The 144,179-nt window shown below is 50.6% G+C and overlaps 1 protein-coding gene across 2 annotated transcripts; it reads right to left on the minus strand.

Annotated features, from left to right (window-relative positions):
- Positions 1 to 13,889: 13,889 nt before the first annotated feature.
- On the minus strand, positions 13,890 to 93,334 carry LOC142301938 (uncharacterized). Of its 2 annotated transcripts, none has more exons than XM_075342996.1 (8): positions 93,185 to 93,334; positions 73,989 to 74,149; positions 27,615 to 27,710; positions 23,488 to 23,529; positions 23,156 to 23,197; positions 18,386 to 18,445; positions 15,192 to 15,254; positions 13,890 to 14,952 (listed from the first exon to the last, which is right to left on the minus strand). In XM_075342996.1, exons 2-8 carry the CDS (start codon positions 74,074 to 74,076, stop codon positions 14,519 to 14,521), a joined length of 825 nt encoding a protein of 274 aa, XP_075199111.1. In that variant the 5' UTR covers positions 74,077 to 74,149; positions 93,185 to 93,334; the 3' UTR covers positions 13,890 to 14,518. The 2 variants fall into 2 exon arrangements, with proteins under 2 accessions (XP_075199111.1, XP_075199110.1); XM_075342995.1 differs by having other exon boundaries at positions 27,615 to 27,713.
- Between the last annotated feature and the right edge of the window lie 50,845 nt (positions 93,335 to 144,179).

Genomic DNA, 144,179 nt, shown 5'->3' on the forward strand with positions numbered 1-144,179 from the left:
GTCCCCGTGGGGACCGTTTAAAAGTCATTTTGCATGGGAACTATCCATGGACAAGCCCGTGAACTTGCAGGGCACCCACAAACGTTAAGTGGCTTGTAAATATGTTGTTTACCGTTACCGTTTTCCGCAATGCCGCCTCCGGAGAGGCAGGTTGGAGGGAGGGCCCTCAGCAGAGCAGGCTGGGGCCCAGCCACCAAAGGAACCGGTGGCTACCCTCTGGAGGGAAGGACAGATCCCGCTCGGGTACCGTGTGCTGGACTGTGGGTCAAGGGGTGCTGCCTGGGTTTTAGGGGCAGCATCAGGGCCAGGTTGCTTGGGTGGGAGAGAGCGGAAACCGTAACCGTAAACCGTTTGCAACGTTAAAGTAAATGTGCCTCCCGTCTTGGGAAGAGTTATTGAAAATGTATTTATGTGTTATTTACCTTGTTATCCCTTTTTGCAGAAAAATAAATCCGGTGTAGGACGGCAGCCCGCGGACGGTCTGCATTTTGCTAAGGGGGAATGTGTCGCCCTGGGCAAGCCAGGGGACACAGGTCACACACCACCACACCCTACATCCCAGGTAGGCACATCTAAGCTGAACCAAAAATCCTTGTTGCCTTCCTCCAGAGGCTGATGATTCACACCAGGGGGTGGGCCAGGCGGTTGGCTCCGCCCACCGAGGAGATCACAGCTCTGGAGGCGGGAAGTACCAGGCAGTCTAGGGTTGGAGTTGAGTCAGGGAGGAGGAAGTGGAAGGAGTGGAGGAGATTAGCCCAGACAGGCTAAAGTAAACAACTAAGTGAAAGTAAGGAAAGTAAAGGAGAAACGGAGGAAAGCAAGAGTGGTGACAGAGAGAGAGAAAAGCCTGAAGAGTCCAGCTAAGTGCAGGGCAGGTCAGCAAGGTCAGCAACGGCGGTGACTGTCTGGAGGGGGACCGTTTGGAAGTTCCTGGAAGGACCCCGTAGGCTGTGTGCCCGGTGGTCTGGAGCAGTGTTCCGAAGGACAGTCAGCACCAGGGCAGGGGCCTCTCGGACCCCGGCAAGGCTTGGAGTCGCCGTAAATTGCCGAATCCGTCAGTGAAGGGGACGTAGATCCCCCAACAACCAAGACCCGAGTGAAGGCAACAGCCCAACCTGTACAACAGAGACACCGCCACCGCCAGGGCACCAGTTTCTGAGGGCCAGCGCCTGCGGGCAAAGAGTAGAGCTCCCCCGGTCCAGCTTGAAGCCGGGGAGCGGGTTACCGGTGGGGACCCATCGCAACCAACTAGTACACAAGGTGCAAGGAAGAGGGACATCACCGTCACCTGCTGGGAGAGCAATTGCAGCCGTCCGTGGGACCGTCTTACCAGCCGTTTGGTTTACCGTACAAACTGTGTCAACGTCTCAGGTTGAGTGAGTACCACAGTGCTGCAAGGCACAGCGCTGCCCCCACGTCCCTGCGCTCACCAGGCCCTGCACCTCCCAAACCGTCACCGGGCCCCGGGATCACCGACCCCTACCCACGGAGGGGCAACACAACACCTGGCTGCTCCGCATCACCATCCCCGGGACCACCGTATTGAGCAGCGGTGGTGAAATCACCACAACCGTGGGTGGCGTCACGGACTATAAACAATCCCCACACCCAACAAACCCCTTTCACTCACGGGCGAGGAGTGCCGCTCGAGAAACCCCCGGGATCCGGCCTACAGCTCGAGCCACCACTGAGCAGCGGCCGCCGGACCCGAGCAGAAGGGGTGAGCGTAGTGTGCTGACACCCTCCTTCCCGCCCGCGACATTTGCAACCGCATCTATGGTAACATGGGGTTTATTTGTGGGTAGTCAGCATGGTATCCCATTATGGAGTTTGGTGCTGGGATGAATGTTGAGTCCTGCGGGCCTTAATTGGTGTCAACGTAGGTGTTGGGCAGCTTTGGGCTACTGCGGGTGAACTCGGTTAATCAGCAATGGTGGGCTGCGGAGGGAATAATTGAGTTCTTCGGACAGCCGTGATTACGGGTGGGGACTATGCGAGTTATGGTTTGGACTATAGGATTGGGTACTTGTGGTGCATAGAGTGTAAGTCGTATGGCTTAGGGCCATCTGACATTATTGTGTGTTTTGCATGGGTGGGCTCCTGGCACCTTTGGGCTGGTGGAGTCGATTATATATTCATATACAATTTAAAAAAAAAAAAAGGATTGCTTGGCCCGGTGGTAGCTATGGGCATCTTGGTAAGGGTTTGCTTAGGGAGTCGTGGTGCTTCGGTCTCACGGCACAAAGGTATTTTGTTTTGAGGGTGCAGTTGTGCATTACGGGAAAATAGTGGTACACCCTTCGGTGGTCGGCTTTGAGCGGGTACTACGGTGTAGCCAAGGTTTTAATTTATCTTGGGGTGTAATATGAGGGCTCAAAGGGGGTTGTGTGTCACAGGGTTTCCTTGAGAACGAAAGACCTGGACACGGTGTTTGGTAAAGTTTGTGTCTCCTGATGCCCATAGTTGCTTATGGAGTCAATCGGGCCAGTGGTGTGGCTGCAATTTTCCGGTGTGCATTGTAGTACAGGGAGCTTGTCGTTGGTCCGGTTTGCGGAGGGAAGCAGACCGTGAATTATGGTTTGGGGGTGTTGTTGGGGACCTTGGGGATCGAAAGTAATCAATATCTTCGCCTCAGTAAGGGATACAGGGCGATGGTTGCGGTGGTTTTGTTTTTTGAGGGCGTGTTAATTTTGGTGTGGGGCATCATTCCGTTAGGCCGGTGGGCCTCGTGGAAATTAAGTGGCCCGATTTCGGATGAAGACGGTCCGTTAGTGTGGTAGTTGAGTATCTGGGAAGATTTTGGGATTTTCTGAGAAAGACAGCTTGAGCCTCTGTTGTTGTCAGAGGGTGTGATGGCGGAATAAATCAGTCAGGAGAGACCGGTAGTGATATTTGGCTCTGGGGAAGCTGCAAGGTCGGCTTTAGGGGAAATATCATGGCTATGGATTGCAGTCGTTTTACAGTGGGGGTCACTTTAGCGGTTTCCTGGGAGAACTAGGTTTGGGGTGCGAAGTGGCCCAGTAGAGTAGGCAGTGTGAGTGTCATCCTGTTTGTTGTATCTCAACCCCAGTTGTGGTTGAGTCCAGCTGGAGACAGGAGGAGGAGCAGGGTGACTGTACAGTGGTTCTTTGGTCGGTACTGGGGAGGATGATGGTACGGTCGGTACTGCATTTAATTGGTTATACTGAGGCCGGTGGGGCATGGTGTGGATTCAGAAATAGTTTGGGAGCTTGTGGCTGTCAGAGGGACCCAGTGGCTGTCAAAGGTAGCCAGTGAGCAGAGGGAGCCAATGTCGTGGCTGGGGTCCCTGTTGAGCTGGAGACAGGGTTGCCTAAAGTTGTTTAGTCTTATGGGGTGGCACCGGCTACGTGTGATGGTTTGGAAAGAGAGGAGTTGGTTTTCGGAATGTTTGTCTTGGGAGCCGAATCGTGGTATTAAGGGTGTTTTGGTACGAGGTGGTGGCCATGTTATGGGGTGGTCATGGTGTGTCGTTCAGCGTGACCCGTATTGAAGGGCAGTTTTAAAATAATAGACAGATTCTGACAAGGGTAGCTTCAAAGGGATTTGGGGTGGCGTGTGCTGCCACCAAGGATGAGGGGAGTAAGTGCAGTAAGGTGGACTGGGTACGTTGGCTGGTGCATATATGGGATGCTCAGAGTTTAAGTGATGGATGGAAGGGTTTAATGGTTGGTTTGGCTTGCAAGTTGGAGGAGCAAGAGCTCGGTGTGTGGGGGTCCAGGCCACGCAAGGTGTCACGTGGCCTGTCCTGTGGCGGGGGTAGGTCTGGTCCAGAGGCGGTTTAACGGATAATGTTATTTGATTGGAGAGTCACTTGTAGGATATAGTGGCTCCGGTTACAAGGATCTTGCAGGCATGGGTCCTGCAAGGTGGGAGTATTGATCCGTAGGTGATTCATACCTCATCTCCGGCCCGGTGTGTGTTGCGGCCAAGGATCATGTTTTGGTGGTGGAAGGTGGTTTCTGGACCGGGCCTACCCAGGGTTACATATTGTATTACGTACTGTATTATTATTATGGTATTACCTGTTGTTAAATGTTGGGGACACCCGTTGGACGGCGCCCCCTTGTGTTAGTGTGTAAACAATCGGCAATAAAGGGCTGCTGTGGCCATTTTTACCAAGTCGCAAGCAGTGTCCGTGTATTATTGATACCGGGTGAGTGTAACTGGGAATTTTATAGGAATCAACGACCGGAAAATCCCTCCTGGAATGTCATTGAAAAAAATGTAAAGTTTTTTATACTGTTAAATGCTCAACTCAAAGCAAAACAGACAACACATAATATCATTATCTTTATTCATAATGGATACATAGCTCATCACACATACACTGCAACACGACATAATGAAAGATATCAGTACAGCTTTATGCTCAGACTTCATCTTACCATGTTTCCCTGAAAATAAGCCCTACCCAAAAATAAACAATAGGATAAAGAGTTGCACACCAGTCACAATGTATAGGAGGAATAATAAAAAGCAGAACTGCTATGGGAATACTAGACTGAAAAATACAATAGAGTATCTGAAAAAAGTGAAAAACATGAAAATGGTATGTGCATAACTGCTATGAATAATAGGAATGAGAGATGTTTAGCCATTGTATTGATCAATGCAAAGGAGCCCCAAACCAAACGCCAAGGTAATCTCTATTTTTGGGGTCCCTAACCTATGTGTAACCTCACCTGCAGTTAAAAAACTTGCTCTCAGACAGAAAATGCATGCTAATTAAAATTCTCTGTCTGAGAACCCTGCCCCACTGATAGCCATGTGTCTTATTTCACATATATAGCTTGGTCCTTTGCTTCCCATACAGAGCAAAGGTTAGGGACCCCAAAAATAGAGATTACCTTGGCGTTTGGATTTGGGGCTCCTTTGCATTGATCAATACAACGGCTAAACATCTCTCATTCCTATTATTCATAGCAGTTATGCACATACCATTTTCATGTTTTTCACTTTTTTCAGATAGTCCATTGTATTTTTCAGTCTACTATTCCCATAGCAATTCTGCTTTTCATTATTCCCCTATACATTGTGACTGGTGTGCAACTCTTTATCCTATTGTTTAGTTCAGTGCTTTTTTTGTAAAAAAATATTTGCTGGTACGCATCTCTGAGATGAGGAGCGGCAGGGGGGGTGCTGTTAGTCGCCGGCGGCCAAGATTGAGGAGGGGGGGTGGGGAGGATCTGTCAGCCGGCGGCCGAGTTTGAGGAGTGGCAGGGAGTGCTGTCGTTGCTGTCGTGCTGCCGGGAGATCCTGTGCACGGTTTACTACATACTACAAATGGTACTGTATGCTGGAGAGAGGGGCAGAGGGTGCAGAACTACAAGGCTCAGCATACTCCATCCACTAGTGTATGCAGGAGAGCAGACAGCAGCTGCCGAACTACAAGGCTCAGCATCCTTCAGCCAAGACTGTATGCAGGAGTTTTTTGCCCAAAAACGTAAAAAAAAAAAAAAATGACGTGGGCTTTGCCATTATTTTGTATGTTAGCCAGGTACAGCAGGCAGGTACGGGCTGCCCCCAACCCCCAGCTTCCTATTTGTACCCGGCTGAGAACCAAAATTATAGGGAAGCCCTTTTTTTAATTATTTAATGAAATAATTTAAGAAAAAAAAAATGACGTGGGCTTCGCACAAATTTTGTGTCCAGCCAGGTACAACTAGGCAACTGGGGATTGGAATCCACAGCGCAGAGTGCCCAAGCTTTCTGGGCACCCCTGCTGAGAATTGCAGTCCGCAGCCTCCCCAGAAAATGGCGCTTTCATAGAAGCGCCATATTCTGGTGCTGTATCCAACTCTTCCAGCTGCCCTGGTGACGGGTGGCTTGCTGGGTAATAAGGGGTTAATGCCAGCTGTATATTATCAACTGGCCCTAAGCCTGAAATTCATGGTGTCACGCTACCATGAATTTCTTGTAAAGATAAAAAAAAAACACAAGACAAAAAAATATTTTATTAGAGATAAAACACAACACAATTAGTGACTCCATCTTTATTGAAATAAAGAACCCCCCTCCGTAGTAATCCTGGGTCAAGGGTTCCGCGCTGTACAATCCAGATCCAATATCATCTGATCATCTGGAAGGCAAAGCGATCAGATGATGTCAGGTTAAAGGACATGAATCAATGACACATCAGCTGATTGTATAAAAGCTGTTTATACAATCAGCTGATGCATCAGTACAAAAAAAACAAAACTACTCACCTGTCTTCAAAATCCCGGGACGCGACTGATCGCTCCAGGAGCCGCCGGTAATCAGCTGCTGTAGTCACCTCAGAGCATCACCTGATCGCTTAAACCAGCTGGGCGGTAAAAAGCCGGCCCCACCGCTGGACTTAAGGCCGCTTTACACGCTGCGATATCGGTACCGATATCGCGTGGGTACCTGCCCCATCTGTTTTGCGACACGGGCAAATCGCTGCCCGTGCCGCACAACATCGCCCAGACCCGTCACACGTACTTACCTTCCCGGCGACGTCGCTGTGACCGGCGAACCGCCTCCTTTCTAAGGGGGCTGTTCGTTCAGCGTCACAGCGACGTCACAGCTGCGTCACTGAACCGCCGCCCAATAGAAGCGGAGGGGTGGAGATGAGCAGGACGTGACATCCCGCCCACCTCCTTCCTTCCGCATAGCGGCTGGGAGGCAGGTAAGGAGAGGTTCCTCGTTCCTGCGGTGTCACACGGAGCGATGTGTGCTGCCGCAGGAACGAGGAACAACTTCGTTACTGCTGCAGTAACAATATTTGAGAATGGACTCCCATGTCACCGATGAGCGATTTTGCACGTTTTTGCGATGATGCAAAATCGCTCATAGGTGTCACACGCAACGGCATCGCTAATGCGGCCGGATGTGCGTCACCAATTCCGTGACCCCCAACGACTTCGCATTAGCGATGTCGTAGCGTGTAAAGCCCCCTTTAGACTGTCAGCTGATGCCGTAGCGTGACTGCTGATTACCGGCAGGTCCTGAAGCCGATCAGACGTGCCCCGGGAGGCTGCAGACCGGTAAGTGTGAGATTTTTTTTTCTAGTGTTCCTGCTTAGCAGCTGGGAGAGGACATGGCGCCGGGGGTAGTAGGGGGAAGCAGGGAGGGTGAGCACTGGGGGACGGGGGGGGGCGAGTACTAGGGGAACCGATCGCCGGCGGCAGGAGCAGCACAGTGAGTACAGGGCAGGTGGGAGGGAGTGGAGGTCGGTGTGTGGGGGGGTGTGTAAATCGGACGACGGGGGGCAACGGAGGTCGGGGGGGGGTGGAAAACAGCAGAGGGGAACAAATACCTTACCGGATGGCAGCAGATCGGGGTGACCGGCCGTGACCTCGATCTTCAGCGTCCATAAACATCTTGAAGAGGGCGGGCACCCACCGCCCCTCCACATCTGATTGGAGGGATAGCGTCACATGGATGCTAGCTCCAATCAGATCGGAGGGGGGGGGGAGACACAGAGGTCACCCTGCTCCAGCCAATGGCTAATGATATAGCAAATTTACAAATTAGCCATGTGGACAGAGGCAGAGGTGCTTATCCTCAGCGCTCTTCAGATTTTCCGGTACGCTGTACCGGCGCGTACCACCGCAAAAAAAGCACTGGTTTAGTTGTATATTTTTGAGTCTTGCACCTTGTTCACACCATTGGTGTTCCAGATGTACATTCTTTAACTACCCCAAAAATAAGCCCTAGTCTCGGATCAATAATGAAGTGTCCATGCAGCTAAAAAAGTTAAATAAAACTGCAGGACACTTCATTATAGAAAACAGACACCCCCAAAAGAAAGAAGAGAGAAGACCCCGCAATCATACTCCCCAGATGCCGATTGGGAGCAGTTAAACGCATCAAGGACCCATGGCGGAACGCACACACACACAACAGATCACACACACACACACATCAGATCACACATCAGATCACACACACACACACATCAGATCACACATCAGATCACACATCAGATCACACATCAGATCACACACACCAGATCACACACACACATCAGATCACACACACACACTCACCACATCTAGTGATATCAATTGCTTCTGGACAGCATAAGGACCTGGGACGCTGTGCAGTGGAGGGCCAGGATCTGTTGGTTGAATGCCAGGAGAACCCAATGGTGGAACTCATCATAGAGACAAGAGAGCATGCTGGCTGAAAGCAAGCGGTATCACCATATCTGGTGAGTGTGCACGCACGTGATTGTATGTGCAATCTCATGAGTGTATGAGGGTGTGTGAAATCTCATATGTGAGTGTCGGCCAGAAGGAGGGGAAGACGGTGTGCAGCATGCCTGCTGTGAGTACACGCCGAGGACCTCAGGAGGACCTGGGAGCTACGCAGACACCTCGGGTCTGGTATTTATGATCAAAAAAAAAAATTCTGTGGAAGCAGAAAAGCAGCAATGTTTGACTTTCATTTGTTCATTTTCATAGATTTTTTTATTTTATTATTACTTTTGTCAGATTCAAGTTACTTCTGTGACCATTGTGGGTATCTCTTTCATTAAACGAGGGGTACCAACAATTTTGACCACGTTTGTCTATGTGTACTACCGAGCCATTAACACAGGAATGCTGTAATACTATTGTGGCGCCCCTGACCTGGTCAGGCACCACTGAGTACTGCACCCATGCTGGGGACAGTACAACACAGGTAATCCAGAAGGCTGACCGGGGTGTGGAACACAGGCGCATAGTAATCAGCTCTCACACATGTACCCATGAGAGGACCCCTGGGGATCCCAGGAGGGGGAAAAGCCTTGACCTTCACTGGAATAGTGGAGGGGGCCAAAAGCCTCCATCTCCTCTCAAGGGGTGTGGTAAGAGAGTCTGGTTGCTAGGTGGCGTAGGCAAGAACAGGAGAGGAGGGGCAGTGAGTCAGTTAGAGCAGAACTCCATAGGGCTCAGTGAGGAGCAGACCTGTGGGGCTGTTGCTGTCTAACAGCGCCCGCGCAGTGGCTACTGACGGGGGAGAACGGTCAACTAGGAGTGCTACCCGAAATCCATCTTCAGCTAAAGAAAGGGCACGGAGTGGGAAGTAAGGAGACTGCTAGAGAGTACCAGGCCCAAACGGGCGGCAGATCCCGAAGCGGAGATAGATCCAGCTTTCTTTTGCTAAACCTGCCGGTGTGGGGCTCTCAAAGCCCACGCCACAACACCACAAAAGCCGCAGCCACGTAGCCACAGTTAGGGCCCATAGCTCACAGGAGGCAAGAAGCTGGAGTGTTCTGGCCCAGGCAACAAGCACACGGCAAACGAAGGGGAGAGAGGCTGCAGCATCTTCCCTGGGTGACCCCCATAGGGACTCAAAGTCGGGGTTACCCCAAACCACCAAGGGCTAAGGAAGGCGAGTTAGTAGTCACCCTCACAAGTCAGCCTGAAGGACACCTGGTTCCCGCCTGGTTCATCCCAGCTACGCCCGGGTTACTCACCCTGCCACCTGAAGTGAGTAAAAACCCTGAAAGACATTCTGCCTGTGTGGAGTTATTCTGCGCCTTGTGGTACTACGCACCTATACAGGGCCCTGGGGCTTGCCTCACTCTCAGGAGGCTACTCCAACTGACTGCACCTATCATCAGCCCCAGGCACCCTTAATCTGCAGTGGCGGTCCCCACTGACCGCAATTCTGAGAGTGGCGTCACGACAAATAGAAGATTTCCTACCTGTGACCAGATCCAGCTGAGTGGAGTCCCTGAAGGTAATGCACCGACACAACAGCGTTTGCGGGGCTTCACATCTGGCGTCACGAACAGGATAAGGACTAGACCTGTTCAGACAGGTGACCATGTGCCTGGGCGGTCCGCTTGAAAAATTGGAAGCGCCGCCATATTGCCACCATGAAAAGCGCGCTGAAAAACAACAGCAGCCCGCGCTGGGAGAAGTTACCGCCCACGAAGAGGTGTGGCTACCCAGAGATCCCCTGCAGAGTTCTGACCTCGCTTGTGAAGAGAGCGGAAGCGTCCAGAGACGTCGGGACAGAAAGGGAGCCAGAAGCCTGCTGCTGGGAGAGGAGCTGCTGAAAGAGGCAGAGCAGAAACTGAACAGCTTGCTACTAGAGGCAACGGCGAGTCCACTGCTGGGAGATCGTGCAGAAGACGGCGCAGAAGAAATGGCGTCTGACCGCAGGAACCCAGAACCAGGCTCCGCTGCCTGGTGGTATCGGGAGCTGGCCCAGTTCTGCGACCGACTGGAGACCCGGGTCGTGGAGCAGATCAGAGAAGAACGCATGGAACTTCTGGAGATGGCTGCCGCGGTTCAGGCCTATGAGAGGGGAACCGCACGACGAGTGCCAGACCGGACGGCGACGACTCAGACCCCGATGCTGCCACCGATGGGTGAGTCCAGTATTACCCCTGCCGGCCCGGATGCCCCGACCCCTGCTGCCACGCCCGCGGTCCCTGAAGAGGCGCCCGGCGCGGCGACGCTGAGCCAGGCCGCAGCCACGCCAGGTGCGGCCCGCCAAGCCCAGGCCGCCGCAGCGATGCCCTGCTCGGCCCGCCAAGCCCCGGCCGCCGCAGCGATGCCCTGCTCGGCCCGCCAAGCCCCGGCCGCCGCAGCGATGCCCTGCTCGGCCCGCCAAGCCCCGGCCGCCGCAGCGATGCCCTGCTCGGCCCGCCAAGCCCCGGCCGCCGCAGCGATGCCCTGCTCGGCCCACCAAGACCCGGTCCCTGCAGCGACGCCCAGCCCAGCCTGCACAGATCCCATCGCAGCTGCGACGCCGATCCAGGCCGCCGCCATACAGGGCGCGGCCCGCCAAGACCAGGCCGCCGCCATGCCGGGCGCGGCCCGCCAAGACCAGGCCGCCGCCAAAGAGGGCGCGGCCCGCCAAGACCAGGCCGCCGCCATGCCGGGCGCAGCCCGCCAAGACCAGGCCGCCGCCAAACAGGGCGCGGCCCGCCAAGACCAGGCCGCCGTCATGCCGGGCGCAGCCCGCCAAGACCAGGCCGCCGCCATGCCGGGCGCGGCCCGCCAAGACCAGGCCGCCGCCATACAGGGCGCGGCCCGCCAAGAGATTGCATCACCATTTACCCCGGCCTGCAAGGCCAGAGCAGACACCGCTCCCCAGTCCAAAGAGGTCCCTGCTGGAAAGCCCACGCTGGGGGAGGACCCCGAATACTGGCGGCTGAAGGCTGACATGGAGGCCAAGTTTCCACAATGGTTGGTGGACCGGTACATGCTCCCTCCGCATACCCCCAAGAGGATTCCAGCAACCCCTGCAGCAACCACGCCAAAGAGTCCCCCGCCTGGGCCTGCTGAAGAAAGCCCATCCCCAGCACTGCCACCAAAGGAGTGCCAAGAAGAACTAAGGAGGAGAGGAGGCCAGGAAGCTGAGGAGCTGACTCCGGAGCCACCGGCAGTGGAGCAATACTCAGAGCCGGAGATGTTACCCTATTCCCGTTGGGATGAGGAGGACTTGACACCGTCCGCTGACGAAGATCTGCCTAAAAGTCTCACCTGGGAGCTTGCAAGCTGTACCACGCAGAGTTCAGGCCGCAAGACAAGGCGTCGCAACAGAACAACGCTGTCCCCTGCACCGCCATCCCCAGAGCAGAGGGAAGTCACGGCCAGAGACCTACAAGAAAAAAGGTTCCTGAGAAGAGCCCAAGCACAGGTCAGAGGACCCCTTTGTAGAGGAGTTGTGGAAGACTTTAACTTGAAAAGCGGATACGGCTTTATTGTGGCACCGGGTATGAAAGAGGGCATTTTCGTTAATAGGAGGGATGTGAGAGCCCACTTGCCCAGAGGACACCCTGGCAGAAACTTAAAAATGGGAGACTCAGTACAGTTCACTATGCATCAGGGAGAAAGAGGCTGGTATGCCTTAGATGTAGTGCCATGTCCCAGAGAAGAAAGGAAAGACAGCCATAAGGAAAGAAAAGACAGAGATAAAGAAACAGATGCAGCAAAGGAAACAGATGAAGATCAAGAAAGAAAAGACAAGGAACCTACAGATGAAACTACCTCAGATGACGACAAAGAGCAAGAAAGCAGCAGGTGCCGCAGCCCAACAGGCCCAAGCCCTGGTGAAATGGAGGAGTAAAGGAAAGTAAGAAGATCAGCAGTTAGAAAGTTAAAGTTTTGAAAAGTTTGTTTTGCAACGTTTTAAAGTTCAAGAATGTGCCCACAAAAACTATTGTGAGAAATAAACCTTAAGGCTATGAACTGGCTATAGCCACAAACTCTCGCAGTGTAAATAGTTACACCAAAAGGGCACCACCACCACCAGAGTCAGCCTGTTTAGGGGCTTGGCTCGTCTGCAACCAGGAGGAGCCCGTCCGTATATAGGGTCTTGGCTCACCTGCGACCAGAGAGCATGCCTGTTTATGGGGCCTGGCTCTCCACCACAAAGAGGGTACCTGGTCAGCACCAACTGTGGAGGCCGCCTCTACATCCTGCCAGAAGAGGCTGAAGGCGCGGATCCACCAGGCCAGGTATGCCCTGAAAACCATCAGCCCATGGAAGCCGCCTCTACATCCTGCCAGAAGTGGCTGAAGGCGCGGCCAACGTGAAAGGGTTTGGGTGGGTTAACGGACTTGTGGGTGGAGGGTGGTGATGTATGGTACCTGGTGCTTTTAAATGTTTTACATGTTTTAATGTTTTATGCATTTTAAAATGTTGTCTTGCAGCCCGAGGACGTGCTGGTGATAACTAAGGGGGAATGTGGCGCCCCTGACCTGGTCAGGCACCACTGAGTACTGCACCCATGCTGGGGACAGTACAACACAGGTAATCCAGAAGGCTGACCGGGGTGTGGAACACAGGCGCATAGTAATCAGCTCTCACACATGTACCCATGAGAGGACCCCTGGGGATCCCAGGAGGGGGAAAAGCCTTGACCTTCACTGGAATAGTGGAGGGGGCCAAAAGCCTCCATCTCCTCTCAAGGGGTGTGGTAAGAGAGTCTGGTTGCTAGGTGGCGTAGGCAAGAACAGGAGAGGAGGGGCAGTGAGTCAGTTAGAGCAGAACTCCATAGGGCTCAGTGAGGAGCAGACCTGTGGGGCTGTTGCTGTCTAACAGCGCCCGCGCAGTGGCTACTGACGGGGGAGAATGGTCAACTAGGAGTGCTACCCGAAATCCATCTTCAGCTAAAGAAAGGGCACGGAGTGGGAAGTAAGGAGACTGCTAGAGAGTACCAGGCCCAAACGGGCGGCAGATCCCGAAGCGGAGATAGATCCAGCTTTCTTTTGCTAAACCTGCCGGTGTGGGGCTCTCAAAGCCCACGCCACAACACCACAAAAGCCGCAGCCACGTAGCCACAGTTAGGGCCCATAGCTCACAGGAGGCAAGAAGCTGGAGTGATCTGGCCCAGGCAACAAGCACACGGCAAACGAAGGGGAGAGAGGCTGCAGCATCTTCCCTGGGTGACCCCCATAGGGACTCAAAGTCGGGGTTACCCCAAACCACCAAGGGCTAAGGAAGGCGAGTTAGTAGTCACCCTCACAAGTCAGCCTGAAGGACACCTGGTTCCCGCCTGGTTCATCCCAGCTACGCCCGGGTTACTCACCCTGCCACCTGAAGTGAGTAAAAACCCTGAAAGACATTCTGCCTGTGTGGAGTTATTCTGCGCCTTGTGGTACTACGCACCTATACAGGGCCCTGGGGCTTGCCTCACTCTCAGGAGGCTACTCCAACTGACTGCACCTATCATCAGCCCCAGGCACCCTTAATCTGCAGTGGCGGTCCCCACTGACCGCAATTCTGAGAGTGGCGTCACGACAAATAGAAGATTTCCTACCTGTGACCAGATCCAGCTGAGTGGAGTCCCTGAAGGTAATGCACCGACACAACAGCGTTTGCGGGGCTTCACATCATTGTATGAACTGAGGATTTCGATCGCGTTAGGGCAATGACAACCAGAGACGGGTTCTTGGTGCAAAGAGGTTTTATAATATACAACCAGCAATATGTACACAGAACATAACATAAACACAGTATATACCTGCCAGGTTCGGAGCAAGTGGGAATTCCCGGGACCGCGCACCGGACTCACCCAGGGAGGCCACCAGGAGCGAACCCCTATACAGGGGCTGTCTGGCGGTCACCTCAGAAGGCCTAAATGCGCAGCAGCCGGGACACGAAAGGGCAACAGGTTATAGTCCAAAAATGTCCTTACGGGATGTGGAACGCGGGTCCTAGGGTGGATATGTACCGGAAGGGACCGGGCACAAGCGCCAACCAGAGACGGCAGACAGAGTCCGGGACCAGCGGGGGAACAGCTCGATGAGACCAGGTGGAGTCCAGGGCCGGGGTCAGGTGATTCACCAGGATCCAAAATAACAACCAGGAAATGAGAGCAGTGGGGCAGGAGTAGACAGGAAGCAATATACTCAAGCAACTAGACTAAGCTTAGGGGCCGGCTTTTAAACAGATGAACAGGAAATAGGGCAACAGAACAGAAAACTCCATGTTAACAAAGGGCAAGATCCTTCAGAAGCAAACTGGAAATCCCGGAACACTGACAAATGCGTATTAATCAGTTGATAAAAATATTTCAAAAAATGTTATAACCCCTTTTCTTGAGCACAAGCCCCTCCATCTAGTACGTTCCCATCAAGATTCCGAGCTCTCCAACGACTCCAAATCCCATATCCCGAGAAAAGCATGATGATATTTTTTGGATTATTCCCATAGTTAAAGAAAAGGTTTTCCCCTTTGACTCCCAGCAGAGTATTGTTGTAGCACTCCCAGCTCAAGGTGTTGTCAGCATTACATTGAGAAAGCCTTAGTGGCATCTGCGATTGAGGCTTTCCTTCCACCACCACACATAGTCCTTCTCCTAAGCTCATGAGCCGGCCTCCTGGGAGCCAATGGAAGAGCTGAGAATCGGAAACTGAGGAGCAAACGGAGGCGGTGAGCTCCAACGGATCTCTGCCAGCAGAAGGTGAGTGCACCTCTGCACACTTGTTATGGGCTTCATTATATAGAAGGAAGGAACCTGTGGAGATAAAAGAAAGGGTATGTTTTATTAAAGGACTCTTAGGAATGAAGCCTATGTAACCTGAACCTCCTGGGCACCAGTGAAAATTATGTTGGGACCCAACCTACTGTGCGCAATTTATACTGGATTCTGCTTATTTGGCAAAGTGGCCCCTTCCCAGTTTTTAGATACCAGGGTGCGGATGTACTTTTACCTCCACACCCCTCTAGAATGTGTGTGTATATATAAACACTTACCCATTGTTAAATGCCGCTTATTCTGCTCTTTAACTTTCTCTAATTCTGTCTCCATAGCATAATCTGCAAGTTTAAAATCATGTTTGTTTTAAAGGGAACAACGGAAAAAATATTACATTTAATATTTCAAGAAAATTATTTATAAGTAAACTGAATGTACTAATTGAGAGCTATAAATTGATAATCTTGCGTATTCTGCTGCTGTCATTCATTTTTTTCTAGGCAATTTGCTGTTGGTCTATGACTAGTACCAAACAATCATCTTTACCACTCCCTGAAGTTAGCTTGAATTTACTCATTACATGTATGCTGTGCACAGGGAACAGTGACATACCCTTCCTGGCCTTCATCCTACAACCTACATTTGTATATCCCACAGGAGTGATTAATACTTCAGATATGGTGACCACTAGACATGAGCGGATCTTTTCAAATCCAAATTTGCCAACTTTGCTGAATATACCCCAAAAATTTGATTTGCAGCAAATAAATCCACATAAATCTCAATAATGGAAAGCCTTTAATTGCTTGGGAAGAGGACCCTGCTAATCATGAGAACAATAGAGGACCCTGCTGACCGAGAGGGAGCGTGAGAGAGTTCTCTGCTGACCAAGAGAGAGGACCCTGCTAACTGGGAAAAAAGGAACCTGCTGACAGAGAAAGAGAAAACTGCTGACCACGAAAGAGAGAGAGAGATAGAGGACCCTTCTGACTGAGAAAGAGAAAGGACCCTGCTGACCAAGAGAGAGAAAGAGAAAGGATCCTACTGATCAAGAGAAAGAGGGTGGACCCTGTTGACCGAGAAAAAGATAAAGGACCTTGCTGACCAAGATAGAGAGAGAGAGGACCATGCTGACCAAGAGAGAAAGAGAGAAAGAGGAGCCTGTTGACAGAGAGAGAGAAAAGACCCTGATGACTGAGAGAGAGGACTGTGCTGACCAAGAGAGAGAGAAGGAGGAGCCTGCTGACCGAGAGAGAAGACCCTGCTGACCAAGAGAGAGAAGTGACACTGCTGACCTAGAGAGAGAGAGGAGACCCTACTGACCGAGAGAGAAAAAGCACCCTGCTAACTGAAAGAGAGAGAAGACCCTGCTGACCAAGAGTAAGGGAGAAAGAGGACCCTGCTGACCAAGAGAAAGAAGAGAGAGAGAAGTCCCTGCTGACCAAGAGAGAAAGAGGACCCTGATGACCTTTCTTTTCTGTTTCTCAAACTCTATTGATACCTACAAGCATCCAGCCACATGTACATGTATCATTCAGGGGTGGTTTCCTTTTCCTTTAGCTCTTTGTTTTAAATTGTAAACTATTTGTCTGTCTTCGGTATGTTTTACTTACTATTGGGCAAGGGTGTAACAATCGCGGCTGCAGCGATTGCACTGCGATCAGGCCTGGGGGTACAGGGGGTCCGCCAACCCCACCACTTGTTTCAGCTGGATGTACGTCTGAGGGTGCGCATCCAGCTGAAATGCATCGCAGCATAGAGACTCGTTGGGTCACTATACTGCAACATGCCGGCCGCCGATTAAGGATTTGAATATTCACTGCTCAACTCTTTGCACGCCAATGCTGATAGGTGGGTGTAATTATGGGCATGGGGAGCAGTGAATATTCATGTTCTTTAATAGCAGCACACGTGGCCTCCCAGCAGTCGTCTTCCTGTGGCGGAGCGGATGGGTGGTCACATGTGCCGCTATTTAAGAATATGGATATTCACTGCTTCCCATGCCCATAGTTCCACTGACAGTGGTATAAGTGGGCACGCATGACCCTGATGTTCTGCGCTGCGCTACTTACACTCTGAAGTCAGTTGCCTGCATCACAGCATCAGAGAAAGATACCAGGGCAACGGAGGGAAGGTCATTTTTGTTTACTGTGAAGTGGCCATGACAGGAACACATGCCAGGATGGGGCCATGATGGGACATATACCAGAATGTGGCTATGATAGGGTAATATATACCAGGATTGGGCTATGATGTGGCTATTTACCAGGATGTTGCCAAAATGTGGATATATATACCAGGATGGGGCCATGATGGGGACATATACCCGGTTGGAGCCAGAATGAGGACATATATACCAAGATAGGGCCATGATGGGGACATATATACTAGGATGGGGCCATATTTAACAGGATATAGCCATGATGGGCGTCATACACCAGGATGGGGCATCATGGGGAAATATATACCAGGATGGGGCCATAATGGAGACATATACACCAGGATGGGGCCATAGTTAACAGAATATAGCCATGATGGGCATCATACACCAGAATGGGGCCATGGCGGAGACATTATACTAGGATGGGGCCATGATGGGGACATATATACCAGGATGGGGCCATGATGGGGACATACAGTATACCCGGATGGAGCAAGAATGAGGACATATATACCAAGATGGGGCCATGATGGGGGCATACATACCAGGATGGGGCCATATTTACCAGGATATAGCCATGGTGGGTGTCATACACCAGGGTAGGACCATGATGGGGACATATACCAAGATGAGGCCTTGAGGGGGACATATATACCAGGATGGGGCCATAATGGGGACATATATACCAGGATGGGGCCATGATTAGGATATATATACCAGGATAGGGCCATATATACCAGGATATAGCCGTGATGCAGGTTATACACCAGAATGAAGCCATGATGGAGATATAAGTAAAGGATGGGAGTCATTACTACACAATGAAGGGTTGACGAGGGGGCAATTTGTATCTCTTTATAGGATTTAGAATGGCCCATATATCTGACCAACCCAGAGGGGGGGTAGGGGGCCCAGGCTCAAACTTTGCATCGGGGCCCAACAGACTAGAGGTTTGCCACTGCTATTTGAGTTTCCCTAATGAAAAAGTTGTTTAAGCTATTTAAAGCAATGAAATGCGTTAAAAATAAATCTTATGATCCTATCTTATACTACGACCTCCAGATTTCTGGAATTTAATGCTAGTAGCGCAGACTACTTCTCCTATCCTCCTACCACTTGTCTACACAGCAGGATCTCCTGATCTGAGGGTATTGCAGCAGTTGTAGGGGTTAAACAACCCCAATAGGTTAACAACTCTTATACCTCACCTAGATTTATTTCTTTACTGGCTAAGACCCTTTAGCGCTGGGTGTTTTCCACTGCGTAATGTTAGAAAACATATAAAAGGACATACATTATGTCTCTACTTACACTTGTAATAGGAAACATTGCACTTCTGATATTGGATGGGTTCTCTGGTAGGGTCCAACTCTGAGAAAAATAAAAAGCAATATAAAAAGAACCTGTACTACAATAAATAGTGATATTAATATAAATATTTAAATAGATTCAAAGATGTGTACAGAAGTGTGACAGGACCATCACTATAGTGACCATCGGAACCACTAGGGAGATAGACTTCACAAAAACTCGACAGAGGTCAAAATAATATTAAATTGAAATTTTGTTAATGTGTACTAAATCGAACCAGGAAATCAGAAAACAATCACCAGACATAAAAAATACATAAAAATACATAAAAAACAAGACACAAGGGCGGGGTGCTAAATATCATATATAACCAGAATTATTGTAAAAACATCTCCCAGGTCCAAATAAATAGTATATCCCTTGATGTTGACATAAAAGGGTAGGACATCCCTGAGGGCAGCTTTATATTAAATATATCCATAAAAACTGCAAGGTATGAAAAAAGTGCAAATTTGTGTGGAAAAAAAATAATAAAAACAAAATAATTGATGCATTCATATTTATTTTAAAAATAGAAAAAAAAATTAGAAAGATAAAAAATAGGAAAATATATTTATTATATATTAGTAATGGCCTATTTTACCAAAAAGGTGAGTGTGTAAATATGAATTAAATACAGGTAAAAGGCAGGATTGTCGAAAAAGAAATGTTTATAAAAAAATATATAATGACCCTGTGAACAAAGTAGCAATATACACTGTGTGCAGAATTATTAGGCAAATGAGTATTTTGATCACATGATACTTTTTATACATGTTGTCCTACTCCAAGCTGTATAGGTTTGAGAACCAACTACCAATTAAGTAAATCAGGTGATGTGCATCTCTGTAATGAGGAGGGGTGTGGTATAATGACATCAACACCCTATATAAGGTGTGCTTAATTATTAGGCAACTTCCTTTCCTTTGGCAAAATGGGTCAGAAGAGAGATTTGACGGGCTCTGAAAAGTCCAAAAATTGTGAGATGTCTTGCAGAGGGATGCAGCAGTCTTGAAATTGCCAAACTTTTGAAGCCTGATCACTGAACAATCAAGCGTTTCATGGTAAATAGCCAAAAGGGTCACAATAAGCATGTTGGGCAAAAAAGGCGCAAAATAACTGCCCTTGAATTGAGGAAAATCAAGTGTGAAGCTACAAGATTCCATTTGCCACCAGTTTGGCCACATTTCAGAGCTGCAACATTACTGGAGTATCAAAAAGCACAAGGTGTGCCATACTCAGGGACATGGCAAAGGTAAGGAAGGCTGAAAAACCACCACCTTTAAACAAGAAACATAAGATAAAACGTCAAGACTGGGCCAAGAAATATCTTAAGACTGATTCTTTAAAGGTTTTATGGCCTGGTGACATGAGAGTGACTCTTGATGGGTCAGATGGATGGGCCAGAGGCTGGATCAGTAAAGGGCAGAGAGCTCCACTCCGACTCAGATGCCAGCAAGGTGGAGGTGGGGTACTGGTATGGGCTGGTATCATCAAAGATGAACTTGTGGGACCTTTTGAGGAGAAAGTGAAGCTCAACTCCCAGACCTACTTCCAGTTTCTGGAAGATAGCTTCTTCAAGCAGTGGTACAGGAAGAAGTCTGTATCATTCAAGAAAAACATGATTTTCATGCAGGACAATGCTCCATCACATTCATCCAACTACTCCACAGTGTGGCTGGCCAGTAAAGGTCTAAAAGATGAAAAAATAATGACATGGCCCCCTTGTTCACCTGATCTGAACCCCATAGAGAACCTGTGGTCCCTTATAAAATGTAAGATCTACAGGGAGGGAAAACAGTACACCTCTCGGAACAGTGTCTGGGAGGCTGTGGTGGCTGCTGCACGCAATGTTGATCGTAAACAGATCAAGCAACTGACAGAATCTATGGATGGTAGGCTGTTGAGTGTCATCATAAAGAAAGGTGGCTATATTGGTCACTAATTGTTTTGGGTTTTGTTTTTGCATGTCAGAAATGTTTATTTCTAAATTTTGTGCAGTTATATTGGTTTACCTGGTGAAAATAAACACGTGAGATGGGAATATATTTGGTTTTTATTAAGTTGCCTAATAATTCTGCACAGTAATAGTTACCTGCACAAACAGATGTCCTCCTAAGATAGCCAAATCTAAAAAAAAAACTTCCAAAAATATTAAGCTTTGATATTTATGAGTCTTTTGGGTTGACTGAGAACATAGTTGTTGATCAATAATAAAAAAAATCCTCTAAAATGCAACTTGTCTAATAATTCTGCACACAGTGTATATCTGGAATAATGAATTGAATATAAATATGAATACAAAATAAGTTAGAGACTGTAATTATGCATACAGTTATAAGGTGCAAGTGCAGTTTTTCACAACAATCCATTCTGCGTGCATGTGTGCAACCTAATTAAAACAAAAGTATAACCTAGTATAACGAATACAATGGATAGTTTACCCTTAAAACAATAAACATCCCACCAAGGGGTAATGACCAGGGAATCTACTTAGCTGGTCCATACACTCCCTCCTTCATCATGCAGGATTTGCACATTACCACTGGATCCCTATCTGTTACTGGGGTCCATGGCCCGATCATAATGTCACGTTGGTGGGTGTGGACCCACTGCACCATGGGCCTGGATTACCCTGGAGATGTGTGACTAAATGTCTACCGGGCCTTCACTAGAGACTCCGATGGTGAGAAGGGGCTGGGCTTTTGACAGACTGGAAGGTCAGAGGTGTGGAATGTGACGCCCTGGCACCCAGGGGTCACAGGTCATTACACACACACCACACCCCCTCCCCACACTTGGAAGGTAACACCCGTCAAACACAAAGACCTGATTGCCTCCCTCAGAGTTAGACAGGCACACCAGGTGGGCGGATTCAGGTGGAAAGACATGCCCACCGAGGAGTCTGCTGGCCTGAGGCTGGAAGTTCAAGGGCAGATGAGAGATTAGTTCAGTACAGCAGTGGAGAGTGACACACAGTTCTGCGCGGGGCCTGGGTTGGAGCCTAGGACCCCCAAACAGTCAGGCAGGCAGACGGCAGGGGCTGCCTGCAGGAGACCGGGAACACGACCGGTGGAACCGTAGGGACCGGGGCAGGGTTGGAGCCCGCCGGAACCGAAACGGGGAGCCAACAGTATACCGGAGCACCAGGACAAGTACTCAGACCCTGACTAGGCCGTAGGCCTCCACCATAGTCAAATTCACTGATTGAGGATCTGGACCTCCTGGGGTTCTTTCCCACCAAAGTTCCGATTGAAGGCAACAGCCCAACCCGACCGGATAGTAGCCACCGCCAGAGGCCAGAGATCCAAGGGCCAGCGCCTGCGGGCAAAGGAGCTCCTTTGACACACCCGCCGGGGAGCGGACCACCTATGCTTAGGCACAGTGGTCCATTTACATTTAGGTACAAAGCCGAAATCTGGAGGGAGAGGTCAGACAGGACGGGTATACGAGCCAGGTCAATTACTGGAGAATCAATACAGACAAATGCAGAGAGTGGTGGGAAGAGCTGTCTAATAAATCCATTAATGACAGCTTATGGGCCGGAGCTGGAACACTTATAGGAGGCAGGTGACTACACTCCTACATAGTCTAGCCATGCCTTACTGCAGCAGGGTGTTAAATCTACAGCAACAGGAGGTTGTAGCGGAGCTGGATGTGTTGCCAGGAGCAACTCAAAAAGTGATCTGACATTAGGGGAAGCAGAGCAGTGTTTTACAGCCACGATAGTCACGGGCGTGAAAACGGAAATGACAAAAGGTACTGTGTATGATGCCAGGAGGCAGCCCTTGACTAATAATTCCCATGGGCTAATTTTTCATAGGTGATCTAAGAGATATCCACATTGTATAACATCTCTCCTGGTGACCAATCCCCTATGAGCATTTTCTAAAACAGCTCAAATATTCAGTGTTAACCCCATAAGCCCATAAAGCATTTGTAAATTTTCACATATGCCTGAGCAGTTTGTAGTCTCTTTCTGAAATTATGAGAAAAAACTGAAGCCAGGATGAAAGAGGGTGATCATGTAGTATGTATAGAGAAAGTCCAGCTCACCATTACTTCTGACCACCTCCTGATAAGAGCTCGGACATCGGTTCCGCCATGGCCTGAATCAAAGCAAATGTAAAGTAGAGAGAACAGCTCAATAGACAGATTTCTCTTTATTTTTTGAAAATTTCATACACGGAGAAACGCTATTATAGTGTGTGCATCATTTGACTATAGTGTTTCTCCTTGTATCTGATGTCCCATGTATGAAATTTTCAAGAAATAAAGAAGAATCTATTTATTGAGCCAGACTTCTCTACTTAATATATGTTCATCTAGTACCCTAGACCACCAGAAATGTTGTAATTTAAACCTTAAAAAACAGGGCTGGATATAGGTCTGAGAAAGCTTTGAAAAAGTGTGAAAGGAAAATGGATAAAAACAATGCAATACAATTCCAATAAAATATAGCCATACAGGGAACACATAAAAAGCTATTGCTCAAATAATGATATTTCCTTCAGTGTCTCAAGAGGTCTGCCATGTGCATTAGACCCTAGTAGGGTCTATGCTTGTCCTTGCTTAGACCTTCCAAGATAAAACAGTAAGGATAATGAAACAGCGATCATACGACCAATACATGTCTTTGCGTTAGATAAGAGAAAACTGTAATAATTAAATTTGACAATACCAAGTAATACTGTATATGAGAAACCTTGTTTTTAGGTGAAGGATACTTACTGTGATTCTTTAGCTGTGACATCTCTTGATTACTTGCCAAATCTGTGGGAAACATAGTGAGATGAAAGATTCAGCTAATTCTTAAGACCACCATACACATTAGACTAAAGTGGGTCAGACCCACCCCTATCGGTGAGAACAGTTCACAGACTAATCTGTATAGCCCTAGTGGGGCCATACTTGTCCTTGCTTAGACCTTCCAGGATAATTAAACAGAGATCATAAAAACATTACATCTTTCTTTGCATTAGATAAGAGAAGACTGTAATAATTAAATTTGATAATACCAAGTAACATATGAAAAACCTTGTTTTTAGGTGAAGGATACTTACCGTGATTCTTTAGCTCTGACATCTCTTCTTGAATTAACAAATCTGTGGGAAACATAGTGAGATGAAAGATTCAGCTAATTCTTAAAACCACCATACACAAAACTAAAGTGGGTCAGACCCATATTGGTGGGAACAGTCCACAGACTAATCAGTATAAGGGCTTCCTGAATCTCCCCAGACATATGATATCAGGGTAGAGAAGAAAACCTGCTTAATTTCAAAAGCTGAGATAGGCGATGAATAGACAAGGTATTGATGCTGCACTGCCGTGATGAAAAACAAGTTCAGGTTATTGGGATTGTGATTTATTTCAACATGTTTCGGAGAGATCTCTCTCCATCTCCAGGAAGAAATCACATGTGATTTTTCCGGTGGGGATGGTGATTTCAGGGTGATTTGCCTTGTTAGTTTTCTGCCACACATAACATTTTGCATTTAGCCCCAAAAGTTCTACTTTGGTCTCATCTAATCAGAGGATCTTATTCCACATGCTAGCTGTGTCCCCTACTTGGCTTTTTTCAAACTGTAAATGGGACTTCTTATGGCTTGCTTTTAAAAATTAAATCCATAAAGGCCAGAATTAATAGGCCTGCAAGGGTAAAATTGTTGAAAAAGTAAGAAGTGATTTTTATATATTTGCAAACACTGACTCCATATGCTTTCCTTGCGCCATACATTGACCTCTTTGCGTGACCTTTAGTGGATGATTTTTGTGTCATTAGATTGGTTAGAAATCAATGAATGCTGTTCTGGGATTGGCTGCTGTCGGCAGAGGTGATTTTCTTAACTCAGGTTCCAAAAGAATGTGTTGGTGTCCATAGCATCCAATCAAAGTACAGCTTTCATTTTACCTCAGCAGTATGAGAAAAGAAAGCTGACCTTTGATTGGTTCTTATGGAGAGCAAATGAAGATTTTGTTTTAGACAGACTTAATAAGAGTGTGGTGCTATGTTTACCACGATTCCTTTCAGTATTTAGTGCTTGTGATGGAGCAGGCTTCTGGTTCTAACAAAGAACTCAAAATGGCTACAAGGGGGTGTTGTAATCAGGGCTGTGGAGTCGGAGTCGTTGAGTTGGAGTCGGAGTCGGACCTCATTTTGGTGGAGTCGGAGTCGGTATAAAATGTACCGACTCCGACTCCTAAAATATATAATAAATTGGGGACAGTAGTGCAATGCAGAATGTACTGAATATTTTTTCATAGGAATTTGGGAAAGTTATGAAATGTCCTATAAATGGCTATTCTATTCCTGATCTAAGGCTACATTCACACAGTGTTTTTGCTGCGTTTTTTGAGGATACGTTTTTCAGCTGCAAAGGCAGATCAGCTTTTTAAAAAAACGCATCATCTGAAAGGTTGTTGAGCTCATAAATCATGCTTTCAATAGCAAAAGCAGATTAGAAAACCGCCACAAACTGACTGCTCATTCTTTGTGAGGATCTGTTTTTGGGCACAAAAACGGATCCTCATAAAACGATGTGTCTGAATGCCCTATCTTAAAACCCATTGCCTTTGCTGGGATGCCAGAGTCACTGCATTTCACTGAATTATTTTGCCATCAATGTTCGATATGTTTGTGACAAGAAAGAAATTGTTACCAAGACACTTGCAGTAAAAGATACTAAAGCTCATCACACCAGCCAGTTTCTCCAGGCCTTAGTGGAAAAAGTTCTGCAAGATTACAAACTCAAAAAATAACAGGTTCTTGCTATTGTAACGAACAATGCTTCAAACATGATAAGTACAATTAACTGATGAATGAGAGTAATGAACAACAGTTAGAAGAAGATTTAGGATTTAGTATGTGTGAGATGGAAGGCCACGGCGCTGTTCATGTAACTGAGGAACAAACAGATATTACAACAGAAGAACAGCAAAATGATACTTTAGGATTAGATGATCTTGTTGAAGCTGCTTCAAAACACTTTCATATTCATTACATGCGCTGTGTTGTGCACACACTGCAGCTGACAATAAGAGATAGTCTGCAAGAGGGACCCCGATTTCACACATCCGGCTTTTCGCCAGTTTGGCAGATGCGGCGAACTCCAGTACAGTGTAGACAGTACAGTGGCAGCGCGACAAACGCCGGTCACATGCTGTCATGTGACCCGGAAGTTGCGGCGCTGCCACTGTACTGTATCATACTGTACTGGCATGCACCGCATCCGCCAAACCGGCGAAAAGCCTGATGTGTGAAACTGGGCGGACATGCTGGAAATCTGATTGGAAAAGTGAGGAAATTGGTTATTGCCACCAGAACCCCTAAAATTGATTCCATCTTGAAGAGACGTGCTGGGAAAGGGGTAATTGTTGATCAAGCCACTCAGTGAGGCAGCACTTATTTAATGACTGAGCAATTGCTTGAACTAAAATAATTTCTTATAGATATGGTGAACCCTCAAGTAACCTTAAATGAAGGTCAATGAACATAGGTGGCTCAATTGAAGGAATTGTTTAATCACCCATTTACCGTGACTAAAAAATTACAAGCTGAGGATTTAACTCCTGGCATTTTCATAAGGGAGTTGAAAAACTTGCTATTTTGCCTGTCCCAAAGAGGAGGTTTAATCCCAGATAGCATTTCTGCTTCAATGAAACGGAGAGAAACACAGTTATATATAACACTATGTAATACACTATGAAAGTGGCAAAAAACAGTTTTCACCAAAAACATACTAAATAATAACATGTAGTATAATGCTTATATTTAAGTGAAAAAATTATTGTAGTGCAATGTGAACATCAGACATTTAATACATTTTATGATACAATAATCAAGATATTTAGATAGAACATAAAATATATTTATTGGGATACAACTTTAGAACACAAAAAACTGTAATAAATTATAAATATGTAATACAATATGTAATATATATATATATACACAAGATATATATGTAATCTACTGTATATTACATAGTGTATTACATACCGTATTTACATACCGTAATCTAAATATCTTGATTATTGTATCATAAAAATGATTAAATGTCTGATGTTCACATTGTACTACAATACATTTTTCACTTAACTATAAGCAATATATGTGGGAGTCGGAGTCATGGAGTCGGAGTCGGAGTCGGTGCAAGGGAAATTGAGGAGTCGGAGTCGAAGGTTTGGCTTACCGACTCCACAGCCCTAATTCACTCAACAACGGTTGCTACAGTTTCGGTTATTTTGTAGTGAAAAAGCAACAAAGGAACATTACGCACTTTGTTAGAAAAATTTATTATGTGTACTTTGGTGTAAAATTAGATGATCAGATGATCAGGACATGGAGTGTGTTCTGATTATGTAGAAGAACTATAACAGTGGTCAAACGGGAAGAAATAGCTTTTGTTTTGGCGTGCCTATGACCTGGTGGGAACTGCAAAATCATAGTGATGACTGCTACTTTTGTACGTGCAACGTGGAGAGATACAACCTTAAAACTAAGAAGGAAATTATATACCCGGACCTCCTTTCAGCAATTTGCACTGTGCCTCAAGGTCCTGGAATACCGGTCCCTTCACCTCTGGAGAAACTTGAAGATACGTCTGATTCAGAAGATACAGAACATGAGGGCAGGATTCTGATGAAGACTTTCATGCTAGTCCCAATGGCTCACACTTTTTTTCACAGCTTTAATTAAAGGATTTAGTCAGGGACGTGGACCTTCGTAAAGATTCTGCAGCTTGTTTAGACTCTAAACTCAAGGAAAAGAACCTTCTAGCTCCTGGTACCTGTTATTCATGGTACAGAAGCTTAGAAAAGGAATTCCTTCTATACGTTTCTGAAGTCGGTGCTCTAGTGTATTACAGTGATGTTCCTGGGCTGATGGAAATATTACTGTAAACATTGAGTACATGCCCCCATACACATTAGATTGTCAGCTGAACCCATCGATATCTGCAGTTTCGGCCAACATTAGACTAACATGTATTGAGGCCTTTAAGGACAGTGGTTAATGGCCCTAATAAATAACACAGAGCTATTATTTTTTAATTCTAGATTATAAACATGAAAAGGCTTTCAAGTGGATCATTGTTGACAGGATTTACAGTAATTTACTCCGAGCAGAACTAAATAATAGCTTACAGTTAACCTAAAACTGCATTAATGTTGTATTATCGATACTTACAGTATTTGAAGAAGACAATTGTGATGATGCTCAGTATCAGGAACATGATAATCAGAATGATCAGTGCCGCTTGTAATTTTGTGTTGCTTGTTGACACTGCTGAAAATGAACAATAATAATAAAATAACACTAAAAATAAATGTATCACCACTAGAAAAAGTTAAAGTGAATTTGTCACCATTTGTTTTGGTTATAAACCCTTCCCATCTCCTTTAAAATCATGTGAATAGGGTTCCTATAACCGTTTTATAGCCTCACATGTGCCACTGAATACCCCTGAAAAAGTGTTTTATACATCTCCCGCTCTGCATGTATATTGTGTGGTCTGATGGGCGAATCCAGATTGCGATCAGGGCCTCCCCGATCCATGCAAATGCCGCCTCTTCTAGCTTGATGGAAGTGGATGATGCCTCTACGTCATCCCCATGGTGGTTGAAGTCTGGCATCTGCTCAGGAGCGCCTCACTGGCGATATAAAAGTGAAGCCGGCGCCTGTGCAGGCACAAGATTTCGAGCTTTGAAGTAATTTAATGTGCAGGCGCTGGCATCACTTGTACATCACCAGTGAGGCGCACCTGCGCAGATGCAAGACTTCGACCACCGTGGGGATGATGTAGAGTTATCATCCACTTCCATCAAGCTGGAATAACGTGGATCGGGGCGGCGCCGATCATAATCTAGATTCGATCATCAGACTGAACCATATACAGGTCCATCTCAATAAATTAGAATATCATCAAAAAGTTAATTTATTTCAGTAATTTACTACAAAAAGGGAAATCCATACGTATATTATGTAGAGTCATTACAAACAGAGTGATCAATTTCCAGTGTTTATTTCTGTTAATATGATTATAGCTTACAGCCAATGAAAATCCAAAAGTCATTATCTCAGAAAATATGAATAATTGCCACAAAACACCTGAAAAGGCTTCCTAAGCATTTAAAATGGTCCCTTAAGTCTGGTTCACTAGGCTACACAATCATGGGGAAGACTGCTGACTGGACAGATGTTTTTGTACGGCAACTCGCAATCTACAAAAATGCTAGTGCATGCCCTCATAATCTCCCGCCTCGATTACTGTAACATCCTCCTCTGTGGCTTCCCTGCTAACACGCTCGCCCCTCTCCAGTCGATCCTTAACTCTGCTGCCCGACTGATCCACCTCTCTCCTCAATACCACCCCGCTTCTCCTCTCTGCAAGTCCCTCCACTGGCTCCCAATCTTCCACCGTATCCAATTCATACTAACACTGACCTACAAAGCTGTGCATAATCTGTCTCCTCCGTATATCTCTGAACTAATCTTCCACTACACTCCAACACGTCACCTCCGGTCCTCCCAAGATCTCCTTCACTCCTCTCTCATTCGCTCCTCACGCAACCGACTCCAAGACTTCTCCCGAGCATCCCCAGTCTTCTGGAACTCGCTACCTCAGCACATCAGACTATCTGCTACCCTTGCAAGCTTCAAACGGAACCTGAAAACCCATCTGTTCAGAAATGCCTATAATCTACAATGACCTCACTGCTTCACTACCGTGCGGAGCTGCCGCCCGACCACCGTGCAGAGCTGCCGCCCGACCATGGTGCAGAGCTGCCGCCCGACCACCGTGCAGAGCTGCCGCCCGACCACTGTGTTGCGCTGCCGCCTGACCAGCGTGCGGAGCTGCCGCCCGACCACCGTGCGGAGCTGCCGCCCGACCACCGTGCGGAGCTGCCGGCCGACCACCATGCGGAGCTGCCGCCCAATCTACACCCCACCTACTGTCTCCTCCCCAAACTCCTATAGAATGTAAGCCCGCAAGGGCAGGGCCCTCTTCCCTCTGTACTAGTCTGTCTACTGTAACTTGTGTATGTATTCTGTATGTAACCCCTTCTCATGTACAGCACCATGGAATTAATGGTGCTCTATAAATAAATAATAATAATAATAATGTCCAGAAGACAGTCATTAAGGAGAGTAAGTCACAAAAAGTCATTGCTAAAAAAGCGGGCTGTTCACAGAGTGCTGTATCCAAGCATATTAATAGAAAGTTGAGTGGAAGGAAAAAGTGTGGTAGAAAAAGGGGCACAAGCAACCGGGATATCTACAGCCTTGATAGGATTGTTAAGAAAAGGCCATTCACAAATTTGGAGGAGATTCACAAGGAGTGGACGCTGCTGGAGTGAGTGCTTCAAGAGCCACAACACATGGACATATCCAGGACATGGGCTACAACTGTCGCTTTCCTCGTGTCATGCCACTCATAACCAATAGACTATGCCAGAAGTGTCTTACCTGGGCCAAGGAGAAAAAGAACTGGACTGTTGCTCAGTGGTTCAAGGTGTTTTTTCAGATGAAAGTAAATTTTGGAAATCAAAGTCCCAGAGTCTGGAGAAAGAGTGGAGAGGCCACAATCCAAGTTGCTTGATGTTTAGTGTAAAGTTTCTACAATCAGAGATGTTTGGGGAGCCATGTTATCTGCTGGTGTAGGTCCACTGTGTTTTTTCAAGAGACTAAAGTCAGCGCAGCCATCTACCAGGAAATTTCAGAGCATGTCATGCTTCCTTCTGCCAACAAGCTTTTTGGAGATTGAAATTTCATTTTCCAGCAGGACTTGGCACCTGTCCAGCCTGCCAAAAGCACCAATACCTGGTTTAATAATCACAGTATCACTGTGCTTGATTGGCCACCAAACTCTCCTGACCTAAACTCCATGGACAATCTATGTGGTATTGTTGAGAGGAAGATGAGAGACACCAGACCCAAAAGTGCACACAAGCTGAAGGCTGCTATCAAAGCAACCTTCCATAACACCTTAGCAGTGCCACAGGCTGATCGCCACGCATTGATGAAGTAATTCATGCAAAAGGAGCCCCAACCAAGTATTGAGTGAAATTACTGTAGATACTTTTCATTAGGCCAACATTTCGGACTTTAAAATAATTTTATAGTAATATATAATTATAAGATACTTTTGGGTTTTCATTAGTTGTTGTCAAACTGTACTAAAGGAGAAACTGAAGCTACAATTGTAGCTTCAGAGAGCAGTTAGGAGGCAAATTACCAGAGGGCAGTAGAGTATGGAGCCGATGTTAGGAACGAGGATACAGGTCAGATGCCGGGAAGTCCAAGTACATACAAGGCAGGAGGACAAACAGGTCAGGACAGGGATAAGACACACAGGGAAGGGTACAGGGAAGGGTACACAGTAGACAGGAGTGGGTAGTCAGGGACTGGGATAGACGGATGAACAGAGGAGAATACGGGTCAGAACAAGGTAGCTGGGAGGCAGGAAAGATTAGGTAACTCACCAGAGCCAGTAACACACGATGCAGAGCATAAGCTATCACTGGCACTGATCCGGAGGTGCAGCACCAGGATATAGTGTCCCAGAAACCAGTGTGAAGCATGGAGGCGTTAACCCCTGACATAACCAGGCCGGAGCTGGGTTAAATAATCAAACAACAGTGGCCGATACAGACCTGGATCATGACAGTAACCCCTTCTCAAGGGGGGCCTCAGGACCCCCAACTTTTCCAGCAAACCTGCAATGGAAGGCGCAGACCACTCAATTGGCTGATCACGCCAGAACCCAAGATCGATCCTCTGGTCTGTAACCCTTCTAATGTACCAAGTATTGAAGCGAGCTGCGGACCTTCCGAGAGTCGACAATACGCTCAACCTCGTATTTTGTCTGACCATCCACTGAAATGGGAGGAGGGGGATGTGGAGACTCAGAAGTGGAGAAAACAAACGACTTGAGCAATGATTTGTGAAACACATTGGGGATGCGAAATGACTGCGGTAAACGCAGACGAAAGGCCATTGGGTTGGTCACCTCGATGATCTCATATGGACCAATAAATTTGGGTCCCAACTTAGCGGAGAGAATCCTCAGATGGATGTGTTTGGTAGACAACCACACTTTATACCCCACCTGAAAATTAGGTCCTACAGATTGACACTTATCAGCAAAGCGCTTCTGTCGACCTTGGGCCACCTTAGGGTACCTTCACACTTTAGTGATGCAGCAGCAATCCGACCAGCGATATGACCTGGTCAGGATCGCTGCTGCATCGCTACATGGTCGCTGGTGAGCTGTCAAACAGGCAGATCTCACCAGCGACCAGTGACCAGCCCCCAGCCAGCAGCGACGTTCAAGCGACCGCTGCGCTTGCACAGAGCCGGCGTCTGGAAGCTGCGGACACTGGTAACTAAGGTAAACATCGGGTATGGTTACCCGATGTTTACCTTAGTTACCAGCGCACACTGCTTAGCGTGTGCAGGGAGCAGGAGCCGGCAGCACAGGCAGCGTGAGAGCTGCGGAGGCTGGTAATGAAGGTAAATATCGGGTAACCACCTTGGTTACCCGATGTTTACCTTGGTTACAGCTTACCGCAGGCTGTCAGACAACGGCTCCTGCTCCCTTCACATTCAGGATTGTTGCTCTCTCGCTGTCACACACAGCGATGTGTGCTTATCAGCGAGAGAGCAACAATAAAAAAACGAACCAGCCCTGTGTGTAACGAGCAGCGATCTCACAGCAGGGGCCAGATCGCTGCTCAGTGTCACACACAGCGAGATCGCTAATGAGGTCACAAAAAACGTGACTCAGCAGCGATCTCAGTAGCGATCTCGCTGTGTGTGAAGTACCCCTAAATGTTCCTCTGAACCTCCCTCCAAACCTCCCCCAACTGATTGACTGCAGAATCAGCCCCTGGACACCCAGAATCAAGTCTGTAACAGTCACCAAAATAGGGGCGGTATCCATAATTACAGAAAAACGGGGTGGTGCCAGTGGACTGATTGACCTGATTATTGAAGGCAACTTCGGCCACGGGCAACGAGGAACACTAATCATCCTGCTGAGACGTAGTCAGACTTTGTAAAATCTGTTCCAGTGACTCATTGGTTTTCTCTATCTGCCCCTTGGTCTTGGGCTAAGAAGAAGAAAAGGTTAACTCGATACCCAATCTTTTACAAAATGCCCTCCAAAATTTTGAGACAAACTGCACACCTCTGTCTGACACAATATTCATAGGAATGCCATGCAATCTCACTACCTGTTCTACAAACAATTTGGACAGTCTATAAGCTTTAGGCAGTCCTGCTAAGGGAACAAAGTGCACCTGTTTACTCAATTTGTCCACCACCCAAACAACAGTCTTGCCATTAGAAACAGGTAAATTGGTGATAAAGTCCATAGACAAATGAGTACAGGGTTTATCCGGAATGGATATAGGTACCAGTTCCCTGGCCGGCCAGTTATGGGAGACTTTAGCACTTGCACACGTAAGACAAGCAAACACAAACACGACGACATCAGAGTGCATAGAGGGCCACCAAAATAATCTGGCAATGGCTTTACGAATGGCTGATACCCCTGGATGATCATTGAACGCAGAATCATAAAATTCCTGGAGAACCCGTAACTTAAGCTGGACAGGAACACATAGCTTGGTATCGGGTACCGAAGGAGGGGCTAATGACTGTGCTTCACGAATCTCAGTCTCCAATTGAGAAGACAACACAGCAACAACCACTCCGTGAGGAAGAATGGAGGAGGGAGGTCCGGGAGGTGATACTGGATCCAAGCTACAAGACAAGGCATCAGCTTTAAAATTCTTGGACCCAGGCTGAAAGGTAATACAAAAATAGAAGTGGGAAAAAAAAGCGACCACCTGGCCTGTCTGGGAGTTAATCATTTAGCAGATTCGATATAAGACAGGTTTTTATGGTCCGTAATCACCGTGATCTGGTGAACCGCCCCCTCGAAAAAATGCCTCCATTTTTCGAAGGCCAATTTTATGGCAAACAACTCCCAATTCCCCACAACATAATTCTTCCCGGTGGAAGAAAACGTCTTGGAAAAAAAGGCACACGGTCTTAAATTGGTTAATGTAGCAGGTCCCTGGGACAGCACCGCACCCACTTCTACCTCAGAAGCGTCCACCTCCACAACGAACGGTTCTGAGAGATCGGGCTGAACAACCACAGAAGCAGTCAGTCTATTAACTTCAGAAATGCTGACCTTCGCGATCATCATCCAGACTTAGGCGTTTCCCGACGGTTTGGTGGCAGGAGGGATGTAGGGCAGTCCTTCCTCCAATGTCCCAGACCTCCACAATAGAAACATAATTTCTACTCTCATCGCTGTCTCCTCTCTTTTTCCTTGGAATCTGTGGCACCGACCTCCATGGGTTCAGTGTATGGAACAACCTCGGGTTTGACATAGCATAATGAGGATTCCCGCTGGGTCCCTCCTCTCTCCCACAATCTCCAATCCATCTGAACTGCCTGGGTAATAGCCTCCTCCAAAGAACTAGGTGGAGGATGAAGGGCCAGAACGTCCTTGAGATGATCAGACAATCCTCTCCTAAACTGGCATCTCAAATCGGAGTCGATCCAGGAAACCTCAGTATACCGCTGCCTGAACTCAGAACAATACCATTCAGCAGTGCGTCTACCCTGGGAGAGACCCATGATCGTGTCCTCTACCACCATGACCCGGTCCGGTTTGTCATACATTACAGCAATAAAAAAACCTATCAACAGACGTATGTTCTGGGGCTGTCGGAGGTAATGAAAAGGCCGAAGTCTGAGAAAAGAAATTATTATCCCCACCCGCTGACTTTCGTCCATAGAGGATCAGGGTCTGAGGGAAAATAGTAATTTACAACTTTCCATAAATGTGTGTAACTTCTCCACAGGAAACATATCTGGGAGCATACTGTGGGTTCAGGAGAATGCAATAATACGTCTATGGGATCAGGGTGTTTAAGGGCCGACTGTGCCTTAGAACTCTGGTAGGCCTTTACTGCAGCAGTAAGCTTCCCCTGGAGTTGATTATGGGAAGAGGCCACGGCTCTAAGCTCAATGGACAAGTCCTGGATCATCTGGGTCAGATTAGATATCTGATCCGCAAGGGCACATAACGGGTCCATACGAAAAAAAATGTATTGGCAAGTGATAATGTCACACTGTAATAAGGGAGACGCTGAAGCTACAAGCAGTATAGCTTCAGAGTGCAGTTAGCAGGCAAACCACTATAGGGCAGTAGAGTAGCCAGTAACCTAGGTCAGCAGCAGGAGGTCTTGTCAATAGCACAGGGATAATCAAATCATGGTCATGTGATAGCTGAGGGTCGGAAGCCGGAAAGTCACGTATGCAACAGAGGGGAGTGACGTAGCCACAATTAGGAACGAGGATACAGGTCAAATGATGGGAAGTCCAAGTACAAACAAAGGAGGAGGACAAACAGGTCGGGACTAGGATAAGACAGACAGGGAAGGGTACACAATAGACAGGAGCGGGTAGTCAGGGACTGGGACAGATGGATGCATGAGGAGATTATGGGTCAGAACAAGGATGCTGAGAGGCAGGACAGATCAGGTAACTCACCAGAGCAGTAACACATGCTGTCACGAACCACCGGGGGAGTCACTCAGAAATCCCACCGCTGCCACCAATATGTCACGAACCACCAGGGGGGGTCACTCAGAACTCCCCCGTGCTGGCCACCAATGTCACGATCGGGGGTAACAAGCAGGAGTCACCCCTCCTTTATACCTCCCGACCGACAGACAGAGCACGTGACGCGCTCTCTAGCGGCCCTCTTATAGTCAGGCCAATTATGGAATTGCCCGACAATAAGCAAGGAGGCCGCTATACTACTTATGCCGATTATTGAAGGGTCCCCGGTGAGAGTAGGGTATATATTCCCCCGACCTCCGCGGACGGAATATATAAAATCTTCCCGAATCTCACTAGCCTCCCCACAATAATCCTTGGCACAAACTCGCTGCCACCAACCGCTTCACGGTAACTATTAGCCGAACACACAGACGTGGGATTCAAGATCGAGATAACAGAACCGCCCAAGATTAATTATATAATTTAATCAGCCTAAAGCACACTAGAACTACAATATATACAATAGGGAATCTACAGAATATACATAGGTCAGAGTACAGTTACAGATAAAGCATGGTTTACAAACAGGCATACACAGTTCCAGCAGTTACCTTGTGCGTCTGGCCACAGGGGGGCGCCGTGGACCAGGTTTCCAGGATCTCCCTCACAGGTCTTCCCTGACCAGACCCCCGAGCAAAAGAACACTGGAAAATGGTTGAATTGGGGTTATCAACCTGGGCAAATCCAGGTCCCCTCCTACCTTAGTGACCTCAGAGGGAGCACTGCTCCACCCCTGGCTGGAGTTATGGACAATATCCACAACAGGGAATATGGGCCATAACTTTGCCTGGGAGCGTCGTAGGTGGACGCCAACGCTCTCATTGTGACAGTTATGAATTTAGCTACAGAACGAGAGGACTCATGACTTGTCTACTAGTTCCCCATTGGCTGATATCACGCCTGGGGTACTTCCCAAGCTCCCACTCCCATAAAAAAGGTGTGCCAGCATCATCCGCATGCGGAAACACCATTTTTATGGTTGCCATTTTTATCGGAAATATGGCTTGCGAGATATGAACCATATTTTACTGGAGTCGTTCTGTCTGGATACTTCCATAGCCTTAAAATGAGATACAAACTCTTGTTACAGGGTCATAGCAGGGAGGCATCCTGTCTCCACTGTTCCCAGGTCATCTAATCTCCATATCACAGTAGATGGCCATGGGATGTGTTGCTAGGATGTGACACCTTCCCAGATGTTGGACATTGAGAACAAGAAGGGAGGGGGGCACTGCCAGGGAGTGATGAGAGCGATTATGACTGTACATCATAATTCCTCTTCATATCCCAGGATTTACCTCACACCTCCCCCCTTTTGAGGGCGCTAGGGGGCAGCACACTCCGGTGTTCCCCCGTGCGCCCGTCCGCGACCTCTCCTTGTCGGGACAGCCCGTCTGCGTTACCGTGGTCACGGCCCCTTTTGTGGCGAATGGTGAAGTTGTATTGCTGGAGCGCAAGGCTCCATCGCAACAATCGCCCATTCGTCCCAGAGACGGTGTGCAACAAGCTGAGGGGATTGTGGTCCATCTCCACGATGAAGTGGCGCCCGTATAGATAGGGTTGCAGACGCTGCAGGGCCCACACTATGGCCAGGCATTCCTTTTCCATCGTGGAATAGGCCACCTCCCTCGGTAACAGCTTCCTGCTCAGGTACAAGACTGGGTGCTCTTGGCTCCCAGAGTCCACCTGGCTGAGCACCGCACCGAGGCCGAAGTCACTGGCGTCGGTCTGTACTACAAACGGCCGCGTGAAGTCAGCTGCCTGTAGCACGGGCGGGCTGGACAGGGCTTCCTTTAGGGCCCGGAAGGCTGTCTCGCAGTCCATTGTCCAATCGACTGCAGAGGGCAGCTTCTTCTTGGTGAGGTCCGTCAAGGGCTTTGCCAGGCTACTATAGCGTGGAACAAACCTCCTATAGTACCCGGCGGTCCCCAAGAAGGACATCACCTGCTTCTTGGTCCTGGGGGTGGGCCAGGATGCGATGGCCTCCACTTTCTCAGGCTCGGGCTTCAGTGTTCTCCCGCCTACCCGGTGACCGAGGTACTGGACCTCGCTCATGGCCAGCTGACACTTTCCCGGCTTGATGGTCAAACCTGCCCAGTGGATCCGCCTGAGCACCTGTGCTAGATGCTTTAGGTGGTCCTCCCAGGTGGGACTGAAGATGGCAATGTCATCCAGGTACGCGGCGGCGTACCCTTCAAGTCTCGTGAGCAGGGTGTTGACCATCCGCTGGAAAGTGGCAGGGGCATTCCTCATCCCAAATGGCATCACCATGGACTCGTACAGTCCAAATGGGGTAATAAAGGCAGAGCGTTCCCTGGCCTTGCGAGTCAGGGGGATCTGCCAATATCCCCGGCTCAGATCCATGATGGTCAGGTACTGAGCCCCGGCCAACTGATCGAGCAGGTCATCGATGCGTGGCATTGGGTACGCATCGGCGACCATGACAGCATTGAGCCCCCTGTAGTCCACGCAGAACCGAGTGGTTCGGTCCTTCTTAGGGACGAGGACTACAGGCGAGGCCCAAGCGCTGTTGGATGCCTGAATCACCCCCAGCTTCAGCATCTCGTCAATCTCCTGGCGCATGTGTTGCTGCACCTCCAGGGAGACCCGATATGCTGAACGCCGGATCGGGGGATGATCCCCAGTGTCCACGTGATGGACAGCCAAGTCAGTCCTTCCGGGCTGGTTGGTAAACAACCCCCGGAAGGGGTGTAGGGTGGCCCACAGCTGGGACCGTTGGTCCTCCAAGAGCTGGTGGCCAACCTCCACATCCTCAATGGATCCGCCTGCCCTAACCTGGGCTAGCATATCCAAGAGGGTTTCCGCTTCTCCCTCCTCGGGCAGGTTGCACACGGGGAGCGCACACGCCTCCTGCTCATGATGTGCCTTCATCATGTTCACATGGAAGGGCTTCCGCCTTCCACGGGCAGGGTCCAGGGTGACCAGGTACGTTACAGGGTTGAGCTGCTGGTACACGAGGTATGGGCCTTCCCAGGCTGCCTGAAGCTTGTCCTGTGGTATGGGGACAAGTACCCACACCTTTTGACCCACTTGGTACGTCCTCTCACAAGCGTTCTGGTCGTACCAACGCTTCTGATCGGCCTGGGCTTGAGCCATATTGTCGTGTACCAGTTGCGTCAAGGCCTGCATTTTGTCCCGAAAGCGCATGACATACTCGATAACCGACACTCCAGGGGTGGCCAAATCCCCTTCCCAAGCCTCTTTCACCAGAGCCAGGGGGCCCCGCACACGTCGCCCGTACAGGAGCTCAAACGGTGAGAATCCCGTTGAGGCCTGTGGAACCTCCCGGTAAGCAAATAACAGGTGAGGGAGATACCGCTCCCAGTCACGCCCATGGGAGTCGACCAACATCTTAAGCATCTGCTTTAAGGTGCCATTGAACCGCTCGCACAGGCCATTAGTCTGTGGATGGTACGGGCTGGCCACCAGATGTCGCACCTGGACTTGCTTACAGAGGGCTTCCATCAGCTGTGACATGAATTGGGTCCCCCGGTCAGTGAGCATTTCCTGGGGAAAACCCACTCGGGAGAAAATCTCCAGCAATGCGGTGGCCACCTTGTCAGCCCGAATGGACGACAAGGCCACTGCTTCAGGGTACCGGGTGGCATAGTCCACTACCGTCAGTATGAAGCGTTTCCCGGAGCTACTGGGGATGGCCAGCGGGCCGACCAGATCCACAGCCACCCTCCTGAAAGGCTCATCGATGATGGGCAGAGATACCAGTGGGGCTTTGGGGTGTGGCCCCGCCTTCCCCACTCTCTGACAGGTTTCACACGAACGGCAGTAGGCAGCCACATCGGCCCCCATTTTTGGCCAGTAGAAATACTGGTTTAACCTGGCCTTGGTCTTAGCGATCCCTAGGTGTCCAGCCATCGGAATATCATGTGCGATCCGCAACAACTCCGTCCGGAACGGATAGGGTACCACTAACTGTCGGTCCCTGGGCCACGCCTCCGGTGAACCCTGCTGGACCGTGACCCGGTACAGCCGTCCTTGGTCCCAGACCACTCGCTCCGGGTCCGAGTCCGAGGGAGGCTGTGCCGCCTGCTCCTTTAGAGCTTTCAGGCTGTCGTCAGCTTCTAACGCTGCCTGAAACCCGTGACTAGATGTGGCCAGAATCGACGAGACTGTCACATCTTCGGTCAGTACCCCGGGACCTGTGTCCTGGCCTCCGCCTGACTCGGCTGCCACTTGGTCAGAAGGGGAAGAGCCATCGGACCTCCGGGAGGCCCCTTGGGTTCCAGCACTCCCACTGCGGGTGACAGCGGCCACAGCCGCTGCGACCGTGGGTCGTGCCTGCTCCTCCTCCGTTCCTGACCAAGTTGTTGGTTCAGGCAGACCTACCTGGCTTCCTGACACCCCGGTTGTGGGGGAACCCTGCACCGAGATCTTACCTGGGAGCACTTCCGCTCCGGGACCGGCCCCAATCTCACCTGCCTGTTCCCCCCCTGCAGCAACAGAACCCTGCTGTGAAATCTCTGGGGACCCCACATTTGCTGTGGTAGCCCCCACCCCACACACTGGTCCTCCCCCTGCAGCACCCTGCTCTCTGCTTATCCCTGCAGAGGGCAACAGATCCCAGCTCACTGGCTGATTACTTGTAGAGGCATTGTCACACCTTCCTCTGACTCCCTCCCCTCCTGTCACAGCTGCAGCTGTGTGTGTGTCTATGGTGTCTGTGCAAGCAGAAAAATCAGAGTTCACTCCCCCCTCCCTTACATCATTCATAGATAACACATTAACATTGTCCGGAGGCATGTGAGTACTGGCTGAAGGTCCAGCCCTTGGGGGGGGCCCAAACTGGGAGGTTATCTGCCCCAAATCTGTCCCAAGTAGCACGTCTGCGGGGATCCGATCAGTTACCCCCACCTCCCTCACCCCTCGTCCTGCGCCCCAGTCCATATAAACGCTGGCGATGGGCAGCGCCGGGTCAATGCCTCCAATTCCGGAGAAAGCGAGGGTTTTTCCGGGTACCAAGTCTTGGGGGGGCACCATTTCAGGCCGCACCAGAGTCACCTCCGAGGCGCTGTCTCGCAGTCCTATGGTCACAGACCGGCCGACGGTGACAGGTTGGAAGCTGTCCAGGGACCTACCACCACCCCCACCCACACAATACACCTTGGGCGGCCCTTGGGACGGGGACGGGGCCGGGGCCTTGGGACGCTGAGGGCACATGGCCTTGAAGTGTCCAGGTTGGTTGCACTGGTGGCACCGTCTTGGTTCTGCCACGGGCCTGGAGAGGGGAGTTGAGGGGGACACCCCCTGCGGTCTAGGGGCAGGTGGGGCAGTCGCAGAATTCATCTTACCCCCTCTCCAGGTGCTGCTGGTGGCTGCTCTCCTGGCCTCAGGGGCCCGAATGTTGGTGTAGTTGTGTCGCCCTGGGCAAGCCAGGGGACACAGGTCACACACCACCACACCCTACATCCCAGGTAGGCACATCTAAGCTGAACCAAAAATCCTTGTTGTCTTCCTCCAGAGGCTGATGATTCACACCAGGGGGTGGGCCAGGCGGTTGGCTCCGCCCACCGAGGAGATCACAGCTCTGGAGGCGGGAAGTACCAGGCGGTCGAGAGTTGGAGTTGAGCCCAGGCAGGGCAAGAGTGAAGTCTAGCTGAGGGCTAGAAAAGAGTAAACAACTAAGTGAAAGTGAAGGAAAGAGAAGTAGTAAAGGAGGAAAGCAAGAGTGGTGACAGAGAGAGAAAAGCCTGAAGTAGTCCAGCTGAGTGCAGGACAGGTCAGCAAGGTCAGCAACGGCGGTGACTGTCTGGAGGGGGACCGTTTGGAAGTTCCTGGAAGGACCCCGTAGGCTGTGTGCCCGGTGGTCTGGAGGAGTGTTCCGAAGGACAGTAAGCACCAGGGCAGGGGCCTCTCGGACCCCGGCAAGGCTTGGAGTCGCCGTAAATTGCCGAATCCGTCAGTGAAGGGGACGTAGATCCCCCAACAACCAAGACCCGAGTGAAGGCAACAGCCCAACCTGTACAACAGAGACACCGCCACCGCCAGGGCACCAGTTTCTGAGGGCCAGCGCCTGCGGGCAAAGAGTAGAGCTCCTCCGGCCCAGCTTGAAGCCGGGGAGCGGGTTACCGGTGGGGACCCATCGCAACCAACAAGTACACAAGGTGCAAGGAAGAGGGACATCACCGTCACCTACTGGGAGAGCAATTGCAGCCGTCCATGGGACCGTCTTACCAGCCGTTTGGTTTACCGTACAAACTGTGTCAACGTCTCAGGCTGAGTGAGTACCACAGTGCCGCAAGGCACAGCGCTGCCCCCGCGTCCCTGCGCCCACCAGGCCCTGCACCTCCCAAACCGTCACCGGGCCCCGGGATCACCGACCCCTACCTACGGAGGGGCAACACAACACCTGGCTGCTCCGCATCACCATCCCCGGGACCCCCGTATTGAGCAGCGGTGGTGAAATCACCACAACCGTGGGTGGCGTCACGGACTATAAACAATCCCCACACCCAACAAACCCCCCTTTCACTCACGGGCGAGGAGTGTCGCTCGAGAACCCCCGGGATCCGGCCCACAGCTCGAGCCACCACTGAGCAGCGGCAGCCGCCGGACCCGAGCAGAAGGGGTGAGCGCGGTGTGCTGACACCCTCCTCCCCGCCCGCGACAACTTAGCGTCACGAACAGGATCTTACCGCTCTGCCGTCTGGTAGAGGTGCGCCTTGTTACCGCCGGAGGTATCCGGCAGGAAAATTGCAGAAGCCGCCATCTTTGGCGCGAAAAGTTCCCGCTCGAGCGTCTTCTCGAGCAGTAGAGGCGCGAAGGCCAAAACCCCGCCCCGAGAGAGGAGGGGCCGGAAAGAGCTAAGGGGGACGGAAACAAGATGTCTGCGCCCGACGGAGCCGCTGGAGGAGCGGTGGTCGCAGCCGCAGCGGCACCCGCGGATGGGAATGGACCTGCCCAGGTCCCGGCCGTACCGGCGGGAGGCGCCGCGGCCCCCACGCTCGCTCAGGTCATGCCGTTCTCCTTGCCCTATGCGCCCGGAGCTGCCTGGCTACCGCAGTATGACGGGAAACCGGATGCCCTACAGGCCTTCCGGAAAAAGCTTAACCCGTTGCTAGAGCTGTACCCCCTGACTGATAAGCAACGTGCAGCGATAGTGCTAGGCCAGTTAACCGGTGCGGCGGAGCAGGAAGCGGAGACCTGGGCCGAGGGGGACCGGCTCTCTGTAGCCACCATCTTTGAGAAGCTACAGACTGCCTTCGAGACCCGGACTGAAACTGAGCTGAGGATGCAGTTTTACCAGTGCCGGCAACGAGCTGGGGATAGCATTCGGGACTATGCTCTACGACTGCAGACTGCCCTCCGCACGCTTAAGCGGGCGAACCCTATTAATGAGGCGGATAGCAACAAGATGTTAGTGGAGCAATTTGCGCAGGGGATGAGGTCCCCTGAGGATCGTAAACAACTCCGGCTGTGGGCCCTGGAACACCCTGATGTGGACTTTGCTGTGTTAAAGGAGCAGGCCATTAAAGCACTACAGCCCCCAACAACCGAAGCTCTGGAACCCGCCCCGTGGCCCGTCGAGACGGCTCCCGTTGTGGCGGCCTCAGCCAAATCAACCTCTCCAACACCTGCAGCCCCGAGCAGCACAGTGGAAGAACTGGCAGCCCAGGTCCGTCGCATGGACGGAGACCTTGCCAAAATCCTGGCTGCACTACAACCTCTGACCAGACCTCAGCCTCCGGCGCAGATACAGCTTGCTGACAGTCCCGAGGATGTTCCCTGGATGCAGCGGAAAAGTGCTAACAACCCGCGGAGCAGACCCCCAATCTGCTACAAGTGCCGTAAGCCGGGTCATTACTACCGACAGTGCCCGTTAAACGAGCAACCCCTGGGGCCCCGGGCCAATCCTCAGGAGTAGAACATCGTGGCCCCCCGGACTGGCGGGACCGATATATCGGGGCCCGCCCTATCATCCCCGTGGCTGTGGACGGCATACCAGTGATGGCTCTCTTGGACACTGGATCACAGGTAACTACCATACCGTACACGTTGTACCAGCGGTATTGGGCCGTAGACGAACTGGCGCCCCCAGACAATAGTATAACATTGATTGCCGCTAATGGACTCCCATTGACCCAGGTGGGGTATAAACAAGTGGCTATGACAGTGGGGCAAGCCGAACTGCAACACCAGGGTATGATTGTGATCATGAATGAGCCCAGTGATCATAACCCGAAAATAGTGCTGGGAACCAATGTGATGGAGCACTGCATGGCTGATGTGTTAACCCTATTACAACAGCTGGCCGCCACAGCGGCAGGGAGCCGGCAGAGGGCTGTGCAGCGTGAGATCCGAGCCCTGATGTACCGCCAGCATGTAAGCTCAACAAGAGGGGAGATTGGTGGAGTGAGAGTGATGGATGTTGCTCCATTGACTGTGCCCCCTAGGAGTGAGATGATGATCTGGTGTAGGGCAGCAGTAGGGCCTCAGGGGCGTGACTACCCTGCGATGATGGAGCCCATGCCTTCCGAGCACTAGCCCACTGTAATGGCCGCCCGAGGGGTGGTGGATGTGAAGAAAGGGAGAGTGCCTGTGAGAGTGCTGAACTGTGGAGAGGAAGAAGTCAGGCTTCCCCGGTATGCCACCATTGCCAAGCTGCTCACCCTGGACCCTCACACTATCCATGAAGCCAGTCCATCCACACTCCCACCTACCACCGGCACTTCCCCACCCCAGGGGGAGACAAAGGAGTGGCATCAACAGCTACACGTAGGCACTGATGATACCCCTACACATCACAGGGCAGGGGTATACAGGGTGGTGCAGGAGTACGAACAGGTTTTTAGTAAGTACCCCCTAGACTTTGGGCAGATAAAGGGGGTCCAACACCACATCCCCACCGGTGAACATCCCCCTATCAAAGAGAGGTATAGACCTATTCCCCCTGCACATTACCAGTGTGCCAAGGATATGTTGAGGAATATGAAGGAGGCAGGGGTTATTCGGGACAGCTGTAGTCCCTGGGCCGCTCCGTTGGTACTGGTCAAGAAGAAGGATGGTACCATGCGGATGTGTGTGGACTACCGGAAGATCAACCAGATAACCCATAAAGACGCCTATCCATTACCTCGTATTGAAGAGTCTTTGGCTGCACTGAGAACTGCAAACTACTTCTCGACCCTTGACCTCACCAGCGGATACTGGCAAGTGGCCGTGGCCCCAGAGGACCGGGAGAAGACCGCCTTCACCACCCCGATGGGGCTTTGCGAATTCAATAGCATGCCGTTTGGGCTGTGCAATGCCCCCGGAACCTTTCAACGGCTGATGGAGTGCTGTCTGGGACATTTAAACTTCGAGACCGTCCTGCTGTACTTGGATGATGTGATTGTTTATTCCCAGACGTATGAGGCCCATCTGGAGCACCTGGCCGAGGTGTTCGCGTCCCTTGCCAAGTACAGGATGAAATTGAAGCCCTCTAAATGCCACCTGCTGAAACCCAGGGTGCAGTATCTAGGGCATGTGGTGAGTGCGGATGGTGTCGCCCCCGACCCTGAGAAGATCACTGCCATCCAGAGCTGGCCGAGACCAACTACAGTAAGGGAAGTAAGGCAGTTTCTGGGTCTGGTGGGGTACTATCGGCGCTTCATAAAGGGGTATACGAAGATGGCTGCCCCCATGCAAGACCTCCTCATGGGACAGACCAAAGGTGGTAGACCCATTGGAGCCCCACTGTCGTGGGAGGACAAGCATGAAGAGTCCTTTTGCCAGTTGAAGGCGGCCTTGACCGGAGAAGAGGTCCTGGCGTATCCTGATTATGGGCGCCCGTTCATCCTCCACACGGACGCTAGTAACGTGGGGCTAGGAGCGGTCCTATCCCAGGTCCAGGATGGAAGGGAGAAGGTGATTGCCTATGCTAGCCGAAAACTCCGGCCGACTGAAAGGAACCCTGAGAACTATAGCTCCTTCAAGCTCGAGCTATTGGCGTTGGTGTGGGCTATCACGGAGCGGTTCCGCCACTACTTGGCGGCAGCAACATTCACCGCGTTTACGGACAACAATCCGCTGACTCACCTGAACACGGCCAAGTTGGGCGCGTTGGAGCAGCGGTGGGTAGCCCGGCTAGCCAACTATGATTTCACCATAAAGTACCGAGCCGGTCGCGTCAACATAAATGCGGATGCACTCTCCCGAATGCCCCATTTGTCAGAAGAGGGGTGCGAGGATGACGACCTCGAGGAGATTGAGTTGCCTGCGTTTCACCAGCCGCCTACTGAGAGGGTACAAGTACATCAGCAACGAGTGGATCTGGGCCCACGGCCCAGTCAGGAGTGGCAGGAAGCTCAGGACCAAGCGCCGGCTGTTCGCCTTGTCAAGACTCTGGTGGAACAAGGTGCTACGGGAATAGACCCTGCCGCCCCAGCCGAAGCCCAACGCTTGTGGAAGGAACGGAAACGGCTTTACCTACACCAAGGGAGGCTGTACCGTGAGCTGATCAACCCGAAGACCCATGAGAAAATATGCCAGTTGGTTATTCCTCAAGCTGACGTCGCTACTGTCCTGCGGGCATACCATGATGGTGCTGGCCACTTCGGGTGGAAGAAGCTGGAGATGCTGTTGAGGGAGCGGTTCTATTGGAGTGGGATGCGTGAATCAGTGGAAGCCTGGTGCCGAGAGTGCGGTCCTTGTACGCTGAGGAGAAAGGACGAGACTAGCCAGAGGGCACCCTTGCATCCAATAGTCACCCATCAGCCGCTGGAGTTGGTCGCCCTAGACCATGTCAAGCTCACCCCTAGCCGAAGTGGGTACACCTACGCATTGACCATTGTGGACCACTACTCAAGATTTATGGTGGTAGTCCCCGTTAAGGATCTGACTGGTCGAACTGCTGCTCGAGCGTTCCAGGCTTATTTTTGCCGACCCCATGGGTACCCCGAAAAGGTGCTGACTGACCAAGGCCCGGCCTTTGAAGCAGAGGTGTTCCACGAATTCTGCCAGTTGTACGGTTGCAAGAAGATCCGGACCACTCCGTACCACGCCCAAACCAACGGCATGTGCGAGAAAATGAACCACTTGGTCCTGGGGCTCCTCAAGACGCTACCGCTGGAAGAACGGAATCTGTGGCCGGAAAAGTTACCCGACTTAGTCGACATGTACAATAATATCCCGTCTAGCTCGACGAAGTGCACCCTGGCGTATCTGATGAGGGCTCGGCCTGGCCGCCTGCCGGTGGATCTGGAGATGGGGTTGGAGGCCCCAGAAGCACTCCCTTCGACGGCGGAGTGGGAAAGTCGGAGGAGAGCACAATACCGGCAAATCCAGGAGTATGTGGAGAAGAACCTCAGTCGAAGTCGTGAACAGCAGGAGCACCGGTTCAATCAGAAGGCGTCCGCGGGTCCTTTCCAGCCAGGAGATGTAGTGCTGAAACGGAAGAGGAAGGCCCACAAGCTGGATGATCAGTGGGATCAAGTCCCTTACATCATACAACCCACAGAATGGGAAGATGGGAAGGCCTACCAGATTAGTCATGACCAAGGGGGCACCCTGGCCACAGTTTCCCGGGACCATCTGAAAAGATGCCCCCCCAGCGTTGAAGGCAGAGGCTGAAGTACCGGTTCCTCCACCAGCGGAGAAGGCAGCAGAGGTAATCCACACGGTAATGGGTGACTTCCCAGCAAACTGGCCTACACAGAACGGCGCGGTGATTCTTCCAGTAATACTGTTCCCACAACCCGTGGATGAAGAAGTAGTGGAAGCGGTTAACCGTGAGCCACACCCAGTGCCAGTGCCCAGGGATGAACCTGTACCCAGCTCCCCAACGCCTTCGCCTGCCCCACACTATAGCCGGGAGGAGGAGCCGATTGTTCCCTCTACCCCACTGTCTAGCACCACTGACACCGGGCCCCGACGGTCCACCCGTTCCAACCTAGGTAGACCTCCACTTAGGTACAGGGAGACCGTTTTGTGAGTAAAAGGGGTCAGGGAATGTGAAGAGTGTTTATTTGTTTGAAAGAATGATAAGAAAGATGATTAACCGAAGTTTCACCTGATTTGCTTGTGATTGAACCGGCCGGAGCCGGCACCGTTGTCCCCGTGGGGACCGTTAAAAAGGTTTTGCATGGGAACTATCCATGGACAAGCCCGTGAACTTGCAGGGCAACCACAGACGTTAGTGGCTTGTAAATATGTTGTTTGCCGTTACCGTTTCCGCAATGCCGCCTCCGGAGAGGCAGGTTGGAGGGAGGGCCCTCAGCAGAGCAGGCTGGGGCCCAGCCACCAAAGGAACCGGTGGCTACCCTCTGGAGGGAAGGACAGATTCCGCTCGGGTACCGTGTGCTGGACTGTGGGTCAAGGGGTGCTGCCTGGGCTTTAGGGGCAGCATCAGGGCCAGGTTGCTTGGGTGGGAGAGAGCGGAAACCGTAACCGTAAACCGTTATGCAACGTTAAAAGTAAATGTGCCTCCCGTTTTGGGAAGAGTTATTGAAAATGTATTTATATGTTATTTACCTTGTTATCCCTTTTTGCAGAAAAATAAAACCGGTGTAGGACGGCAGCCCGCGGACGGTCTGCATTTTGCTAAGGGGGAATGTGTCGCCCTGGGCAAGCCAGGGGACACAGGTCACACACCACCACACCCTACATCCCAGGTAGGCACATCTAAGCTGAACCAAAAATCCTTGTTGCCTTCCTCCAGCGGCTGATGATTCACACCAGGGGGTGGGCCAGGCGGTTGGCTCCGCCCACCGAGGAGATCACAGCTCTGGAGGCGGGAAGTACCAGGCGGTCGAGAGTTGGAGTTGAGCCCAGGCAGGGCAAGAGTGAAGTCTAGCTGAGGGCTAGAAAAGAGTAAACAACTAAGTGAAAGTGAAGGAAAGAGAAGTAGTAAAGGAGGAAAGCAAGAGTGGTGACAGAGAGAGAAAAGCCTGAAGTAGTCCAGCTGAGTGCAGGACAGGTCAGCAAGGTCAGCAACGGCGGTGACTGTCTGGAGGGGGACCGTTTGGAAGTTCCTGGAAGGACCCCGTAGGCTGTGTGCCCGGTGGTCTGGAGCAGTGTTCCGAAGGACAGTCAGCACCAGGGCAGGGGCCTCTCGGACCCCGGCAAGGCTTGGAGTCGCCGTAAATTGCCGAATCCGTCAGTGAAGGGGACGTAGATCCCCCAACAACCAAGACCCGAGTGAAGGCAACAGCCCAACCTGTACAACAGAGACACCGCCACCGCCAGGGCACCAGTTTCTGAGGGCCAGCGCCTGCGGGCAAAGAGTAGAGCTCCTCCGGCCCAGCTTGAAGCCGGGGAGCGGGTTACCGGTGGGGACCCATCGCAACCAACAAGTACACAAGGTGCAAGGAAGAGGGACATCACCGTCACCTACTGGGAGAGCAATTGCAGCCGTCCGTGGGACCGTCTTACCAGCCATTTGGTTTACCGTACAAACTGTGTCAACGTCTCAGGCTGAGTAAGTACCACAGTGCCGCAAGGCACAGCGCTTCCCCCGCATCCCTGCGCCCACCAGGCCCTGCACCTCCCAAACCGTCACTGGGCCCCGGGATCACCGACCCCTACCCACGGAGGGGCAACACAACACCTGGCTGCTCCGCATCACCATCCCCGGGACCCCCGTATTGAGCAGCGGTGGTGAAATCACCACAACCGTGGGTGGCGTCACGGACTATAAACAATCCCTACACCCAACAAACCCCCCTTTCACTCACAGGCGAGGAGTGACGCTCGAGAACCCCCGGGATCCGGCCCACAGCTCGAGCCACCACTGAGCAGCGGCAGCCGCCGGACCCGAGCAGAAGGGGTGAGCGCGGTGTGCTGACACCCTCCTCCCCGCCCGCGACATAGTCATCGGCCAGGGCAGCTGTAGCCGTGGACCCCTTAGGCTTCTGGTCTCGGATGAACTGGCGGAGATCCTCCGGACAGTTCCACAAGAGTTGCTCTGTGATGACCAAGTCTAGGATCTCTGGTCCGGTGGAAAGCTGCAGGCCTTGGGTTCAGTGGTCGGCAGCTCGGGCAAGTGCCCGCCGGTGGTCAGCCCAGGAGTCCTTTGGTCCCTTCTGCAGGGTCCGGAACTTCTTGCGGTAGGACTCCGGAGTGAGGTTGTACTGTTGGATCAGGGCCCGCTTGATGGTGTCGTAGCCCTGATCTGCCTCAGTAGGCAAGTCCCCAAGGATTTCCAGGGCCTTACCCCTTAAATGGGGGGTCAGGTATTTGGCCCACTGATCCTTGTCCAGATGGTGCTGCAAGCAAGTCCGTTCAAAAGCGGTCAGGAAAGAGTCCAAGTCTCCATCCTTCTCCAGCACTGGGAAGTCCTCAACACGGACCTTTGGAAGTTTGGTGTCTTGAAGGTCACGTGTGGCTGATGAGGGCTGGAGCTTGGCTAGATGCAGCTGTTGGTCACGGTCTGCCTGTCGCTCTCGCTCTTCACGCGCTGCCTGCCGCTCCGCAGCCTCAGCCTCACACGCTGCCCTGCGCTCCGCAGCTTCACGTTCTGCCCTGCGCTCTCGCTCCGCAGCCTCACGCTCTGCCTTGCGCTCTGCCATGAGTTCCTTGTAGCCCTCCCGGTCTCCAGCCTGGAGTAGGGCCATAGCCATTTGAAGAAGGCTATCCGAGCCTCCCAGGCTCGGTGGAATGGCACGTGGTGATCTGCGGCCCGCTGCGGAGCCTGGTGATTCACTGTCCATTGCAGATCGGCGGGCTGGCATCTGGCTCGTTGAGAACCCTTGGGTGAGCTGCTCCTCATCTTGTCCATAATTGCCAGGTTGTGCGCTGTCCTCTGCAGAACGGTTCTCTGGCGTCGGGCTCCTGGAGGACTCGTGGTCAACCTCCTCATTGCTGTCCACAGCACCGTCCTCCCTCTCTTCGGCTCCTGCCTTAGCATTGGCCAGTTGCATAGCTCTGCTCCTGGTGCCGTCAGCCATTCTTGCAGACTTTGGTCACTGACACAGAACTGCCACCTGATGCACCCACACACCTTACAGTATCTGCACTCTGACACTCTAGTGTTGGTCTGGTCTGAAGAGCCCAGCAGCCACAGCTGCTGCAGGCAGTCTTTAGTGTCTGGGAGTATGGGTCTCACACTCACACACACTATTATCTCGATCCCACCGCTTGCCACCAATATGTCACGAACCACCGGGGGAGTCACTCAGAAATCCCACCGCTGCCACCAATATGTCACAAACCACCAGGGGGGTCACTCAGAACTCCCCCGTGCTGGCCACCAATGTCACGATCGGGGGGTAACAAGCAGGAGTCACCCCTCCTTTATACCTCCCAACCGACAGACAGAGCACGTGACGCGCTCTCTAGCGCCCCTCTTATAGTCAGGCCAATTATGGAATTGCCCGACAATAAGCAAGGAGGCCGCTATACTACTTATGCCGATTATTGAAGGGTCCCCGGTGAGAGTAGGGTATATATTCCCCTGACCTCCGCGGGCGGAATATATAAAATCTTCCCGAATCTCACTGGCCTCCCCACAATAATCCTTGGCACAAACTCGCTGCCACCAACCGCTTCACGGTAACTATTAGCCGAACACACAGACGTGGGATTCAAGATCGAGATAACAGAACCGCCCAAGATTAATTATATAATTTAATCAGCCTAAAGCACACTAGAACTACAATATATACAATAGGGAATCTACAGAATATACATAGGTCAGAGTACAGTTACAGATAAAGCATGGTTTACAAACAGGCATACACAGTTCCAGCAGTTACCTTGTGCGTCTGGCCACAGGGGGCGCCGTGGACCAGGTTTCCAGGATCTCCCTCACAGGTCTTCCCTGACCAGACCCCCGAGCAAAAGAACACTGGAAAATGGTTGAATTGGGGTTATCAACCTGGGCAAATCCAGGTCCCCTCCTACCTTAGTGACCTCAGAGGGAGCACTGCTCCACCCCTGGCTGGAGTTATGGACAATATCCACAACAGGAAATATGGGCCATAACTTTGCCTGGGAGCGTCGTAGGCGGACGCCAACGCTCTCATTGTAACAGTTATGAATTTAGCTACAGAACGAGAGGACTCATGACTTGTCTACTAGTTCCCAATTGGCTGATATCACGCCTGGGGTACTTCCCAAGCTCCCACTCCCATAAAAAGGTGTGCCAGCATCATCCGCATGCGGAAACACCATTTTTATGGTTGCTATTTTTATCGGAAATATGGCTTGCGAGATATGAACCATATTTTACTGCAGTCGTTCTGTCTGGATACTTCCATAGCCTTATAATGAGATACAAACTCTTGTTACAGGGTCATAGCAGGGAGGCATCCTGTCTCCACTGTTCCCAGGTCATCTAATCTCCATATCACAGGAGATGGCCATGGGATGTGTTGCTAGGATGTGACACCTTCCCAGATGTTGGACATTGAGAACAAGAAGGGAGGGGGGCACTGCCAGGGAGTGATGAGAGCGATTATGACTGTACATCATAATTCCTCTTCATATCCCAGGATTTACCTCACACATGCTGCATAGCATAAGCTAACTCTGGCACTGAACTGGAGGTGCAGCACCAGGATATAATGTCCCGAAAACTGGAGTGAATTAGGGAGGAGTTAACCCCTGACATGACCAGACTGGAGCTGGGTTAATCAAACCACAGTGGCCGATACAGACCTGGATCATGACAGCTGTAAGCCATAATCAACAACATTAACAGAAATAAACACCTGATATGGATCACTCTGTGTGCAATGACTCTATATAATATATGTGTTTCACTTTTTGTAATTGAATTACTGAAAGAAATTAACTTTTTGATGATATTCTAATTTATTGAGATGCACCTGAACATGCAGTGAGGGAGATCTATAAAACACTTTTTCATTAAGGTGTTATCGGAAACCTATTCACATGATTTTAAAGGTGATGGATAGGGTTTATAACCAAAAAACTAGTGACCGATTCCTTTAATGTCTGATAATTGAGACTAATAAAATGTTACACTCACAACTATACAATCATTACAGGTACAGCAGTTGGGTTTGTGGTTTGGGCACAGCTCATACAAATGATATCTCTTCCTTTCTATCTTTCTTAAGTTTTTTGTAGCTTTAAAATCACCCTATACTGCTTTGCCTTTTGGCTGAGCCAGTGATGGGCCTGTGCTTACAAACAGCAGCTCCTCTGAAAAAGATGATCCGTAATGTAAACTAGAGGGGAGAGACATCGAGAGCAAAAGTCTGAGACAAAAAATTGTTTCTTCCACCTTTTTTTATTTTTACCAAAAACATACATAGAAAAAAAGAGAGTTACATAGCAAAAAAACAAATATGACGCCCCCACCCACTTAATGCTACATTTTCCATACTAGTTTTTTACACTATATCAAAATGGAGCCATATAAATCACTAACAAGATTGAAAAAAATCATATAAACTTTATTAGACATATATACAAACACATCAAATCAATGCAATACAGAAAAGTCCATGGTGTTGGACTACAAGCAGGATAAAGTGCCTTGTGCCAAGTACTAGAAATCCATAGAGAAGGAGTCATGTCTCCAATTAGATATGCATGCACATAGTAAAGTCAGATAAATCTAACTGCTGAGCAGCAGAGTAAGCACAGATCAATATTTAGTGCACTCACCCATAATAATCTCAGTCAGTATTTGGCACGGCTATGACCCCTACGCGCGTTTCATGCCGGCTTCCTCTGGTGGTCTCAAAAGGCTTTGTCCTGTGGATCTTATATACCCTCACTACATAGTGTTCCCAACTGGCCCTTTAATTAATCGCACATGCACAAACTCATCAGATCGCTCAGCAGTCATATGAGTTCATTCAATTAAGGAGATTCCCTCTTGACATCAAGGAAATCCGGGAACTCCATAGTCTGAGAGCATCAGTGCTGCCCACCAGTCCAGACGGACTGCGCATGCGCGAGTATGGCGCCATGTTGAAGACCGAAGGCACACTAAACAGATGAAGGACGCCATGATTTAGGGAACCCCAGAGGTGCTTGCACAGTCCAGACACAAAATACAGGTATGAGAGAATATATACTGTACCACTCCATAGAAGGACTAAGTGACTATCAAGGGCACAGTGGCACCATGCCTATGTGTCTGGTCCATGCAAAGACCCAGGTTTGCCACCGTGGTGCCCATCAGATAGCATGTTAGATATCACAATAGTGTTATTGCAGCAAAAAGACAAAAAATAAATATGAGAGTGTATCTAACGTTGTATACGATAGACATACTCAATCAATGTGAAAATAGAATATACTGTGTTTTTCCAAAAATAAGACACTGTCTTATACTTTTTTTTGCCCCCCAAAAAAGCACTAGGGCTTATTTTTGGAGGAGGTCTTATTTTTGAAGAGACATGGTTGGGGGTAAGTTTACCCCCCCAAAAAAGCAGTGACCCCACTTCCCAGGAGACTCATACTTACCAGACCCGGACGTCTGCGTGGCTCCCAGGTCTTCCCTGTGATCTCCGGTGGGTGCTGCACGCCGTCCTCCCCTGCTTCTGGCTGGCTGACTAACACTGACACTGACTGACTGACTGACACACACACACACTCATTACATCCAGTGTTACAGAATACTTCTGGCTGGCTGACTAACACTGACACTGACTGACAGACACACATACACACACACACACTCATTACATCCAGTGTTACAGAATACTTCTGGCTGCAGGGAATGATGGTAGGAAGTCACATGTCCGGCCCGCAGGTCCTGTAAGTAAGCATTCTTGCAATCCACCGCACTGCCTCCCAGGATTCTGCCAGCTAGAAGAAATCGGTGTCCCTGGATGTGGTGAGTATGTGTGTGATGTGTGTGTGTGTGTGCGATGTGATTGTGTGTGTGAGATCGGATGTGTGCAGGGGGTGCGATCACTGCAGGGCTTTCCTCTCGGCGTCTGGGGAGTAGGATTGTGAGGTGCCCGCTGTCTATAATGAATAATGAAGTGTCCTGCAGTATCTGTAACTTTTTTAGCTGCATGGACATGACTCGCCCACCCCAGGGCTATGGGACACCCGGTGCCGGGCCGGACTTGTCCGGTGGTAGTCAGTGGTGGCTGAGCCCGGCTCCGTGGCCCTGGTGGGTGTCAGTAAAATATGTGGTTTGATGAATAAAGTTTGTGTTCGTGACCCCACCTGTGGTATGCGGCTAATAAGCCGCCGCTGCTGTATGAGGCCTCCGGGGAATGATATGGCAGCAATGATGGTACTGCTCCCCACAGGTGGAGCAATGCCCGGGGCACTGTTGGTGCTTGTGAGAGTCTATGGTGTAGTGGAAGTCTGGACAGCGGAAATAACAGAGACCACTCCAAGGGTGCAGTTCAAGTTCTTTACTCACAATTCTTGTCTGGGTCCAAGGGCCCTTGGACTGCTGGGACCACGGTCAGGGACCTCCGCCGTTTCTGGGTGATTCTTGGAGCAAAACCCGGTGCCCTTCTCTTAAGTGTCTCTTCCTTCTGCTGTCATCCTAAGCCTTGCCTTTTATAGGATAAACCTGGCTTGGCCTCCACTACATCCTCCAGGCTGGGGGGTCACCTGTCGGCTGATTACCCCTTTTCCAGAGGGCTGGTGCGGGCTGTGGCCCGGGGAGTCTACAACTTTCCCTGGGCCTCGGTTTTTACTGTTTGGAGATGATTTTGCACTCCTCCGGTTTCTAGGGACCGTCCCCTGTTGCAGCTTGATCCCTCCACCGATGTTCCTGTGGAGCAGGCCACCGCAGCTCTACAACTACCCTTGGCAGCTCTAGGACTGCCCGTGGCCCTGGGACCCCTTCTGTTCTCTGCGTGGTGTCACCTGGACCCTCTGAGTCCCAGGATCTTCACCAGGAAGCGTCTCTTTCTTTCCTTTCAGCTCCTGACTGACTTGGAGCTTTCTTTCCTTTCTCTTCTCCTCCTTGCCTGCCTCCAGCAGGCCTCTTCCTCCTTCCGCACTCTCTCTCAGACTTCTGTTGCTTTCTTGTCCGGACGCTCTGAGCTCACAGAGCTCCTTTCTCTTTCACAGCTACATGCTGGCTCCTCACTCTCTCACTCTCTGAGGTAAACTGAAACTCTGACCTTCCTCTCTGCTCTACACTCGGCTGGCTCTTCCCACCCCCCGGTTGCTAAGCTACCACCCTATGGGAGCAGGGATGGGTCTTACGACCCCTCCCAGCATGCAGCATGGGAGGGTTTTCTGCCACTTTCCCTGGTCCCAGTGTGTTCCTAGCAATGGGTGTAGTGTAGATTTACCAGGGGACCGGTGTTCACTCCCTTCCTCACCCAGAATGGGGCATCATACCGCTGATGGGGTGCAATGACCTGTGGCGACGGAAGCCTCAGGGGCGCCACACTCCCCCACAGCGAATCCCAGCACGTCCTCGGGCTGAAAAGACAACAAAACATGTGGGAGAAACTGCAAAAACATTTTTGTTATGCATAACATACAACAATAAAACATTTCTTCCCTTCATGGGAGGCGCAGCACTTTAACATTGCAACTTTCTTATGAAGAAACTCTATAGGTGCACTTTCAGTCTATTGCACAGTTTGGGCACATCCCCCATAATTCTGGTAGGGGGCACAACGGGTGCAACTAATTACATTTTGGCTACAACAAGTCCAGTAGCCTGGCAGTTCGTACTTTTTCAATTAACAAAAGTGCAAAACTCAACCAGCCACTAAGTCCAGTGGCCTGGTTACACAGGACACATAAGACATCACATTCACTGGGGCCCACATTCCAGTTCCGTGGCCCGGTAACACATAGGGGGTGACATCTTCAAAAAGTACATGGGGCAGTAAGTAGGGTAGGGTGTCATCTTCGAAAAGAACATTAGGGCAGCACAAAAGGGACATCTTCACAAAGCATAAGGGGCAGACAGGGGCTATATACAGTTCAGTATCTTCTTACTTCTTTACATGTAGGGATTCTTCTCCGGCTCCCCACCTGGCAGCAGGTAGACAGCGGCCAGCACAGTCTGCGTCTGCTGGTCTTGGCGGGCCGCGCCTGGCATGGCGGCGGCCTGTATTGGAGTCGCCGCTGTGACCGATTCTTGACGGGCCGCACCTGGCGTGGCTGCGGCCTGGGCTTGGCGGGCCGCATCTGCGGCATGGATTAACGTCGCCGCTGCGGCGGGATCTTGCTTGTCCGAGCGGGGTATCGCTGCTGGGGCCTGAGCTGGACGGGCCGGGCTTGGCGTCGCCGCTGCGGTGTGGATGGGCATCGCTCCCACGACGAAATCTTGGCGGGCCGCACCTGGCGCGGCTGCGGCCCAGATCGGCGTCGCCGTGCCGGGCGTCTCTCCGGGGACCGCGGGCATGGCAGCGGGGGTTGGGGCTCTCGTGCCGGCAGGGGCATTAAATGACTCACCCCTCAGTAGCATCTCCGGTGTTCTGGTGGTCGCTGGCCTGCTGCAGGGTGCTGGTATCGGAGCTGCGGTGGTGGCACGCGCGCCTGCAGGAGGACTGGGCAGAAACCCCACCTGGCAATCCGGGCTCCGCCGGTTGGGGGTGACACTCTCTTTACCCGGCTCTGCAGCGGCTGCTGGACCTTCTCCGCTCTCCAGGACGCAGGACACCACCCGGTTCTGAGGTGCGTGTCCCGGCTCGGCCACTCCTCCTCTGGCCGCTCGTTGCTCGGCGTCCATCATCTTAGCTTCTTCACGCGCCATCTTTTCTTCCTCCGCTCTCCATCGCGGGCACTGCTTCGCGCTCTTTTCTTGGACAAGGGGACGGGGCTTCTCTTCGCGCCCTTTCTTCTGGCACGCCCCCCTTCTTCCCGCGCTCAGTGGCTTCAATGGTGGCAGTTTCTCACAGTAAAGCATGCAGTAACACAGTCTTTTCAGGCGCACAGTACCCGGTGGGACCGGGCACGAAATCCTGTTCGTGACGCCAAAGTTGACTCGCCCACCCCAGGGCTATGGGACACCCGGTGCCGGGCCGGACTTGTCCGGTGGTAGTCAGTGGTGGCTGAGCCCGGCTCCGTGGCCCTGGTGGGTGTCAGTAAAATATGTGGTTTGATGAATAAAGTTTGTGTTCGTGACGCCACCTGTGGTATGCGGCTAATAAGCCGCCGCTGCTGTATGAGGCCTCCGGGGAATGATATGGCAGCAATGATGGTACTGCTCCCCACAGGTGGAGCAATGCCCGGGGCACTGTTGGTGCTCGTGAGAGTCTATGGTGTAGTGGAAGTCTGGACAGCGGAAATAACAGAGACCACTCCAAGGGTGCAGTTCAAGTTCTTTACTCACAATTCTTGTCTGGGTCCAAGGGCCCTTGGACTGCTGGGACCATGGTCAGGGACCTCCGCTGTTTCTGGGTGATTCTTGGAGCAAAACCCGGTGCCCTTCTCTTAAGTGTCTCTTCCTTCTGCTGTCTTCCTAAGCCTTGCCTTTTATAGGATAAACCTGGCTTGGCCTCCACTACAGCCTCCAGGCTGGGGGGTCACCTGTCGGCTGATTACCCCTTTTCCAGAGGGCTGGTGTGGGCTGTGGCCCGGGGAGTCTACAACTTTCCCTGGGCCTCGGTTTTTACTGTTTGGAGATGATTTTGCACTCCTCCGGTTTCTAGGGACCGTCCCCTGTTGCAGCTTGATCCCTCCACCGATGTTCCTGTGGAGCAGGCCACCGCAGCTCTACAACTACCCTTGGCACCTCTAGGACTGCCCGTGGCCCTGGGACCCCTTCTGTTCTTTGCGTGGTGTCACCTGGACCCTCTGAGTCCCAGGATCTTCACCAGGAAGCGTCTCTTTCTTTCCTTTCAGCTCCTGACTGACTTGGAGCTTTCTTTCCTTTCTCTTCTCCTCCTTGCCTGCCTCCAGCAGGCCTCTTCCTCCTTCCGCACTCTCTCTCAGACTTCTGTTGCTTTCTTGTGCGGACGCTCTGAGCTCACAGAGCTCCTTTCTCTTTCACAGCTACATGCTGGCTCCTCACTCTCTCACTCTCTGAGGTAAACTGAAACTCTGACCTTCCTCTCTGCTCTACACTCGGCTGGCTCTTCCCACCCCCCGGTTGCTAAGCTACCACCCTATGGGAGCAGGGATGGGTCTTACGACCCCTCCCAGCATGCAGCATGGGAGGGTTTTCTGCCACTTTCCCTGGTCCCAGTGTGTTCCTAGCAATGGGTGTAGTGTAGATTTACCAGGGGACCGGTGTTCACTCCCTTCCTCACCCAGAATGGGGCATCATACCGCTGATGGGGTGCAATGACCTGTGGCGACGGAAGCCTCAGGGGCGCCACACTCCCCCACAGCGAATCCCAGCACGTCCTCGGGCTGAAAAGACAACAAAACATGTGGGAGAAACTGCAAAAACATTTTTGTTATGCATAACATACAACAATAAAACATTTCTTCCCTTCATGGGAGGCGCAGCACTTTAACATTGCAACTTTCTTATGAAGAAACTCTATAGGTGCACTTTCAGTCTATTGCACAGTTTGGGCACATCCCCCATAATTCTGGTAGGGGGCACAACGGGTGCAACTAATTACATTTTGGCTACAACAAGTCCAGTAGCCTGGCAGTTCGTACTTTTTCAATTAACAAAAGTGCAAAACTCAACCAGCCACTAAGTCCAGTGGCCTGGTTACACAGGACACATAAGACATCACATTCACTGGGGCCCACATTCCAGTTCCGTGGCCCGGTAACACATAGGGGGTGACATCTTCAAAAAGTACATGGGGCAGTAAGTAGGGTAGGGTGTCATCTTCGAAAAGAACATTAGGGCAGCACAAAAGGGACATCTTCACAAAGCATAAGGGGCAGACAGGGGCTATATACAGTTCAGCATCTTCTTACTTCTTTACATGTAGGGATTCTTCTCCGGCTCCCCACCTGGCAGCAGGTAGACAGCGGCCAGCACAGTCTGCGTCTGCTGGTCTTGGCGGGCCGCGCCTGGCATGGCGGCGGCCTGTATTGGAGTCGCCGCTGTGACCGATTCTTGACGGGCCGCACCTGGCGTGGCTGCGGCCTGGGCTTGGCGGGCCGCATCTGCGGCGTGGATTAACGTCGCCGCTGCGGCGGGATCTTGCTTGTCCGAGCGGGGTATCGCTGCTGGGGCCTGAGCTGGACGGGCCGGGCTTGGCGTCGCTGCTGCGGTGTGGATGGGCATCGCTCCCACGGCGAAATCTTGGCGGGCCGCACCTGGCGCGGCTGCGGCCCAGATCGGCGTCGCCGTGCCGGGCGTCTCTCCGGGGACCGCGGGCATGGCAGCGGGGGTTGGGGCTCTCGTGCCGGCAGGGGCATTAAATGACTCACCCCTCAGTAGCATCTCCGGTGTTCTGGTGGTCGCTGGCCTGCTGCAGGGTGCTGGTATCGGAGCTGCGGTGGTGGCACGCGCGCCTGCAGGAGGACTGGGCAGGAACCCCACCTGGCAATCCGGGCTCCGCCGGTTGGGGGTGACACTCTCTTTACCCGGCTCTGCAGCGGCTGCTGGACCTTCTCCACTCTCCAGGACGCAGGACACCACCCGGTTCTGAGGTGCGTGTCCCGGCTCGGCCACTCCTCCTCTGGCCGCTCGTTGCTCGGCGTCCATCATCTTAGCTTCTTCACGCGCCATCTTTTCTTTCTCCGCTCTCCATCGCGGGCACTGCTTCGCGCTCTTTTCTTGGACAAGGGGACGGGGCTTCTCTTCGCGCCCTTTCTTCTGGCACGCCCCCCTTCTTCCCGCGCTCAGTGGCTTCAATGGCGGCAGTTTCTCACAGTAAAGCATGCAGTAACACAGTCTTTTCAGGCGCACAGTACCCGGTGGGACCGGGCACGAAATCCTGTTCGTGACGCCAAAGTTGACTCGCCCACCCCAGGGCTATGGGACACCCGGTGCCGGGCTGGACTTGTCCGGTGGTAGTTAGTGGTGGCTGAGCCCGGCTCCGTGGCCCTGGTGGGTGTCAGTAAAATATGTGGTTTGATGAATAAAGTTTGTGTTCGTGACGCCACCTGTGGTATGCGGCTAATAAGCCGCCGCTGCTGTATGAGGCCTCCGGGGAATGATATGGCAGCAATGATGGTACTGCTCCCCACAGGTGGAGCAATGCCCAGGGCACTGTTGGTGCTCGTGAGAGTCTATGGTGTAGTGGAAGTCTGGACAGCGGAAATAACAGAGACCACTCCAAGGGTGCAGTTCAAGTTCTTTACTTACAATTCTTGTCTGGGTCCAAGGGCCCTTGGACTGCTGGGACCATGGTCAGGGACCTCCGCTGTTTCTGGGTGATTCTTGGAGCAAAACCCGGTGCCCTTCTCTTAAGTGTCTCTTCCTTCTGCTGTCTTCCTAAGCCTTGCCTTTTATAGGATAAACCTGGCTTGGCCTCCACTACAGCCTCCAGGCTGGGGGGTCACCTGTCGGCTGATTACCCCTTTTCCAGAGGGCTGGTGCGGGCTGTGGCCCGGGGAGTCTACAACTTTCCCTGGGCCTCGGTTTTTACTGTTTGGAGATGATTTTGCACTCCTCCGGTTTCTAGGGACCGTCCCCTGTTGCAGCTTGATCCCTCCACCGATGTTCCTGTGGAGCAGGCCACCGCAGCTCTACAACTACCCTTGGCACCTCTAGGACTGCCCGTGGCCCTGGGACCCCTTCTGTTCTCTGCGTGGTGTCACCTGGACCCTCTGAGTCCCAGGATCTTCACCAGGAAGCGTCTCTTTCTTTCCTTTCAGCTCCTGACTGACTTGGAGCTTTGTTTCCTTTCTCTTCTCCTCCTTGCCTGCCTCCAGCAGGCCTCTTCCTCCTTCCGCACTCTCTCTCAGACTTCTGTTGCTTTCTTGTGCGGACGCTCTGAGCTCACAGAGCTCCTTTCTCTTTCACAGCTACATGCTGGCTCCTCACTCTCTCACTCTCTGAGGTAAACTGAAACTCTGACCTTCCTCTCTGCTCTACACTCGGCTGGCTCTTCCCACCCCCCGGTTGCTAAGCTACCACCCTATGGGAGCAGGGATGGGTCTTACGACCCCTCCCAGCATGCAGCATGGGAGGGTTTTCTGCCACTTTCCCTGGTCCCAGTGTGTTCCTAGCAATGGGTGTAGTGTAGATTTACCAGGGGACCGGTGTTCACTCCCTTCCTCACCCAGAATGGGGCATCACACCGCTGATGGGGTGCAATGACCTGTGGCGACGGAAGCCTCAGGGGCGCCACAGACACTTCATTATTGAACCGTGACTAGGGCCTATTTACTGGGGAGGGCTAATATTTAAGCCTTGCTCCGAAAATGCTGAAAATCCCTGCTAGGGCTTATTTTTGGGGGAGGGCTTATTTTTGGAAAAACACGGTAGTACTAAAAAAAGTAATTCCAAAACCTCACAGAATTAGAAAATAAACAGATGAAAAACGTGATAATTCGGGTGACCCCAGAGGTGCTCGCAGAGACCAGACACAAAATACAGGTTTAAAAGAATATATATCGCTCCACAAAGTGACTACATGACTATAAAGGGCACAGTGGCCCCGTATCAATGTGTCTGGTCCGTGCAGACACCCAGGATCACCACCGTGGTGCCTAACAGACAGCATGTTAAATATTACAATAGCAGTACAGAAGCAAAAAGACAAAGAGTAAGGCCTAAGCCACACGGCATGAAAATCGGTGCGAGTGGAGTGCGATAAAACATCGCATTCCACTCGGACCAATTCTAGCCTGTGTGTCAGCGCACATGAGCGATTATTTTCTCAGTCCTAATCGGACCGAGAAAACAATCGCAGCATACTGCGATTGTAATGCGAGACTCTTTTCTCTCGCACCCATTCAAGTGAATGGGGCGAGAGAAAAATCGCACTGTACTCGCAGTACACCAGTGTACCGCACGTGCAGAGCGAGAATCACAATAGCCGGCTATGGAGGAGAGAGGGAGATGAATCCCTCCCTCCCCTCCTCCGTGCCGGCCCGCCCTTCCGCAGCGCTGGCCTGCCCCTCTTGAGGTACGCTCGCACAGTCGGACTGCAGACGCAGGGATACTAGTGTGACGCGCTGGACTATCCAGGTCATCCCAGGTAGACACAACAACACTACACACCCCCCTTCCCAGTTAGGTATTAGCAGTCAAACTAAAAGCCTTGTTACCACCCTCCAGGTTTGATGTCCACACCGGCGGGGTGGAGCCAGGTGGTTGGCTCCACCCACCGAGGAGTTCACAGGCCTGGAGGCAGGAAAACAGAGGAGTTGAAGTCTAGCTCAGGCTCTGGAAGGAGTCAAGTTCAAGTCCAGAAGCAGATCTGTGCTCAGGCCTGCCAAAGACTACTCCGGTGGCTGGGTTGGAGCCCAGTCACCATTGGCAAGGAGGCAGACGGTAGTGGCCGCCGGCAGGAGAGCGGGAATATCACCGGTGGAACCGTAAGGGACCGGGACAGGGTAGTGGCCCGCCGGAACCGAACCGGGGAGCCAACTTGATACCGGAGCACCAGGCAGGGTACTCAGACCCGGAACTAGGCTACAAGCCACCACCATAGTCAAATTAACTGATTGCGGTCTGGACCTCAGGGGTTCATTCCCACCTAAGTCCCGATTGAAGGCAACAGCCCAACCATTCCGGATAAGTGCCACCGCCAAGGGCCAGAGATCCAAAGGGCCAGCGTCTGTGGGCAAACGGGCTCCTACGACAGATACACGCCCGGGGAGTGGACTACCGGTGCTTAGGCACAGCAGTCAAAATTTACATACAGAGGTGCAGGAGAAAAGCGGACATTACCAACCTAATCTGGGAAAAGCTGCAGCCGGCTGCGGGCCCCGTTCGTCGCTCCGTTTAGTTTACCAGCGACTATCCACTGAGGGGTCAACACCTAGCTGCGGTACTACACCGCTCCCGGGGGCCCCCATACTTTCACCGCAGCGGTGGTGTCTACAATCACCACAACCCGTGGGTGGCGTCACAAACTATCACTTCAATCCAAACAGCTAAATCCCCACGTGTAGCGCCAGCTCCCTTGCAGAGCGACGTAACCCCCGGGTCCGTGAGAGGCTCGAGCCACCACCCGTAGTACGAGTACGGATCTGACCGGCTCGGTGGCCGCAGCCGAGCCCGCGGGGTGGTACACTAGCATGACACTCGGCTCCCGCTGTACTGCCAGCGCGAGCCGAGTGTCATGCAAGCATCGCAGTAGTGCCCCGTGTGGCCCCAGCCTAAGGTCTAAGCCACACAGCATGAAAATCGGTGCGAGTGGAGTGCGATAAAAAATCGCATTCCACTTGCACCAATATTAGCCTGTGTGTCAGCACACATGAGCGATTATTTTCTCAGCCCTAATCAGACCGAGAAAACAATCTCAGCATGCTGCGATTGTAATGTGAGACTCTTTCTCTCGCACCATTCAAGTGTATGGAGTAAGAGAAAAATCGCGCTGCACTCACGGTACACCGGTGTACCGCGAGTGCAGGGTGAGAACGGCAATACCCGGCTACGGAGGAGAGAGGGAGATAAATCCCTCCCTCACCTCCGCAGCACCGGCTTGCCCCTCCTCAGGGCCGGCCCGCCACCCGCATCTGAGGTCCGCTCGCACGGTTGTACCTCAGTTGCAGGGACACTCGCATGACACTCGGCTCTGCTGTACTGCCAGCGTGAGCCGAGTGACATGCGAAGGGATCGCAGTAATCCCCGTGTGGCCCAGTCTTAAATCAAAGAATATATCTAACATTATACACAATAGATACAGTGCCTACAAGTAGTATTCAACTCCCTGCAGATTTAGCAGGTTTGATAAGATTCAAATAAGTTAGAGCCTGCAAACTTCAAACAAGAGCAGGATTTATTAACAGATGCATAAATCTTACAAACCAACAAGTTATGTTGCTCAGTTAAATTTTAATAAATTTTCAACATAAAAGTGTGGGTCAATTATTATTCAACCCCTAGGTTTAATATTTTGTGGAATAACCCTTGTTTGCAATTACAGCTAATAATCGTCTTTTATAAGACCTGATCAGGCCAGCACAGGTCTCTGGAGTTATTTTGGCCTACTCCTCCATGCAGATCTTCTCCAAGTTATCTAGGTTCTTTGGGTGTCTCATGTGGACTTTAATCTTGAGCTCCTTCCACAAGTTTTCAATTGGGTTAAGGTCAGGAGACTGACTAGGCCACTGCAACACCTTGATTTTTTCCCTCTTGAACCAGGCCTTGGTTTTCTTGGCTGTGTGCTTTGGGTCGTTGTCTTTTTGGAAGATGAAATGACGACCCATCTTAAGATCCTTGATGGAGGAGCGGAGGTTCTTGGCCAAAATCTCCAGGTAGGCCGTGCTATCCATCTTCCCATGGATGCGGACCAGATGGCCAGGCCCCTTGGCAGAGAAACAGCCCCACAGCATGATGCTGCCACCACCATGCTTGACTGTAGGGATGGTATTCTTGGGGTCGTATGCAGTGCCATCCAGTCTCCAAACGTCACGTGTGTGGTTGGCACCAAAGATCTCGATCTTGGTCTCATCAGACCAGAGAACCTTGAACCAGTCTGTCTCAGAGTCCTCCAAGTGATCTTGAGCAAACTGTAGACGAGCCTTGACATGACGCTTTGAAAGTAAAGGTACCTTACGGGCTCGTCTGGAACAGAGACCATTGCGGTGGAGTACGTTACTTATGGTATTGACTGAAACCAATGTCCCCACTGCCATGAGATCTTCCCGGAGCTCCTTCCTTGTTGTCCTTGGGTTAGCCTTGACTCTTCGGACAAGCCTGGCCTCGGCACGGGTGGAAACTTTCAAAGGCTGTCCAGGCCGTGGAAGGCTAACAGTAGTTCCATAAGCCTTCCACTTCCGGATGATGCTCCCAACAGTGGAGACAGGTAGGCCCAACTCCTTGGAAAGGGTTTTGTACCCCTTGCCAGCCTTGTGACCCTCCACGATGTTGTCTCTGATGGCCTTGGAATGCTCCTTTGTCTTTCCCATGTTGACCAAGTATGAGTGCTGTTCACAAGTTTGGTGAGGGTCTTAATTAGTCAGAAAAGGCTGGAAAAAGAGATAATTAATCCAAACATGTGAAGCTCATTGTTCTTTGTGCCTGAAATACTTCTTAATACTTTAGGGGAACCAAACAGAATTCTTGTGGTTTGAGGGGTTGAATAATAAATGACCCTCTGAATAAACTTTTCACAATTTAACAAAGAAATAACATTCTTTTTTGCTGCAGTGCATTTCACACTTCCAGGCTGATCTACAGTCCAAATGTCACAATGCCAAGTTAATTCCGAATGTGTAAACCTGCTAAATCTGCAGGGGGTTGAATACTACTTGTAGGCACTGTATATCCAACCAATGTGAAAAAAGAGTATAGTACTAAAAGCAGTAATTCCAAAGCCTCACAAAATAGAGTTAAGATATAATTGTATCTTGAAAAGACCAAGTCACAAATATAAGGATGTAAAACAAACGTTAGTCAATTCATATACAAATAATGTAAACACACTGGCATACTACATATGGAACACATGCGATATGTCAATGTGTCAAACATCAGAGGTCATATTCATTGTTAACATTCAATCTTTATGTACCGCCCTGCACTCGGCTACAGCCGAGCTGCTCGGGTCCGGGCTCGTTTGGTGGGTGGCTCGAGCGTCTCCGGACCCGGGGTCACTTCGCTCTGAAAGGGGTGCTGGCGCTTTTGGATGGGGGTAGGTAGGTGCACGGCCGGAGCTGCGTTTGAGTTCGTGACGCCACCCATGGGTTGTGGTGAATGGATGGACACCACCGCTGCCATTGACTAGGCTCTCGGGAACGGTGTCGCACAGCTTGGTGTTGACCCCTCCGTGGGTAGGAGGTGATGGTCCCGGGGACCCGAGGGAGGTACTGAGGCGGGGGAATGCGTGCTGGTGTGCCGGTGCGGAGCGGCGCGGTGCGCGGCCCAAGGGCACTGTTATACTCGCTATTACAGACACACTGGAGTCTCTGGTAAACCAAACAAGATGGTGGACGGTGCCCGCAGCCGACTGCGTTTTTCCCCTTTTTTCAGGTTGGTTGTTTCCACCTTTCTCCTGCACCTCACTTTTAGTAGAATGGTGACTCTTATGCCTGAGCAATGGTATGTGTGCCGGTAGAGCCCGTTTGCCCGCAGACGCTGGCCCGTGGGATCTCGATGCCTGTGCGGTGGCTTTCAATCCCTATGGTTGGGCTGTTGTCTTCAGTTGGGTCTTGGGTGGGAAAGGACCTAAAGTCCAGACCCCAATCAGTGAATTCGACTTGGTCCAGTGGCTTCTGGGCCTCGTACTGGGTCTGAGTACCCCTCCTGGTGCTCCGGTTTCCAATCGGTTCCCCGGTTCGGTACGGCGGGCCACTACCCAGTCCCGGTCCCTTACAGTTCCACCGGCTGTAATCCCAGCTCCAGCAGGCGGCCACCACTGTCTGCCTCCTGGTCACAGGGTATCTAGGCTCCGACCCAGATCCCGGACAGACGTCTCCTCTTTGCTACCACTCTCCTCCACTCCTGTCACTAATCTACTGTTTTTCCCGCCTCAGGCCATCCGAACTCCTCGGGTGTGAACGTCAGAACCTGAGAGGGGTGACTCAGGGTTTTAAGGTTGGCTGCTGGTACCGTGTTTTTCCAAAAATAAGACCTCCCCCAAAAATAAGCCCTAGCAGGGATTTTCAGCATTTTCGGAGCAAGGTTTAAATATAAGCCCTCCCCCGAAAATAAGCCCTAGTCACGGATCTATAATGAAGTGTCCGTGCAGCTAAAAAGGTTACAGATACTGCAGGACACTTCATTATAGACAGCGGCACCCGGCAATTACACTCACCCAACACTGAGCGGCAGGACCTGCAGTGATCGCACACCCGCACACATCAGCTCTCACACACACACACACACACAATCAGATCACACACACACACACCAGATCTCACACACAAACATCAGATCGCACACAACCAGATCGCACACACAAACATCGGATCACACGCAAACATCAAATCACACACACACACATCGGATCGCACACACATTGGATCGCATACACACTCACCTCATCCAGCGACACCGATCTCTTCTCGCCGGCAGAATCCTGAGAGGCAGTGCGGTGCAGCACGACGAACAGGACCTGCGGCGGGACACGTGACTTGCTTCATTCCCTGCGGCCGTAAGCGCTAGATGTGATGTGATGTGTGCGCGGCGATTGGCTGTGTGTGTGTGTGATCTGCTGTGTGTGTCTGCAATCGGCTATGTGTGTGTCTGCGATCGGCTGTATGTGTCTGCGTTCGGCTGTGTGTATCTGTGATCGGCTGTGTGTGCCTGCGATCTGCTGTGTGTGTGTGTGTGTGTGTGTGATTGGCTGTGTGTGCCTGCAATCTGCTGTGTGTGTGTGTGTGTGTGTGTGTGTGATCTGCTGTGTATGTGTGATCTGCTGTATGTGTCAGTATGTCAGCTAGCAGCAGGGTAGGACGGCGTGCAGCACCGACCGGAGATCACAGGGAAGACCTGGGAGCCACGCAGAAGTCCTGGTCTGGTGAGTATGAGTTTCCTGGAAAGTGGGGGGGTCTGCTTTTTTGGGGGGTAAACTTACCCCCAACCGTGTTTCTCCAAGAATAAGACCTCCTCCAAAAATAAGCCCTAGTGCTTTTTCGGGGGGGCAAAAAAAATATAAGACAGTGTCTTATTTTTGAAAAAACACGGTACCTTTTTAGGGGAAGGTGTTTGTGTAAGGGCCTACCTGTGACTACCTGGCTAGTCCAGGGCGTCACATTTATATTATAGGACAAACGCTGTTGGTCAATTGTAGAGGTTCATGATGGAATCACGGGGCTTCAAAGTAGCTACCACCGATTCACCAGTTGATGATGTACCAAGTACGGTTTGAATGTGTAGAGGGATAACCTCAGCACCTGTTTAGCATCTGGAAGAGACACACCATGGATGCACTCCTGGAGCAATTTAGGGATCGTGTGGCCTCTGAGGGTGGCTTAGACTAGCTGAGTACCTGCCTTGCTACCCCTCCTACACAGGACTCTCCAGCTGCTGCCCCAGTTACGGGTGCTTCCCTGTTGGACTCTGGTGACTGTTGAATCGGTACCATCTGCATTCCTGGCGCCCGGTAGAGGAGGAGGAGGGTGCGCAATTTTTATTCGCCATCGGTGTCCCCAGGTCGGAAGCAGCGAGGCCGTAAGAGGAAGGAGCGCCCCCAGCAGCAGCAGCAGCAGGCAGTGCAGGTCATTTACCCAGCATTGTGACATCATGAGAAGGTCCGCCCCCACTATCGCGGGAGCATCACCAGGATCTCAGACGTCGTCAGAGGGCTGGTCGGGCCTGTACATTTGATACGGATACATCAGCAGGCCATCCCGGCAGTGTTGCACAGTCGGTGATACCCGTACAGCCAGGAGCGCTGATGCGGGAAACACACACTTCCGGAATCAGCACACTGCTGCAGACCCCTCGCTCTGGTCTCTTGGTGGCACAGGCCTGGCTGTCTCCAGAGGTCATGACTGAGGAGATGGGAACAGCACGACAGCGAAGGGGTTCGGATGACCAATGGTCCACAGATGGGAGCCAGCCCCATAGACAACAGGACATGGAGAGATGCATCCTATGGTAATTAGGGATAATAGAGAGGTAGAAGAGGGGCTCTACTCATTGATTCAGAAAGCTGCTTAGGAAGCCCTGGGTGGCAAGCAGTTAGATAGTGGGTTGAATAGCCTTGTGGGGTGGGGTCCCATAGGCCCCCTAATATTGATAATTCTCTATTTAAAGTCATCAATTGTACAATTGTGCTAAAGTGTTGTCTTCACTTTTTAAGCATATTCGGATTTTGAAAGCGCTTCGATCCGATCTAGAAGTATGGTTGCAATTTTTGTAGTCTTTCAATGGACGGTGCTATGATCAGAAGCTGTTTATTGAAGCACCAGTTTTGGGTTTATCTACTGACTTGGGTTGGGATTCGGGTTTCATAGGTTTCTGGAACTGCCAATGGGTTCGAGAACAGTGGCCGTCAGGTATTTCTTTCGCGAAGAAACAAACAGTTTTGAAAATGTTTGCCATTTTGGTTGCAGTTTTCTTGAGAGGTCCGCGGTTATCAAATCGGTGGATTCGGCTTCATTTTGACTGCAGAGGCGTTGTGTTGGCCATCAATACACTGGCCTCGTCTTGTGCTCATGTTTCTAGACTGCTTCGAAAATTGATTTTGGGTTGTTTGCAATGGAATTTGTGGTTGAAAGCTGGTTTGCAATGGAGTAGATGGATACTTGTTTGTTCAAAATTTGGTCATCACTTTTACAGGAGAGGTAAAACATCGATCGGGAAGGGCTTCCTTGTCTGCAGTAAATGTTGGAGCTACTGCGGACTTGATGTTGGATTATATTCGGAAGTCAGTTTCACGTTCGACTTGGGCAGCATACACTGCTGCGTGGCATGAATGATGTTTTTTTTCTGGCTCCCATAATGTGGAGCCTGTCGTGGTGGATTCGGCTTTGACCTTATGGTATCTTCAAGGTCTTGTGGCTAAGAAATACTGCCACTCTCGTATTCACAAATCTTTATCTAGTATAGCCTTCTTCCTAAAATTACATGGGAGAGTTTCGTTGCTCTCGCTATTTACCATTAAGCAATTTATGAAAGGTTTTCAAACACAACACTTCCGTCACAACGGGAGGAGGCCTATTTCACCTCATATGTTGTTGGACATGTTGAATGTTTTAGAAAAAGTTTGTTTTAATAAGTTTGAGTGCTTCCTCTTTTAATTGTGTTCTTCTTTGGCTTTCATTGGGGCATTTAGGGTAAGCAAATTAGTTAGCCGAAACGCCCGTTGACGTTTGGGTATTTCCATTCAGGATGTTCAACTCCACACCTCGGATATTTGTTTGTCCCTTTGGGTATCAAAAACGGATCAGAAGGGCAAAGGGTCTTTAACCCAGATCAAGTTGATCCCGGTTCCTTGATTTGTCCGCATTTACATTTGGCAAATTGGCTCTGTATACGTCTGGTGGGTGTTGGTCCGCTTTTTGAACATGCAAGTTTATCGGCAATGAACATTTATCAATTTAATGTTGTCCTTCGTCAATGCTTGGGTAAATTGAGAGCCTTTCAAGCTTCTGTTTTTCATCTCACTCCTTCAGAATAGGGGCCGTTATGGAGGTGGCTTCGTTGGGCCTCCAGGCGGGGAAAATCATGAAAATTGGGTGTTAGACATCGTGTAGGGTTAATTTGTATGTCCCTTCGGATTTTTGTCTTTAATCTTCTCCTGCTTATTTATCGTTTGGATCATTGGACATTCATTCGTCCACTGGGCATGGAAGAAGGCAGCTGCCAGAGTTTTCCCAGAGAACCTTTCTTTAAACCCTGATAAAGTTAGGATATGGTGATTCGGGGAGTCGGGAATTTGCTGGGAATCACTATGTTTTTCCGTTTTCCCCCCTCCGGATTTACTCGTATTCCATTTCGGCGGCAACCACATCGGGAGAATCTGTTCAGTTGACTTTATTTGGCAAATGAAACATGTTCTTAAAGTGATCAAGTCTATGTTTCCGAGGTGTTCCTTGATTTTCTCCGAGGTCGTTCCCCGGCTGGCTTGGAACAGGTCAATATGCGTTTCATGGAGGCTATTTGCAAGCGCCTCAATAGAACTTTGGAGCGTTTTCTTCCAGTCCTAGGGGGTTTCACAATTCACCATAGGTGTCATGATTGACTCCTGGCTCAGCTGCAGCTGAGCCTTTTTTTTAGTTTCACTTCTGATGCAAGTCACGTTAGGGGTTAATCCTTTCTGCCTCGTTCTGGAGGTCAGGCTGCTTTATTAGGGCACTGTTTCTCTTGGACTTCGCCAGTGATACTTCTGGCTCTGCTGTGTTCTGCTCTTGAGTGACCTGTTGTCTGCCCTGCCCCCTCCTAACCTCCGTGTTCACCTGACCTGTTAACCTCCTCTGTTGTCTGTTTCCATCAGTGTCTCTCCCGCTGTCTCCCTGTTCGTTCCTTATCTGTTTACCTTTATTCTGTCTTGTCTTCCCACTCCCCCTCACTTCTAGGCTCTGATTTCCCGGCTACTGACTATTTGCTTCCCTCTGACTACGTTTAGACTTTTCCCTTGTGTACTTACAAGACCTCATGTTGTGACACGGCTTTCTGACGATTCTACTGCCATCTGGTGGGCTTGACTAGTATTACCTCTGCTAGGGAATTCCCTGCTCATACGTTTCCTCCACTTTTACGCCCCCTAGTGGTTTTCCAGCTAACTACCTTCTCAGATAGTTTCAGGAATCCTCTCAGTCCCACATTACTACGCTGTACTGCTATTGTACATCTTAGAGTACAGCGTGACAATAGGGAGCTAGAGGGTTTCTTGCCGGGTTTGTATATAGAGAATGGAGTCCATTTATCGCCGGTTGTATTGAATATTTTCAATGTTCGTTTAGTTGCTGCATTGTACAGATGGCTGTGTGGTCTTGGGAGGGGCTCTCTAACGAGAGCCCGTTTGGGATAAATTAACCCATAGTTTTGGCTGTTTTTTGTAAGTATTTTGTTTAGTCAAGTCTTTGACTAAACTGATTGAGTTGTCTAAGATGTTTAATTTAAGAAAGAGTATTTTATTGATATATAGATAACTCTCAACAAAGCCTTACGGCTATCTCACGCCAAAGCATTGACTGTATTCTTTAGCGCAGTTGTTTAGAGTTAAGTTATTAAATTGGAGTCTACAATCCCATGAAAAGCTCAGCCTGGGAACCTATGATTAGTAAATTTATCAAAACTGTAAAAGCTTTAGGCCACGTGCACACATTGATTATTTGGTGAGTTTTTTACCTCAGCCACAATCAGGAGTGGGTGATAAATAGAGAAGTGGTGGCCATGTTTCTATTATACTTTTCCTCTATTCCACTCCCAATTCTTCCTTCAAAAACTGAGGTAAAAAACTCATCAAATGCTCAATGTGTGTACATGGCATAATTAAGAAATATGATCAATTTTAAACCACATTCACACTTTGAGTATTCAGAGAGTTTTTTACCTCAGTATTATAAGTCAAAACCAGGAGATGGTGATAAATACAGCAGTGGTGCCCGTATGTCTACTATACTTTTCCTCTGATTGTTCCACTCCTGGTTGTGGCTACAAATTCTGAGGTAAAAAAACTCAACAAATACGTAACGTGTACACATGGCCTAATTAGGAAATATGAACAATTTTAGTCCACGTGCACACGTTAAGTATTTGGTGAGTTTTTACCTCAGTATTTGTAACCCAAGCCTAGGGGTGGGTAAAAAATACAGAAGTGGTGCCCGTGTATCTATAATACTTTTCCTCTGATTGTCTCACTCCCAGTTTTGGGTTACAAATACTGGGGTTAAAAACTCACCAAATCTTCAACATTTGCACGTGGACTTAAAGGAGATGGTATCCAGAAATATCTCAACTAAAACTGGCAATGAATGGGGTTCTTTTATTATTTTATCCCATTTAAGATTTTATTATCATCAGATTAATACAAACAAGATTAACAAAAAAGATGAAAAAAAGACGTTTTCGGCCAGCTATGAAAAAAATTAAAGATGCCTCCTGTTAAGTTTTTTTCCTCTGTAAACTGTGTATGGTGTATAGTGTGAGTGTATTAATATACGCAGCCTTCTCTGAAAATCCAGTGCTGCTCTGCTCCTCTTCTCGGTGACATCACTGCTTTTGAGGTTCTCCAGGTCACACTGCAGTCTGCGTGACCCAGAAGTGGCTTTTAAGTCTATGGTGCATCAGAATGGGGCTCATAACAAGTTTCTATTGTCACGGGATATGACGAGGTGATTTGGAACACAGGCACCTACACAGGCCCTAGGGCTAGGGTGGACCTAGCTGTCCCTGTTCCCAAAGATACGATTAATGGTGACGATCGTTGGGCCACCTTTCTAACCCAAGTTCCTGGATAGCCCTGGTACCAGGAGATCACCAGAACTATATAACCACAGCTCAAGGACCGGTATCGCAAATTAAGCAATAATCAGCATGGGGGAACAGGTTCCACCGTCTTTTCATAGGCAGAGGCAGCTGTGATAGGTATCTTGTAACCCTAGAAGCATTCCACAGGCTGACATAAATTAACTCCTGCTAGAGTGATTACCAGTAAGCACACAACTAGTCAATGCCTGAGTCTGACTTTGAAACTCAAGAGCACCAGGGAAACCATAGTGTGACGTGTTCGACTCCGCAGTGTGAACAGGGTCAGAAGTCGCCATGACACTCGGTGAGTGTAGAGCTGAACACCGTGTGACATCCATAGACTTTCATTGTAGAAGAGACTTCCGACTCACACATAGAGCATAGAGTGATCCAAGTCAGAAGAGATGTGATGTCACTGAGAAGAGGAGCAGAATAGCGCAAGACACCATAGAAAGTGGCGGTAGGTGAGAATAACAATGGACCCACACTACACTATATGCACATATACACAAATTTAATGAAAAAAGAAACTTAATGAGAGGCATATTTAAACAGTTTACATATTACTCACATACAATATATGACTTGTACTGCCTATATTATACAATATTAACCGGTGGCTCTGTGGTTAGCACTACAGCCATGCAGCGCTGGGGTCCTGGGTTCGGAATCCCACCAAGGACAACATCTGCAAGGAGTTTGTATGTTCTCCCTGTGTTTTCGTGGTTTTATTCCGGGTTCTCCGGTTTCCTCCCACACTCCAAAGACATACAGATAGGGACTCTAGAATGTGAGCCACAATGGGGACAGTGTTCCAATCCTGATGTATATAAAGCGCTGCGGAATATGTTAGTGCTACATAAAAATAAAGATTTATTTTATTTTATGGTTTCCAACAAGCAGCATTATAAATGCTGCTCTGGAGTACAATACAAAACTGAATATACTCTTTAGACATAAGTACATAAGCAGTAAAGTGATGTCCACAGATTTAAATCAGACTAGAGATGCGAAACCATGGAAATCGAGAATGATGGTTACATAATATGGAGTATGGATAGGTTAATGACATCTTATTTTCTACAGTGAAAACTTCTTCTAAGCTCAGGACATTTTCATATATCATATAGTACAAGCTCAGTATAATTTACCTTTCTTTCTTGTATGATCTTTAACATTCTTCATTTCTGCTCTTTTCAATGATAAGTCGTCAAATGCGTAGTTCTTCACGGTGTCCATTAGTGATGTTATTCTACGCTCTGGTCACCATCAAGTGTGGCTAGGAATGTATATATATGTATTACCTAACACGCTGGGAGACCACAAAAAAAAGGGAAGTGAGAGTCTATCAGTGGTGAGCTGCGACTAACATTTACCAAACTGCCTAAAAATATTACATAGAGATAGTAAAGCTCTAAACTAAATAAATAATAAAATGAAAGCGAAACCATCAACCACTGTTAGAATTTTTATTTAATAAATTAATAAGACACATCAAAATAAACTTTTAAAATTTATTATGAGAGAAATCTGCTTATTTCTCCTCCTGGATTGAACTTTTACTTTGAAATAGGAGGTGACTGTTGGTGCTATAAAAGGGGGGGAAGAGAAGGAAGGAGCTAATGTTGTCACCGGCGCTGATTTAATCATCGCTCAGTGTATAGTGAGTGGTGGTTGTAGCCCCGCCCCACGGCACTGACTGACAGCCACTGTGTATTGGATCTGGCTGTCAGTCACTGCCGGAAGTGTGGTTACAGCTGACACTCACTATACCCTGAGTGATGATTAAATTTGCACGTCTATGATTGGAAGCCGAACGCTGGTGGGAGGAATAATTTTATTTCCTTCCAGCAGTGTGGCTCTAAGTGCCAGCACCAGGCAGGTTCAAAATGCCATTAACCCCATATCTGCAGGTTACTAGCATTTTTCATGTGACAGGTTCTCTTTACAGTTTACATTAGGGCTTAGAATCTTACAGTTCAATTTTTGATAAATGGTAAAACAACCTCTAGTGACGAAATAGAAATCATTGACTGACTGGTTCCCACACATTGATCATGTGGCACAGGACTTGTGCTCAGTCCATGGTTTCTCCAATCAAGGCCACTTAATCTCTGAAATCATGTACTAATAATGGTGGTAAAAAAGAGGTTACTGAGAATAAGTTTGATGTGATCACTGGAGTTTTGTTTATTATATAGGCATGGGTCATATGTAGAGTTGAGCGGATTGCTTATAATCTGGGTCAGGCGGATCCGTCGCGGGTTGTCACAGAAGTCCGGATCTGATCCAGAATCCGGGTCAACGTAAGTCAATGGGGAGGAGAGAGAGAGAGAGAGAGAGAGACTTTTACAGTTCGGGTACGCTGAACACTAGTCATATGTTACATCTAATATACAGAAATAGGGTATAGTGGTTGATTCAGGAGGAGTTGAGCAAAAAATTTGCAACTTTTTGTGTTTTCACCACATTTTGAATCAACTCTGCCAAAATGGCCGGAGGGGGGAGTGGTCGGAGTGCAACAGGGCATGGCCACACCCGCCCATCCAATTTACTTTCCAATGTATTTTCATCTCACTATGACACTGCACAATCATAAAATGACATTGTCACATGATTACACTGACATTGCCTTTGTGTCGACCAGGGAAGGGGGTACTCGGTCCCGGGCAGAATATTCAGTCAGAGATATCACTTCTGTGGCCGTTGCCCGGTTTTGTGCCCTGGGCCCCTTTTGTAAGGAGGGATATTTACAGGGCTGATAAGAGTTAATGTCATGTGACGCCACCTGCGAGTAGCGGTTAAGGATGAAGAACCGCCGCTGCTAAATGTGGATACTCCCAGAGCTGGTGGTGTTTGCAGCAATCGTGTTAGGCCTTCCGCAGGTAGGGCTGTTTCTGGGAGATGATAAGGGCAATAACGGAGACCACACAGAGTTGAAATAAACAGTCTCTACTCACTCCGACCTTTGGACCACTGGTTCCAGGAGTATCAGTGCCAATGTAGTGACCCAGGTTGCTCTGTCCCCAGCACTCTCTGTTGGTTTGGTCCCCATATCGTGGAGCGTTTGGGGGTTCTGCCTGTCAGTTTGGGGGTACAGTCTCCTTCTCCATACGGCGGGCAGTGAGGACCCTGCGTGGAGGTAAGTGTCCGAACCCCGATCCTAGTTTACTGCTGATGCCACCGAATTATTTGGTTCGGTGAAGTCCGTGAAGGTGTCCTCACCAGGCAGGTAGTTATCAAACCGTTTGAAACTGATGCTTGACCTAGGGCCCTGTGCCCCGTTCGAGCTCCGGTCTCAGCGGTATCTCTGGTACCCGTCCTGGTGACCTCTCTCCTGTGCCTCCGGGTCACCGTTACTCGGACCCATCTCAGGCACGTCCGCACACCTCTCCTGTGTGCCACACTCTCCTACCGACTTGAGACAGACTGCTAACCCCTCCCACCAGGCTGGCTATATCCAGGGATTCGTTCCCATGGTGACCATCCCCTTACATGGTTAACCCTCTACGCCCAGTGTGGAGTAGAGAACTAGGATTTTGGTCATGTTTTGGTGGTATCGGCACTGTTACTCCAGGTCCCAGGGGGTAGGTTCTGCATCCCCAAGAGGATGCAGTTCCCTGTAGTGCCCTGAGTGTCTCAGAGGTGCTACATCTCCATTACCAGCCCCTTAACTAACAGGAAACCCCCCTCCTGGTACTTCTTTTCATTGATACACTGGGATCGGAGGTGTACAGCAGCATCAGAGTGTCAGAGCCACTGTCGTAGTGAGGATTGCAGCGGGAGCAGCTGTGGACTCAGACCTACTCTGGGTAGATAATTATTACTAATCACCTTCCAGTATGGTATAATTAAAAATGTCAGCTTGGGGCGCAAATAATAAGTCCTCAAATAACTCCATATCCCAAAAATATAAAAAACGTTACGGGTCTCGGAAAATGGTGACAAAAGCAATATTTATTTGCTTTACAAATTTCAGAATTTTTTTTCACCACTTAATTAAAAAAAAAATAAAATGTTTGGAACCTGCGCACTCGTACCGCCCTGAATAATCATCTTGTGAGGTCAGTTTTACCATACAGATAACATGGTAAATAAGGAAACTCAAAACAAATTATGGTTTTTTTTGTGCACTTTTTTTGCAATTTCAACACACTTGGATCTTTTTTTTCAGTTTTCCAGTTTTCCCATGAAAAACAAGCCCTCATATGTAGTGATGAGCGAACCCAAACTGTAAATGGAAGTCAGTGTTTCTGTTTGGGTTCGGCCACCTGGATAAAAGTAAAAAAAAAGAAAGGAAGCAAAATGGAGAGTAAAGCAGGACAGCTATATTGTCACACTTATGTGTCAGCTCATTAAATCTCATGCATATCGACTGTTCTCCCGCCCACCCTCTGTTTCTGCATTTATGATTGGCTCCAGTCAACCTGTCGGCTTGCTGGCATCTCTGATTGGTTGCCCTCACAGTAGCCGTCTGGGTCCCTGAAGTGCGCTGTAAAAAATGTATATATAATTGAAAAAATGGCCTAGGTTTCCATATTTTGCTACCCAGCACAGATAAAGCAGACAGCTGAAGGCTGAAGTTTCCTGCTGTATGCGTTATCATGGCTGTGTATCAAAATGCGAGAGAACCCGATCGTGTTTTATTTAATTCATCTCAATAAATAATTTATAAAAAATGGTGTGTGGTCACCTCAATTTTGATATATAGTCAAGATAAAGCAGATGAGCTGGGGGCTGATATTCTCAGGCTGGGAAGACCCATGGTTATTGGGCCCTCCCAAGCTTAAAAATAGTAGCCTGCAGCCACCCCAAAATTGGTGCATCTATTAGATGCTCCAATTCCAGTGCTTTACCCTGCTCATTCCGATTGCCCTGGTGCTGTGGCAATCGGGGAATATGAGGGATTAATGACAAAAATGTTAGCAGATCACAGCTATGAGACCCCCATTACTAACCCTCTAAGTCAAAAGAAATAAACCCAAAACACAGAGAAAAATCCTTTATTTAAACCCCCCCTACCCTCTTTCTATAATTTTTTACATTCCAAAACAATACTGCAGGTCCGACATAATCCACAGACACAATGTCCCACAATGATCCTGTCTCTGCTACATCTGAGGTCGCAGTACAAGGTCACATTTGAAAGCAATGCGGCATCAGCAACAAACTGATGGACCGGCAGCTGTGAGCAGTGACGTTAGTGAGTTAACCTAAGGTCACAGCTGTTGGTTCCCATGGTACTGCAGCTGTGACCTCAGGTGACCTGAACAGAGGTGAACTCAATGACCTCAACGCATCAAAACACATGGTTTCGGAACGTTCTTTTTGCCAGGAAATGCAGATTTGGTGCAGAAATGTCTGTAACCCAATACTCAATATGCACACATTGCTTAATCTGGTAATTCAGCATTGAGCTCAATGACTTAATCTTAGGTGAGGTCAATGAGTTCACCTTAGGTCAGCTCACCTCAGGTCACAGCTGGGGTACCATGGGAACTCCAGTTATGACTTCAGGTGAAGTAATTGAACTCAGTGCTGGATTACGCTATGTGCACACCTTCAGTATTTGGTTGCAGACATTACTGTACCACATTTGCATCTCCAGGAAAAAAAACACACCAATACCACATGTGTTTTGATGCGGTTTGGGTACAATTTTTTGACATGAGATGGAGATTTGGTACAGAAATGTTTGTAACCAAATACTCAATGTGTGCAGATCACCTAATTCAGTAATACGGTATTGAACTTAATGACATATCTTGAGGTGAGTCAACTAAGTTCAATGAGTTCACCTCAGGTCAGTTCACCTGAGGTCACAGCTGGTGTACAATGGGAACCCCAGCCGTGAACTCAGGTGAAATCATTGAACTCAATGACAGATTACCGGATTAGGCTATGTGCACCAAAATGCACCAATACCGCAAGTGTTTTGATGTGGTTTTGGGGTGTTTTTTTTGCCAAGAGGTGCAGATTTGTTGCAGAAATGCCTGCAAAAAAAATACTCAATGTGCGCACATTGCCTAATCCAGTAATCCAGCATTGAGTTCAATGACTTCCACTGAGGTGAGTTCACCGCGTTCCATGAGTTCACCTTAGATTAGTTCACTTGAGGTCACAGCTGGGGTTTCTTGGGAACCACCAGCTGTTACGTCAGGTGAACTCACTGACGTCGCCGTTGACAGCTGTGGATTCTGCCAGTGTGTCCTTGACGCTGCAGTGCACGATCATGTTTTCTAATGCGACCAGGCACTTCGACCTCAGGATGTAGAAGAGCTGTGATCATTGTGGGACGCTGTGTCTGTGGATTACGTTGGACCTGCAGGGGTATTTTGGGGTTAATAAATTGGAGAAAGAGGGTGTTTTTTGTTTTTTAAATAAAGGAATTTTCTCTGTGTTTGTATTTATTTCTTTTGATTTAAAGGGTTGGTAATGGGGCAGTCTCATAGACCCCTCCCCATTACTAACTTCAGGCTTGATGACACTTGTAATTTTTTTGACATATCACAGCTGTCTTTAACCCCTTATATTACTTTGCTATCCACCGCACCAGGGCAGTCGTGATGAGCCAATTAAAGTGCCATAATTGGCACATCTAATGGATGTAAACATCCTGGGGCAGCTGTGGGCTGCTATTTTTAGGCTGGGGAGGGTCCAATAACCATGGGTCTTCCCAGCCTGAGAATACCAGCCCCCAGTTGTCTGCTTTATTTTGGATGGCTATCAAAACGCAGTGGAATCTGCGCCATTTTTTCCAATTATTTGTTTAAATTTAAACTCCACACCAGGGACCCAGACATCTAGTGTGATGGCAACCAATTACAGACAGTGGGCAGGGGAAGGAGTGCATATTCATGAACTTTAGTGATCGAACCCTGAAGCAATGTGACAGCCGTGGGAAAAATCAGTAAGTGTTATTCTCCTGCTTAAATGACCACACATCATTTATTTGTTTTTTTCACTGGGTCTCCCAATCACAGTAATGCAAGTAGCAAAGATGACTACTGCATTACTGTGATTGGCAAGAAACCCCTGCATGTTTAGTGGCTGAAAATCAGGTGCCAAATATGTGAGGATGAGACATGAAACTCATGTAGCCAGTACTAAGATACTTGACGAATAACGGATATCGCGAATACCTTAATATTTGTGTGAGTAACAAATAGTACTGAGCATTTTCGCTCATCATTTTTACCCCTCTATAACACATTTGTAAGATCACTTCTGGATTTTGAGATCCAGTTTTGGGCTCCACATTTTAAAAAGTATATTCTGAAGTTAAAGTCAGTTGAAATGCGGGCAACTAGTTACTGCAAGGAATGGAAGGCCTCCCATATGATGAGAGGTTGGAAAAGTTGGGCTCCTTTAGCTTAGAAAAAAAGACATCTCAGATGAAATCTCATTTATATGTACAGTATAAATACATGTGTGGTCAATATAAAGGACTGGCATATTACTTATTCCTTCCAAAGACAATTCTAATGACCAGGGGGCATACACTGCGAGTGGAAGAAAAGCGATTCCGGCAGCTAAATAGGAAAGGGTTCTTTACAGTTAGAGCAGTCAGACTCTGGAATGCCGACCACAAGAGGTAGTAATGACAGATACTATAACAGTTTTTGAAAAAGGGCTGGATGATTTCCTCCGTTTATAATATTGTCGGTTATAAATTATTTAGTAACAAAAATGTATAATTGGTTGAGGAAGGTTCAACTAGATGGACCGGGGGCTTTTTTAAACTTATGTAATTATGTAATTGTAATTTAATGTGATGATTCTCTGGGTTTTATTTTAATTGACCAATAAAGTCCACCATTTTAATATACATAGGGATTTTTTTCTGGTACTATAGTCTGAGATTATATACCCTTATATTCTACTATCCATTAGCTCTTATCCATATCCCTAAACAGATATACAAAGTCAATACTATGGGTTGGTATATAAACGATTGATTCCAAAAACTGTATAAGGGCACTATTAAAGAAATAATCTGGTTTAGAATAACATTCAGACCTGTGTGAAGGCCATATTCAGTGTAATGGGCCATTAAATATAAAATGATATATTAAGTGCTGGGACATTGCAAAATGTATCAGACCTTATCGTAAGAGTCGCCCCTGATGCACATAGTATGATTAGGCATGACTCTGCATGTTCCACATTGCATAAGTTGATATTAATAAGTCCCTAGACTATGTAAGAACAAGATAAAGACCATGTTGAAACATGCAGCATGCCAAGAATATTATCTTGGTATAAGTGGCGTAACTAGAATGCGATGGGCCTTGATGCAAAATTTGGACCTGGGCCCCCCTCCGGACGTTGGTCTCCTAAGGGTATGGGCCCATGATCCGGACTCACTGGATGCAGCGTGTCCTGACCTGTGGGGCCACATGTCTCCTCGGCAGGAAAACGCAGGAGACCACAGCTGCTTGTACCCACGATCAGGGTTCAGTGCACTGCGATCTCCTGCTTGTGTTCTCTCTACGGAGGACGCATGTGATTCCGCAGCAAAGAATTGACATGCCGCGGTGTGAAAAGCCACACCGCAGGTCAGTGTTTGCTGCGAAAAAAATAAGCATGGTGGCCACGAGATTTCTAGAAAACACATCCACTATGCTTGTACTGTACACCGCAGTGTTTTGGACGCAGCTGAGTCCAAAACGCTGCAAATACTGATCGTGGGCACACACCCTTAGTCTCCCCATGTGCACCACCCCTATACATAGTATGATACCTCTGTGATGCCCTGGTCGTCACAGGGTATTGTGCAATCTGCCCTTCTGCACAGAATCCACCCTCCTTGGTTACGGATCCTGGTCCTTTGGTGTTGCTAACAGCTTAGCCAATCAAAATCCTAGGAACACTTCCCGCTTTAACCTACCAGACACACCATTGGGGGGCCTGAAGGGAATAGGGCCGCCCACATGGGGGGTTGGTGAGGGGAAAGTGAGGAAAGTTACAGTTGAGCTTAGACAGTTGAGTTGAGCAGTGGAGAGTGAAATGAGTGGAGGTGAAGTGACTCTGAGAGGGAGAGGTCACGGAGGAGAGCTCCTGTGTACTAGGTGGCAGACGTTGGTCTGGGCCTGGTAGGAGCTGGAACCCGCTCGCAGGGGACAGTGTCAAGGGGCACGGACTGCCGAGGAGGGCAGCCGGCGGCCTTGAGCTATCACCGGGCAGGGGCCAAGGCCCGACGGGGTACGTGGACCCCAGGCCGGAAAGTAGCTTCACGCGTTCCGGTAATTTACCCGACGGGGGTGAAGACTTCAAGTGTCATCCCCAACCCACTCCAAAATCGGGGTACTAGCGCACCGATGGGATAGGACTTTCCCACTACAGTCCAAAGAAATCCTACGTGTGAACCCTGAGAGCAAGCTCACTCCGTTAGCCATACGGGTGAGCGGGACCCGAAGAGTTTTATACCCACGGGTCCAACAGAGACGAAGGTGCCAAGGACAGGGCCACAGGCTAACAGCAACACCAAGGGCACGGATCCAAGCGTGCTCCCCGCAAGCTGCAATGGTGCTCAGAATTCTGGTTTACAAGCTGTCGGAGAAGTTATTCCGGGACTGAGTGAGTACATTGAAAATCCCTGTTCCTATCCCTCACGGTGTCCAAATACCATCCCAACCATCAACGGGCCCCCGGGACACAAACCCCCTACCCACGGAGGGGTTAAACATCAGGCTGTCACACCATCGTCACCGGGCTCCCCAATGGCAGCGGTGGTCCCTCACATTACCACGCACCGTGTGTGGCGTCACGAACTTTCCAAAAAAACCCTGTACATATCTACCCCCCCCTTCTTTTAATCGAGTGGTCGCGCGACCCCCGGGTCCGGAGACCCCTCGAGCCACCGCGGATCCGGATCCGAGCAGCAGCAGCCCGGCTGCTTGTATGGGGGCGGTATACCTCGAAAAACCTGGTGTCAGGAACTCAGGAACAGGATACAAGCAAGACCCACTTACCTGGGTGACGTGCGCAGATAAATCGCTAATAGATAATAGTCTATAGATAGATAGATAAAAGATAGATAAATCGATAATAGATAGATAACAGATAGAGAGCTAGATAATAGATAGATGGATAGATAGATAGATAGATAGATAGATAGATAGATATGCACTTACATAGCCCCCACCCTAGATGTGGCCCCATCCATCTTTCCTACAGTCCCCACCCTGGATATGCCCCATCCATCCTTTCTACAGTCCCCACCCTGGATGTGCCCCCATCCATCCTTCCTACAGTCCCCACACTGCATGTGCTCCCATCCATCCTTCCTACAGTCCCTACCCTGGATGTGCCCCCATCCATTCTTCCTACAGTCCCCACACTTTATGTGCTCCCATCCATCCTTCCTACAGTCCCCACCCTGGATGTGCCCCATCCATCCTTCCTACAGTCCCCACCCTGGATGTGCTCCCATCCATCCTTCCTACAGTCCCCACCCTGGATGTGCCCCCATCCATCCTTTCTACAGTCCCCACCCTGGATGTGCTCCTGTGTCGCCCACCTGTAGCGGTCAACTGAGGGACGTCACTCCACCTTCTGGGACGCCACAGGGGCTCCACATGATTACCTCTGGCTACAGGTATGTCAGGTTTTTTTTACATGGGAGTCGTGACGCCACTCACGGTTTGCGGTCAGGGTTATGGGTGACCGCCACTGCAGGTTTAATGAGCGTCTGGGGCTGATGGGGTCTGCAGTCGGGTGGTATGGACTCCCGTGAGTGAGGCTGGCCCCAGGGGCTCGGGTGTGTAGAACAACAGGTCGCAGAATAGCTCAGTCGCAGTCCAGAAAGTCTTTCAACTTGTTTACTCACTTTTGGATGTTTTGTTGTAAGGAGCCGGGGCGATGCTGAGATTCAACCAGGTGGAACCAGGAACTCTTTCAGGCCATTCTGAGGGTAACTATTAACTCACCTTCCTTGCACTTCTTGTTTCGGATAACCCCTGACTTGAAGTACCGTGGGAGCTATCCAGGGAATTCGCGACTGCCTTTTCTCCCCTTTTTGGACCGTTTGCCGGCAGCGTGGACCAAGTGAGATGGCTTGTCGCTCCATCTCCTTATGGGTCCCCCTGTTGCTGCTGAGGCTTGGACTCTAGATGGTTGGCGAGGGACCTCCAGTCCCCTCACCGACAGGTTCAGCAGATCACTAAATGGACATCTGCTCTAGGGACCTGTTTCCTGTGCGTGCTTAGTCACCAGCAGTCCCCGTACTCGACTGCCTCTCTTCAGGTGTCTTTCTGACTGACTTTCTGGTCACTGTTCTCCCCCGCTAACAGCTACTACCCGTGCAGGGTCTCACTAGGGTGTCCGTGTCACTGCGTCTCTCAGCAACTGCTGCACTCCACGCCCAGACTGGCTCACTCCTCCTACTTTCCTTACAGCCTCTGCAGCTTAGCATCCAGCCCCTCCCCTCCACCCCTTGACAAGAATTGAAAGCTAGCCTCTTCTAAAGGCTACCCAAGGGTCCCATCTAATGGTGTGGGAGACCTGGTTGCTATGTGTCTGTGCGTACACACCCCTTTCTGGCCTTTGGAATTACCTGGAAGCTCTGTCCCAGCATGGGTGCAGTACTCAGTGGTCCCTGACCAGTTAAGGGGCGCCACACTCCCATCTATCCTTCCTACAGTCCCCACCCTTCCTACAGTCCCCACCCTGGATGTGCCCCCATCCATCATTCCTACAGTCCTTACCCTGGATGTGCCCCAATCCATCCTTTCTACAGTCCCCCACACTGGATGTGCCCCCATCCATCCTTCCTACAGTTCCCACCCTGGATGTGCCCCCATCCATCCTTCCTACAGTCCCTGTAGTGCCCCTGAAGCCCTCAGGGTACTACTAAGGTTCTGCATCACCACAGGGATGCAAGGCCTACCCCCTTAGGGACCCAGAACCCCAGTGCCGGTACCATTAAAAACCCAGGTAATCCCAGTTTTCCCCAACATTCCCCCATACAATGGTACTTAGCTAGGGTAGGACCAGTGGATGGCCGCCTAGAAGTAGAGTCACTCCAGTCCACTAGTTGACCAGGTGGGAGGGGCAGACTGTGGAGAGTAGTCGGGAAATCAGTAGTCAGACGTGCTGTGACTGCTGAAAGTGACAGACAGTAGGTATGTGAAGGTGGAAGTGAAGTGACATCCTGACTTGGGTTAACGGTGACCTGGTACCCAGGAGAAGTGGTTGCCGGTGGAGTACTCCCGGAACTACACACTGACGAGGTACAGAACCCTAGGACAGGAAAGAGCTTCAATCCGACCTGTTAACACCTGCACAGCAAGGGGACCATCAAGGACCTTGCTGACCCTAAAGAATCCGAAGACTCAGTAGCAAAGGGAGAATCGGGGACAGGACCAGAGACTCCAACCCCACAGGGATCACGCTACCGTCATACGGACAGAAGTGGACAAACCACAGAATGGGGACCCCCAGTGTTCTATACCACGGGGACCCACTGTTACGTCACCACCGGAGTCCGCTCCAGCGACTTCTGCTCCAATCGCCAGGCGACGCCCTGTCCCTGCCGTGGATGGTGCTGGTGATGGGAGAGGAGTCGATGCCAGCGGCACCGGTGGGAGCAGGCTCCGATCATCCACTGGGCTGGGTTATCTTGGGATCTGCAGTACCACTGGCTGACTGTGGGTGGCGTGTGTCTTCCAGCTAAAGTTGCCAGCATTCAGCTACAGCCAATGGGAAGACACCACACCCTTTTTAGTTCCCCTCCTGTCTGCTGACCTCTGCCAGAGAGTTTTGATTCCCTGGCTCCTGATCCGCCCTATTCTGTTTTGTGATTCCTGTCTGCTGACTTCTGCATGTTTTCTGACTACCCTTCTGCCTCCTGTTTTTGTACCTCGCTGCCCGATCCGGATTTGACCACTGCTACGTTTTCTGATTACGTCCTTGCCTGCCGATTCTGTCCCTGTTCTGCTATTCCTGGTTTGACCCTGCCTGACGACTACTCTCATCGGACTGCAGCCTTCCACAGGTAGTGATATCCAGGGCCCTGTGTAATTCCAAATCCCTGTATAGGGGTTAAAGGGTTTCAGGGTTCTGGGGGTCCTGCTTGGTGAGTGGCTTCCCTCTAGCCTGTCCATTACATCCCATCTGAGTCTGTTGATCCAGGCAGGCGTTATACCCACTTACCAGAGACAGGTACAGGGGAAGAAGGTACCAGAGAACCAGACTGGCACTGAGATGAAGGGGACCTGGAGGCGAAACCAGCCGGCCTCGGGCCACAAGTTACTATCTCAAGAAAGTGAGTAAAACAGTTGCACTGAATACCTGTATGGACTAACTTCATCCAACGCCCACTGCACCATACACCCGCTGGGGCAAAACCCTACTTGCAGAGGGACTACCATACTAGCTGCCAATACCACCAGCCTCAGTAGAGACATTTTGCAGCGGAGGCTTCCTACACTTAGCCGCAACACCGCAAGTGGCATCACGTATAAACTTTATTCAACAATCCCCTGTAATTATCCCCATTACAAAAAGGGCCCAGGGTACGGAACCAGGCAACGGCCACCCCAGTGACATTCCCAAGACGTATACCGCCCGGAACCGAGTACCCCATATCCATGGGTGCTACAACCCCACCCTGGATGTCGAAAGGAAGAAATTCCAGCAACTTCAGGAGAAAGAATTTTCTTAAAAAACAGTTTCTGTATTGGTAATAAAAAAATATTAATATTCCATCCAAGCAAGACAAAAAAATAGAGAGGCAAGACAGAGGAGCTGTTTCCTACGCGTTTCAACCTGAATAGGTCTTAATCATGTCTTGCTTGGATGGAATATTAATATTTTTTTATTACCAATAAAGAAACTGTTTTTTAAGAAAATTCTACTTTCTCCTGAAGTTGCTGGAATTTCTTCCTTTCTTCATGTGTTTCCACCCGGGTCAGGGTGTTTCCGTGCACCGGAGGTAAGATTTGGGAGTGAAGAGGGGAGAGCTGAAGTTTCTTCGTTTTTGATATCACCCTGGATGTCCTCCCATCCATTCTTCCTACAGTCCCCACCCTGAATGTCCTCCCATCCATCCTTCCTACAGTTCCCACCCTGAATGTGCTCCATCCATCCTTCCAACAGACTCCACCCTGGATATGCCCCCATCCATCCTTTCTTCAGTCCCCACCCTAGATGTGCCCCCATCCATCATTCCTACAGTCCTCACCTTGGATGTGCCCCCATCCATCCTTCCTACAGTCCCCACCCTGGATGTGCCCCATCCATCCTTCCTACAGTCCCCACCCTAGATGTGGCCCCATCCATCATTCCTACAGTCCCCACCCTAGATGTGCCCCCATCCATCATTCCTACAGTCACCACCCTAGATGTGCCCCCATCCATCATTCTTACAGTCACCACCCTAGATGTGCCCCCATCCATCATTCTTACAGTCCCCACCCTAGATGTGCCCCCATCCATCATTCCTACAGTCACCACCCTAGATGTGCCCCCATCCATCATTCCTACAGTCACCACCCTAGATGTGCCCCCATCCATCATTCCTACAGTCCCCACCCTAGATGTGCCCCCATCCATCATTCCTCCAGTCACCACCCTAGATGTGCCACCATCCATCATTCCTCCAGTCACCACCCTAGATGTGCCACCATCCATCATTCTTACAGTCACCACCCTAGATGTGCCACCATCCATCATTCCTACAGTCACCACCCTAGATGTGCCCCCATCCATCATTCCTCCAGTCACCACCCTAGATGTGCCCCCATCCATCATTCCTCCAGTCACCACCCTAGATGTGCCACCATCCATCATTCTTACAGTCACCACCCTAGATGTGCCACCATCCATCATTCCTACAGTCCCCACCCTGGATGTGCCCCCATCCATCCTTCCTACAGTCTGTGGAAAATATCTTACCTATGGAGCCAATCTTGTTAGACTTCATAGAAGAATCGGATTAACACTAGAGCTTGATTTGGCAAATTCAAGTTTTGCTAAGAAAATAAACGGATTTCAGAAAATTCAATATTTGCAGCAGTTACTCTCTGCAGATTGAATGATAGTTATTTTTCCTTTTGGATGAAGCTCCAGATTTATTACAATATAAAGATAGAAGTTAGATTTGAAGAATTGGACTCTGTCAGAAAGGTGACAGCAGGAATTGGTGTTAGAGTTGTTTTCTTTTTTTTTTTTAAATCAATTAAATAGCACATGAAAAAAAAAAGCAAAAAAAAACAAAGGTCAGAACTCTCCCCAATGAAATCATGGCGATCCTGTAAGTTACCTCTGCAATAACAAAAAACAATAATCTTCTTGACACTCTCCCAGGCACAACCCCCCCCCCCCCCTAATAAGCACTTTGGTGTGTAAGGGCGTGGGGGACTTAATAGGTTGTCTATTAGACACAGGAGCAGCCCATACTAAACATATGTACTAGAGAATCTTATCTCCTCAGATTATATATACAGAATATATATATAAATATATATATATATATATATATATATATATATATATAAAGCTGAATGTGTGTGTGTATGTATGTGTGTGTGTATGTTTGTATGTCCGGGATTGGTATCCGCACCGTCGCAGCTACAGCCACAAAATTTTGCACACTCACACTTCTGGACCCCGAGAGCGTCATAGGCTATGTTTCGAGGGGAAATTTTAACCCCGCTCTTTACTGTTATTCGCCAAAAAACCTGCCTTCATTAAAGCGAATGGAGCTGGGAGCCACAGTGCAGCCAGAACTTCAGAAGAATGCGCAGCCACGCCCTTATGTGGAATGTTGGCGTGTCACAATGCAGCCAGGGAAAGAGACAGACACAGACAGGGAAAGAAACAGACATAGACAGGGTAAGAGACAGACACAAAGAGACAGACACAGACAAAGAGACAGACTGACACGGAAAGTGACAGACAGGGAAAGAGAGGGAAAGAGACAGACAGGGAAAGTGACAGACAGGGAAAGTGACAGACAGGGAAAGTGACAGACAGGGAAAGTGACAGATAGACAGACAGGGAAATAGATAGACAGACAGGGAAAGAGATAGATAGACAGACAGGGAAAGAGATTGAGACAGACGGAGAAAGAGACAGACAGTCAGAGAAAGAGACAGACAGACAAAGAGATATAGAGAGACAGAGAGATATATACAGAGGGGGAGACAGACAGAGAATGGGAGAGAAACAGAGAGACAGTTACTATCCCGGGCAGCGCTGGGTGCTATGTTGTGAGGCAAAATTTTAACCCTGCGCATTCCAATTTACCAATCAATTTTGCCCCTATCTACATAATGGGGAAAAAGTGAAACGAAAAGTGTTGGGGGCAAATTGACAGCTGCCAGATGTGAACAAGGAGGACTTAAAGAATGAGAGCGATGGCGCCAAAGAGTATATACCGTACAGCTGCTAAGGTGGGGCCCCGACATGGGATACTCACCACACTCGGGGATATGAACACACACACAAAATGCAACACACACTACCACGTACATGAACACATATACCACCCTCAGCACACATCTCACCACACATACACCAACCTCACCACATAATCGCCCTAAACACACACAAGTCTGGTATTATCCTTCAAAAATAAAAATCTGATTAATAAGCAGCCAAACTACAAGAACAACAAATGTACCACATAGGAAATACGGCAGCTGTCAGTCACATGACCTGTCTATACGTGTATGTGTGAGCTAATATATACTGTCAGGGGGAGGGCTTTCTGTTGCCTGGAGATTTATCAGGCTGCCAATAGCAATCAATCACAGCTTAGCTTCTATTTTGCTACAGTTATTTAATCTGAGCTGTGATTGGTTAATATAAGCAACAATTTAATAATTACATTTCTATTTGTTTTATGGTTTTTGTGTGCAGAATACATTTTTGTTAATACATTCTATTCTGTTAACAGCAGTTATTAACCCGGGCGAAGCCGGGTAGTACAGCTAGTATATATATATATATATATATATATATATATATACACACACAGTATATACTGTACATACTGTGTATACTGCTCAAAAAATAAAGGGAACACTAGAATACCACATGTGCTGCTTAAGTGTTCCCTTTATTTTGTTGAGCAGTAAATATATATATATATATATATATATATATATATATATATATATATACATACAGACCAAAAGTTTGGACACACCTTCTCATTCCATGAGTTTTCTTTATTTTCAGGACTCTGAAAATTGTAGATTCACATTGAAGGCATCAAAACTATGAATTAACACATGTGGAATGAAATACTTAAAAAAGTGTGAAACAACTGAAAATATGTCTTATATTCTAGGTTCTTCAAAGTAGCCACCTTTTGCTTTGATTACTGCTTTGCACACTCTTGGCATTCTCTTGATGAGCTTCAAGAGGTTGTCACCGGAAATGGTTTTCCAACAGTCTTGAAGGAGTTCCCAGAGATGCTTAGCACTTGTTGGCCCTTTTGCCTTCACTCTGCGGTCCAGCTCACAGCAAACCATCTTGATTAGGTTCAGGTCTGGTGACTGTGGAGACCAGGTCATTTGGCGTAGCACCCCATCACTCTCCTTCTTGGTCAAATAGCCCTTACACAGCCTGGAGGTGTGTTTGGGGTCATTGTCCTGTTGAAAAATAAATGATGGTCCAACTAAACGCAAACCGGATGGAATAGCACGCCGCTGCAAGATGCTGTGGTAGGCATGCTGGTTCTGTATGCCTTCAATTTTGAATAAATCCCCAACAGTGTCACCAGCAAAGCACCCCCACACCATCACACCTCCTCCGCCATGGTTCACGGTGGGAACCAGCCATGTAGAGTCCATCCGTTCACCTTTTCTACAAAGACACGGTGGTTGGATCCAAAGATCTCAAATTTGGACTCAGACCAAAGCACAGATTTCCACTGGTCTAATGTCCATTCCTTGTGTTCTTTAGCCCAAACAAGTCTCTTCTGCTTGTTGCCTGTCCTTAGCAGTGGTTTCCTAGCAGCTATTTTACCATGAAGGCCTGCTGCACAAAGTCTCCTCTTAACAGTTGTTCTAGAGATGAGAAGGTGTGTCCAAACTTTTGGTCTGTACTGTATATGTTAGATATATGGTCAGGAGGAAAAGGAAACGATTGTTAAACTTCTACTAACAAAACCTGTAAGGCTATATCTTGTCCATTATTACAAAGGTAGTTCAGATAGTTTATATAAATTGTTGATGTCTCTGGCAACACACAGGCAGACATTAAGGGGTACTTTGCACACTACGATATTGTCGCGGGCGGCGGGGCGCTGCGCTCGCTAACGCTCGGGTCCGGCGCTGCTGCTGCTTGGTGGCTCGAGCGGTGGGCCGGATCCGGGGACTCGAGCGGCGCTCCTCGCCCGTGAGTGAAAAGGGGGTGGTTTGTTTGGGGATTTTGTCCGTGATGCCACCCACGGGTTGTGGTGAAGATGGGCACCACCACTGCTGGTGACGGGGATCCCGGGAGCGATGGTAGGGAGCAGCTGGGATGTTGTTTTCCCCCTCCGTGGGTAGGGGTTGGTGGTCCCGGGGCCCGGTGGTGTGAGGGGGAGGCAGGGTCGGTGAGGTGCAGGGGTTGCAGGGGTTGTGCGGCGCGGTGCCGGATGCCACGGGTGTACTCACTCAGCAAGAGATGCACAAAGTCTCCGGTAAACCAAACGGCTGGATGGACGGGTCGCGCAGCCGGCTGCAGTGTCTCTCCCCGGACAGGTGATGGCGGCTGTCTTTCCCTGCACCTTTGTGTACTGTCTTGACTACGATGGGTCCCCAACGGTAGTCCGCTCCCCGGTGGATGGATGCCGGAGGAGCCCGTTTGCCCGCAGGCGCTGGCCCTTGGGTCTCTAGCCTTTGGCAGTAGCTGTATACCCTCACGGTGTGGACGGTTGCCTTCTAACGGGTCTTTGGTTGTTAGGAAACCCCTGGGGTTCCTGTCACACTCGGATTTGACCTGTTGACGGCAACTCCAAGTAGGGGTCCGATGGCCCTGCCTGTGTGGGCTGGCTTCACTTCGCTCCCCGGTCGGTCCCGGGGGGCCACCGCCCGCCTACGGTTCCGCGTCGATCCACCACTCCTGCAGACGGCCACCATTGTCTGCCAACCTTGTTGTCAGTGCCTGGGCCACAAACCCAGACACTCTCCACTTTACTCCTCTCACTTCAACCTCCTAAACTGTTCTCCTTCCTTTTCCCGCCTCCAGGCCTGTGAACTCCTCGGTGGGTGGGGCCAACCGCTTGGCTCCGCCCCACCTGCTGTGGACATCAGACCCTGGAGGGAGGCAACAAGGGTTTTGTGTTTGGCCAATGTTACTGTCTAGTCGGGGTGGGGGTGTGTGTTACCTGTGACGACCTGGCTAGTCCAGGGCGCCACAATATCACAGCTGCGATGTCGGTGGGGTCAAATCGAAAGTGACGCACATCCGACGTCGCTGTCGACATCGGAGTGTGTAAATCGTTTTTGATACGATTTACGAGCGCAAAATCGTCGAAATCATATCATCGGTGTAGTGTCGGTCATTTCCATAATGTCGCGGCAGCGACAGGTACGATGTTGTTCCTCATTCCTGCGGCAGCACACATTGCTATGTGAGAAGCTGCAGGAGCGAGGAACATCTCCTTACCTGTGTCCCGCGGCTCACGCCGGCTATGCGGAAGGACAGAGGTGGGCGGGATGTTTACGTCCCGCTCATCTCCGCCCCTCCGCTTCTATTCGCCGCCTGCCGTGTGACGTCGCTGTGATGCCGCACGACCCGCCCCCTTAGGAAGGAGGCGGTTCGCCAGCCAGAGCGACGTCGCAGGGCAGGTATGTGCGTGTGAAGCTGCCGTAGCGATAATGTTCGCTACGGCAGCTATCACAGGATATCACAGCTGCGTCGGGGGCGGTGACTATCGCGCTCGGCATCACTACCATCGGCTTGTGATGTTGTAGTGTGCAAAGTACCCCTTATTCTTAAGGGGAGATGTTGGCAGTTTACTAGTTGGAATCTACCTGTATTAAGCCACTTGTGTGCCTCAGTGCCTATTGAATGGAGACCAAGAAGATCTCCGGGATCTGTGGAATATAGGACTCAATGTACCAGTCAAAATGTTTTTTATTCTTCCTTGTAGCTAGTATATACCGGTATATATAAATAAAAAAAAAGCCAACAGCATGTTGCATGATAAGACACACAGAAAAAAAAAACAAAAAAGAGAAAAAACAGCCACTAGTACATTATATGATACATGTTTTGCAGGCAGTCAATGCAGTAACTCGGGTCCCAAATTCATATACATTGATTAACCAGGTAGAAGCCAAATACTTCACGGCTATAGATCAAGAATTACCAAATTTAAGTTAACATTGCTTAATATAATACTTACCTGATGTACGGTGTTAAATGGTTAAATTCAGCTACACTTAGCAGAGGAAGAAGCCACAAATGTAAGACGTTTCGGTAAGAGGCAAGATAGCGAAAGTAACTTCATGAACGCAGTCAGACCAAGGCAGGCTGCCACTGCTGGGATATTGCCCGTTTCTGCTAGCGATAGCGACTATGAGTCAGCTTGAAATCATCATGGAATTATAACTGTCAAAAATTAATGTTAGCTAGAATGCACCTCCAATTTATACAAAGGCCCTGTGCGCACTGGAAAACGGAATTTTCTTAAGAAAATTCCGCAGGGTCTGAAAGATTACCGCATCCGCGGTAAAAAACTGCAGCAAACTGCACCCGAAAACCGCATGCGGTTTGCCACAGTTTGCTGCGGTTTTACTGCGGTATTGTTCGCGGTTTTGCCGCATGCGGGTTGGTACATGTGCTTTAATGCATTCAATGCAATAAAGCACATTGAAAAAAAAAAGTAATTTCCTTCTGAGATAGATAATAGATAGATAAATAGACAGATGGAAGAATAGATAGAGGGATAGATAGATAGAGTCCCTGTGAGCACACGCTGCATTTCTCCCGAGCAGTAGTGTGTTGTTCACATTACCAGCCGAGGGAAATGCCCTGTGGTTACCTCTGCTGTCTCGCTGCGAGGCTGCATTCAGCGCTGTGTGTCAGTCGCGGCTGGATGCAAGCATCGCAGGACGTGGATTACGTCGGAGCTGTGTGTTTTGGGGGGGTTAATAAAATGGTGAACTAGGGGCTTTTTTGTGTTTTATTTAAAATAAAGGATTTTTCGGTGTGTGTGTTAATTCACTTTACTTACGGGTTGATCATGTCAGCTGTCACATAGACGCTGCCATGATCAAGCCTGGACTTAACTCCTTATATTAGCCTGATTTGCCACCGCATCACGGCAACAGGAAGAGTCGGGGACACTCCAGAACTGAAGGAAAGCGATCCAGCTGAGTGACCAGGTGATTTATTCAGTGCAATACAGACATGGCATAGTCGTGGTTAACGCGTTTCTGGCTTTTGAGGTCAGACGTGGGTGAGCTGGATTCCTTTACACACTCCGGTACTGCCGCATAATGGATGTGACAGTCCTGGGGCAGCTGCGGGCTGATATTCTCGGCTGCGGGAGGGGTGTATTAACCCTGCCCCTCGCCCTACCCAGCCTGAGAATACCGGGCCGCCGCTGTGTGCTTACCTCGGCTGGACGGTAAAAATACGGCGGAGCACACGTGTTTTTTTTTCTATATGTCTGTTTGCTTTCTATGTGTATTCTATATGTCTGTGTGTGAGTCCAATATGTGTGTGTGTTCTATGTCTGTATCTGTGATGTGTGTGTGTGTGTTTACGCTCTGCTCCGCTTCCTCTTCCTGTCATAATGACATCACTTCCCTGCAAACCGCAGGCAGCAATGTACATTACCGCAGGTAAACCGCGAAATACCGGAGGGAATAACGCAAGAAAACGCAATGAACCGCACACAATTTGCTGCCTGCGTTATTCCCTGCGGGATTTCATGATTACATGGCAGTCAATGGAGTGAAATCCCGCAGCGACGTGCGGAAAAGAAGTGACATGCAATTGTTTTTGCTGCGGGAATTCCGCAGCAAAACATGCAGCTGTCAAAATCCGCATAGTGCGCACAGCATTTTTTTTCCCATAGGTTTTGCTGGTGAATCACTGCAGAGATGATATGAACATAACATGCAGCGACACATGCAGCAAAACCACAGGAAATCCGCGGCAAAAACCGGCAAGTGCGCACAGGGCCAGATTTTGAGTTTATCTCTTATAGATGGAGTGGATCTGCTGCTATTGCACAGCATAAGAGCAAAAAGACCTGTATAGAGGCACTTGCAAGTCGCTGGTCGTGTGGAATGGCAACAGGGTAAACTGTTCAGCTGGGTATACATGTAAGGGATAGTCGGACCCCTGGTAGTGAAGGAGCGGTTTTTCCCCCCCTGAAGATGCCACAGTAGTATGGTGGCAAATTGTAAATGTTAATGGTAAAATGTTACCTGTCATAAACTGTTTCCCCACTAGGTGCCAGTGTAGAGCAGTGGTTCCCCTGGTAACAGTGGCAGGGAAAGAGGGGAGGGCAGCCTAGGTGGGGAAGGAAGGGAGGTCTCAGAATGCAGAGTGCAGTGTGCAGTGAGATGTGACTGGAGAAAGAAGTCTGAGGTGACGGGGCAGAGTGTGGAAGTGGTGCAGTGGCAGAAGAAGTGGAAGAGTCAAGACTAGTCCCAAAGCCGGTAGTGTGTACTATAGTGCAGTGCCGCTATCAGGGGGATAACAAGTGGCCCCTGCAGGCAAAGGGTAGTGCCCTGACAAAGAAGTGAAGGTAAATGGGAACGCCCGTAGAAAACAAGTGAAGTAGTTCCCCGGCAAAGAAGTGGAGAGGTGAGAACTTATCCGGAGCCGGTAGAGTGTGCTAGATCTGCCCTACAGTGAAACAGGGTTCAGAGTACAGCTACTAGGGGGTTAACGTATGTCCCCTGCAGGCGAGGGAAAGTTACCGGGGAAAGAGGAAACCGTCAGCAAGAAGTGTAACCTGTAAACCGAAGTGACTTGATGCTGAAGGGTGTAAAGAAGAGTGGAAGTTGTGCTCAATAAAATGTTTCTTGGTTCATCAACTGCCTGTCTGTGGCTCTTTACTGGGAGTGGTGAAGAGGCCTGTGAGCCGAGAGAAAAAGGTGTTACCAAGAAGCAAATGGCTCACATGGAAGCGTCCCTGCCACCTACACTCTGCCCCACAAACAACACCTCTGTTTTAACAGTGACAGCTGGGCCAGGGGTCAGCCTGTCGCCCACCGGGCGAGAGACCGCGACTACACCCCCTGAGGCACCCCCTGCCCCCGTTACAAACTGGCGTAGTCGGCAGGATGAAGCCTGCATGCAAGAAACCCCGACCAGAGACTGTGAGGAAGATGAAGTGGTGCCTGACGTGCTGAACAGGCCACAAGATGGCGGCAAGATGGCGGCCGTCCTCATGGACTCAGCAGAGGTGGAAAAGTTGGCGCCAAATGAAAAGCGCTGGGCTGGCCTGGGAGGAAGAAGCCCGGAGTGCGCTGCCCAAAGAGGGGAGGTACCTGCCCCAAGAAGCTGCAGAGGTCTAGAGACGTGGGCGGTGCCGCAAGAAAGAAGAGGCGTCGCAAACGCTGTGCCGACCTGGTGGGTGTTACATCTCGTGGCTCTCCTGAGGCAAGGACTGAGGCAGTCTCCCATTCCTTGCCTGCCACGAGCACTCCTGCTCAGCAGCGCCGAAGGTCTGCCAGACTGTGCAGTGTGCAGGAGATACCTTCTCAGAGAGGCAGCAGAAGGGTGACACCTAGTGGTTCTCCTGTTACAAGGAGTGAAGCGGTCTCCCATTCCTGGCCTGCCGCAGACTCTCCTGCTCAGCGGCCCCGAAGGTCTGCGAGGCTGCGCAATGTGCAGAGGTTTACTGCTCAGGTAAGCAGTGAGATTCCCATTATCTCTGCACATTGTGAGACCGAGGATCCCGCCTCTATTTCCCAGAGGCAGGAGGGTGAGCATGTGCAATGCGTGGTGGGTCCTGATTCGCTCACTGACGTCACACGGCTTGATGACAAGGCTGGTGACGTGGTGAATCCTGACTGGCCAGGCTGGGACGTCGTGGACCCTGATTGGGTCAAGTCCGTCATCTCCGCCTCGCGCCCGCCCTCGGGTGGAGCTGCACCTCCTTAAAAGCTCCCCCTGCCATCATGGCGGCGTGCGACCGTCCTTCTATGTTTGGATGTCTGGCAGCGTGCTGCCACGCCACTGCTCAGGCATTACTGTCTCTTGTGGGCTTGGCCCTTGCTGCTCCGGCAGTACCTCGTTTGCAGGCCGTGTTCCTGCCTTGCTGCTCCGGCAGTACCCCCGTCAACAGGCCGTGTTCCTGTCCCAGGTGAGCTCCTCAAGTCTCCATTGGACTCACCTGGTTATTGAAAGCACACGTGCGTGGGCACCTCTGTGCTACCCTCGTGCCATATTCTCGTGACTTCCACTGGCACACGTGCGTGGGCACCTCTGTGCTTCCCCGTGCAACAGGTACACCGAGCCGTGAGATCTGTGCCATACAACCCTCAGGGGTTAGGGCAGATCGGTGTACATAGATCGTCTGTGACATTCCAGACGATCGCTAGCAGCAACCCGCTCACTCTTCACCCACCATAGCGGCGGTCCCTTACACCGCACAGTGGACCTTGACCGGCGGAAGCAGTCCATTTCCCATCTTGGCACGCTTCCCCGGGTCCCCCTCGTAACATTACGGTCGCGCCAAAGGTCTGGCTATGGCTGAAGAGCAGCAGCAGTTGCTGCGTTATGTGCAGCAGTTGGAGTCACGATTGGCAGCAGTGGAGCAGTCTTCCTCCGATAAGACTACTCTGACGACAGTCGCCACCCAGGCGGCTACCCAGGCTGTGCTATTGGGCGGAAGGTCTCCTCGCCTTGCGCTTCCAGAGCGCTTTAGCGGCAACAGCTCTGAGTGCCGTGGGTTTATAAACCAGGTTACCACCTACTTAGAGCTGTCCGCGACTCTTTACGCTACCGAGAAGGCGAAGGTAGCCTTCGTCCAGTCCCTGCTCACAGGGAGAGCGCTGAAGTGGTCCACGCCGTTGTGGGAGCGCGGAGATCGTGTGGTGAATAACTTAGCAGCTTATCTTGGGGCCATGAGAATGGTGTTCCTCGGGCCTCAAGTCACCCACGATTCCGCGCTGCGCCTCCTACGACTTCGGCAAGGGTCTGCTTCAGTCGGGGACTTTGCTGTACACTTTAGGACACTGGCCGCAGAGCTGGACTGGCCAGATAAGGTCCTTGTCCCTGTGTTTTGGGAGGGCCTGGCAGGGTTTGTCAAAGACGCACTGGCCACACGTGAGGTGCCTGCCACTTTAGAGTCCTTGATTCAGGTTGCCTCTCGCATAGACATCCGCCAGGCGGAGCGAAGGCTCGAGGTCTCTTCAGCACCCACGTCTTCTCGGCCTAAAAAGCGTCTGACTCCCGTCTTCCATCAGACAGGTCCCCCAGCCAGTCCTGTAGGCGACTCCGTGGAGTCAATGGAAGTGTCCAAGGTGGTCTCCTCTGCCCCAGGTTCTCGGTCTTGTGTCATCTGCTTTTCCTGTGGGCAGAGGGGACACATAGCTACCCTATGTCCCAAACCGTCGGGAAAAGACAGCGTCTAGTTTCTATCAGAGGGGGGACTCTAGACGCTACTTCTCCCTCTAGGTTGACTATCAGCGCCCAGTTGCAGTTCGGCACTACTCTCTTCTCTGCCCTGGCTTGCTTGGACTCAGGCGCTGAAGGCAATTTCATCTCGACCTCCCTGGCAACCCGATACTCAGTTCCCATGGTTCTGTTGCCCAAGCCACTCAGGGTCCGGGTAGTCGACGGGTCCATACTACTCGATCCTATCACCCAGATCACCATCCCTCTCAGGATGGATGTACCACCGGGACACCATGAGCAGGTGTCCTTCCTGGTGCTTCCAGGGGGGACGGATGAGATCCTACTGGGTCTTCCCTGGTTGAGACAGCATGCTCCTATACTCAACTGGGCAACAGGGGAGATCTCATCCTGGGCAGGATCCTGTAGAGAGCACCTCGTGACTACCGAACCACCCGCTACCATTAGGTCGGTTGGGTCCTCAGGGAATACTGAGGGGCCGGGTTTACCAACACCTTATGAGGCCTACAGGGATGTCTTTTCCAAAAGGGCCGCAGATACTCTTCCTCCCCACCGGCCATATGATTGCCGAATAGACCTGAAGCCAGGCTCCGAGCCCCCTAGGGGCAGAGTGTATCCACTCTCTCCTCCAGAGACGGAGGCTATGTCCAAATATATTCAGGACAGCCTGGCGAAGGGGTTCATTCGCAAGTCTATTTCACCGGCTGGTGCAGGGTTCTTTTTTGTGCAGAAGAAGGAAGGGGATCTGCGCCCCTGTATCGATTACAGGGGATTAAATGCAATCACAATCAAGAACAAATACCCTTTGCCCCTCATTACTGAGCTATTTGATCGATTCCGCGGGGCAAAGGTCTTCACAAAGCTGGATCTACGCGGGGCGTATAATCTAGTGCGAGTCCGAAAGGGCGATGAGTGGAAGACCGCCTTTAACACCAGGGACGGTCACTACGAGTATCTAGTAATGCCCTTCGGACTCTGCAATGCCCCCGCCGTATTTCAAGACTTTGTGAATGACATTTTCCGGGATTTGTATCTTTCCGTGGTTGCATACCTGGATGACATTCTTATCTTCTCCCCCGATCTTACCACCCATCGGAGGGATGTCATCCGAGTACTTAAGAGGCTCCGCACCCATTCGTTATATGCTAAGCTGGAAAAGTGCGTTTTTGAACAGGAATCCTTGCCGTTCCTGGGGTACATAGTGTCCAGTCAGGGGTTAGCAATGGATCTGGGGAAGTTGGAGACAGTGATGAACTGGCCTGAGCCCCGCTCGCTGAAAGCGATCCAGCGATTCTTGGGGTTTATCAATTATTATCGCCAGTTCATTCCCAACTTCTCGACGGTGGCAGCACCCATCATTGCCCTTACCCGCAAGGGCGCTAATCCCAAAGCATGGACACGGGAAACGGTAGAGGCATTTCACACTCTCAAAACTCACTTCTCCAGAGCTCCCATCCTTCATCGTCCAGACATCTCCAAACCCTTCCTACTGGAGGTAGACGCCTCTTCGGTCGGTGCAGGTGCAGTCCTGTACCAGAAAAACGAACGAGGAAGGAAACATCCGTGTTTCTTTTTCTCCAAGACCTTTTCTCCGGCCGAGAGGAACTACTCCATAGGGGACAGGGAGTTACTGGCGATGAAACTAGCATTCCAGGAATGGCGGCATCTCCTGGAGGGTGCGAAGCATCCATTTGAGGTTTTTTCTGACCACAAAAACCTCACATACCTCCAGACAGCACAACGCCTGAACCCAAGGCAGGCCCGTTGGTCTTTATTCTTCTCCCGGTTCCGCTTTATTATCCGCCACCTGGCCGGTGAGAAGAACGTACGGGCCGATGCCTTGTCACGTTGTATGGTTGTGTTGGAGGAGGACGAGGAGGAGCCTCGTCCTATACTACCCCCGGACAGCTTGAGGATGGTCACTCCCACTTCTTTGGACCAGGTGCCACCTGGCAAAACCCTCGTTCCCCCTGAACTACGGAACGAGGTGCTATCGTGGGCCCATGCCTCCAAGGTCGGGGGTCACTTCGGGGTCAAAAGGACCAGAGACCTGGTGACCAGGCATTATTGGTGGCCGAGACTACCCCAGGACATACAGGAATATGTGGGAGCCTGTATGTCGTGTGCTCGGAATAAGCCGTCCCGGCAGAGACCGGCAGGTCTTCTTCACCCACTGCCAGTGCCGGATCGTCCATGGGAAGTGGTAGGGATGGACTTCCTGGGAGATCTGCCCAAGTCAGCAGGGCACAGGGTCGTATGGGTCATCACGGACCACTTCTCTAAAATGGTCCACTTGGTGCCTCTCCCACGACTCCCGACGTCACGTGCTCTCGCCACCTTGTTCATTCGGCATGTATTTAGGTTGCATGGCATGCCTGACAAGGTGGTGAGCGACCGGGGTCCCCAGTTCGCGTCTCGCTTCTGGAGAGAGCTCTGTAAGCTCCTGCAGATAGAGCTGAACATCTCCTCCGCATACCATCCCGAGACCAATGGACTAGTGGAGAGGACTAATCAGACCTTGGTAACTTACCTCCGCCATTTTATATCCGCGCACCACGACAACTGGGCTAACCTCCTTCCTTGGGCCGAATTTGCCATTAACAATTCGGTCCATGAATCCTCTGGCCAGACTCCGTTCCTACTCAATAACGGACAACATCCCAGAATCCCGGTTCCGATGCCCATTACGTCACCCGATACTAGAGTGGAGGATTGGGCGACCAAGGCCCGGGAGATCTGGGATGACACCCAAGAGGCTCTTAAAAGGGCCAAAGACCGGATGGTGACAACGGCGGATGTTCGCCGCCGCCCTGCACCATCCTTCGCCCCTGGTGACCTAGTATGGCTGTCCTCTAAGAATGTTAACCTACGGGTACAGGCAGCCAAATTCGCCCCTAGGTATCTGGGTCCGTTTAAAGTACTACAGCAGGTAAACCCAGTGGCATATCGACTCCAGCTCCCTCCACGCTGGGCTATAGCCAACACCTTTCACGTGTCCCTCCTGAAACCCGTACGACTTAATAAATTCTCGGGGTCCCTGCCGGCTCAAACCGACTCCCCGTCCGACGACCCTGAGGTGGCAAAACTTGTGGAGACAAAAGTCATACAGGGCAAGAGGTACTACATCGTGGAGTGGGCCGGCCGTGGTCCGGAGCATAGATCCTGGGAGTTGGAGGATCATATCCGCGCCCCGGGTTTGATAGCGGCCTTCGAGCACGGACAGGGGGGGGGGCCTAGACGGGGGGGTAATGTTACATCTCGTGGCTCTCCTGAGGCAAGGACTGAGGCAGTCTCCCATTCCTTGCCTGCCACGAGCACTCCTGCTCAGCAGCGCCGAAGGTCTGCCAGACTGCGCAGTGTGCAGGAGATACCTTCTCAGAGAGGCAGCAGAAGGGTGACACCTAGTGGTTCTCCTGTTACAAGGAGTGAAGCGGTCTCCCATTCCTGGCCTGCCGCAGACTCTCCTGCTCAGCGGCCCCGAAGGTCTGCGAGGCTGCGCAATGTGCAGAGGTTTACTGCTCAGGGAAGCAGTGAGATTCCCGTTATCTCTGCACATTGTGAGACCGAGGATCCCGCCTCTATTTCCCAGAGGCAGGAGGGTGAGCATGTGCAATGCGTAGTGGGTCCTGATTCGCTCACTGACGTCACACGGCTTGATGACAAGGCTGGTGACGTGGTGAATCCTGACTGGCCAGGCTGGGACGTCGTGGACCCTGATTGGGTCAAGTCCGTCATCTCCGCCTCGCGCCCGCCCTCGGGTGGAGCTGCACCTCCTTAAAAGCTCCCCCTGCCATCATGGCGGCGTGCGACCGTCCTTCTATGTTTGGATGTCTGGCAGCGTGCTGCCACGCCACTGCTCAGGCATTACTGTCTCTTGTGGGCTTGGCCCTTGCTGCTCCGGCAGTACCTCGTTTGCAGGCCGTGTTCCTGCCTTGCTGCTCCGGCAGTACCCCCGTCAACAGGCCGTGTTCCTGTCCCAGGTGAGCTCCTCAAGTCTCCATTGGACTCACCTGGTTATTGAAAGCACACGTGCGTGGGCACCTCTGTGCTACCCTCGCGCCATATTCTCGTGACTTCCACTGGCACACGTGCGTGGGCACCTCTGTGCTTCCCCGTGCAACAGGTACACCGAGCCGTGAGATCTGTGCCATACAACCCTCAGGGGTTAGGGCAGATCGGTGTACATAGATCGTCTGTGACATTCCAGACGATCGCTAGCAGCAACCCGCTCACTCTTCACCCACCATAGCGGCGGTCCCTTACACCGCACAGTGGACCTTGACCGGCGGAAGCAGTCCATTTCCCATCTTGGCACGCTTCCCCGGGTCCCCCTCGTAACAGGTGGGTGAGGCCGGGGGCGGAGTATGGGCGAAAGTGGGAAAAGAAGAACCGCCTCCACCTTCCCCGGTGCCATTGCAATCCCAGCAGCAGAAGCAACAGTTCCAGTTACCTGCGCTAAACAGAATGGAGGCCAGGACAGACAAACAAGCCGTAGGGGGTGCGCTGGTGCCCATAGGACGCGGAGGAGGACGTCCGATGGAGAGCTCGGTGGGAGAGTTACCCACCATCACGTTGCCGGCAAGCATGATACCGGCCGTGACTGGAGTCTCGGAGAAACCAGCGAAGATCACGTGGTTTACCACCTGGGATGCCGTTACCGGGGAGACGACGATGAAAGTCCGGGCCACCTACAAGTCCCGGCTAACTCTGGGGAGCGGGCCACCAGGAGTGTCCGTACAGATTCCGGAAGCGCCAGCGTCCGACCAGGTAGGCCCTCCGCGCCCCCCAGAAGTCAAAGCCCCGTCCTAGTGGGATATTCAGGAATCAGAGGTGGATAAATTGGGGTTCGTCTGGGAGCCAGTGAAGCCGGCGCCCCCGACCCTGAGAAAGTCCCCACCGCCAGTAGTAGACCCCGTGCAGGAAAGGTTCCTCGCCAAGACGGTAGCCAGAGAAATGATGGCCGGGCCCCGCAGTGAGGAGTTTGACCGACAGTGCAGTATAGGCACCGTGGTGAAGTTCAACCAGGCAGAAGAGTACGGGTTCATAGAGGACCGTATCACCGGGGACCATTACTTCTATAACCGGGTCAACTTGGACACGGAAGGACTGCCGCAGCGCCTGCACACCCTGTACCCGGGCGAGACAGTTCGGTTCATGAGAGAAAAAGGGTGGCGGGGCCTGTTTGCGGTGGGAGTGACCCGTATGCCCACCGCTCAAGAGGCCGCTCAGTGGCAGCAGGAGATTGAGTGGGAGGGCTGCCAGAGAGCGTGGCGCGCTCAGCCTAGGCCAGCGCCTGCTGAAGCCTGCAGGCTGAAGAGTACCCCGGCGGTAGCACCTGTAGCAGCCGCCGAACCTACAGTGGAAAGCAAGCCAAGGGAGGCACCGGCAGTTCTGGCGATAAACCAAAGCATGGTGTCGCACCCAGTGGTGGTCATCGGCAGCCCGGCGCTGTCCCGCGCAGCTACCCCCTCACCCCCACAGGAGGCTGAAGGGTCTGAACCAGAGAGGGAAGTACCGGAGCCGCAGCCGTGCTATGAGCCATTCCACAGGCTGCCCCGCTTACCCGGGCAATCCCTTTCTGAATATGTGAAGGCCCAGCGGGCTGAATGGCTGCGTGCATACCACCCAGCCTGAGGAGGTAATCGTTCGGAAGGGAGTGATTTGTTTGTTATTGAAAGCCGGTACTGTTGAAAGCCGGTGAATGTTTCCAGTTACAGTAACGTTAAAAGTACTGAACCCGGGAGGAGCTTAATGCAGAACTGTGCGTGGACTCCTTCCGTGACTGTTAAGAAGGAATCTTGTTGTCTTGTTGTTTTCTGCCCACCCAAAGACCGGGAGCGCTTGGAAATAGCCTCCGGGCAGAAGGTCAGCTAAGACCGGGAGCACCTGAGGAGGGCCTCCGGGCAGATGTGCGACTAAGACCGGAAGCTTCCCTGGAGGGACTCCGGGCACCAAACTTGTGTGCCAGTCTGTGTGTTTTAAGTATTGTGTTTTCCTACATGTGTTGTTTTGCAGGTACGAACCTCGCCAGGAGGCTGAGGTTAAAGAGGGGAGGAATGTAAGGGGTAGTCGGACCCCTGGTAGTGAAGGAGCGGTTTTTCCCCCCCTGAAGACGCCACAGTAGTATGGTGGCAAATTGTAAATGTTAATGGTAAAATGTTACCTGTCATAAACTGTTTCCCCACTAGGTGCCAGTGTAGAGCAGTGGTTCCCCTGGTAACAGTGGCAGGGAAAGAGGGGAGGGCAGCCTAGGTGGGGAAGGAAGGGAGGTCTCAGAATGCAGAGTGCAGTGTGCAGTGAGATGTGACTGGAGAAAGAAGTCTGAGGTGACGGGGCAGAGTGTGGAAGTGGTGCAGTGGCAGAAGAAGTGGAAGAGTCAAGACTAGTCCCAAAGCCGGTAGTGTGTACTACAGTGCAGTGCAGCTATCAGGGGGATAACAAGTGGCCCCTGCAGGCAAAGGGTAGTGCCCTGACAAAGAAGTGAAGGTAAATGGTAACGCCCGTAGAAAACAAGTGAAGTAGTTCCCCGGCAAAGAAGTGGAGAGGTGAGAACTTATCCGGAGCCGGTAGAGTGTGCTAGATCTGCCCTACAGTGAAACAGGGTTCAGAGTACAGCTACTAGGGGGTTAACGTATGTCCCCTGCAGGCGACGGAAAGTTACCGGGGAAAGAGGAAACCGTCAGCAAGAAGTGTAACATGTAAACCGAAGTGACTTGATGCTGAAGGGTGTAAAGAAGAGTGGAAGTTGTGCTCAATAAAATGTTTCATGGTTCATCAACTGCCTGTCTGTGGCTCTTTACTGGGAGTGGTGAAGAGGCCTGTGAGCCGAGAGAAAAAGGAAGCAAATGGCTCACATGGAAGCGTCCCTGCCACCTACACTCTGCCCCACAAACAACACCTCTGTTTTAACAGTGACAGCTGGGCCAGGGGTCAGCCTGTCGCCCATCGGGCGAGAGACCGCGACTACACCCCTTGAGGCACCCCCTGCCCCCGTTACATACAGGCTGTCACATGGGAAAAGATCACGGAGAGGGCCTAGAGTTGAGTGTCTCTAACTATTCAAATCGGTGATATCTGTCACTTCTGTGGCACCTGTCACTCCTTGTGTTCTTAAATCCCAACAAGAACAAGCAAAGGAAGCCCAGCTGACTGCGGAAGGTATGTGGGTGAAGGCTGGTAAGCTCTCTCTGCCGTAAACTCTCTTCTCAGTGATGGCCCAGGTAACCCATGGACTAATGCACCTGTCAAAGATAGTTATATGTGCATGTACTTTGGTGGACAAGGGCAAGGTTACACCAGGGTTCAGTACCCAGGTGGCCAAACACACCCAGCCCTGTAAGACCTATGTCTAATATAGTGCAGGAAAAATTGCAAAGACCCTGTAAGGACCATGTCCTATTGTAACATTCATTTAAATGTTGTGATTTTGTCTCAGTAATTAATTTGTAATTTTGCCTGAAGGAGCCTTTGTGGCCTGAAAGCTTGCGATTATAATTTTTCTGGTTAGCCTATAAAGGTATCACTCCTAAAATACTTTTGTCATTCTTAGGACATAGTATTTCAATTGATTTTTCTGGCAAACACGGTACCACAATATTACCTTGTATTGCACGTTGAAAGACCCTGTAAGAAAAACACCCCTTATCCGTTCTACCCGTTCCAGTGGTTGCAGGAATATTGTGCCATTCCACACACGCACAAACATACACACACATACTATGCTCACCTATCCTCCATTCCCTTGGCGGTCTCTTCCCTGGTTCTTGTAGTTTGCAGGTATGTGGATCTGGTAACCATCGCGACCGATACAGGAGCTGTCACTGTCAGCGCTTCAGCAGCAGACATCATATGCATGAATCGCTTGCCTCTGATTGGCCAGCGTGCTGACGTCAAAGGCATGAGCCGCTTGCCTCTGATTGGTCACCGCGCTGCCTTTGGGAAGCACTGACAGCGGCAGCTCCTGCATCGGTCGCGATGGTTACCAGATCCACATACCTGTGGACTACAACAACCAGGGAAGAGGCCATTGAGAGAATGGAGGGTAGCATAATATACAGTTAGGTCCAGAAATATTTGGACAGTGACACAATTTTCGCGAGTTGGGCTCTGCATGCCACCACATTGGATTTGAAATGAAACCTCTACAACAGAATTCAAGCGCAGATTGTAATGTTTAATTTGAAGGTTTGAACAAAAATATCTGATAGAAATTGTAGGAATTGTACACATTTCTTTACAAACACTCCACATTTTAGGAGGTCAAAAGTAATTGGACAAATAAACCAAACCCAAACAAAATATTTATATTTTCAATATTTTGTTGCGAATCCTTTGGAGGCAATCACTGCCTTAAGTCTGGAACCCATGGACATCACCAAACGCTGGGTTTCCTCCTTCTTAATGCTTTGCCAGGCCTTTACAGCCGCAGCCTTCAGGTCTTGCTTGTTTGTGGGTCTTTCCGTCTTAAGTCTGGATTTGAGCAAGTGAAATGCATGCTCAATTGGGTTAAGATCTGGTGATTGACTTGGCCATTGCAGAATATTCCACTTTTTTGCACTCATGAACTCCTGGGTAGCTTTGGCTGTATGCTTGGGGTCATTGTCCATCTGTACTATGAAGCGCCGTCCGATCAACTTTGCGGCATTTGGCTGAATCTGGGCTGAAAGTATATCCCGGTACACTTCAGAATTCATCCGGCTACTCTTGTCTGCTTTTATGTCATCAATAAACACAAGTGACCCAGTGCCATTGAAAGCCATGCATGCCCATGCCATCACGTTGCCTCCACCATGTTTTACAGAGGATGTGGTGTGCCTTGGATCATGTGCCGTTCCCTTTCTTCTCCAAACTTTTTTCTTCCCATCATTCTGGTACAGGTTGATCTTTGTCTCATCTGTCCATAGAATACTTTTCCAGAACTGAGCTGGCTTCATGAGCTGTTTTTCAGCAAATTTAACTCTGGCCTGTCAATTTTTGGAATTGATGAATGGTTTGCATCTAGATGTGAACCCTTTGTATTTACTTTCATGGAGTCTTCTCTTTACTGTTGACTTAGAGACAGATACACCTACTTCACTGAGAGTGTTCTGGACTTCAGTTGATGTTGTGAACGGGTTCTTCTTCACCTAAGAAAGTATGCGGCAATCATCCACCACTGTTGTCATCCGTGGACGCCCAGGCCTTTTTGAGTTCCCAAGCTCACCAGTCAATTCCTTTTTTCTCAGAATGTACCCGACTATTGATTTTGCTACTCCAAGCATGTCTACTATCTCTCTGATGGATTTTTTCTTTTTTTTCAGACTCAGGATGTTCTGCTTCACCTCAATTGAGAGTTCCTTAGACCGCATGTTGTCTGGTCACAGCAACAGCTTCCAAATGCAAAACCACACACCTGTAATCAACCCCAGACCTTTTAACTACTTCATTGATTACAGGTTAATGAGGGAGATGCCTTCAGAGTTAATTGCAGCCCTTAGAGTCCCTTGTCCAATTACTTTTGGTCCCTTGAAAAAGAGGAGGCTATGCATTACAGAGCTATGATTCCTAAACCCTTTCTCCGATTTGGATGTGAAAACTCTCATATTGCAGCTGGGAGTGTGCACTTTCAGCCCATATTATATATATAATTGTATTTCTGAACATGTTTTTGTAAACAGCTATAATAACAAAACTTGTGTCACTGTCTAAATATTTCTGGACCTAACTGTATGTGTGTGTGTGTGTGTGTGTGTGTGTGTGTGTGTGTGTTTGTATGGACTGCAAGAGCAGATCAGAGCGTGGTGAAAGTACGGACCCAGTAGTGTGTTTGGTGAGTATTTGCTCATACAGCAAAGCATTACTCGTAAACCGAGTTAGAAATTTACAGCAAGCTTTGCTCGTATAGCGAAATACTCGCATACCGGGTTACTCGTAAACCGAGGTTCCACTGTATACCATACATACTACCCATATAGGACAAAAGAAGCTTAGTCCATATGAAATCCTTTTTGGCTCAGTGCCAAGAACAGGATTGTACTTAGTGGAACTGCATGATCATTTGTCAAAAGTGTGTCGCGGGCGGGGAGGATGGTGTCAGCACACTACGCTCACCCCTTCTGCTCGGGTCCGGCGGCTGCTGCTCAGTGGTGGCTCGAGCCGTGGGCCGGATCCCGGGGGTTGCTCGAGCGGCACTCCTCGCCCGTGAGTGAAAGGGAGTTGTTGGGTGTGGGGATAGTTTATTGTCCGTGACGCCACCCACGGTTGTGGTGATTTCACCACCGCTGCTCTATATGGGGATCCCGGGGATGGTGATGCGGAGCAGCCAGGTGTTGTGTTGCCCCTCCGTGGGTAGGGGTTGGTGATCCCGGGGCCCGGTGATGGCTTGGGAGGTGCAGGGCCTGGTGGGTGCAGGGACGCGGGGGCAGCGCTGTGCCTTGCGGCACTGTGGTACTCACTCAGCCTGAGACGTTGACACAGTTTTTACGGTAAACCAAACGGCTGGTAAGACGGTCCCACGGACGGCTGCACTTGCTCTCCCAGTAGGTGACGGTGATGTCCCTCTTCCTTGCACCTTTGTTTACTTGTTGGTTGCGATGGGTCCCCACCGGTAACCCGCTCCCCGGCTTCAAGCTGGACCGGGGGAGCTCTACTCTTTTCCCGCAGGCGCTGGCCCTGAGAAACTGGTGCCTTGGCGGTGGCGGTGTCTCTCCTACTCTGGTTGGGCTGTTGCCTTCAATCGGGACTTGGTTGTTGGGGGATCTACGTCCCCTTCACTGACGGATTTGGCAAATTCTGGCGACTCCTAGCCTTGCCGGGGTCCGAGAGGCCCCTGCCCTGGTGCTGACTGTCCTTCGGAACACTGCTATAGACCGCCGGGCCACTACCCGTCCGCGGTCCTTCCAGGAACTTCCAAACGGTCCCCCTCCAGACAGTCACCGCCGTTGCTGACCTTGCTGACCTGTCCTGCACACAGCTGGACTACTTCAGGCTTTCTCTCTGTCACCACTCTTGCTTTTCTCCTTTACCACTTTACTTCCTTCTACTTTCACTTCCTTAACTCATCTTAGCTGTTTACTCCTTCACTCCCCTAGCTTATCTGCCTGGTTTCTCCCGCCTCCAGAGCTGTGAACTCCTCGGTGGGCGGAGCCAACCGCCTGGCCCACCCCCTGGTGTGAATCATCAGCCTCTGGAGGAAGGCAACAAGGATTTTTGGTTAGCTTTGGTGTTCCTAACTGGGATGTAAGGTGTGGTGGTGTGTGACCTGTGTCCCCTTGCTTGCCCAGGGCGACACATTCCCCCTTAGCAAAATGCAGACCGTCCGCGGGCTGCCGTCCAACACCGGTTTTATTTTTCTGTAAAAGATAACATGGTAAAATAACATATGTACATTTTTAATAACTCTTCCCTTAACGGGAGGCACTTTTCTTAAACGTTGCATAACGGTTTATGGTTACGGTTTCCGCTCTCTCCCACCCAAGCAACCTGGCCCTGATGCTGCCCCTAAAGCCCAGGCAGCACCCCTTGACCCACAGTCCAGCACACGGTACCCGAGCGGGATCTGTCCTTCCCTCCAGAGGGTAGCCACCGGTTCCTTTGGTGGCTGGGCCCCAGCCTGCTCTGCTCAGGGCCCTCCCTCCAACCTGCCTCTCCGGAGGCGGCATTGCAGAAACGGTAACGGCAAACAACATATTTACAAGCCACTTAACGTTTGTGGGTGCCCTGCAAGTTCACGGGCTTGTCCATGGATAGTTCCCATGCAAAAACTTTTTAAACGGTCCCTACGGGGACAATGGGGCCGGCTCCAGCCGGTTGCAAATCACAAAGCAAATCAGGTAATGTACTCGGTATCATTTTCATCATTCTTTCAAACTTTCCAAACTTTTAAACAAACAAACAAAGTGGTGGTCCCAACGGGGACTGGACAACGGTGCTCCGCTGCCCTACTCCAGGCCTTCAACTTCATCCGAGGGAGGGGGTGCCGAGCTCACTCTGCTATCCTGGCTGCCCCGTAGTTTCACATCCAGGGCAAACCACCCCCTCTCTCCGCAGTGTCGGGCGTACCGAACAAGGTCTCTCGGCATTAGGTTGCGGCCAGGATGCTCCTCGGGCAGGTGGGCATTCACATCCCGCCGGGCTACAAACACTTCGGCCTCCAGGCCTGGCTCGTAGATGAACCCGTAGCCCCGGCGGACATCAAACCGCCTCACCTGCCCCTCGTACAGCGGTCCCCGGACACGGAACGTGGCCTGGCGGAGATTTTCTTTTTCTCGGATAGCTCGGGCCACCAGCTCGGCCTTCTTCCGTTCCCTCTCAGCGATCTCCAGGCCCAGCGGTACCGGCTCCCTATCCCAATACGGCGCTGCTGCCAGCGCCGGCGCACGGGTCGGGCCCCGCGGGACATCCTGGACGTTGCCCACTGTCAGGAATCTGGGCGGCATGTCCCGCGGTGTCTTGGCCTTGGGCGCTGCCTTGCAGCAACAACCCGGCGCTACCTCAGCCGAGGTGTGGGGGATGGGCATAGGGGCTTTCCGCTGCTGGGCCTTCGGTTCGGATCGGGTCATCGGCTCCGGCTCGGGGAACTTCTCAGGGGATGCCTCCGGTTCAACCTTCGGAATCTTCCACGGCAACACCTCCGGTTTACTACGGGCTCCGGCTACAGGTTGGCCCGCCTGGGCGGGGACGCTGGGTACTGCTACCGGTTGCGGTGGTAGCAGGCCTAGTGGCGGGGTCACGGCCTCCGGGACGGGTGGCGAGGGAGGCGACGGGGGGAGAGGGCTTGGACCGGGCCCCACAGCCGCGATGACCGGCCCTTCAAGGGCATCGGGACGTGGGTCACTCACCCTCCCTTTCTCCGCCTCCTCCTCGCGTCTCCGCACGGTGGCTCCAACGTCCGCCATGTCGGCCTCCCACTCCTCCATGAGGAGCTGCATCTTCACCTGCAGCCGTTGGTAGAGCTGCGCGGTCCGGATTTCCACCCACGCCGCGGTTCCAGGCGCGGGGGCTACGGTGTCGCGGGACGGCATCCACATGATGGCTTCTTCTTCCAGGAATGGTATGTCTGCAGAGTCCTGGCGTCCCTGCTTTTATAGCTGCAGCTACATGCGTCCAGCCGCCATCGCGTCCCCCTTAGCTCTTTCCGGCCCCTCCTCACTCGGGGCGGGGTTTTGGCCTTCGCGCCTCTGCTACTCGAGAAGACGCTCGAGCGGGAACTTTTCGCGCCAAAGATGGCGGCTTCTGAAATTTTTCTGCCGGATATCTCCGGCGGTAACAAGGCGCACCTCTACCAAACGGCAGAGCAGTAAGATCCTGTTCGTGACGCCAAGTTGTCGCGGGCGGGGAGGAGGGTGTCAGCACACTACGCTCACCCCTTCTGCTCGGGTCCGGCGGCTGCTGCTCAGTGGTGGCTCGAGCCGTGGGCCGGATCCCGGGGGTTGCTCGAGCGGCACTCCTTGCCCGTGAGTGAAAGGGAGTTGTTGGGTGTGGGGATAGTTTATTGTCCGTGACGCTACCCACGGTTGTGGTGATTTCACCACCGCTGCTCTATATGGGGATCCCGGGGATGGTGATGCGGAGCAGCCAGGTGTTGTGTTGCCCCTCCGTGAGTAGGGGTTGGTGATCCCGGGGCCCGGTGATGGCTTGGGAGGTGCAGGGCCTGGTGGGCGCAGGGACGCGGGGGCAGCGCTGTGCCTTGCGGCACTGTGGTACTCACTCAGCCTGAGACGTTGACACAGTTTTTACGGTAAACCAAACGGCTGGTAAGACGGTCCCACGGACGGCTGCACTTGCTCTCCCAGTAGGTGACGGTGATGTCCCTCTTCCTTGCACCTTTGTTTACTTGTTGGTTGCGATGGGTCCCCACCGGTAACCCGCTCCCCGGCTTCAAGCTGGACCGGGGGAGCTCTACTCTTTGCCCGCAGGCGCTGGCCCTGAGAAACTGGTGCCTTGGCGGTGGCGGTGTCTCTCCTACTCTGGTTGGGCTGTTGCCTTCAATCGGGACTTGGTTGTTGGGGGATCTACGTCCCCTTCACTGACGGATTTGGCAAATTCTGGTGACTCCTAGCCTTGCCGGGGTCCGAGAGGCCCCTGCCCTGGTGCTGACTGTCCTTCGGAACACTGCTCCAGACCGCCGGGCCACTACCCGTCCACGGTCCTTCCAGGAACTTCCAAACGGTCCCCCTCCAGACAGTCACCGCCGTTGCTGACCTTGCTGACCTGTCCTGCACACAGCTGGACTACTTCAGGCTTTCTCTCTGTCACCACTCTTGCTTTTCTCCTTTACCACTTTACTTCCTTCTACTTTCACTTCCTTAACTCATCTTAGCTGTTTACTCCTTCACTCCCCTAGCTTATCTGCCTGGTTTCTCCCGCCTCCAGAGCTGTGAACTCCTCGGTGGGCGGAGCCAACCGCCTGGCCCACCCCCTGGTGTGAATCATCAGCCTCTGGAGGAAGGCAACAAGGATTTTTGGTTAGCTTTGGTGTTCCTAACTGGGATGTAGGGTGTGGTGGTGTGTGACCTGTGTCCCCTGGCTTGCCCAGGGCGACACAAGTGCACTCACTTGTTTTCTCTTCAATACCAGATTCTAAAGGCCACTTTACATGCAACGACATCACTAACGAGATGTCGTTGGGGTCACGGAATTCGTGACGCATATCTGGCCTCGTTAGCGACGTCGTGTGAAACGTACGAACGACCGCTAACGATTAAAAATACTCACCTAATCGTTGATCATTGACACATTGTTCTAATCTCAAATATCGTTGCTGCTTTTGGACGCTTTTTGTTCGTCGTTCCTGCGGCAGCACACATCGCTACGTGTGACACCCCAGGAACGACGAACAGCACCGTACCTGCACCGTGACGCCGCACGAACCGCCCCCTTAGAAAGCTAGCAATGTCGCTGTGTGTAAAGTGGCCTTGATGAAGCACATAATTTGAAGCCTGGTGACTGGGTGGTTCTAAAGAAACACGTCTGAAAGACCCTTGAACCCCGATTTGATGGGTCCTATCCAGTGCAAATAGTCACGCCTACCGCTGTCAAACTTGAAAGAAGGCCAGTGTGGGTGCATGTCAGCCATTGCAAGAAGGTCCTGAGATCCCCTAAGCAAAATGACTAGGTAAGTGACATTCCTGATCCCATTGCTGATATGGATCACTAACATACACACAGCTCATGCAAATGGCATTTACATTGCAGCACCACTAGATCCAGAAGAAGTCTTTAAAAAGTCTTGTTTTCATGTTGTGACGCCCTGGCCTATCTGGTCGTCACAAGGTTGCCGTGCAATCTGCCCTTCTGCATGGTACCCGCTCCTCCTTGGTTACGGGTCTTATCAATTTGGTGTTGCTACCAACAGGTATACCTAAATCCTGAGGAACACTCTGCACCACACCCACCAACTACCCATTGGGAAGCCTGAGGGGAATAGGGCCACCCAGATGGAGGGATAGAAGAGGGAGGGCAGAGATGTCAGAGTTGAGTAGTTGAGCAGTGAGACAGCGGTGATAGGACAGGTCACGCTGTGGAGCTGGGCTCCTATACCCATCCCAGGTGCCAGACGTTGGCCTGGCCAGAAGGAGCTGGAACCCTGGTCGCAGGGGGTAGTGACAGGGGGTACGGTGCTGCTACAGAGAGCAGGCCGGCTGCCTTGTGCTACAACCGGGCAGGGGCCAAGGCATGACGGGGTACGCGGACCCTAGGTTGCGAAGAAGCTTCACGCAGCCCAGTAATTCACCCGACGGGAACGGAGTCTTCAGGAACCGTTCCCCACCCGCTCCAGAATCGGGGTACTAGTGCAACGAGGGGGATAGGACTTCCCAAAACCGTCCAGAAAATCCCAAGCATGAACCCTGAGAGCAGGCTCACCTTGCTAGCCACGCAGGTGAGCGGGACCCGAGTAGTCTTAGGGGTACTTTACACGTTGCGACATCGCATCCGAAATATCGTCGGGGTCACGTCATTAGTGACGCACATCCGGTGCCGGTAACGACATCGCAACGTGTAAATCCTAGATGCGCCGATAAATGATCGCAAAAGCATTGTAAATCGGTGATCTGTGTAGTGTCGGTCATTTTCATAATGTCGGGTCGACTGCAGGTACGATGCTGTTTGTCGTTCCTGCAGCAGCACACATCGCTGTGTGTAAAACCGCAGGAGTGACAAACATCTCCTTACCTGCATCCCAACGGTAATGCGAAAGGGAGAAGGTGGGCGGGATGTTATGTCCCGCTCATCTCTACCCCTCCGCTTCTATTGGCCGGATGATTAGGGACGTCGCGGTGACGTCGCTGTGACGCCGAACGCACCTCCCCCTTGAAGGAGGGATAGTTCGGCAGTTACAGCGATGTCGCCGACCAGGTAAGTGAGTGTGAAGCTGCCGTGGCGATTATGTTCGCTACGGCAGCCATCACCACATATCGCATGTGCGACGGGGGCTGGTACTATCGCGCTCGGCATCACTAGCCGATGCTAGCGATGTCGCAACGTGCAAAGTACCCCTTAGGCGAAAGGGATCCACCAAGTTACACACAGTGCCAAGGGACAAGGCTTCAGACCAACCAGCAACACCAAAGGGGCACGGACCCAGCATGCTCAACCAAAAGGAACAGGGCATTCAAGAGTTTGGTTTACCTGGTGTCAACGTCAGTGACTTTGGACTGTGGGAGTACCCGATATCCCTTCACCCCCAATGGGTTCCACACTCCATCCATCACCGGGCCCCGGGACCCCCAGACCCCCTACCCACGGAGGGGTTAAACATCCTGCTGCTTCAACATCGTCACCGGGCTCCCCAACAGCAGCGGTGGTCTCTCACATTACCACGCACCGTGGGTGGCGTTGTGGCGCCCTAGGCAAGCCAGGACGTCACAGGTACTGCAACAACACACCCCACACCCCGGTTAGGCACATCAGCTGCACACACAAATCCTTGTTGCCTCCCTCCAGGGGCTGATGTCCACACCAGGTGGGGTGGAGCCAGGTGGTTGGCCCCACCCACTGAGGAGTTCACAGTCCTGGAGGCGGGAAAAGGAGGAGAGTTCAGTTGGGGAGAGCGAAGTGAGAGGAGTGTGAAGGAGGAAAAGAGCAACTGACTGCCGGTGTCCGGGTGTGTGGCCCGGGCACATACAGCAAGATTGGCAGACGGTGGTGACCGTCTGCAGGCGAGGCCGATTGACGCGGAACTGTAGGACCGGGGTCGCGCGGGGAGCGAAGAGAAGCCAGCACCATTCGGCAGGGCCTACGGACCCCGACCAGGCTTGGAGTCGCCGTTAAACCGGTCAAATCCGTCAGCATCGGGAACCTCCGGGGTTTCCCAGCAGTATAGACCCGACTGAAGGCAACCGTCCAAACCGTGAGGGAGATAAAGCTACCGCCAGAGCTAGAGCTCCCAGGGCCAGAGCCTGCAGGCAAAGGAAGGGCTCCCTTAGCCAACATACTGCTGGGGAGCGGGCTATCAGTGGGAAGCCATTGGGGCCGAGAGCAGAACACCGGTGCAGGGAGAGACAGTTACCGCCAACCTACCGGGAGTGACCGACGCAGCCGTCTGTGGGACTCGTCCATCCAGCCGTTTGTTTTACCAGAGACTCCGTATGCGTTACTGGCTGAGTAAGTACCACCGTGCCGTCTGGCACTGCGCTGCCCCGTGACCCTGCACCCGGCCAGGTCCCGCAACCCACCTTCCGACCTCCACCACCGGGCCCCGGGACCACCAAAAGCCCCCTACCCACGGAGGGGAGAAAACATCTCAGCTGCTCCCTGTCAACGCTCCCGGGATCCCCGTATAGAGCAGCGGTGGTGTCCCAACCTCACCACAAACCGTGGGTGGCGTCACGGACAATATCCCTAAACCAAATCACCCCTTTCACTCACGGGCGAGGAGCGCCGCTCGAGTCCCCTGGATCTGGCCCACCGCTCGAGCCACCGACCGAGCGAGCAGCAGCAGCAGCCGGACCCGAGCAGTGGGTGAGCGCAGGGCCCTCCCAGCCCGCGACAACTTGGCGTCACGAACAGGATCTTACAGCTTTGCCGTCTGGTAGAGGTGCGCCTTGTGTCCCGCCGGAGGTGTCCGGCCGAAAATTTTCAGAATCCGCCATCTTGGGCGCGAAAAGTCCCCGCTCGAGCGTCTTTCCGAGCAGTGGAGGCGCGAAATCCGAAGCTCCGCCCCTGAAGAGGAGGTGCCGAAAAGACACCAAGGGGGCACGGATGGCGTCCGGCCGCATGTAGCCGAGGCTGTAGAGAAGCGGGGACGCCAGGACTCCGTGCCAACATCGTTCCTGGAACCCCAAAATCACGGCACTATGTCCACTCCGCTGGTGCAGCCGGAAGCCCAGCCACCTGTGCCCGGAATGGCAGCCTGGATCAGCGTCCGAATGCCGGGAATCTGTCGGAACTACCGGGATCAGATATGTCTTCTGATGGAGCAGTGGACCGTGGAGGTGGAGGAGGTAGCTGCGGTCGCCCGGGTGTACGGGATGGAGGCCATGATGGAGGAGCTGGTGAGTGACCCACGCCCCTATGTCCCTAAGGGACCGGCCGCTGCGGCTGAGGGACCCGGTCTGCCCCTGGCCCCCATACTGCCTCCGCCCTTCCTACCCGTGTGCCCCGCCGCTGCTGGTCCGTCTGGCTAGAGCCCCTTTGCAGTGGCAGCCGAAAGAGTGACGAGCCTGGAGACTGCGGCAGCTGGCGGCAACCCGCCTGGTGCAGGAACGGATGATAGTGACTCCGGGCCAGACACGGAACATGTTTTGGAGGAAGAGGGAGTCGCTGGCTCGTACGACATGGAGGCCACCTACATTTCACGGAGTGGAAACAATGGATATCGGGCGGCCCTTCCCCGTCACGCCTGTTATGCGCTGGAGGGGCTGGTACCCGTGTTTTTCCACCCGGGGCCGGATGAGGAGCAAGAAAGCGAGCAGTAAGGCAGCGGTCCCTCCGTTGCACCGTTGTTCCCCGTTGGGACCACCAGCACCGTGTGACACGTTGAATGTTCTTGTATGTTGTTGAATGATAAGGAAAATGAAATAAATCAACCGAACTATGACCAGATTAACACCGTGATTCAACCGGTCGTTGCCGGCAACTAGTCCCCGTAGGGACTTTCTGCAACCGTTGAGTAAGGAACTACTTACGGACACGCCCATGAACTTGAAGGGCAACCACAAACTTAGTGGCATGTAAATATATTTGTTGGCTTAATACCGTGACCGCCTCCGGAGAGGCAGATTGGAGGAAGGGCCCGCAGTGGAATAGGCTGGGGCCCGGCCACCACCTGAACCGGTGGCGATCCTCCGGGGGTCAGGGGTTCCCCATGGACGTGGGTCCCCTGAAAGAGACCGTACCCGCTCGGGCAACTTGGGTCTGGACTTGGGCAAGGGGTGCTGCCCATTTTCTTAGGGGCAGCATCAGGGCCAGGTTGTTTGGGCGGGGTGAGAGCGGAAGCCGTACCGTTTAATAAAAATGTTTAGTAACGTTAAAAGAAAGTGCCGCCCGTTAAGGGAAGTTTTATAGAAATGCTTGTGTTTTATATGTTTTACCGTTTTCTATTTTTCCTAGTTGTGAAAATAAAACCGGTGATGGACGAGCAGCCCGCGGATGGTCTGCGCTTAACCAAGGGGGAATGTGGCGCCCTGGAAAAGCCAGGACGTCACAGGTACTGCAACAACACACCCCACACCCCGGTTAGGCACATCAGCCGCACACACAAATCCTTGTTGTCTCCCTCCAGGGGCTGATGTCCACACCAGGGGGGTGGAGCCAGGCGGTTGGCCCCACCCACTGAGGAGTTCACAGTCCTGGAGGCGGGAAAAGGAGGAGAGTTCAGTTAGGGAGAGCGAAGTGAGAGGAGTGTGAAGGAGGAAAGGAGCAACTGACTGCCGGTGTCCGGGTGCATGGCCCGGGCACATACAGCAAGGTTGGCAGACGGTGGTGACCGTCTGCAGGCGAGGCCGATCGACGCGGAACCGTAGGACCGGGGTCGGGTGGTGGCCCGCCAGTACCAAACCGGGGAGTGAAGAGAAGCCAGCACCATTCGGCAGGGCCTACGGACCCCGACCAGGCTTGGAGTCGCCGTTAAACCGGTCAAATACGTCAGCGACGGGAACCTCCGGGGTTTCCCAGCAGTAAAGACCCGACTGAAGGCAACCGTCCAAACCATGAGGGAGATAAAGCTACCGCCAGAGCTAGAGCTCCCAGGGCCAGAGCCTGCTGGCAAAGGAAGGGCTCCCTTAGCCAACATACCGCTGGGGAGCAGGCTATCAGTGGGAAGCCATTGGGGCCGAGAACAGAACACCGGTGCAGGGAGAGACAGTTACCGCCAACCTACCGGGAGTGACCGCCGCAGCCATCTGTGGGACTCATCCATCCAGCCGTTTGTTTTACCAGAGACTCCGTGTGTGTTACTGGCTGAGTAAGTACCACCGTGCCATCTGGCACTGTGCTTCCCCGCGACCCTGCACCCGGCCAGGTCCCGCAACCCACCTTCCGACCTCCACCACCGGGCCCCGGGACCACCAAAACCCCCCTACCCACGGAGGGGAGAAAACATCTCAGCTGCTCCCTATCAACGCTCCCGGGATCCCCGTACAGAGCAGCGGTGGTGTCCCAACCTCACCACAAACCGTGGGTGGCGTCACGGACAATGTCCCTAAACCAAATCACCCCTTTCACTCACGGGCGAGGAGCGCGGCTCGAGTCCCCGGGATCCGGCCCACCGCCCGAGCCACCGACCGAGTGAGCACCAGCAGCAGCCGGACCCGAGCAGTGGGTGAGCGCAGCGCCCTCCCCGCCCGCGACAGCGTCACAAACATTATCCCATTCACCACCCAAAACAATTCCCCCTTTTTATTTCCTAGGTAGCCGTGCGACCCCGCCTCGGATCCGGAGATCCCTCAAGCCACTGTGGATCCGGGTCCGAGCCGCCCGTCGGCTGTCGCGGGGGCGGCACAATGCCACCATATGGGATGACCTTCATGACCCAAAAGATTTTACAGTGGTATTTAGGAATGTAATTGGCTGGAAGGAGTATCCATGGCTTCTCTTGGATTTGACAAGGAGAAGACATACATACTCAATACTTAATAAGACAACTAAAATCATTGTTCCAAACATGAAAGATCCTATAGTAAATTTGGGGGAGGTGCCTACAGACAAGGTGTACTTCACTATGACAACACCCACACAAGCTAAGTACACCGTCAGTAGCACAGGTTTCCTGTTCTCAATGCCAGTGATGGGTTTGGATCGAGATCACCTAGAATTGTTTCACACAGATCTCACTGTGAGAAAAGTCATGAAAGGAATGCCCGCTGTCAAACACTGGATGGTCCACAACATGGCTGGTGTGCTGGAGCTTCAATGATGGGAAATCTGAAGAATGATGCTCAGTTGTCTGTTCCTCTGTATCCTTTGTTCAGAGGTGCAGACGGCTAGGAATAAACAAGACAATGTCATTTGGCTCCTACACCAGCAAACAGCCAAACAATTGAACACCACTGATTGTTGGATCTGTTCACATGTTCCAATGAACCATAAGGGAATCGCTTCCATTATCCGTGAATGGTCTAAAAACTACAGATTATAGTTATACAATTCAGCTAGATGTAAACCACATTGATCCAAGGGCTTTGTCAGCGGAAGGAACCTATCTAGAAATGGCAGGATTACCCACAACACCTGATGTATGTGTAGGGATGATGTACACGTATCCTCCGTCTCCCGAGTGCATATGTACAGAATTAGAGGAGTGCGCAACTGAACTCTGTACTAATAAGCAATGGCTACACAAATCGTTAAAGAGTCATGGGGGCATTATTCCTAAGGCTGAGTGAGGTATGTACTATTTGTGTGGTAATCGAGCATACTCCTGGCTCCCAATGGAAGGATGGGGTAATTGCACCATAGGACGAGAAAGCTTTCACACTAACAGAATGGTACCTGCTGGAGGACATATAATAATAATAATTTTTATTTATATAGCGCCAACATATTCCGTAGCGCTTTACTATTTAGAGGGGACATGTACAGACAACATGAGACATTACAGAATAACAAAAGTTGAATACCTAGAGGCGTGAGGGCCCTTCTCGTAAGCTTAGTCTATGAGGGAATAGTGGAGGCACAAAAGGTGAATGGGGGAGAAAATATTGTCATTAGAGTCGAGTGATGTTCGAGTCGAACGGTTCGCCAATTTCAAATTCGAGTGATTTTGGGTGGTGTTAGAGTCGTTTGACGAACTTGAACGATTTGCTTCAAGTTCGGCAGTTCGAGTTACCGTTCAATAACGGTTCGATCACAAAAAGCGTGGCTTTTCACAGTAAGGCTATGTGCGCACGTTGCGTATCTGCATGCGTCCTGCGTCCCCAGCACAATCCCTCTCTCTTTCTTGCTCACTGATCATGGGCGCGAGGCTGCACGGCTGTCACAAAGCTCCGGCGGCTTTTCCTCTTTTGAAAATGGCTGCCGCTTCATTATTCAATCAGGTATTCCCTGCTTTCCCCACCCACCGGCGCCCATGATTGGTTGCAGTCAGACACGCCCCCACGATGAGTGACAGCTGTCTCACTGCAACCAATCACAGCCGCCGGCGGGCAGGTCTATATCGTGCAGTAAATTAAATAAATTAAAAAAAAAATGCGGTTCCCCCAATTTTGATACCAGCCAAGATAAAGCCACACTGCTGGAGGCTGGTATTGTCAGGATGGGGAGCGCCACGTTATGAAGAGCCCACCACCCTAACAATATCACCCAGCAGCCACCCGGAATTGCCACATCCATTAGATGCGACAGTCCCTGGACTCTACCCAGCTCATCCCGAATTGCCCTGGTGCAGTGGCAATCGGGGTAATAACGGGGTTAATCATAGCAGGTGTCTCCCCAAGATACCTTCCATGATTAACCTGTAAGTGAAAGTAAATAAACACACACAACGAAAAATCCTTTATTTGGAATAAAAGACAAAAAAACACCCTCTTTCACCATTTTACTAAAATCCCCAAATACCCCTCCAGGTTCGGCGTAATCCACAGAGGTCCCACGACGCTATCAGCTCTGCTACATGAAGCTGACAAGAGCGGCGTAGAACACAAGCGCTCTATGTCAGATCCATGGAGAAATGAAGTGATCTGCACTGTCACCGGGAACGTCACTGAGGTAATGCCTGCGTGTGCAGTGATGATGGGAGTTGTAGTGCCTGTGTGTGTGCGAGGATGATGAGTGCGGTACTGCCGGTGTTTGCCCGCCCATCCCTCCATCCCTCCCTCCATCCGCCCATCCATCCATCCATCTGCGCATCCATCCATCCATCCACCCATCCATCCGCCCATCCATCCATCTGCCCATCCAACCATCCGCCCATCCATCCATCCGCCCATCCAGCCATCCATCCGCCCATCCATCCATCTGCCCATACGTCCATCCGCTCATACGTCCATCCGCCCATCCGTCCATCCATTCGCCCATCCCGCCATCCATCCGCCCATCCATCCGCCCATCCATCCATCCGCCCATCCATCCATCCGCCCATCCATCCATCCATCCATCCGCCCATCCATCCATCCATCCATCCATCCGCCCATCCATCCGCCCATCCATCCATCCGCCCATCCATCCATCCGCCAATCCGTCCATCCATCCATCCGCCCATCCATCCATCCATCCGCCCATCCATCCATCCATACTACGTCCATCCGCCCATCCGTCCATCCATCCGCCCATCCAGCCACCCATCCGCCCATCCAGCCATCCATCCGCCCATCCAGCCATCTATCCGCCCACCCATCCATCCATCCGTCCATCCGCCCATCCGTCCATCTGCCCATCCGTCCATCCAGTCCATGTGAAAAGAGATGGAATGCACTCACCAAGTGCGGTAAAAAAGCTGTTTTATTCGACCATCAGGTCAGAGGGAAAGGCGTGGCCTTTCATTGGAATGAGCACCGTGGCCAGAATGCAAGGAAATTTACAAGCCATTATTGGCTTGGAGTATGCTGAGCCTTGTAGTTCTGCAGCTGTCTGTCTGTATGGAGGAGAGCAGACAGCAGCTGCAGAACTACAAGGCTCAGCATCCTCCATCCAGGACTGTATGCTGGAGGGAGAGGCAGGGGGAGCAGAACTGCAAGGCTCAGCATTCTTCATCCACTAGTGTATGCAGGAGAGCAGACAGCAGCTGCAGAACGACAAGGCTCAGCATACTCCATCCAGGACTGTATGCAGGAGTTTTTTGCCCCCCCCAAAAAAAGACGTGGGCTTCGCCATTTTTTTGTATGCTAGCCAGGTACAGCAGGCACCTACGGGCTGCCCCCAACCCCCAGCTGCCTATTTGTACCCGGCTGGGATCCAAAAATATAGGGAAGCCCTTTTTTTTTTTTAATTATTTCACGAATTTTATGAAATAATGAAAAAAAAAATGACGTGGGCTTCGCCCAATTTTTGTGTCCAGCCTGGTACATCTAGGCAGGTGGGGATTGGAATCCGCAGCACAGGTTGGCCCAAGCTTTCTGGGCCCCTCTGCTGCGAATTGCAGTCCGCAGCCGCCCCAGAAAATGGCGCTTTCATAGAAGCGTCATCATCTGGGTCTGTATCCAACTCTTCCAGCTGCCCTGGTGGCGGGTGTCTTGCTGGGTAATAAGGGTTAATACTAGCTTTGTTTTACTAGCTAGTATTAAACCAGAGATTGTTAATGTCAGGCAAGTTTGACCCGGCCATTAAGAATCTCCAATAAAGGGTTAAAAAAAGACACCACACAGAGAAAAAATACTTTAATAGAAATACATACACAGACACACTTAGAGACTCCATGTTTATTACTCCTTCTCAACCCTCCACGATCCTGGTCTTCTGTCTTCTTTCTCCTTCAACCCATGCAGCTCTGCTACATCAGACAGCAGTGCATGGGAGGAAAACGCTGCTGCTCCCCCATGCAGTCTAATCACTCAGTGAGTGAGCAGAGGCTGCGAGTTGTACGCGGTGACATCACCGCTGCCACCGTTGCTATAGTAACCGGCTGTGGCATCCAGTCCTTGCATGTGGGCTGACTCTGTAAAGTGCGCTGACATGTAGGGATGGGGAGTCAACAATGTGCCCAAGCATCTCGCCGGTACACGGAGATGCTCAAAGGAGCACCGCATACCTGAGATATGCACTGACAGGACCTAGCATGATGTCTTGCCATGTGACCAGTCTGAAGCCAATGAGATAATAGACACGTGACTGGTCACATCCTATGACGACGTCACGGAAGGTCCTATCATCAGTGCTGGTTACCGGGAGGGCGCAGCGATGATCATAAGTAAAAGCGGCGGGAGACAGAGTGCAGGACGCATCGCGGGGACCTGTAAGTGTAATTGCAATGTTTATTAACTGTATGTGTACATGTATAATGTGTTTGTATGTGTTTTTGTTTGCCTGTCATTGTTTTCAATGGGGTTCGAAGGTGTTCGTCGAACGTTCGTCGAATGTTTGCCGAACTAAGCCGCCGTTCGACAAACCGAACTGAACTCGAACACTAGGGGGGTGGCTCAACACTACTTGTCATATATGGTCCAGCCATTGATTTAATAGGGGACTCAAAAACCAGCTGCGTGGACCGGTCACCAGTAGAGTTGAGCGCGGTTCGTGGTTCGAGGTTCTCCAGTTCGCGGCTCGAGTGATTTTGGGGGCTGTTCTAGATAGAACTAGAACTCGAGCTTTTTGCTAAAGCTCGATAGTTCTAGATACGTTCGAGAACGGTTCTAACAGCAAAAAGACCAGCTAATTACTAGGTGGCTTTCCGCTGTAATAGTGTAAGTCACTCTGTGACTCACACTATTATGAAATTTCAGTGTATAGTGTGCGGGAACAGCGCATTCAGATCACTGCTGTATGTATAATGGCGATCGCCATTTTTTTTTTTTTCCCTTGTTTTCCTTCCCAGAGCGCGCGCGTGTAGTGGGGCGGGCCAGCATGTCAGCCAATCCCGGACACACACACAGCTAAGTGGACTTTTAGCCAGAGAAGCAACGGCATGTGTGATAGGATGTCCATGTCACATGTCCCTGCATTATAAAACCGGACATTTTCCTCCAGCACGCCATTATCTGCCTTCTGCGTCCTTGGTGTCAGACATCACTGGCGCAGCTCCTTTCGCCGATACTGCTGTGTACGCTCCATACACAGCGCTGGACAGCTTAGGGATAGCACTTTCTATCAGTCCTTTTAAGGGCTCGTACCGGCAGGGTCAGAGCCATAGGTGACAGGTCTGTGAAAACAGAGTTTAACAGCTACACAAGATGACAGCGTCTGTGTAGCTAAGGTCAGGGATTTCCTCGCTGCATTTCCCCATTAGGAGGGATAGAAAGGCAGGCTTCCTTTCCTCTACCCAGAGACCCACAACCCTGCCACTGTACCCTCCTGCCCTTTGCACACTCAAACTCATTGTTACTAAGCCATTATACTAGCAAACACTGAGTGAACTTAGTGGCATCCTAAACGTGGCTGTTGGACTTCTGTATTGTCCCACAAGTGCAAAGATATTTGCAGCACGTCTGCCTGCATTGCACACTCAAACTCATTGTTACTAAGCCATTATACTAGCAAACACTGAGTGAACTTAGTGGCATCCTAAACGTGGCTGTTGGACTTCTGTATCGTCCCACAAGTGCAAAGATATTTGCAGCACCTCTGCCTGCATTGCACACTCAAACTCATTGTTAATAAGCCATTATACTAGCAAACACTGAGTGAACTTAGTGGCATCCTAAATGTGGCTGTTGGACTTCTGTATTGTCCCACTAGTGCAAAGATATTTACAGCACGTCTGCCTGCATTGCACACTCAAACTCATTGTTACTAAGCCATTATACTAGCAAACACTGAGTGAACTTAGTGGCATCCTAAACGTGGCTGTTGGACTTCTGTATTGTCCCACTAGTGCAAAGATATTTGCAGCACGTCTGCCTGCATTGCACACTCAAACTCATTGTTACTAAGCCATTATACTAGCAAACACTGAGTGAACTTAGTGACATCCTAAACGTGGCTGTTGGACTTCTGTATCGTCCCACAAGTGCAAAGATTTTTGCAGCACCTCTGCCTGCATTGCACACTCAAACTCATTGTTACTTACTAAGACATTATAATACCAAAAATTGAGTAAACTTAGTGGCATACAAGAAGTGGCTGTTGTACTCCATTAGTGCCCCACTGGTGCAAATCTATGTGCAGCACCTCTGCATGACACCCTCCTGCTTTGTTTTTAATAAGTTATAATGATAGCAAAAAATGCTGCTATTTAGTGGCATCATAGAACTGGCTGTTGTATTTCATTAGTGCCCCACTGGTGCCAAGCTATTTCTAGCACCTGTGCAGGACACCCTCATGCACATTTTGCTACGCTAATGTTATAGCAAACTCAGTGAATTCATTGCTGCATTTGATAATTCGGAGGGATATAAAGTGAGGCTTCCTTTAGCTTTTCCTTCTGTTCATAGACAGCATCTCCAAGTCCACACCCGAAGAGCAATTTCTCCTCCACGTGTAAGTGTGGAGAGGCAGCTAGTGCGCTTGCGTGTGCCGATTTACCCCAGCTGCAGCCTAACTACAGTGTTTCGCCTAGTGAGTATGCTCAGCCTGACTGTGCCATTCCTGAGGCTAAGTCTTCATTTCGGGATACAGCGCATGCTCCCACACTTAGTTCGAAAAGCCTCTTTGCACAGTTACTTGCATTCCGTGCCGGGTCTAAGTCCTGTTTTGTGCCGAGACACCATGCTAAAGCTGATAGTCTTTTTTCAGAGACTCTATTTCATGCAACTGACCATGCTCAGGCACTTACTGCATCAGTGACTAGGTCCGGTAATGAACTCTTTGGCCCTGCCCCTGATGTGGGGGGGCCCATATAGACCACAGGGCATCAGGTGTCCTGACGATGTGGCCAGGCCACTCCCAAATGGCTTGCAGAGGCCCGCCCCTATGACTTGTCACCTCATTATTGATGGTCAGACGATGACTGGTGAGGTGTTTGTGTCGTGGCAGCCATGAGGTCATTATTGAAGTTCCGGTTCCAAATAGGACTCTAGTTATGCCACTCATGACGTGTCACTCTGCTTTTGTCTCCAGGAGGTGCATTGTGGTTCACCCTGGTTTGGGGCGGACCAAGGTTATAAAACGGGCTGGAGCCAACAAGGAGGTGCGCAGTCTTCTATTATGCTCCGAAAGAGCACACCTCCATGTGTTGAACCCATTGCGGCTTTAGGCCAGAGGTAGGCAGGGATAGGGCGTCGATGCAGGCTGCCAGCACAGTTGGTAACGCAGAACGGTTAAGACCAGCTCCTGTCCTACAAGTCCTGCTTGTGCAGCCCAGTGGCATTAACAGGCCTGCTGCTGCTGATGCGCCTGCTGTCCACAGGTGTGGCCCCAATGCACACGGTCAGCGTACTCAATGGCCCCTGTGATGTTAACAGGGAGTTCCTGGGTTGGGTGGGCGTGTGGACCCTGTGACGCTAACAGGGCTCCCAGTCTCCAGATCTGAGTGGCGTCTAACTCGGTTCAGGCAACTATTAGTTTCATAGCCACACAGATCTGTATCCTCCATCTAACCTTCCAGTTGCCAACCTCTCCTTTTCCATCTGGGAGCACGGTGGACATTGACTGCTGATGGGGGATATATACCTTTCTCTTTCTTTTCATATTAATTTTCGTTATATAGCGGTAACATAGTATATACCACCTTATCCAAATCTGCCAGTCCCACCGTAACAGATGGTGTTTCTTCATCAAATGTTACTTTTGCTTAACCAACAAACCCACGGACAAAAACTTTTTTCCCCTTTCCAACACACCTGTTCCCCTTTCCACCAGCATCTGTCCTTTTTGAACTCATTTGGTATATGACCAAAAGTGCAACTCTGCAGGGACACCGTACTCAACGCCGTCTCAGCACAGCAGCCAGCCCTCGGTCCCTCAGATGTGGACAAGTAAAAGACCATTTCCTCCTATCCATGACAAAGCGTTGAGATTCACTCTGTGCAGCACTGGTGTTTAGTGGAAAAGCAGATCTAAGATTGCGTACCACATTCTGCAGATACTCCTGTACACGTGCGTCCCTTTCTATGGCAGGAATTATTTCGCCAAATTTTGTCTTGTACCAGGGATCTAACAGTGTGGCAACCCAGTAGTTAGCATTACTTCGAATTTGTACAATCTGAGGGTCATGTTGTAGGTAGTGCAGCAAGAAGGCGCTCATGTGTCTTGTGCATCCAGGAGGACCAAGTCCTTGGTGTGTTGGTGGCAGAGAGCTGAAAATCGTGCCTCCTTCCTCTGCCCTCTCCCCCCAACCTCGCACAACCTAAATGTGAGCAAGCTCTCACTCATCTGCTGAGTCTTCCATGCCCATCGCCAGTTCGTCCTCCATTTCTTCATGGGCTCCTGCACCTTCCTCAACAATTTTTGCTGATACTATGCGCCCTTGTTAATCCCTCTCCCCCACCATTCCTTGACTTCCGCCTAGGTGCCGCTCACCATCTGGATCTTGTAGATCTTATTATCCCTTCTGCATATGACTCCTCCTGTACTTCCTCCCCTTCCTCTTGGACCAACACCTGACTCCGAATAATGCATACAGTGTGCTCCATCTTGTACGTGACCAGAATTGTCACACTGAGAATGGCATCGCCAGTGCTAAAGATCTTCGTCGATATTTGTAAACTGTGTAAAAGGGTGCATAGGTCCTTGATCTGACACCACTCCAGCAGCGTGATCTGCGCCACCTCTGGACCAAGTTAGCCCAGGGTATACGTCATACCGTATTTCAGCAGGGCTCTCCGGTGCTGCCACAGACGCTGCAACATGTGCAGATTCAAATTCCTGCGTGTCGGAACATCGCATTTCAGGCGTTTAACCGCCAGACCCTAAGACTTCAGGAGCAATGAAAGTTGTTGAGCTGCTGGGTGCGAAGGATGAAAGTGAGCACATAGCAGCGTGCCCGCTGCACAAGGCCATGTAGGCCGGGATGGTATTTTAAAAATTGCTGGAGAATCAGATTCAACACGTGAGCCATACAAGGCACGTGTGTCACATTGCCCTGACGAAGGGCCGCAGACAGGTTTGCATCATTGCCGCACACGGCTGTTAAGTCACCAACGTAGTCCACTCAATCAATTTGTACTCCGGTCGCCAGGTGACAACGTGTTCCTTTCGTGCATAGTGCTGATGATGGGAAAGGAGTCGATGCCAGCGGCGCAGGTGGACGCAGGTTTTGCTCACCCACTGGGCTGCGTTACCTTGACAGATGCAGAACCACAGGTTGAATGTAGGTGGTGGGTATCTCACAGATGAAGTACCATCATTCAGCTACAACCAATGGGAATACACCGCACCCTTTTTTAGGCCCCTCCTGTCTGCAGACCACTGCCAGACAAAGCTATGAACCTCTTGTTACTGTTACCCCCAGTTCAGTTTTATGATTTTGTGTGCTTGTTACCTGTGACTACTTTTCCTGCTTGCTGTTTATGTACCTCGTTGGCCGATCCGCATTTCACCTCTGCTTGTTTTCTGATTAAGTCCTGGCCATCCCATTCTGTTCCTCTTCCTCAATTAATGTTTTGACCCTGCCTGACTACTATTCTCTGGAACTGCAGCCTTCCACAGGTATTGATCAACTTGGGCCCTGTGTAATTCCAAATCACTGTATAGGGGTTAAAGGGTTTCAGGGTTCTGGGTGTCCAGCTTGGTGAGTGGCTTCCCTCTAGCCTATCCTTTACAGCCCATCTGAGTGTGTCGATCCAGGCAGGCGTTACATCGTGCCCTGGTCAGAAGGCCATGTAGGCCGGGATAGTGTTTTAAAAATTGCTGGACAACCAGGTTCAACACGTGAGCCATACAAGGCACGTGTGTCACATTGCCCTGAAGAAGGGTCGCAGACTGGTTTGCATCATTGTCGCACCCGACCTTCCCTGGCTGCTGGTTGAGTGGAGACAACCATTGACGAAACTCGGTCTCACTCTCCAGAGCTAACCGTCCACAATTCCTCAGCGGTGTCTCACATTTCCCCTACATTTCAAAGTAAACATTTGACCGCCTGATGGCCTTGAGCTCTGCTGCCAGCATAGTAAGGAGGTGTGTGGGATTCCTTGGGCGCAGTTACAAGGAAGGGTGGACTGACCACACAGGGTTTGGGCCGAGGTGGAGGACCCACACGAGGTTGAGGAGGCAGAAGCAGTGGAGGAACTTGTACATACAGAGGAAGGATTGACACACAAGTCGTGGGGACGGCAAGACTTGTACAGCAAACCCTTCTCCATCTCTCACCATAGTTACCCAGTGCCCAGTCAGCAACATGTAACTCCCCTGTCCATGCTTACTGGTCCAAGTATCGGTGGTGAAATGCACCCTGTCACACACAGAGTTTCTCAAGGAATCGGTGAGGTTGTGTGCGACCTGATGTGGTAGCGCGGGCACACCTTTCTTGGAGAAAGAGTGACGACTGGCCATCGGCTCTTGGGGCACTGCAATGGGCATAAGGTCTCGAAAATCCTCGGTCTCAAAAGGGTGTAAAGGCAGCCTTTCTGTTGCCAACAAGTTGCAGATGATGAAACTCAACCTCTTAGGCATGTCATGCCCTTCGAAAATCATGTAAAACACAGCGAGGGGACTCCAACCACAGTCTCCCTCGTTTCCACTAATTGGGCCACACACACCCCACTTGACTGGCATCACTTGATCCCCCTTTTCAAAATGAAACAGATGCTTTGCATGAAGCACTCTCAAAAATACGCGTGCCTTTCGCCTCCCCTGGCTGAGCCAGGGGAAGAAAAGTCCTCTGAGAGCCATGACTTGTTCATCTTGGTTCTTTTTTCAAAAGCGAGGGGACTCCAACCACAGTCTCCCTCGTTTCCACTAATTGGGCCACACACCCCCCACTTTACTGGCATCAGTTGATCCCCCTTTTCAAAATGAAAAAGATGCTTTGCATGAAGCACTCTCAAAAATACGTGTGCCTTTTGCGTCCCCTGGCTGACCCAGGGGAAGAAAAGTCCTCTGAGAGCCATGACTTGTTCATCTTGGTTCTTTTTTCAAAAGCGAGGGGACTCCAACCACAGTCTCCCTCGTTTCCACTAATTGGGCCACACCCCCCCACTTGACTGGCATCAGTTGATCCCCCTTTTCAAAATGAAAAAGATGCTTTGCATGAAGCACTCTCAAAAATACGTGTGCCTTTTGCGTCCCCTGGCTGACCCAGGGGAAGAAAAGTCCTCTGAGAGCCATGACTTGTTCATCTTGGTTCTTTTTTCAAAAGCGAGGGGACTCCAACCACAGTCTCCCTCATTTCCACTAATTGGGCCACACCCCCCCCACTTGACTGGCATCAGTTGATCCCCCTTTTCAAAATGAAAAAGATGCTTTGCATGAAGCACTCTCAAAAATACGTGTGCCTTTTGCATCCCCTGGCTGACCCAGGGGAAGAAAAGTCCTCTGAGAGCCATGACTTGTTAATCTTGGTTCTTTTAGAAACACAGCGAGGGGACTCCAACCACAGTCTCCCTCGTTTCCACTAATTGGGCCACACACCCCCCATTTGACTGGCATCAGTTGATCCCCCTTTTCAAAATGAAAAAGATGCTTTGCATGAAGCACTCTCAAAAATACGTGTGCCTTTTGCGTCCCCTGGCTGACCCAGGGGAAGAAAAGTCCTCTGAGAGCCATGACTTGTTCATCTTGGTTCTTTTAGAAACACAGCGAGTGGACTCCAACCACAGTCTCCCTCGTTGCCACTAATTGGGCCACACCCCCCCCACTTGACTGGCATCAGTTGATCCCCCTTTTCAAAATGAAAAAGATGCTTTGCATGAAGCACTCTCAAAAATACGTGTGCCTTTTGCGTCCCCTGGCTGACCCAGGGGAAGAAAAGTCCTCTGAGAGCCATGACTTGTTCATCTTGGTTCTTTTTTCAAAAGCGAGGGGACTCCAACCACAGTCTCCCTCGTTTCCACTAATTGGGCCACACCCCCCCCACTTGACTGGCATCAGTTGATCCCCCTTTTGAAAATGAAAAAGATGCTTTGCATGAAGCACTCTCAAAAATATGTGTGCCTTTTGCGTCCCCTGGCTGACCCAGGGGAAGAAAAGTCCTCTGAGAGCCATGACTTGTTTATCTTGGTTCTTTTAGAAACACAGTGAGGGGACTCCAACCACAGTCTCCCTCGTTGCCACTAATTGGGCCACACACCCCCCACTTGACTGGCATCAGTTGATCCCCCTTTTCAAAATGAAAAAGATGCTTTGCATGAAGCACTCTCAAAAATACGTGTGTCTTTCGCGTCCCCTGGCTGACCCAGGGGAAGAAATGTCCTCTGAGAGCCATGTCCACATTGTCAGTGGACAGACGCGTGTGATTATCTGCCAGCAGACCCCCAGCAGCACTGAAGACAGGTTCCGAGAGAACGCTGGCTGCAGGACACGACAAGATCCCCAAGGCGTACGTGGCAAGCTCAGGCAATTTATCCAGATTGGAAGCCTAAAATGAGCAGGGCTCAAGTTGCACAATAATGGCATCGACGTTTCCTTGCATATACTCATATATCTGTGTGTCCTCCTCTTTTTCCTTGTCCAGCTCTTTTGTTTTCGCATGAGTATATGTCCTTGTCACTTTCCCATGTGTTTGTGTTGTGTTGTGAGTTGTTTGTCACCTTTTGGACACCTTTGAGGGTTTTTTCTAGGTGTTTTTATGTGTTTGTGAATGTCTGCCATTGTTTCCTATGCGGTTCGAGTTCGGTTCGTCGAACGTTCGACGAACCGAACTCGAACGAGACCTCCGTTCGACGAACCAACCTCGAGCCGAACCAGGACCGGTTCACTCATCTCTAGTCACCAGCCAGAATTTACACAATTACAGAGTGTAAAAAAGTACATGAAGAGGAATGCAGCCAAAATATACAGGGGACAGGAATTAGAAGTAAATTTTTTAGAAGGGCAGAATAGGACTAGATTAGATCAGGGCAGTGAGGTGATAGGCTAGTCTAAAGAAATGCGTTTTTAGTGCCCGTTTAAAGGTGTGGATGTTGGGAATTAATCAGATTGTTCTTGGTAGTGTGTTCCAGCGCATTGGCGCAGCTCGTGAGAAATCTTGAAGACGGAAGTGAGAGGTTCGAATTATTGAGGATGTCAGTCTTAGGTCATTAGCAGAGCGGAGGGCATGGGTGGGGTGATAGACAGAGATGAGGGAGGAGATGTAAAGTGGTGCGGAACCGTGGAGAGCTTTGTGAGTGAGAGTGATAAGTTTATGTTGGATTCTGTAGCGGATAGGCAACCAGTGCAATGACTGGCAAAGAGCAGAGGCATCTGTGAAGCGGTTGGAGAGGAAAATGATCCTGGCTGCTGCATTCAGGATGGATTGGAGAGGGGAGAGTTTAATAAAAGGGAGACCAATTAGAAAAGAATTACAATAATCCAGGTGAGAATGAATGAAAGCGACAGTAAGAGTTTTTGCAGAGTCAACGGTAAGAAAAGTTCGAATTCTAGAGATATTTTTGAGGTGGAATTGACTTGAATGAGCAAGTGAACGAATGTGGGGAGTGAAGGAGAGATCGGAGTCAAATATAACCCCAAGACAGCGGGCGTGCTGCTGGGGTGTAATGGTAGAACTACACACAGAAATGGTAATATTGGGTTTGAGGGGGGGTTAGGGGAGGGAGGAAACATGAGGTCAGTTTTTGACAGGTTCAGTTTTAGATAGAGGGAGGACATGATGGTGGAGACAGCGGACAGACGCACTAGGGAAATTGAAAGTACCTGAGGGTTACTAGTTGTACAAGTGGTCCCAAATAGTTAGAAAAGAGGATGGGAATCTAAGTCGGTGCTTTTGGAAGGAGTAGCGAGCGCTATTATGTGAAGTTGGAGAAAATTGCTGGTTGCAGGGGGGGGGGGTGAGGGTTGTTTTAAAAAAGTTTTTTGTAGAACTAACTGTTATGGACTATGGAATTGCAAAGAAACGTAAGATGCAACACTGTTTTTGTTATGAAAAATATATGCAACATTATTGTACTATGTTTAATACAAAACAATAAAAAATATTCTTTAAAAAAAAAAAAAAAAAAAAAAAAAAAAAACCTTATATGTCAAAACAGGCCTCAAGAGGTAGTAATGGCTGATCGTATAACAACTTTTAAAAAAGGGCTGGATGATTTCTTCAGTGTATAACATTGTCGGTTATAAATGATTTGGTGAAAAAAAAGTATAATTGGTGGAGGAAGGTTGAACTAGATGGACCGGGGGCGTTTTTAAACCTATGTAGCTATGTAATTGTAATTTAATGTGATGATTCACTGGGGTTTATTTTAATTGATCAATAAAGTCTACCATATCAATATACATAGGAATATTTTTCTGGTACTATAATCTGAGATTGTATACCCTTATATTTTACTATCCGTTAGCCCTTATCCATATCCCTAAATAGTTACAAAGCAATACTATGGGTTGGTATATGAACGATTCATTCCAAAAACTGTATAATGGCCCAAAGGAAATAATGTATTTTTAAAATTAATGTTGCATCATTAATATGGGAATTGACTCACACTTTGCTTCCTTCGTTATCAAGGTAATAATGCCCAATGTTAAATGTTGACCTCCAAGAATATCCAATATTAACCCATAGCCACCATAAATAATGGACGTCATAAAAAAGAGGTAAGAAAATTTGATCCAGCTTCTCAAGTATAATTTCCTTTATTGTAGATACATAAAAGTCCAGGAAGGGTGACAAAACCTAAAATCAATTAATGTCCATGGCACTCTTCACGCGTTTCTGCTGTGCGAACACCCTTAATCATGATGCCAAAGGAAGTAAAAACACTGACAGAGACTTGTTCTCATATGCACAGAAATGAATTAGGTGTAATTGATAATTACGGTATTTTTTTTATAAGCCGCACCCCAGATTAAGAGATAAACAAAAAGGTAAACAAAAAAAATGGGGTCCGTCCTATACTCCGGTGGTGTCTTACCGGAGGGGGGGGGGGGCGGCAGCAGTGGTTGAGCGGAGTCACAGGAGGCAGAGATGGTGCTGGAGTAGGGTGATGCTGCTGGCAGTGCAGGCTTTAAAGAAATGGCACCCAGAGCGGCGCGTGCGCAGATTGAACTGTCAGCTCAATGACAAGCTGAGATCTCATCTGCGCACGTGCCTCCTCCAGGCGCCATTTTTCTTCAGTCCGCTGCCGGGAGATCAATGTGCTGGAGGCGGCGCGTGCGCAAATGAGATCTTGAGCCAAGAGCTCCATCTGTGCATGCGCCAACCCTGGTTGCCATAATTTGAAGCCAGAGCATCTGGGACACCTGCCGCACCACCCTGCTCCACACAGCCACCGCAGCCTGCACAGCCAGCCAGACAGCCGCCCGCACAGACAGCCCGCTAGCAGCCCGCACAGACAGCCACCCACACAGACAGACAGACAGATTCATTTAATACAGAGTTGCACATAAAGAAGCAGGAAAAATCGGTTTCAACGATACAATAGAAATCAATACACTTAGGCTTCATGCCCACGATCAGTGTTTGCAGCATTTTGGATGCCCTGTGTTTTCGCTGCGTCCAAAAAGCTGTGTTGTACAGTACAAGCACAGTGGATGGGATTTCTAGAAATCTCCTGCCCACTGTGCTTGTTTTTCCTGCAGCGAAAACTGACCTGCGGTGCGGCTTCCTGAGCCACAACATGTGAATTCTTTGCTGTGGAGACGAGAGTGTTCTCTACAAAGAGAACAGAAGAGCGAGACCACAACTGCCCGAGCCTCGATCATGGACACAAGCAGCAGAGGAGACTCGTGGCCCCGCAGGTCAGGACCTGCCGCATCCAAGACATAGCGGATCTTGATCGTGTGCACGTACCCATAGAGTCCTTAAATGCCTGAAAAAAAACATTGTGTGCCTCAATTGCAACATTCAATGAGAGATAGGCAGGATTTATCCTGGTATAGTGTTATTGTTATAGCTTTTGTTTTCCTTTAAGGGCTATTCCCATCTCCAAGATCCTATCCCAATATGTAGTAGGAATAATAATAATAATAATAATAATAATAGCAAATACCTCCAATTAGAAATGTAGTATAGTTCTTTTGATTTACTATGTTCTTTACCTCATGTTCAGGGCATTGCAGGGCCTTAGATATCCATGGTTACAACCACACATATAAGAATATTGATTCACAGTGCTTTATATACATCAGCAACACTGTCCCTGTTGGGGCTCGCAAACTAAATTCAATATCAGTATGTCTTCGGAGTGTGGGAGGAAAACCACATAAAGACAGGGAGAACATATAAATGTCTTGCAGATGTTGCCTTTGGATGGATTTGAACCCAGGACCTCAGCGCGGCAAGACTGCAGTGCTAACTACTATCACAGTTAGTTAGTTGCTTGTGATCATAACCAAGGATACCTAAAGTCCTGCAATGCCCTACACATGAGGTAAGAGGCATGGCTATATCGGGAGAATTATATTGCATTTCTAATTGGAGGTATTTGCTAATATTATTATTATAGCTTCTACATGTTAAGATGGGATGTTGGACATGGGAATAACCCTTTAAGCCAGCACCCTGGACTCACAGTAAGAGAAGAAAACCCATGCAAATATAGGGAGACCATACAAACTGTTTGAAGATATTCTCTTTGGTGCGATTTGAACTCAGGACCTCTGTGCTGCAAGACTGCAGTGCTAACCACTGAACCACCATCACAGTTAGTTAGGTGCTTGTAGTAATAACCATGGATACCTAAGGTCCTGCAATGCCCTGCACATGAGGTAAGAGGCATGGCTATATCAGGAGAACTATACTACATTTCTAATTGGAGGTATTTGCTAATATTATTATTATTACACCTTCTACATATTGGGATAGGCTCTTGGAGATGGGAATACCCCTTTAAGCCAGCACCCTGGAGTCATTGTAAGGTGTTGATGAGAAGCAGGCAACCTCTTAAAAGCCTAGAGTTTTGCTTTTTACATGATATTAGGAGTTAGATGTAATATTTGGGGCACAGACTTAATTTGAAAATCAGAAGTATGACATTTTTTTATTACATGTGATTAAGGGAAAAAAACAGAATATAATAACAAGAAGAAAGACCCCAGGTTACTAGTGATATCTGTCCTGTCCTCCTCCGATGATCTCAGGTGGGACGACAGGAACTTTTCTTCATGTTATCATCCTTCTTACCTATTACAGCTTGTTACTGTGATCACCCCCTCTGAACCAAATTCTTGTGCCATGGTGCGGGGAAGTGGGATACAGGAACCTTTCTTTATGTTACCACTCCCTTCACCCATCACCACATTTTGGGAAACTACTTTTTTTTTACTAAAGGGTCGAAAGAATGAGCAAGCTTTGTTTTTGGCAACAAATATGAGTTTTTAAGAATTGCGATTTTTTTTTTTGCAAAAAGTTACACTTTGATGCAAAATTTAATCTAATTTATTAGGTGGAAGGCATGTATATGTTATGTGTCGAGAGTCTAGCTTTAGAAAAAAACCACCATGAACATGTAAACAATTGAGCTGTAGGAATGAGTTCTTATGTTTTGCAGCCTGGGAAATATATGTCAATCAACGTGGTCTCTCACTATGGTTTATATAGAGGGGGCATTCATCAAGAAATGGGATTGTTCAAAGCGGAGGTCTCCTTTCTAACAACTCCATACACCCTTGCATATGAATTGCTGGCTTCGATCACATGAGAGGTCATTCCACAATTGAACTCCACCCATAATTTCTGCGCAATGTTCATTATTCCGGTCATTATTTGGTTCACCTTCATTCCACGCACTATAAAAACAAAAGGTCACCATTATCACAAAAGATAAGTTACAGTTAAGCCATCTAATATATAAAACTGAGTGTGTGGGTGTACAGTGGGTACGGAAAGTATTCAGACCCCTTTACATTTTTCACTCTTTGTTTCATTGCAGCCATTTGGTAAATTCAAAAAAAGTTCTTTTTTTTTCTCATTAATGTGCACTCTGCACTCCATCCCCCATCTTAACAGAAAAAAAAAAGAAATGTAGAAATTTTTGCACATTTTTTAAACAAGAAAAACTGAAATATCACATGGCCATAAATATTCAGACCCTTTGCTCACTATTGAGTAAAAGCGCCCTTTTGAGCTAGTACAGCCATGAGTCTTTTTGGGAATGATGCAACAAATTATTCACACCTGGATTTGGGGATCCTCTGCCATTCTTCCTTGCAGATCCTCTCCAGTTCCGTCAGGTTGGATGGTGAACGTTGGTAGACAGCCATTTTCAGGTCTCTCCAGAGATGCTCAATTGGGTTTAGGTCAGGACTCTAGCTGGGCCAGTCAAGAATGGTCACAGTTGTTCTGAAGCCACTCCTTTGTTATTTTAGCTATGTGCTTATGGTCATTGCCTTGTTTGAAGGTGAACCTTCAGCCAAGTCTAAGGTCCAGAGCACACTGGAAGAGGTTTTCTTCCAGGATATCTCTGTATTTAGCTGCATTCATCTTTCCTTCAATTGTAACCAGTCATCCTGTCCCTGCAGCTAAAAAACACCCCCATAGCATGATGCTGCCACCACCATGTTTCACTGTTGGGATGGTATTGGGCAGGTGATGAGCAGTGCCTGGTTTTCTCCACACATACTGCTTAGAATTAATCACCAAAAAGTTATATCTTCGTCTCATCAGACCAGAGAATCTTATTTCTCTTTGTCTGGGAGTCCTTCATGTGTTTTTTTTTTAAACTCTATGCAGGCTTTCATATATCTTGCACTATGGAGAGGCTTACGTCGGGCCACTCTGCCATAAAGGCCTGACTGGTGGAGGGCTGCAGTGATAGTTGACTTTGTGGAACTTTCTCCCATTTCCCTACTGCATCTCTGGAGCTCAGCCTCAGTGATCTTGGGGTTCTTCTTTACCTCTCTCACTAAGGCTCTTGGCCCACGATTAGTAAACCATTTGATATATAACCAGGGTGTCTATTAATGTAAATTAACAAAAAAAGAAGGGTGTGTGGTGTTACAATTTTAAGTGATATTAATAAAATCTAGTTTTAAAGGGTTCTTTTTTGGTTTGGTTTATGTCTTCTCCCACGATTGCTCAGTTTGGCTGGACGGCCAGGTCTAGGAAGTGTTCTGGTGGTCCCAAACTTCTTCCATCTATTATTTTACATACTGCAGAAATTCTTTTGAGCCTTGCCACAATTCTGTCTCTGAGTTCCTTGTGCAGTTCCTTTGACCTCATGATTCTCATTTGGTCTGACATGCACTGTGAGCTGTGAGGTCTTATATAGACAGGTGTGCGCCTTTCCAAATCAAGTCCTATCAGTTTAATTAAACACAGCTGGACTCCAATGAAGGAGTAGAACCATCTCAAGAAGGATCACAAGGAAATGGACAGCATGTGACTTAAATATGAGTGTCTGAGCAAAGGGTATTTCAATTTTTTCATGTTAAAAAAATTAGCAAACATTTCTACATTTTTGTTGGTTTTTTTTGTCAAGATGGGGTGCAAAATGTGCATTAATGAGGAAAAAAAAAAACTTGTTTGATTTCCCCAATAGCTGCAATAAAACAAAAAGTGAAAAATTTAAAGGGCTCTGAATACTTTCCGTATCCATTGTATGTCCGCTAAAGAAATTCGCACCATCGTATTTACAATCACGAAATCACAGACAAACATCTCTACAGAGCGAGAAGCAGGCTGAGGCCGAAGTTCCACTTGCAAATGTGTAACGGGGTGCCAGGGGCGCCTCTGGGCTTGTAGTCGTGGCCCCTTCTGTCAGGCTTACCCCTGGCTCCGCCGTCACTATCGGGACGGGAGATGTCTTGGTGGGGCAGAGTGTGGTGGTGCAGATGTCGTCCGACGTATAAACACTCTCCAGGCATGGTTCGATGCAAATAAAAGACATTATTTATTTCACAACTCTTTCCAAAAACCGGCAGTTACAGATGACTTCACGTTCTTTTCTTAGCTGGGGAAAGCCTGCCCTGACGTCTCCTCCAGTGGGGATGTGCCCAGCTACTCTACTTCACCTGGCTCACACTTATGGCTACCCACAGCCCGGACCCACACCGGGACTGCTTCGCACTATGAGGTTCCGCCCGCTCCTTTTCTCTCCGGCTTCCCTGTTCTTCCAGCTCCCTTCTTTCTTTCTTTCTTTCTGCCCACTCAGCTCCACACTCTGCCCCTGGCTGTTTCTTCTCTCCCGTCCCGGACACAACTGCCTTCAGCACACACTTCCTTTCCCCCTAAGCTGCCGGCTCCTCCTCTCTCCTGTACAGTTTCTATGGGGACAGCATTAACCACTTCAGAGAAAACCTGTGCTTCCTTGTAAGGGGTCTGCCCACCCCTTACATACCTCCCCTCTTTAAGCCTAAGCCTCCCGGCAAGGCACAAATCTAAAATCACATTTTAAAACTAAACAAAGTCATTTTAATGAAACTGCGAACATGTTCACCTGAGGGCACCCGCAAGGGCACACCAGTCCAGCGCCCGGAGTTCCTCCTGGAAGCTCCCGGTCTTAGTCGTGCCCGGAGGCCGTCGGCAGGCACTCCCGGTCTTAGTGGAGTTTCTGCCCGGAGGCTTTTGCAGCACTCCCAGTCTTAGACGTTAGCTGGCAGGAACACAACTCGGCAAAAATCTTCTTAACGACGCGGAGGGAGCCCCTGGATCAGTCCAGCATCAGGCTCTCTTCCGGGCTCAGCAACTGGAACGGTTACAAACAACACACCTTCTTCCGGCTCAAAACAACGCCGGTGTTGAACAAAAACAGGCCCGCCATCTTCCGGTCTTGAAAAGTCACTCCGGATAATATGCACGTTGCCATTCGGCTCGTTGGGCCTGCACGTACTCCGACAGGGACTGTCCGGGCAACCGGCGCAGCCTCCGGAAGGGCTCGTAGTTGGCGGGTTGCTCCAACGTCTCGGGTGGGAGAGTTCAGCTAGCACCGGTCTTTGCTGCGACCGCCGCCGGTATTGGCATTCCTCCCACTCGATTTCCTGTTGCCACTGTGCGGCCTCTTGTGTAGTGGGCCGCTCCGGTCCTCCTGGCACAGCCGGTAGGTTAAGGGTGGGTCCTTCCGCAGCCACAGTCTGCTTCGGGCGTCCTCTGCCCAGGCTAGTCGCTAATAGTGCGGCTACCGCAGCTTGCTGTCTTCCTGGAGTCTCCATCTTGCTCGGAGTCAGCGTTTCTGGTAATGGCGTCGGGGTCAGTGGAGATGCTGGAGGAAGTGGAGGCGGGCTTACTTTTCCCGCTCTTGGGTATACTCCACCCCCAGTCTCACACATCAGGTCGACCCCTACGCGGCGGTTCTTCTTTTTCTCTGGAACACCGCCCACTTCACATATCTTCCTTCGTGCCCTGGGACCGGCACCTCCCCTCTTTGGGCGGAGTACTCCGAACTTCTTTTTCGGCACCGGCCAGCCCCAGGCTCTTCTTTTGGCGCCAATTCTGCGCGCGCTTTCTGTGTCTTCACAGACAACGGCCATCTTGCCGCCATCTTGTGCCCGGTCCAACGCCTTAGGCACTTCTTCCTCTTCCCACCATGGGATCGGGACTCTTTTCCAATAATCTGGATCCAGTGTCCTCGGCATCACTTGATCTCCTTCTTCTTGGAGCGGGACCCCTTGCATATGATCCGGATCCTGCCGACTACGCCACATGTAACGGGGTGCCAGGGGCGCCTCTGGGCTTGTAGTCGTGGCCCCTTCTGTCAGGCTTACCCCTGGCTCCGCCGTCACTATCGGGACGGGAGATGTCTTGGTGGGGCAGAGTGTGGTGGTGCAGATGTCGTCCGACGTATAAACACTCTCCAGGCATGGTTCGATGCAAATAAAAGACATTCTTTATTTCACAACTCTTTCCAAAAACCGGCAGTTACAGATGACTTCACGTTCTTTTCTTAGCTGGGGAAAGCCTGCCCTGACGTCTCCTCCAGTGGGGATGTGCCCGGCTACTCTACTTCACCTGGCTCCCACTTATGGCTACCCACAGCCCGGACCCACACCGGGACTGCTTCGCACTATGAGGTTCCGCCCGCTCCTTTTCTCTCCGGCTTCCCTGTTCTTCCAGCTCCCTTCTTTCTTTCTTTCTTTCTGCCCACTCAGCTCCACACTCTGCCCCTGGCTGTTTCTTCTCTCCCGTCCCGGACACAACTGCCTTCAGCACACACTTCCTTTCCCCTTAAGCTGCCGGCTCCTCCTCCCTCCTGTACAGTTTCTATGGGGACAGAATTAACCACTTCAGAGAAAACCTGTGCTTCCTTGTAAGGGGTCTGCCCACCCCTTACAAATGACTTGTGCGAGTCCCGAATCGGTATCATCCAGCATGGTGCCCAATCTTCTGGCAGGAGCGGGTCGGCTGCATGCATTTCCATGCAGCTGAGGCGCTCCTGTCAGGAGAGTGTGCGTCGTGCCGGGTGATACCGATGCGAGACTCACACGAGCCATATGTGTACCGCCCTGAGAGGGGCTCGGCCGCTCCCCTTACCGGGCCGAGCCGCTCGAGGTCCGGGCTCGGGTTGTCGGTGGCTCGAGCGCCTCCGGACCGGGGGCCACGTCGCTCTGTTAAGGGGAGGCAGTGAGGTGGTGGTGTGGGATGAGGTTCGCAGCCGGGGGCCGCCTTGTCGTTAGACGGGTCATGACGCCACCCACGGGTCGTGGTGACGGGATGCAGCACCGCTGCGGCGGGAGTGAAGGGGGATCCCGGGATCGGTGTTGAGGGCGCAGCCTGGATGTTAGCCCCTCCGTGGGTAGAGGCAATGTGTCCCAGGGCCCGGTGGGACGGCAATGATATCAGGGTGCAGGGTGCCGTGCTGCGGTGCGGTGTCGTGCCCGGATGGCACTGGTGTACTCACTATTAATTCACACTCAGAGTCACTGGTAAACCAAAGTTCGGCTATGGTCGGGTCCCGCAGCCGACTGCTTGTGTCCCTTGGGAGGCTGATGGTGGCCCCTTTCCCTTGCATCTCTTGTTTTTAATTTTGGCTCCCCTGCCTGGGCAGTGGTAGGCCGCTCCCCGGCGTTTAGCTGCTGGAAGAGCCCTTGGTTGCCTGCAGGCGCTGGCCCGTCGGATGCTTGGCCCTTGGCGGTGGCTCTCACCCGGTATTGGTGGGCTGTTGCCTTCTTTCGGGACTTTGGGTGAGGATGAACCCATGAGGTCCAGACTGCAATCAGTAAATTTACCTAAACTTAGTGGCTTCTAAGCTAGGACAGGGTCTGAGTACCCGGTTACTGGTGCTCCGATTAGCTGTTGACTCCCCGGTTCAGGTCCGGCGTGCTCCAACCCTGGCCCAGTCCCTATGGTTCCGCCGGTCGCTATACTGGTACTCTTGCAGGCGGCCACCACCGTCTGCCTGCATGATGTTACGGGGATCCCAGGCTCCAACCAGGGTCCCTGACAGCTTCTCTACTTCCTGCTCCTGTCACTCTCCAACCTCCACTCACTACTACTACCAACTAACAACCAACTAACAACTCACTGTTTGTATTTCCTGCCTCAGGACAGTAGTCTCCTCGGTGGGTGTGCCTTTCTGCCTGACTCCGCCCACCTGGTGTGCCCTACTGGCCCTGAGGGAGGCATCAGGTCTCCCTCTCAGGTGACGGGTCTGTCCTCACAAGGGATGGGGGTGTGTGTGTGGTGTGGTGGGTGTTGTTACCTGTGACCCCTGGGGTCCAGGGCGTCACATATGCAAGTGGAATCATACCCTCAGGGTACAGTTCCACTTGCGTATGACTCGTTCAAGTCTCACATCGGTATCACCCTACACAGCGTACACTCTCCTGACAGCAGCGCCTCAGCTGCATGGAAATACATGCAGCCGACCCGCTCCTGTCAGGTGTTTGTGCTCCGTGCCGGGTGATACTGTGATGCCCTGGGCAAGCCAGGGGTCACAGGTCATTACACCACCACACCCTACATCCCAGTTAGGAACACCAAAGCTAACCAGAAATCCTTGTTGCCTTCCTCCAGAGGCTGATGTTCACACCAGGGGGTGGGCCAGGCGGTTGGCTCCGCCCACCAAGGAGGACACAGCTCTGGAGGCGGGAGAAACCAGGCAGTTTAGCCCAGGCAGGGCTCGAGTGCAGAACAGTTAGGGGAGTGAAGGAGTAAACAGCTAAGATGAGCTAAGGAAGTGAAAGTGGAAGTAGAAGTGGAAGTGGTAAAGGAGGAGTAGGAGAAACTGAAGGAAGGTGAAAGGTGACAGAAAGGAAGCCTGAAGTAGTCCAGCTGTGTGCAGGACAGGTCAGCAAGGTCAGCAACGGCGGTGACTGTCTGGAGGGGGACCGTTTGGAAGTTCCTGGAAGGACCGCGGACGGGTAGTGGCCCGGCGGTCTGGAGCAGTGTTCCGAAGGACAGTCAGCACTAGGGCAGGGGCCTCTCGGACCCCGGCAAGGCTAGGAGTCTCCATAATTTGCCAAATCCGTCAGTGAAGGGGACGTAGATCCCCCAACAACTAAGTCCCGATTGAAGGCAACAGCCCAATCAGAGTTGGAGAGACACCGCCACCGCCAAGGCACCAGTTTCTCAGGGCCAGCGCCTGCGGGCAAAGAGTAGAGCTCCTGCGGTCCAGCTTGAAGCCGGGGAGCGGGTTACCGGTGGGAATCCATCGCTACCAACACAGAAACAAAGGTGCAAGGAAAAGGGACATCACCGTCACCTACTGGGAGAGCAAGTGCAGCCGTCCGTGGGAACCGTCTTTCCAGCCGTGTGGTTTACCGTAAAACTGTGTCAACGTCTCAGGCTGAGTGAGTACTACAGTGCCGCAAGGCACCGCGCTGCCCCCCGCGTCCCTGCGCCCACCAGGCCCTGCACCTCCATCTCATCACCGGGCCCCGGGATC

This window comes from Anomaloglossus baeobatrachus, chromosome 4 (genome assembly GCF_048569485.1).
Source record: "Anomaloglossus baeobatrachus isolate aAnoBae1 chromosome 4, aAnoBae1.hap1, whole genome shotgun sequence".
In the NCBI taxonomy this organism is placed as follows: domain Eukaryota; kingdom Metazoa; phylum Chordata; class Amphibia; order Anura; family Aromobatidae; genus Anomaloglossus; species Anomaloglossus baeobatrachus.

What these genes read in the sequence shown, in the direction of transcription:
- LOC142301938 (XM_075342995.1), bottom strand. Translation starts at nt 74,076, where the DNA reads ATGGACACCGTGAAGAACTACGCATTTGACGACTTATCATTGAAAAGA. An exon ending in AATTGTCTTCTTCAAATACT is followed by an intron (nt 23,530 to 27,614) that starts GTAAGTATCGAT and finishes TGTTTCCCACAG; the next exon opens with ATTTGTTAATTCAAGAAGAG. An exon ending in GTCAGAGCTAAAGAATCACG is followed by an intron (nt 23,198 to 23,487) that starts GTAAGTATCCTT and finishes TGTTTCCCACAG; the next exon opens with ATTTGGCAAGTAATCAAGAG.